General features: G+C 43.9%; 2 protein-coding genes across 3 annotated transcripts; both read right to left on the bottom strand.

Annotated features, from left to right (window-relative positions):
* Positions 1–25030: 25030 nt before the first annotated feature.
* Positions 25031–28966, bottom strand: LOC147462352 (amino-acid permease BAT1 homolog). 2 transcript variants are annotated; one of them, XM_086483662.1, is made up of 8 exons: positions 28790–28966; positions 28114–28374; positions 27492–27510; positions 27087–27306; positions 26785–26966; positions 26387–26676; positions 25903–26032; positions 25031–25692 (listed from the first exon to the last, which is right to left on the bottom strand). In XM_086483662.1, the coding sequence occupies exons 1-8, from the start codon at positions 28873–28875 to the stop codon at positions 25336–25338; spliced, it is 1545 nt and encodes a 514-aa protein (XP_086339788.1). In that variant the 5' UTR covers positions 28876–28966; the 3' UTR covers positions 25031–25335. The 2 variants fall into 2 exon arrangements, with proteins under 2 accessions (XP_086339788.1, XP_086339780.1); XM_086483654.1 differs by lacking the exon at positions 27492–27510 and having other exon boundaries at positions 28077–28374; positions 28790–28965.
* A 40108-nt stretch (positions 28967–69074) lies between these two features.
* Positions 69075–138112, bottom strand: LOC147462351 (uncharacterized). The gene is made up of 3 exons (XM_086483651.1): positions 137618–138112; positions 136440–137522; positions 69075–70622 (listed from the first exon to the last, which is right to left on the bottom strand). Exons 1-3 carry the CDS (start codon positions 137771–137773, stop codon positions 69522–69524), a joined length of 2340 nt encoding a protein of 779 aa, XP_086339777.1. The 5' UTR covers positions 137774–138112; the 3' UTR covers positions 69075–69521.
* Between the last annotated feature and the right edge of the window lie 6067 nt (positions 138113–144179).

Raw genomic sequence — 144179 nt, 5'->3', positions numbered from 1 at the left:
ATCCAAATCCAGCCACATTTGGCACATTGTCCAAAGAAATGAAAACCCTGTGCACTTTATGCACTATCAAGGATGATTTAGCATCATCACCCCCTCTCGCTTCATAGCCATTACAAAAAACCTTAGGACTTTTCGGACTTGTATCATCAAAGAGATTTTTACCTAGGTTTTGAGTTTGATAATGTAAAATAGCTTTATCATGTAGATCTTTATCCATAGCATCCTTGGGAAAATCACCCTTGGATGTCTCAACATTCATCAAAGCTATAGGAGTTGGATCCTCTTGCAGCCCGTATATAAGCATAGATGTAAAATCCATGTCAATATCCTGCTCACAATCAGCATGATCTAGGCAATCTTCAAACTCATCAATATCGTCCTCTGCTTCCTCATTTGCATCCATGCTACTTAGCAAGCCATTACAACTTTGTAAAGGTTCATCTGGCACCCCCTCTGAAGGGGTACATGCATCACAAAGCTCTCTTATACTGTTATAACCTTCTCCTTTAGATCAGGCCAAAAAACCATCAATTATGGAATCTTCTTCTGTGATAATACAATCGGCAAGCATATTGTTAGGAGCAACCATAGGTTCATTGGCATCTTCATGCTCATCTTGAGTTAGCTCCACAATCTCGGTCACTTCATCAGCTATTGTGTATATAATAACTTTATTTATGCAATCATATGTAGTAAATCTGCTACCCTCCTCAGCTATAGTGCCGATAGATCCATTAGAAGCCTGTAGTGGTTCATCTTCTTGATAGACTTTTTGAGAGCATCCCATGCCAAGGTCAGTAGCTTGTAAATTTTTTGTTGTACAGTCTAGTTCTTCACTAGAACCATTAGTTGAGGTAACTTCAATGTGAGCAATCTTTGAAAAAAAATCATATATTTGTGATTCATCATTAATTTCATTATGTACCTTTGTTAGGTTGCTCAAAATATGGTCCTTTGAAGTTAAATCTACTACTTCCGAAGTTGTATTTGCCTTGGCTTTACTTCTTGCAAAAATATGATCCCTAAATTGATCATATTTAAGGAACTCATCTGATCCCCTTCTTCTTTATAGAAAACAATTTGGCTTTGTTCGTTAATCTCCTTCATTGCCAAGTTGATAATCTTTGAGCTTTCATGAAAAAACCCATTTGCAAAATAGTCCCACTGCGTGGGATATGTTTCTATTAGTTCTCAAACCTTATATTTAAATTCGGAGGTTACAACTTCTTCAAAAGCCGAAATCATCCGATCTTCTGGAATTCCTCGGCTCTTCATCTCCGCTTTATAGCATGTAAGGAGTCCATCTGGTCATGTCCTTGAAAAATTCCACACTGTTCATGTACGGCATCAACTGCCATCTCCACTGCATCATCCATATGCTTTTTTGTCTTCATAGCTTTAACTTCTTGCAAACATCCCTGAACTAAGATCAACATTTTTGGCAGATCTACAGCTGCTAGATTTTTATCAAATCTATTGAAATTGTAATCTTCAATAAACTGCATCAACTCTTATGGAATCTCCATCTTTATCTCCCACCGTGACTCGTTTCGCGTCGGGTTCACCAAGAATGTCGGGGGATTTGTGTTCCACAGGTGAGCCCCCGGGAAGGCACGGGGCCTCTGGCTGTGAGAGGTGCAAGGAAGAGAGTTGCAGCAGACACAATTAATGGAGACAGAGCTTAAAACAGACAGCTTGATCCACATTCTGAAGCTTGATAACTCAAAGCAAATAATCAACCGTATCCTTGCTTAATCAAATGTTAATAGAGAAGTTTATGCTCCTTACAAGGTTTAACCTGCCTTAATCTAGGTGCTAATTAAGAAAATCAAGCTTCAGTAATGACGATAATGTCTAGTCCGATGATAACAATACCAAATATGATCCTTTGCCTTAATTGGTCTGCCAAACTTGCCTTGATCTTCTTCGTTTTCCCTCTGCTGCTTCAAGGTCGAGAGAGAGTTTGATTTTCTCTTCAGCTATGGCTATGGGAGCTTAGCTTTGGCTTCAAATGGCCTTAGGAGTTTTGATTAGGGATGGCTTAGGATTATGGCTTAGGATTATCGGCTTAGACAAGTGAGAAGAAGAGAGGATTCGAATGGATCTGGAGGTTTAGATTAAGGTTAAGGTTGGCGAAAGAAGGTTTGGATTAAGCTTGCATGCTTCGGATTACCATGGTTATGGGGCGAGTTTTGGATTAGGATTGGCTTAGCATAGTATTAACGTTCGCTTAAGTGGGTCGATTTCCGTGGGCTTAGCAGACTTAGGCTATGGAGTTTAGCTTCGGCTTTAGACTTAGGAGGGTTTGCTTACAATTGGTTTAGCAAGGTCTTGTTTAGCATCAGCTTAGGAAGCTTAACTTAGGAGTGGTTTCAAATAAGCTATGGGCTTTTACTTAGGATTAGAGTAGAGCTTAAAGGCTTATGGGTTCTTCCCCCTCCAAATAAGAAGAAGAAATGAGGCTTCATCCCCCTTTTTTATACAAGGGGCTTGGGAGTTTGCATGGGAATACCCCTCTTGCTATTTACGGCCAACCCATTATCGGGCAGCGCCTCTTGCTAGCGTGGCATGGTGAATTCGGACTTGCACCAAAACGATCAGGAGCGGCTCCAAATAGGAGCGCCTTGGCAAGCTAGACAGTTCTAGTTTCTTCGGCGATTGCATCTGCGCCCGCTACTGCCCAGCGCGAACTCCTTTACTTCCACCTCCTTCCCTGCTCGTTGCCACTCGCCATTCCTTCTTACCTCTTCACATTAGGTTAATTTTTTTTTTTTTCTGGCTAGTGGGCGGCCACACTTTGTAGGTCATGGACGGCCTTTTTAGTTGGCCCTTGGGCGGCCTTGCTTAGTTGCACATGCTTAGGTGCAAGCATAGGTGAATGCTTTTAGAGAAAAAAAAAAACTTCGCACCCGGCAAGGCATGTAGCTGTTACTGTGCACAAACCATTTGACTTACATGTCCGTCAAGGCAAGGCATTATATATATATATATAATTGCTTCCGTATTGGCCCACATTTGGCATACATACCGGGCAACGCATTGCATTAAGCATGTATATTGGCCAACTTGAAATTACATTACTAGTGGAGACGGCCTTCGGTTTTCACCATACTTGGCACATATATTGACCAAGGCATTGTCGTGATAAACTCATCGAGATGTTAATGAAGGCATCACATTTGGTAATTACATCACCCAAGGCATGGCATTCTACTATGACGGCTCCATTTCCCAGAATCTGGCTGAAGCTCAAAAATTACCAGATGAGCTTGACTGATCAAGGCGACCGGAGCGGTACGGAACTGGCCCCCGGTGATAAATTGGCCATATATTGACCAAGGCATTGTCGTGATAAACTCATCGAGATGTTAATGAAGGCATCACATTTGGTAATTACATCACCCAAGGCATGGCATTCTGCTATGACGGCTCCATTTCCCAGAATCTGGCTGAAGCTCAAAAATTACCAGATGAGCTTGACTGATCAAGGCGACCAGAGCGGTACGGAACTGGCCCCCGGTGATAAATTGGCCATATCTTGACAACCGAAACCCCGTTTGACAAACTGGAAATACCGACATGCTCCTGGAAGTGAGCACTTTAGGCCCATGTATTTATATCATCTTTGACCCTTTATTAGCAGTTACCCAATCTGGTATGGTTCTGCTCTACTGACTCAACTTCAAACTGACATAACTTCCTATCTGTGGCTCCGATTGACGAGCCTAAAGACAATCCTGTAGAGCACTTCAAGAACTACAACTTTGATGAATAAAATCCCACCTGTGACCACTTCAAGCATATGTTACCATATACATGTGGTAGTGATGTGTGTGAACACACTAGGACCGCCGGGGCATTTTTTCCCTCTTTAGGAGGTTTTTTCCCCCGTGCATTGTATATACGCCCATCACTCTAGGGCTATCTATCTTTTTCATTGCACACTAAGTAACACACTCTCTATCGTGTGCCTTGAGCTTCCTTCGTCTTCTCCAAGCTGTGTGTGTTTCTCTGCAACCCTAATTCCAACAATTGGTATCAGAGCAGGTCACGTCCTCCCGGGCTTAGTCGCCAGCTGCTCTAGCACACGCCTGCTCACTTTCTCCGATTTCAGTGAGCTTTGGCGAGCGTTCACAGGTTGACAAATATTTTGGGAAAGCTTGAAGAGCTAGGTCTGCTCAGAATTTTGATTTGGGCTCATTTCGGCCTCCGTTTCCACTACAGGCAGTACTGCACAGGCTATTTCGTCATTTTGTGCAGATTTTTTGTCAGTGCCGTTTTCTGCATAACAGGTGCCTTATAGTCTTCTACGGTTTGTGCTATATAGCACAAGTTGTTCCCGCTCCATTTCTCCTATTTTCGGGCAGTTTTCACATCAAGGGCATCATTTACCATGGCTGACAACAACAACACAGATGTGTTCAAGATGTTTGCTGCTGAGGACAGGTTGGATGGGGACAACTACCCTATGTGGGCTTATATGATGCAACATGTTCTTGTGTCAAAAGGTGTCTGGAACATTGTGCAGGGCATTGATGTACGTCCTAGTTCTGAAGATGTAGGCGATATTGAGGATGTTGCAGGTCTTGCTGCAAGGATTGCAGCTGTTAGAGTTGTTTTGCCTACGACAGAACAAGCTCGTTGGGATGTTAAGGATGCGCAGGCTCATGCATTGATTGCGTTGTCTGTGAAGCGCACCATTATTCCTCACATCCGTTCAGCAAAATCTGCAAAACAGGCTTGGGATATTCTAGCAGGTCTTTATGCAAGCCGCAATGAGGCTAAAATTGCTTTGCTGCGTAAAGAGCTAGAGTCGAAGATTATGCATGAGGAAGATGATATGGACACTTTCCTTGCTAGTGTCAAGGATATCAATGAGCAACTCATTTCTGCAGGTGAAGTCATTTCAGACAGTTCCCTTGTGCAGACTGTTCTTGATGCCTTACCAGATTCCTACCAGACTTTTGCTAGTACTTGGAGACTGATGACCCAAGGAAATCCTGAAGTTGTCAAGTTTGATGCATTATGCACATTGCTGTTGCAAGAGTCACTTTCTAGAAAAAACAGGACTAGGCAGCGTGCAGTTGAACAGGCTTTTATTGCTTCTCAAAGAAAGGGTGGTAACAGTAATGCAGCCACTTCTTATGGTTCTGCTGCGAGTGGCAAAAATTCTGTTCCTAATGCTTATGCTGGCAGCACTTCGTCGGGCAATTCTGGTGATAAGGGCAAAAAGAAGATGCGTTGCCATTATTGTAAAGCCAATGATCACTTGATCAAGTCGTGTCCTAAGTTGAAGGCCAAAGAGGCTAAGAAGAAAGAGGGTGGTTCCACTGCAAATGCTGGTTCCACTACAAATGCAGCCATTGTTGAGTCTTCTGTGAAGGGAGATTGTGATGCTGATGTTGATGCAGAATGGGCTTTTAGCACAGAGTGCACTTACAATCCTGCTGTCCATGATGCATGCTTGTCAGTTGCTGCAGATTCACATGTGTGGTATTTCGACAGTGGTGCTACAAAGCACATTACCTCACATCGTGAATTGTTTACCTCTCTCGAGTCTGCCCCTCATGGGAATTCAGTCACTTGTGCCAACAACGCCTCTTATCCAGTTCAGGGAGTTGGAAAGATTGTGCTCACTGCTGCTAATGGCAGTTCCTTCACACTTGTTGATGCACTTTATGTACCTGGGATCAAGAAGAATCTCTTGTCTGTATCCGCACTTGCTAGACTTAAACTTGTAGTCAAATTTGTGGATGACAGATGTACGGTTCATGATCTCAGTTTTGGTGATGAAATTGTTGCATCTGGGCTTTTGTGCCGTGGGCTGTATAAGCTCACTTTGTATGACAAGTGTGGACAAAATTTTACAAATGCTGTTGCAGATTCAAGGGCTATTTCAGATGCAAAACTTTGGCATGCACGTTTTGGTCATCTGAATTTTGCCAGTTTGCTGCGTTTGCAGAAATCTGATATGGTTGCTTCTTTGCCACCTCTTGAAGCACCTATCAAACATGTTTGTGAAGGTTGTATTCTGGGTAAAATGCAGCATTCTAAGTTTCCAAAGGATGGTTCAGTTAGGGCCACATGTAGGTTGCAGCTTGTGCATAGTGATGTTTGTGGGCCCATGCAAACTCCGTCCTTGGGCAATTACCTGTACTTCGTGACTTTCATTGATGATTACTCCAGGCATGCGTGGGTATTTCCGCTTAAAGCGAAGTCCGAAGTTTTTATGTGCTTCAAATTTTTTTTGGCTATGGCTGAAAATGTCTCAAAATGTACTATGGGCACCCTCCATTCCGATCGAGGGGGGGAGTATATGTCTCATGAATTTAATGCATTTCTGGCTAGTCGTGGGATAAAACACCAATGTACAATTCCTTATACACCTCAGCAAAATGGTGTTGCTGAGAGGAAAAACAGGTCAGTAACGGAAATGGCACGATGTATGGTCAAAAGTCAAGCTTTGCCGCATTCTTTTTGGCTTGAGGCCATCATGTGTGCCACTTATGTACTTAACAGGTGTCCTACGAAAGCTTTGCAGTCTATTACTCCATATGAAGCATGGCATGATAGAAAACCTTCTATTGAGCACATGCGTGTTTTTGGCTGTTTGGCATATGCTTTGGTGCCACAAGTGCAGCGCAGAAAATTGGATGATAAGGCTGTCAAATGTATTTTTGTTGGTTATAGTGCTGAAAGCAAAGGTTACAGGTTGTATCATCCGCAAACAAAACGTATTCTGGTTTCACGGGATGTAGTGTTTGTGGAAGATTCTGTTCAGCCCTTGCTATCATGTACTAGAGACAGTAATGTAAGCTCACAGGACATTTATGACACTTTGTTGCCTCTTTTCAGTGGTGGAAATACGAATGTAAGTTCCAATGAGGCAAATGTACAGCCTATGGGGGTTTCTGAAAATGTTTTAGAACAGCCTATTACTGATGCAGATGTACATGATGTACTTGATGAGGAAAGGGCTGAAAATGAGCAGGCTAGAGGTATGCCAAAATGGCTGGTGCACACTTTGCGTGACAGTAAATTGGATGCACCTTTATCTAGTCGTACTCGTTCAGGCTCTCGCCATGCATCTTATGCATCAGATTGTTATGCTTTGGCTGTGTCTAGTTTACATGATGTTGAGGAGCCTCTGTCTTTTGATGAAGCACAGAATTCAGAAAATTGGATTGCTGCCATGAAATCAGAATATGATGCACTTATAGAGAATGACACATGGACTTTATGTGATTTGCCTCCTGGCAAAAAGGCCATTGGAACGAAGTGGGTTTACAAGTTGAAACGCAAGCCGGATGGTGAGATCGATCGCCATAAGGCTCGACTTGTTGCAAAGGGTTATGCACAACAAAAAGGCATAGATTATGAAGAGACTTTTGCTCCCACTTGTCGTATGACTACTGTGCGTTTTCTATGTGCATTGGCAGCTCATTTTGGTTGGGATGTACATCAATCAGACATTGTTACTGCTTTCTTATGGTGACATATTTGAGGAAGTTTATGTAACGCAGCCTCGCGGTTTTGTCATAAAAGGACAAGAGGACAAAGTGTGCAAATGTAAGAAGGCTTTGTATGGGTTGAAGCAATCTCCTCGTGCTTGGTATGAGAAAGCTGACACTCATTTGGTTAAACGAGGCTTTCGTAACAGTCCAACAGAAAGCACATTGTATGTAAAGCGTGAGGATGATGTATTTCTCATTGTGGTTCTTTATGTTGATGATTTGCTGATCACTGGACCAAATGAGAGACATATTGCTGAATTTAAGGCTGATTTGAATGCTACTTTCAAGATGAAAGATTTGGGGCTGTTGCATCATTACTTGGGTATACAGTTTAAGCAGTGTGATGGTGGTATTGCCTTGTGTCAGAAAAGTTACATAGAGACATTGCTATGTAAGTTTGGACTTGAGGATTGCAAACCTATTGCCACTCCCATGGAAACAGGTTTGAAGTTGAGTCTACATGATGCTGGCGATCCTGCTGATGTCACTCTTTACCAAACTGCTGTTGGCTGCCTCATTTATGTATGCAACACGAGGCCAGATATTCAGTTTGTAGTCTCGCAGGTCAACATATTTATGCATAGCCCAGCGTCTAAGCATTGGCAGGCTGTCAAGAGGATTTTCCGCTACCTAGTGGCACTTTACATCTTGGCTTGTTTTATCCCAAGGGGGGATCATTGCCGCCAGACTTACATGCTTTTTCGGACTCAGATTGGGCTGGTTGTTTTGACACGCGAGTGTCCACAAGTGGTTTTTGTTTCATGCTTGGCAGTTCATGTATATCATGGTTGAGCAAGAAGCAACCTACTGTGGCCACTTCGAGTTGTGAGGCTGAGTACAGGGCAGTCTTCACAGCTACGGTTGAGTGTGTATGGCTCAGACGCCTTATGGCTGACTTGGGTGTTGGACAGGACACTGCCAACACTATCTACACTGACAGTCAGAGCGCATTGGCAGTTGCGAGGAACCCAGTTTTTCATGCTCGCACAAAGCACATTGAGGTGCATTACCACTATGTCAGGGAGAGGCTCTCAGCAGGAGAGATCAGCTTGGCTTATGTGCCAACATAGGACAACCTTGCAGATCTTTTCACAAAGGCATTGTCTCGTGAGAAGCTTGAAGCTTTCCGCAAAGCTTTGGGCTTACTCCCCTTTGTGGACTGATCCTGTCCTCAGGGCATGGCACTTCCCTTTACTCATGTGCCAGCTCTCGTTCACCGCATCACTCCAGGGGGGATTTGTTACCATATACATGTGGTAGTGATGTGTGTGAACACACTAGGACCGCCGGGGCATTTTTTCCCTCTTTAGGAGGTTTTTTCCCCCGTGCATTGTATATACGCCCATCACTCTAGGGCTATCTATCTTTTTCATTGCACACTAAGTAACACACTCTCTATCGTGTGCCTTGAGCTTCCTTCGTCTTCTCCAAGCTGTGTGTGTTTCTCTACAACCCTAATTCCAACAGCATACTCTCTGTTAGCATTACCAAGACATCTTTTGGCCCTTAGAGCCGCATCTGGCACACTTTTAACTTAAAATTGGCTTGTTAGCAAGCCCTTATTACTGCTGAATAATCATGTAGGATTCAAATAAACCTAATTGGCATCCCTTTGCTCATTTTCTTGTCATGGAAGCAAAGTTGCACGACACTGTACATATACATTGTCTCCGCAATACAATTGCACTTCTAGATGCATTTGAGACCCATTCTCAATTTCCTCTATTGGTGGAAGAAACACTTCTCTTCCATCATCAATGTGGTTTACTCATCTGCTTAGCTCACTAGCTTCATTGGCCTCTTTGACTTGTTTCCACAATTCATCCACACCATCTATTTCTTTACAACCCTCAGGTATACCTAGGTGGAATCCCTCATAAGAGTTAGCCGTGGTATTCAACACTATTTTTGGTTTTGATGTTGGGTCTTTGAGCTTTGGTCTGTGCTCGTGACTGGAATTTGGCTCTACTCATTCCTTGTTTGGTGGAATTACTGGTGTAGGTGGCACAAGGATCACATCCTTAGGTTTTCCAATTGGTGGTTCTTGTAAAGCTTGGGCTGTTTGAATAATTTTTTGGCACATTTGAAGCCTTTACTTTTCTAGTTCCTCATATGGATATGTCATCCTCCTCTGTTCTTGGGTTTGGTTGTTTTTGAGCCGCATTTCACAGGCTTTCAAGAGGGCGTCTAATGGCTCATTAACCTTCTCGACCAATACTGATCCTCCTAAACTAGAACTTCTCGATTTCTCTTCCGTGGATGTTTCTTCTAGAGGTTGAGACGTCTACATAAGAGAAGGTGCAACCATTTTCTCATGTTGTCTTATCTTCTCTTTAGCCTAGGTAAGCTCCTCAGCTAGGGATTTCTACTCTCGTTCCCCACGTGCCTTCATCCTAGCCTTTCTAGCTTTCCAACTATTCCTTTTGCTCTTGGTTTTTTGACTAGGTGCGCCGGTCTTTGGTTCACCCATTCCTGGACTCGCGCCAATTTATGTTTTCTCTGTCTTTGGGTTCTCATCAGCTTCCTTTTGAGCTTGCACTCTCATAACTACTTGAACTGGCACATCGTTTTTGTTTTCCGAGCTAATGGGTAGCTGAACGATCCCTAAGACATTTGTTGTGATCTTTATGACTCAGTTTGGGTTTTTTGGACACTCAAGGATCAAGTGAATGACTCCACAGTCAAGACAATAGAAATTTACTTGAGTGATCTCCATCAATGGACATTGTTTGACCAAGTGGTTGTCACAGCTTTTGTGACAATCTGTCTCTGGTTGAGGAGCTTCTTCTTGCAGTTCCTCTTGGCCGTCTAAGCTAGCTAAGCCATTGTTCACAATGAACCGCAATGTCCTTTCGCCCATCTCATACCTTCTTTCTTCAGTTGAAATGCAGGATGTGGAGTTTGTACCTACCTGACCACTCCATGTGTTTCTCTCATCTTTTGTTGCTTCAAAGGGTAGTACCCGCTTTAGTTGTTATAATATATTGTAGTTGGTACTAGCGCTTGTTTTTTAGATGCTTCCATCATCGACGTGTATCTCAAGTCTACAAGCATTCTAGCACCTGGCAGCGGAGGTTGTTGTCCTAAGACAGACTGTGGCCTTAAAACTCTTATTGTACCTGGCGCATTCCCCATAATGTATCTAGGTTGAGTAGGTGCTAGTGGAACAGGTTGTACATACCTCTCCCTAGCATATTCCATGTTATAGTAGCACTCTTCCCTCATATGGTTTGTCTATTTCCTCTCAATTTTGCACCATGTAGGCTTCTCCAAATCAGACCTTATAAGAGGATTTAACCTCTTGACCATGTTGTCGATAAACTTTTCTTGATCGATAGGTGCCACTGGCTTTGCAATGGGCCGAGTCATCTGTGAATCATTGTGCTGACAGCATGTGTCGTCCTCTTGACTCTTACAATCATTTTCTTTATCAATCCTTTCCTTTATATTCTTCACAGCTATCCACCAGATAAAGAGATTCTTTGATCAATTTTTTGGCGTCAGGCTCCTTATCATATGCAAATACTTCTGAAGAACTGCATGTCTCATTCCTTGGATAAAGATCAACATCAGTCGTGTAGGTAGTTCTGCTCTCGGACATAACTTTACATATCTCTTGAGCCGTAATGCTACTTTGGGTATCAATTCACCCTCTTTCTACTTGAATCTGTGAAGTGCAAGACCGTATTGTGAGCTATGCCCTTCTGCAAGAATTCATCAATGAATTCCTCACAAACAACTTGTCTAGAGTCTCAAAATCCTATCTTTTCACTGAGTCAAACCGTGTAGCCGTGTCATCTTCCAGAGTCAGTCCAAATCCCGCAAACTGTGTCACAAAATCCAAAACTTCCTCTGCTCTAACTACTCTTTTGAAAGCCACTACGTGATCTCTTGGATCTTTATCTCTGGAGTATTTTTGTTTACCCATTTTTGGACTTGGGACGGTCTAACTCGCCAATTGTCTACAAGGTTAACCATAGACTCTTCCAATCCTTCTCTCGCTTTAGGCATTCTACTATGCCTAGGTTTTTCTTCAAAGGGATTGCTCGTTTTGTTGGACATTGGTCCATTAGGGAGATTCACTTGAGGAGACGTATCTTCCATCTCTGTGATCATTTTATCTCTCGTTATTGCTTTAGGAGGAAATCCAGATGGCTCCCTTTTTGGAATTCTCGTACGAGTTCTCGTGTTTGGTGGAGGTATCTATGGTCCTTCATTGACCAAATATCCACCTATTTCTAATGCAGTCTGTGGATTTGTGCTTTTTATAGCTCTATATTCTCATCCATACTTTTCAACAACTATAGACTTCCATTGACAGTCAACTCCGTATGTATAGAGATATATAAGAGATTGTACTTCGTCAACTCTTTGGGTATGGCTATGAGCACCTATAAAGGTTGACCTCAATGTTGTCAATGTATCTATACAGTCCTTCACTCTCATGATCTTTCATCCGAACTCTCTCAACAAAATTGGTCTTTATCAACTGCAAGTTTGGAAGATCCATTATGGACGGATGCTCCTCTATTGCTGAGATACCGGAGCTTGTATAAGTTGAGTTTGAATCTAAAGTAGACATGATTTCTGGGCTTAACAGCTCTAGCTTGATGTAAGAAGACTTATTCCAATGTATTCAAGTGCTTTGGTTAGGAAAAATTTTAAATTATGTCCAAAATCGCGACCATCTCCTCACAGTCCTCTCAAACTGTCACTTTTAGACATCCCTAATTTTTGGATGCATTTTGAGGCCTTAAATGACATTTTTTTGAACGTTGACCAACAATGAATGACTTGAAGGGTCTTTGATTGTTGTTCAAGGGGTTACACTGAATTCTGTAGAGCTACTATGGGGATTCATTTTGATAAAAAACGTTTCTGAATCCGATATCAGGAGCTCAAGTTATGGCCACAACAGTCTTCTATCGCATTATAGGTCAATTCTGGCAATTTCAGACTGTCAACACTATATGCATGCTTTGATCCACTTACAGGTGTCCAAATTTGGTTTTGGGATGATATTTGGGATTCTAGAATCAAAGGGAAGTCCTTTGATTGGTCAAAGTTTCTGTCTAGCCTCAACTTGTGCCTGGAGTCTTCATATGCGTATGATATCTCCTAACTCAGAATTGCTTCAAAATTTAATTGATTCTAGGATCAAAAGGAATTCCTTTGACTGGCCAAAGTTCCTTCCTAGCCTCAATCTGCGTCTCGAGTCTTCATACGTGTATGATGTCTCCTGACTCAGAATTGTCTCAATTTGTGATTCTGACACTTTTAGTCAGGTCTATCAATCCTTTTTTTGTTTGGTTGCTTGCAACTTCTCTGAGAGGTTAGCTAAGCCAAAAGTGATCCAAGTTGAATGAAACATGGTTCCTAGGCCTATTTTGTAATGGAAGACACTTCTGTAAGCTCATCTGTAAGTTTTGGCCTCTAATTTGGCACTTGAGACATCATACGCGTATAATGTCTTTTGTGGCAAAATGAAGTGACTTTAATCCCAAAGACTCTTTATCACTAAAGCAACTCTTATCAACTTTTAGAATTCAATTTAACACTTTTTGCACAAGTTATGGTCAATACAAGCATGAATCTTGCCCAATTTCCATCTTTGGGCACTTTTTAGCCCAAATGTGCTCCAAATGCAATGAAATTTTGGCTAGGGACTTCTTTTATGCTTTGGGACACTAGGGTATACTCAGATGTCTGATTTGGCCCAGATCTGGCCTAAAAGTCTTCATACGTGTATGATGTTTTTTGGCTCAGATTTCACTTCTGCTTCTACCCAAGGTGCTCCTTCATGACTACAACAAGAATATGTGCTCACAAAAATTTTGGATGTAAAAAATGCACAAAATCACCATTTTTTTTCCTTTACCTTCTTGGATCTGCAAAAATCTCCTTATATTTAAAGATATGTGTCCCAATGAGATGAAATTTTGCAAACAAGCTTAACACATCATTTCAAACCTCCTATGTGGTCAAAAGTGCAATTGGACCTTCAAATCTTGACTTGAGACATCATATGCGTATAATGTCCATGTGCTCAAAATTAGCCCAAACTTGGTCTCTAAGCTTGTTTTGTGGTGCTATTCACCTTCGTATGCTCTAATGTCAACTCTGGTCCCTAAAATTTCCCTTTAGACATCATATGTGTATGATGTCTATCTGGTCAAATTGAAGTGAAAGACACTCCAGAGGTCTCCCATCTCACAAGCAACTCAGAACAGTTTTTAGAATTCAATTCCAACACTTTTTGTGCTAGATATAATCAATTCAAGAATGAATCTTTGCCTAGATCCATCTTGTGGCCTTTACAAGCCCAAAAGTGCTTCAAGTTCAATGGAATTTTACTATTTGCTTTTTAAATGCTCTAGATCACAAGGGTGCACTTAGATGTATCTTTTGACCTCAAATTTGGCCTCTAGGACATCATAAGCATATGATGTCTTTTGGCTCATAATGGACGTCTGTTTGTACCTTAGGTGCCCCTTGGTATGTACAACATGCATATGTGCTCACAACACATTTTGGAAATCAAAATTGCACAAAATGACCACTTTTTGACAAGAAAATTCCCCAAAAGAGTAAAATCTCCTCAATTCTCAATCTATATGTCCAAATGAAGTGAAACTTGGTGTATGTACTCAATACAACTTGCAAAAGATGGGTATAATGTCAAAAGTTCACAATTGCCCTTCCGACATCATACATGTATGATGTTTGCTGATGAATTTTTGGCCAGAATTCATTCACAATCATCTACAAGTCTTCAGCACTTCTACCAATTTTCATGCAAAAATATGCTTAGAATAACAAGTTTCTCTTTTTTCCATTTTCGACACTCCGTCTTTTGTCTTTTGGGTACCAAGGGTTGGTCAAAATCCTAGTCTCAGGGTGTACTTAGGTTAAAACACCCCTTTGAACACTTTGGTGCAGTCAAGTTTGTCAAAATTGGTCTCTAGATTCCTCTTGAGACATCATACCCGTATGATGTCCAAGTTTTTAGAATTTCAATTTTTCTACATAGAACTCTTGCAAATGTCCTCTTATATACACATCATCAATCAGTCATGAAAAAATGTCAACAAAAACCTGTTTATTGCACTTTTACCCTCAAAATCAACTTTCAGAGATTGTGAATGCAAACAAGCACTTCAACAAATAATTCACTGATGAATAGCTCTAGTTCAAAATCAATTCACTTACCTAAAGCTACTCCTACACATCAAATGGGTTTTTGCATTTATGAGTAGAAAAATGCTTCACTGCCACGCACAAACTAGCAAACGCTTTTATCACCTCACAAATCACTCGACCACCAACAATTATTCTAATCTACAACTAATACTACAAATCCTAACTAAATCTATTTAGTCTCAGGACCTCGACAAGACACATGCTTCCTATCTGTCCACTTGATTTTGGAATATCCTCTTCTGGATCAACTTAAGAAAAATGCTTTCTTTAGTCAAAACTAAAGTAAACAACCATCACACAAGTGTTAGTAGGATTACCTACTCAAGTCCTTGTGTCCCTGGTAACAACGTCAATGTTGCGAGAGTGAATCACACCACATATAAAGTGCATGCAGCACTACGTAGATCAGCATAATGTCCATCGAGGACACATACGACAGGATAGGCGCACGGAGGCAATCTCTTTACTTGTCAGGCTGAGACCATCATACACATACAACACTTTGGAAGGCCAAATAAACCACAATCAAGAATCTCACTGCTCTCAACTACACCACCCAACCCACATACACATAAACAGAAGGAAACTCAAAAAATCATACCAGAATCATATGAAACTCAAGGAACACCATCCCCTCACTAGGATACACCTGTCCCAAAGCCTCTACACTAAAAATCCTCACTCCAAACCCATCTGCAAAACATGCATATGAAGACAGAGCTGAATTTTGGAAGTGCCCGAAACGGAAATCTATGTACATATGCGTAGCTTATGTCAACACGATTCTAATGACTACTTGCACACAAGAAACTGACATAGTTTGATACACTTACGACCACAAATAGCTCATAGATGCATTGACGTGAGTGCCCTGTTTCTCATGGAATGTTTGGTGTTGTTGCGTAGCTCTCTGCAAGCCTATTACAATGGTGCAAGCGAATTTCCAATATGATGAGCGGGCAAAGAGTGTCGTCAGGATGAAGCTCACACACTCTCTCTCTCTTCCTCTCTCACACACATAATCAACGAAAGCTCAAAACTTTGATTATGATAAAAGTTCTCCTTACAAATGACCTAGGTACCTTATATACTAAGGCTACCATGGGTTAAACCAAAAATAGAGTTCAATGGGTTAAATGGCTTTGTATTTACAATCTAGAAGTGCCATCGCACCTGGTTTCTGCAACTAGACTAGCTACTCATTACAAATGATGTTTTTAACCATAATCCACATCATTTCATACTTCTCAAAAAATAAGGCTTCGGTACGAAGTGAGTTATGTCGTCGTACTATTGACCCTTCGGTCAATAGTAGGATACCTATATTGTATGTATATACATTAGGAAAATTTTGAACTCATTTTTGGGCCTTTTAAGAGTGCCACATCATCAAAGTTGTACAAAAGAAAGCAACCGGGTAGACCCCTCTAAATATTGCTTAGAACCCCATGATATGACCTATCATTGGAAAGTTCTTGAAAAATGGATTCTAAAGAGCCAAGGTCCGAAAAGTTTGGATGACTTCTATGAAAGTTATGTCATTTTTTTTCAATCAGCCAGGTTTTGTTACCGTTACGGTAATCTAAAATCACCTTTTTCTATATCTACATGAAGGCAATGTCCGATACATGCATGCTATATATCAATAGATAGCATTTGAAGAGTATATTCTAAATATCCAACCTCCGACAAGTTTGGATCTTATTTGCAAAAAATTTACTGATCCCCACTTTTTGAAAGCTATGCCACATCAACAATTCTTACAAGACCCATTTTTGACTCCAAACTTTTCCTAATGTACATTCTCACCCTAGCTTAAAGGCACATTGTCCGTTAAGTGGGAGGTTATTGGGGTGGTAAAGCCCAATGTCCATGCTAAGTATTGTGCGGTCGAATACTAACCGAAACTAATAATGACCATTCATTCTACATAAAACAATAAGGACTCATAACCCTGATCACTATTGTGATAGGATACTACAAGCTACATCTCCTCTTCTTCTCTCTTCTCCATCGATGCACACACATGCATATGCTCTTGCTCGTGTACTTCGATATCTATCCTTTGTCGGCTGCGCTTGCACTCCATCATCCCTAACCCTCATCGACCTTGCATATGTTGACACCATCCCAATGGTGCCTACTACTCACCCCTAGCACATCCGAGCCTCGCAACCATGTAGGTGGTCACTTGTGTTCCTAAGAGAACCTAGCATTGCATCACTACGAGTTGTGAGCCTCACCTGGATCAATTGTAGCGATGGCCACAACAAGGAAAACCACGGCCCCAACTACACGTGCACGTGCACGCTGTAGTGCAGCTCCGCTTCCATGATAAGAAAAAGAGCAGAGAAATGCAAGCTAAGCTTCTTTGAAGCCTACTTGATTAATGGTCAGTGATGAGGGCTTGTTAACAGGCCAAGTCTAATGATTAATGTATGCCAGATGCGGCTTTAAAGGGCCAATTGATGCCTTAATGATTCCAAAAAGGAGTATACTTGAAGTGAGCACAAGTAGGAGATTATGATCTAGAACTGTAGTGCTTAATGTGCTCTACCGGCCTATCTTTACAGCTCATCGATTGGAGCTACGGTAAAGAAGTTATGGCAGTTTGAAGTTTGAGTTAATGCAGATCCATACCGGATTGGGCAACTATAGCTGAGCTGACAGAATTGAAATGAATGTGTGGGCATGAAGAGCTCACTTTGTGGAGCGCGTCGGTCTTTTCAAATCAACAATCGGAGTTCCGGTTGCCAAGATATTAGCCGTTAAAGATTCATCGAGGGCCGGCTCCGTACCAGTTCGGTCTACTCGGTCGGAGTACCATCTGGGAATTTTATAGCCTTGGTAGGGTTCGAGGATAGGTGCCCGAGGAGAATCTTGTGCAGAATGTCATCACTTGTAGTGCATTGAAAGAGGGGTATGCTGATGGATCCATGCTCGGCACTATCGGGGTCGAGATGTATACATTTGATAATGCTTTGATTGAACAAATATACGAAATAATGGATATTGGAGAAATATATTGTGCCAAGAAACTCACTTGCGTGTTTCTTTGGTGAGCTCACTTAAAGACTGTGCTAAGAACAAGTGGGTTACTTGAAAATGACACATGTTCAGTCGATGCTTTACTCAGTATGTATGCCCAAATGTGGTGCCCTTATGAGGGAAGCCGGCCCCTAAAGGGCCACCCAACTTAACCAAGGGGGCTATGGCTGCCCAATAGAGAAGCTTGGCAAGCTTTGGCTGATGAGTATGCCTAATATGGCTTACAAAGCCATAAGGCCGCCCATATAATAAGTTGGCCGCCCAATTAAGGGGCATGGCCAATGGCCACCCTATTTTAAAAGGGTAGTGTGAACAAAATAGGGGAGAGCCCATGGCGTAGAGAGGGGCGACGAGCAGGCAACGCATGGGAGGAGGAAGAGCTCATAGCGAGCTCTGCGTGCATCGGTTGACGAAGGTCTAGAAGCGAAAAATGACGAACAAGGCAGGGCGATCCTGTTTGGTTCGAGCGGCGTGCGTTTTGGTGTAGTTCTGCCCGCCACTGCCATGTCATAGATCCGGTTCACGCCACGTCAGTGACGCCGGCACTACTGCTTAGGGAAAAAGAGAGCTATTATTAGGGACACTTTTGCATGCGAGTGTGGGCAAGAAAACGAGGAGAAGAAGCTTGTAGAGGCAAGCAATTAGGGAAGCAAAAAAGGAGATCAACGAAGGAGGCTTTTGGCATGAAGAAAAAACGTGAAGGCTATTAACGAGAAGGGAGCCAAGGCGAGGAGGAAGGGAGCCAAGGCGAGGTTTCTTTCTCTCTCTCTCTCCATCTCCAATCAAAGCAAGAGAGGATTCTCTATCTCTCTCTCTCGGCTTAAGGGAACAAGCTTGAAGAAAGGCAAAGCTTCTTTTTCTCTCTCTCGATCTCCAATCCAATCAAGCAAGAAAAGAGAAGCTTGTCGAGGTTAAATCGTGCAAGCAAAGCGTGCAGTGATTAAAGAAAATCAAGGACAAAGAAGCAAGGCGGGACAAGCAAACCAAGGGAAGTCAAAACTTGCTCTTTCTTTCTCTCTTTTGAAGTCGGTTACCAAAGAAGGAAAAAGTAAGGCAAAAAAATATATATCTCTCTCGGCCTTCTGGTAAACTGGAGGAGACTCGCTCTCGAGTAAGCAAGGAGAGAGGATACACTCTCTCTATTGTATTTGGAAGATACAAGGGTATCAAGCAGGGGATTTTGTCGGATACTTACCTCCTAATCAACTTATAAAGACTCTAATGGCGAGCATAAGTGAAAATTTTACAGTCTTGATCTAATTCGAGAGCATTAAACTCTCCTAACTCCATCAGTGTCGTTAACGGCACACATTTGTAATCAAATTCCACTTCAACTAATCATTAGCAGTTTAAACCATTTCGATTGTCGAGTTTTAAGTATTCAAAGTGTTGACAGAATCTTTTGCCTTGTGCCGTGCGTCTTGTCTCTCTTATTTCCCACATCAAGCAGCCCGATGCTGACCCGGCTCACCTCGCGAACCCATATCCCCCGACAACACACACACACACACGTACACACACACACACACAAGTAGTGCCTCTCTCTCTCTCTCTCTCTCTCTCTCTCTCTCTCTCTCTCTCTCTCTCTCTCTCTCCCCTGTCTATTCGGTTGCCACTCCGACCTTAACCTAGCTATTCGCCTTCCTTGAAACCCGTGGCCATCCATGCCTACTCGCCTCCCATCAAAACCTCCAAGTTCTTGGGTCTTGGCATCCTCATGGCTTTCGTTGTCCACCACCTCCGTTAGCAACCACATGGACTGCTTGAATAGTGGCTTCCATAATAGAGTAGAATGGATATAGACATGTTCAGTGTTAAGGGAGCTCCCTTGTTTTTCCCTTGCAGCCTGCGAGGTGTACGTGCAAGGTGACTTGCAGCAAGGAGGCATCTTGGCAATGAGGTTGAGCCTATTCGCATGCTAAGGAAAGGGCATGAGCTTGAGGGGCTAGGGTTGCGTTGGAAGGGAGGCCCTGACAGCCCCACCCATGATGCTAAAGGAAACTCTCAACACCCCCTAATTTCTTAGTGCTCGAGAGAGATCCGCCCTCTTACCCCTCGTGTAGGGGGAAAATTGGCATCCAGTGTGTTGTTGTACGACTGGGCGAGATGGATTCTGGGTGTGGTAAGCATACTTTCCATTGTGACCTCATTGGGTCGTTTCGTGTGTTCCTTGGGGTGCTTGTTTGTGGCACCTTGGTGGACAACCCTTGGATCCCCTCGAAAAGCTTGATGTATTGGTTTGATGTATGTGAGGTTTCTACTAAGGGTTTCTCTTTGCCTTGGAGGTCGAGGGCATGGCTTTGTTTGGTGGTGGTAGAGGAGCCCAAGGTAGCAATCACACCTCCTCAGGCTCTCTTTGATTGGTGATGGAGGCTTGGGCTCCCCCCACATGCAACAAGATGTTCCTTCTTAGTATATGCTTGGTTTGGTTATGTATCCTGTCTTGATTTTGGTATTGTCATGATTTGTATCTAATGATGTTAATGGTCAATGTGTTGATCCAGTGGTACTTGCTGCTTTATGTTGTTATGTTTTTGTGATGTAGTCATTGTAAATTTTTTTTATGGTCCCGCATAGATTTTGAGAGAGCTTGTAATGTGTTGGTTTTGGTAATATAATCTCCACTCACATTTGTGAATATGGCAAACAGAAGTAGTGATACATACATGATCTACTAAATGGATGGGGTAGGGAAAGGTCATTTCCCATTTGAAAAATGTGACCGCATGGCGATCGATAGGGAGCCGAGAGCCATGGCAGGAGAAATTTTTATCGGGGAAAGGTCACTGAATGACCTTTCCCGGCCGTCAAGGTCCGGGGGAGGGGGGTCAAGCATTGGTCTCTGATCACGAAGTAAGTACAGTCCTGCACCACAAGTACATGCGATACTATTTTGCACGTTGAGGTGTTATACAATTATTGACGATCATTGCCATGCATATTACGGGTGCTGACTTACCCAAGCCTGGGCAGAAATTACTATTTTGAATGGCTACTAGATGAATGGCCTAGATGGTCTATCCCATGACCCTAGACCTACACCCTCCCACATCTTCTCGCATTAACACAATTGACACGTTTGATTCATGTGTGTTCGTAGTACTCTTTGTGAGCTTTTCAATGTGCGTGTGCATGCCTCAATTGCCCCAAGATTCCTCGTGTAATCGTTTGATTAAATTGGCAATTTTGTGAGCTAATTTTTTGTTCATTCTTTGTGCAAGATTAGCCTTTAATCATTCGGTGTGTGTGATCATTTACCTGTTGGTTGGCGTGTGTGCGTGTGTGGCTTTTAGGCTTTCAATGCTCACCTAAAACTCACTTTCCTTTTCTTTTTTTTTCCATGAAAAGCTTTGGGAATGTATTAGATAAGAAACACGGTTACAAAATTCTGAGGGGGAGATTACAAAACCAGTGAGGTACCCGAAGGGTGATACTGCTCGATCGATAAAACTCACTTTCTTTGGAGTTCGTACTCTTTTTTCTTTTAAGTGGTGTGGGACCCGCCTTATCTTAGGAGCTCAAGGTCCTAGAGCCGAGGACGGCCACTGGTGACTGAGCGCCTCAACTCTTGCTGCAGCCTGCAGCCCTTACCCTGCTCTGTCAACGAGCTCGTCATCAAGTGTTCACATCCAACCCGGCGTTTCGCAGGCCTTTGCGACAACACACCTGTCATGACAGATTGGCTTCTGCGTCAGCCATGTGTCACACGCGCTCCGTCCTACCCGTGTTTTCTGTGCCTGGTTGTCGAGCTGCCTGGTGTCAGACCTCCCCGATTCTACTGACCACTGCTGGGCAACCATCCACACGCCCGGTGAGCTACCGCCTTGCCTGGCTTTGTAATGCCCCCCTTCCCGCGGCTCTTCCCACGGGTATTGTGAGCCCCAAGGTTTGGCAAGAGTTCCCACGCTGTGTAAGAGCTGCCACCAAAGCACCCTTTGCCACGGTTTTTTTTGAGGCACCAAGGCCACTAGCCTTCAACTTGGCAAGCCCCTATTCCCTTGCTAAGAAGGTATTCCCCACCGCTTGCAAAAGGCCAAAGAAAAGACACATAAAAACCTTCATCCTCAAGGCATTTAAAGGCGACTCTTGAAACAAAAACCAAAACTTCAAAGGCTCCCTCCGGGAATCAAACAAAAGCTTCAAGAAGATCGAAGCCAACCCTATCAAGCTTTGAACTTCAAAGATCTCACCAAGGGCTCTCTCCCATAAGCAAAAGTCTACAAGCACAAAGCTTCAAGGGTAATTTCTTGTGCATAGCTCTCATGAGCTCCAAGTGGAGGGCATTTTCAAAACATCACCAATTAAAGAAAAGGGCACTACCACTTTGTGGAGAGGAGCTTCACTCCAGTGAAGATGAGCTTCACAAAAAGATCTCTCTCTCTCTCTCTCATTAACCTTCAAAATTTTGCATCCAAGCACAACAATTTTGCAATGTATGTCACTACATCCATCAATAAGGAGGATAACGTCATTGTGCTATTGTACGGCGTACTAGATACTGGCCTTGGAGAGTCTCCAAGTGCAAAAAAAATTCGACAGAACCATCATTAGCATCCGCATTAGCAATTCTTTTACATCGATATTTTTGCATTGCATTTGTTTTTCAATAAAGCTTGTTTGCACAACAAAAGTGGGGAAGAAGCACTTGTTCGAGGAGAGGATACGAAGACAAAAACCATGAAGCGATTGAAGACAAATTATTGAAAAAGACGAAGGTGCTCTTGGATTAGAGCGAAGCTGACATTTTTTCAAAATTTTACTCTTGGATTAGAGCATTGTTTTTGCTCCTGGATTGAAGTGTTATGCTATTTGTCTCTTGGATTGGGGATGTATGTTAACATGTCTATGCTCCTAGATTGGAGTGTTGTTTTTCTTCATCAAGTTGTAGCCCAAAGTTCAAGAGGAGGATTCCTCTTGTATTGTCATCCTTAGTGGATAAAGAACCTTCATTGTATTGTCCAGTCCAAACCTGAAGGGGAGGATTATAAGGTGTGAGCTTTGTCCTAGAGTCACTAGAGTGTGAGTCAAGGAGAGAAGAGGTGGAATTATCCCACATGTATTGGTGCAAGGTTGTAGAGCTACTTAAAGCTCATTTCATGAATAAGCAAACCCAATCCATTTTTGCATTACATCTCCCTTGTTTATAGTGAGCTTGTGATGGCTTAGCAAATACTCAAGATCGTGTTTATGAATCCAAGTTAATTGATCAGGCACACAAGAGAGAGTAGTATTACTTAGTGTGCAATGAGAGATAAGATAACCCTAGAGTGATGGGCATACCTAATTCGCTTGAGTGATAATCTAGCCAACACACACTAACTTGTGTGCACAATGTTTATCTTTCATCCACCCTAGCTAGCACGATCCCATTCCCATCAAGAGAGATGATGTTACGATTCGGTCAATCACACATACTATTGTGCGAGTGGTGCCTTGCTTTTATAGAGTTGGAAACGGTGCCGCCACTTTTAATATTAAAATTACAACATTCCCCCCTTCTCCAAAGGAAAATATTTTAACAAAAAAAAAATTACTTCAACAGAACTTATATAGCTTAATCTTCTTCTTTTTGTACTCCTTTGATTTGAATCATTTGAGAAGCTTTTGTGCAATTGACGCACCTTTTAATCATCACCTTTTATCCAATCTTTGTGTACCTATTAATAAGCAAAATAGAAGTTTAGTTGTTAGAAAACCAAACCAGAAGTTAATTCATCAATTTCACTATTATTCTCTTCCCCTCCCACTTTCGCAAAGTTGGACTGATGCTCTCGTGCTTTGTGCTTATCAAAAGCACGTTTTCAACAATCTTCACGATAGTGACCTTGTTTACAATAATATGTGCAAGTTATATCACATGAGCCGGGAGTAGGTGTTGAACTTCGTGAAGTAGAGGGGCTTGGAAGTCTAAAAGAGCATGATGAGGGTTCTTTGTAGGTAGCATTTCGCCTCCGAAAGGATGGTGAAGCATATCTTGTGCTTTTGGAGAACATGATTAGTGGTGTAGTAGTACTAGAGCCTGGTGAAGTTGCATTTTTTTTGCATAGTATCTTCTTGAAGTATCCGACCGATAAGAATTGGTGATGTGAGACAAACCATACTACTCTGAGTAGTGACGAATGTGGTCCAAGTGGATGGCAAAGCACTTAGTAACATAGTAGCATTTTGTGAATCAGTAAAACTAAGGCCTACTAGAGTAGCCTCATCAAGTAGACGTTTCCATTCGTCTAAAAAAATGGGAACACTAGCGTCTTTAGTTAAGCAAGCAATTTACTAATTGCGGACAGGAACTTGTCAAGCAATGTCCGTGTCAACATATAGCGTTTTTAAACGGTCTCAAGTTGCGGTAGCACTGGACAATCGATGCACTAATTGAATTTGGGTATCACCTATACACAACATGATGTTGGACATGGCTTTATAATCTAATTTTGCCACACGGCAATGTCAGCCGTATTAGTAGCATGAGTATTTGGGGCGGCACCCCAGGAATTATAAGAGAGGACATAGACTGTGCCATTTATCACATCCCAATGTTCTTCATGAACAAGAAACATTTGAAGCCGTATTAGTGTAGCATGAGTATTTCGGGTGGCACCCCGCAGGAATCATAAGAGCGGACATAGAGTGTGCCATTTACCACATCCCAATGTTCTTCACGAACAAGAAACATTTGCACGCACATCGCCCAAGAGAGATAATCGGCGTTCGTGAGACGGAGAGAGAAGATTGCGCAAGACAGTGTGTGTGTGTGTGTGTGTGAGAGAGAGAGAGAGAGAGAGAGAGAGAGAGAGAGAGAGAAACGACATTGCAATTCGTCCAATCACACACTACTCACTTTTATAGAGTTGGGACATCATCATTTCGATGCTCGCCACTTTTAATATAATTAAAACTACAACACAATTTCAATTTAAGACCTCAATTCGTGTCTCAAACCTCTCACGCGCAAAGAGAGACAAATTTGGTAATGTAACACTGTCCTATTCTGTTTGGGCAACTCAACCACTATCTACAAAAACAAGCTTTGATTGACATAAATCTAGACTTCAACACAATGTAGTAATGACTTTAGGTGAGTGCCCAATATCTGCAATGGATTTACCGAGTGAATCAGTGGACAAAGCATCGTCTTCGAAACATCACTTCTATTGCTTCAAAGAGATAAGAGAGAGAAATAGACAAGATATATGTGTAGATGTATAGAAGGAAAAGGGTCATAGTGATTTAGAGTTCTCATTATCTTTGTGTAATACTAACTTCCATAGTGGTTCCCAAAGTGAGATATTTAATATGTGTTTTACAATGCATAAATAGTAATTATCAATTTAATGTGTCATTTGTTCCCCAAGAGCAAAACTCGTATGTGGAACTCACAAGGCTTTTGAGAACCTTTTAAGATGCTTAGAAATAATGAAACAAGTGGAGCTATTCCCATGCTTCACAAAGCCCTTTCAAGTGTTCAATACTTCAAGATCCTATCCAAGGTTTCTAAAATCAAGTGAATGCTTGGCTCCATAGAAAGAAAGAAGCAAGAGGAGCAAGTGGTAGAAGATTTGAATTAGACCCCCTTTTACAGCTCATGCTTTCCAAGGTTTGCGACCGGGCCTTTGAACCAATACCTTGCACTCACAAGCCAAGTAGCAATGCACAACGCTGCCACACCTCCCACTGCCACTGGTGCATAGTTAAGATTCTTGCTTGTGACCGGATATTGCACTGGCAAAGAGAACAACACTGTGATTACTACAACCCACGCCACAGCTACCCACCCACATATCATACCAAACACACCCAGCTTGAGTGGCCCGCCGATAAACGACTTTCGTGCTATCGTGACTCGCAACAATGATGGAATTGCGTAAGTGATGTATATGGCTATTGTGGCAATCGACACCAAAGCTTGAAAAGCTACAAAGCTCCCGAGAGACTGCACAAAACAAGAGCTTCAGTACAAGCTTCCAAATTTGTCCCACATGAGTGAAATTTTAATTTCATAGTGTATCACAATGAGAAAAAGGTATCAGTACCACAAAATCAATGTCAGCTTCATATGCACCAAAATGTGGACTCTCTTTTCTACTGCTGAAAAAAACTACATAACATGCATGGGGAGCATCGATTTGCAAACGAACAGTACCGTTAATGCCAGCATGAATGCGATTGTTGCACATAACCACACTGCATTCACAGGGACGTCCCACCTATTCACCGAATGCCAAAGCCTTGAAAGAGGCATTGCCTCATCTCTTGAGAAACCATAAATGATCCTTCATGACAACTCACAAGAGCTTCAGTCAAAAAATGTTTTTTTCTGATGTACAATGTTTTTTGTTCCAGGTCCAAAAGACGCATTATTCAGCACCATAAGGATAGTTCACCATCCAATAAGATTGATACTCGATCATCATTTTCAAAAAATTTCTTGGCCAAGCTATAAAATGCAAAGCAGACTCTAAAATCATTATATTTCCTCTCATGGCACTAAAGTCTCAATGAGTACAATGAATACCCATGCAAGCTATGCACTTTGCTCTCTCAGTGTGTGTGTGTGTGTGTGTGTGTGTGAATCGGCATTTGCATCAAATAAAAAACAACGGGACAACTCAGAGATCTTTACTGACCTTGAGGTGGCCGTCATTGCACCCATGCCGGAAAAAAACACGGCAAGTGCTGCTACTCCCAAGCAAAAAATACCTCCGATTCCAGACCCAAATCTATTCTTAAATGCATCATAAAATACTTGAGCGATGGCATTGCCATTTGCATCGTTTGCAGGGTCTATTACATGGTTCAAATCGGTGACAGCAAATGTGATACCCAACAGATATCCCCACCCCACCACTATGGACACAGCAACTGAGCTTATAATGGTGTAAGGACCACTTTTGTCAGATAATTTTGCTTCCTCTGACTATAAAGGTCAACAAAGAAACATGAGAAGCATTAGCAGCGGAATTCGCTAATCTTTTCCAGCTGAACAAATGAGAAGAACAAAAAGCAAGCAGTGTTAAATTATTACCATGTGAGCTGCAGCATCGTATCCCGCAAGAGTGTACTGACTCATAAGAAGACCCAAAAAGAAGACATATGGGCTGCTGTGTATTTGAAAAGAGGATTCCTTGTTGAAATGCTGAAAAACAAATTTAGCACTTGCCCTTGTTGAAGACACCAACGGTATAAGAAACATCAGCACGAAGACTCCTGGAGAAATGAATGAAAGTTATTTAATGAATTTGTATGTGCAGCAACATTATAGAGGAGACTATGAATCCGTATATGATGGAGCCATTGTTTAAAAAGAAACATTATGTGCATTCTTACCGATAATATTCCATGCAGCTGCAAACATTCCAACATAGGCAAGCCAACCAATGGGAATGCTGTTCAGAGCAGCATGAAGTAAAAGAATGCCTCCACAAATACCTAATACCTCATACTTTGATAGCATGTATCCTCCACCGTTGGCACCTCCAGTGCTAAGTAAAATGATAGTTTGAATGAGCACAGCAACATAATAGTCAATGCTCGCAATCGCAGACCACTGTGATCCAATTGATAGGCAGCAGCTTCTTAGATTGCAATTAGAAAGCACATAGGTCACTGCGGAACTATTTTAGCAAGGTATCTGACAAGGAGATATGAGCTCCTTTGACAGGCAAAACACAAATACATGCACCCATGCAAACAACCTCCACGACCATCTCACACTCGGTTGAAATAACACACCTGCGCAACAATGTTGAACCTGAAAATATCAGAGCATGATAAGCTACTGCAGTGCCCATGAAGAGGTAAATTGCTAAATAACTAACAACGCATGTTATCTCACTATGGCTATTCATATTTTACAGGAAGAATAAAACAAAGGTTTACACGCCCCCTCCGTGGTCCAACAGGGACTTTTCTCTTTGCCTCTGAGCTTTCCAACAGCATGAGTTAACATTGCATCCCTACAAACTAACTGCCTTTCTTTTTCTTTTGGTGGGGGTGTTCAGCTCTTTTTTATCTTTCATTTCCTGCACATGCAAGCAGGAAGGGGGGGATCAGAGGGGATCATTGAACCTAGCCTGTGCCAGCTAGACGCGCGGTAGTCTGATGCACAAGTTTCAGCATTCCAATGAGCTCTAGAATGCGACCGACAAAGTCTTTCTTGTGCAGAAAATCCTGTCACATGGTTTTCGTCCTGGCTCAATCCTGTACTTATCTACAGTGAGCGAGCAATAATATTCCGATTCAAGAATCAAGAGGGGCCTTCAAGCTAATTATGAAAGAAAAATAAACACAAACTACTACTAGAGAATTTGAAATGACCTTAAAGAAAAACTGCAGTAGAGACAAACATCTGTACCAGCCCGTCATCCACGCTGCAAAAGGACCCCACTCTTTGCCAGCAAGTTGGTAGCTCCAAAAATAGAGACCTCCAGTAGTGGGATATGCAGAGCATATCTCTGCCAGGGAAACAGCAACAAACATGCTAAAGAAACTCACAATGAGCCATCCATACGTCATGGAGACCGGACCTCCGTAAGAAAGCCCCGTGTTGTACAATATGGTGACTACACCCAGAATAGAAATGATGGAGAAGGATAGGGCCAAGTTATGCAGCAGCCTGCACAATCAAGCGAATGTCAATTCAACTAGAGCTTCGAAAACACACACATCCTTCGTTTCTTCCTACCATTAGAAGTGACTAACTTCATGGCAATTGCAGATAAATGTTCATGATTTTCATCTCAACTTCAAAACAAACCTGAAGTGGTTAAAGGTGCTCATTCTTTGTGGTTTTATGAGCCTAAAACAAAACTATGGGAGCATTCTAAGCTCTGGTTAACCTCCATATCTTCTAACAGCGAACAAATTACCATCTGCACAAAATCACTCCCAGACGCCGTCAAGAAAGAGGCCGCCTTCAACGTACTATAAGTATATCAGAGCATTCTTCAGGGCTAAACATGGCGTTCGAACGCGCAAGAGCCAAGAGGGAGCTGTACTCACAAGAGCTGAAGAGTAGAGATGGTACTTACGAGAGCTCACGTTTGAGCTCCTGCTTGTATCCGAGTTCTTTGAGGCGCTGCTCGCCTGAGTCCACCTTCACCTTCTCCACATCCATAGCTGAGCGGCCTTTTCGCAGGAGTTTCTCCACAAAGTCAACAAGTTTGTCGTGGGTCTGTGATTATATTTCTGGCTTGGAGAGTTGAGTTAGCCATACTTTGAATGAATGTTTTGAGTGATGATTTAGACTTGGATGTTATTTGTGTTTTAAAATATTAAATGGATCTTTTTATTGCACCTTTCATTTCACATCCCCACATGGCTTGACTTCTCATGCATTCTATTCTTTTACAATGCTAAAGTAAAGCTCCACCTTGCATAATTTTGCTTGCATAATTTTAGTAAATTATATGCATATATATATATATATATATATATATATATATATATATATATATATATATATGTGTGTATCTTTTTTTTTTATAAGAAATATATGTGTGTGCATCATACATAGATGCACACACATATATTTCTTATAAAAAAAAAAGATACACACATATATATATATATATATATATATATATATATATATATATATATGTATATGTATATATCAAGGAGAAAATTATGATAAAAGGAAGAAAAATTGTTGAAGTATGTGAAAACTTAGTTCAAAAATCTTACAAATTTTAAAAATTTTGTTAGTATTTTTGGCTTGCTTCAAGGACGAAATTCAGTTGCTTAATAAAAGAGACATTCTAGAACAATGCTTCACCTTATATGATTTTAGTTAGACTTAACTTAATGATTTTATCACTTTCTTATTGGTTTAGAAAGCCATCTTGGCCCTTTCACTTGTTTGTTCATCCAATGTTTAAAGTATACTTCTATAGCAGTTTTGCCCACCAAAGTGTGAGGGGGTGGTCACGCGAGGCACATGTACTAGTAATAGATAAATGTGCAAGTGGCTACAAACCCAACTCTATGGTCATGCAAGGTTCATTAGGGGATATTCGGTGCCACCTGGAGGTAAAAGATCCGCCTGCAATTGATTGTGTTCGTATTTTAAAATTCTCCACGCTTTTAGTAGCTAACAAATTTTTGACGCAAGGCATCGTTGCATTCTGAAGCAGCCTGCAAGTTTGCAGCGACATAGGCTCCAAATTTTTTGGCAGTGCCAACATGTAGAAGTTGGGTGGCGCCACGCAATGTGCTCATCCTGTGCATTTAATTCGGTGGCCAATTATCTTTTGCAATTGCACCAATTTTGGCATAGTTACAATGTTGCATGCCTAGTTGAACGGAACCATCTCAATTATTAGTGAGTGACCACGAACAAGGCTCAGTTATCCGCCCAAATAACTGATATCAGCCTTGTGTGACCATTGTCCAACAATGCAATAAACTTTCAAGGATTGCCAATTCACATGGAATGGCAAAGTTTACAATGCCATTCCAAATACGCTCGAAGTCACGTGGCGCTCTCTATAAGCGGTATTAATCAAAACTAGGGCCAGGTTTCACTTTTCAAAAATGATAAATTGCAAAGAAAATCCCATAACTAGGTTTCCCACTTGGTTTAAGAACAAGGGCCATGCCGCCAGGCAATTCAAGAGAATGCCCATATATGTAGACAATATATGCTAAATATCAAATGTCCCAATGGTCCGTCAATTTTTGGCTTCATCGTTACATTGACATCCGTGCAATTTCCTTGCGTGTCGTGACACTTTCAATGCCTCTTGATTGGTGGATGGTCGTCAAATTCTAATGTTGGCTTAGTCTCACTAACACTGGTGCCACTCATGCTGACACCAAATGGTCTAGGAAGAGCTAGGATAATGCCTCACTGGAATCAAAAGAAGGGCATGGACCTAAGAGCAGTGCATGAAGTAGAAAAGTGTGGGATTGCAAGCATGAAGATCTAGGATGATTCCTCACATGGCATGCTTGCAGTCCCACACTTTTCTACTTTATGCACTGCTCTTGGTTCCATGCCCTTCTTTTGATAGCCTCATCGATTTCTGATCTCACTTTGGTCTTGGAGTCCATGTCCATCTTCTCACTACCTATCACATTGGTAATCTTTGGTACTAGCTCTTGTCGGTTTTGTGCCAAGTATGGAGCTGGTATCCAGCTCTCACGTAAAATCGATGTTTTCCAAAATCGGTGTTACCTCTGGTTCATATACTTAAGCCACATACCATCTGGGTAACTTGAGCCTCACTTCCTTTTGCTCGACCTACTTGACTGCAACCGGTTCATCTTGACTGGTTTGTGGGGTTGACTCCAACCCTCTAGTGACCGAAGCTCAACTTCTTGTTACAGCTAATACTGGGTAACTATTATCAAGTTCATTCAACTCCTGTTGGGGGCAATCGTAGCATAGCCTAATCAACCCAAGACCAACAAAGTTATCAATCCCAAGATCGGCAACCCGGCTAAGGCATGGAAGCACGTGTTAAGAAATAAGACGTAGCTAAATAGATAATTGAGTAGATTACTTAATGGAGAGAGACAGATTTATATACACGAGATTATAGAGTAGAGAGAGAGAGAGAGAGTACACACGATATACGTGGTTCACCCAATGTGGGCTATGTCCACGGGAAAGCAGCCACTCAATGGCTTTAGTACTTCAAAACAAGAAGTAGTTTACAAAGGGATTATACCCTTAATGGAGCTCCCGCCTTGCTTCACTCTCACCACCTCATACTCACCTTGTTGCATCAACTTCACACACTATCAAATGTGTGTAGAAATGGCCTCCTTTTATAGGCCAAAAGGGCTGCCCTCTCTTATGAGAGACAGCCATGTGTAGCCACCCTTGTGCGAATAAGTCCAAATCGGACCCTCCAATTTGCCCATGTGTGTCCGCCCCTGAGAAGACAAGTCCGCTTTTGAATTCGGCCACCGGCCACCGGCCATTGACTTCCGACCACCGGCCACCGGCCATTGACTTCCGACCACCGGCCATCGGCCATTGACTACCGGCCACCGACCAACCGACCGGTTGTTTTCCGACCACTTTCCGGCCGCCGTCCGGCCATAATATTCCGGCGAAAAAAAAAGTCTCGGGGGCGGAGGCCCCCGAGGCCTTTAAAGTTGCCCTTGATTCTTGTCCGTGAAAATTTTGGTTTCCGGTGAGTGATTTTCCTTCACACACGATGGCTTCTCCTCATAATGGGGGCCTTACAAATGTGCGCTTTTACCACAGAAAATTACAAGGGTAAATCATGCTCCATACTTAACAATCTCCCACTTGGAGACTGATCTCCAAACCAAACCTGTGACTGCTTTCCATTCTGGCTTCTTATCCTTGAATGCCGATTGAAGATGAGCAAAAGCTCAACTTCTCCTTGTTGACCACCTTTGTAAACATGTCTGCAGGATTTTCACTTGTATGCACCTTTCCTAGCTTTAGCTGTCCCTCTTCCAAAAGAGTGCGTATGAAGTGATATCTCACCTCAATGTGCTTTGTCCTTGAATGAAAAGCTGAGTTCTTCGCAAGATGGATAGCGCTTTGGCTATCACTGTACAAGACACAATTGTCTTATTTGAATCCAAGCTCTTCTAAGAATCTGTGAAGCCACAGAATTTCTTTGCTTGCCTCTGTCATTGCTACATACTCTGCTTCCGTGGTAGAAAGTGAAACCACTTTCTGCAGCTTTGAAGCCCAGCTTACTGCTGTGCCTCCAACCGTGAACACATAGCCAGTAGTGCTCCTTCGAGTATCTTTGTCACCACCCATATCTGCATCAGCATACCCTTCTAGAAAAATATCAGTTCCTCCAAAATACAAAGCATTTGTTGTTGTCCCTTTTAGATACCTAAGTATCTACTTCACAGCTTGCCAATGCTCTTTACCTGGGTTGTCCATGAACCTACTCACAACTCCCACTGCATGTGCAATGTCTGGCCTTGTCCAGACCATAGCATACATTAGAGAACCTACCGCTGCAGCATATGGAACTTTAGACATATAGGCTATCTCCTCTTGTGTCTTTGGACACATATCCTTCGTTAGTTTAAAATGACCAGCCAAAGGTGTAGAAACTGGTTTTGCATTTTGCATTGCAAACCTTTTTAGTACCTTCTTGATGTAATCTTCTTGAGATAGCTTTATTGTCTTCTTCGTCGTGTCCCTTGATATTTTCATACCAAGTATCCTCTTTGCAGCACCTAAATCTTTCATTGAAAAAGATTTGGACAGCTCCTCTTTTAGGTCTTTGATGTCCTGCATGTTAGCACTTGCAATCAACATGTCATCAACATACAACATTAGGATGATGAATTTCCCATCTCCCAAATTCTTCGTGTAGACGCAGTGATCCGAGTTGCATCTTGTGAATCCATGATCCAACATCCATCGATCAAACTTCAAGTACCATTGTCTTGATACTTGCTTTAAACCATACAAGCTCTTCTTTAATCTGCAAACCATTTTCTCCTTACCTTTTACTTCATACCCCTTTGGTTGAAGCATGTAGATTTCCTCCTCTAAGTCACCGTGAGGGAATGCCGTATTTACATCCATTTGCTCGAGATTTAGATCATGAGCAGCCACAAGGCTTAAGACAAGCCTAATTGAGTTCATTTTTACAACAGGAGAAAATATTTCATTGAAGTCAATACCTTTCTTTTGAGAAAAACCTTTTACCACAAGCCTAGACTTGTACCTTTTCTTCCCACCTTCTTCTTCCTTTAGCTTGTACACCCATTTGTTTTGAAGTGCCCGCTTACCTTTAGGCAACTCAACCAACTCCCATGTTTGGTTGCGATGTAGTGAGTCCATCTCCACTTGCATGCTCTTCGTCCATTCTTCTTTGGATTCATGTTGCATAGCTTCTTCATATGATTCCGGCTCTCCAGAATCTGAGATCAAGAGATGGTTGAAGGAAGGAACAAACCTTTCTGGAGGTCTACTTGCTCTTGTAGATCTTCGGGGAATAGGTTGAGGCTCCTCATTTGGTTGACGTTGTTGCACATTGTCACCGTTTGCAGTCCTTGAGTCTTCACCGTCCTCAAGCTCCATGTACTCATCACCTGTTTCTTTTGTTTGTTTTCTTTCCAAGTAATCTTTGTACATATTTTGTTCGTTAAAAATTACATCCCTACTCCTTAAGATTTTACCATCTTCAGGATTCCATAGGCGATACCCAAAGTCTCCTTCTCCATAGCCAATGAAGAAACACTTTTTGGACTTTGCATCTAACTTTGATCTTAGGCTTCTATCTATGTGCATGAAAGCCTCACACCCAAACACTTTGAGAAATGCATAATTCACCGGTTTACCTGTCCATGCCTCTTCTGGAACTCCCCCATCCAATGCCGTTGAGGGTGACCGATTGATTAAGTACACAGACGTACTTACAGCTTCCGCCCAAAGTTCAAGCGGTAGTCCTGCATGTAGCCGCATGCTTCGTGCTCGTTCCATGATTGTCCTGTTCATCCTTTCCGAAATCCCATTTTGTTGAGGTGTCCTTGGGGTTGTCCTTTGCCTCCGAATTCCATTGCTAGCACAAAAGCTTTCAAAAGCTTGGCTGCAATATTCACCTCCATTGTCGGATCTGAGGCATTTAACCTTGGTACCTGTTTCATTCTCCACAAAGGCTTTCCACCTTTGAAATATGGAAAATACATCGGATTTATTCTTCATGACATAAACCCATGTTTTTCTAGTCGCATCGTCTATGAATGTTACATAGTACAATGAGCCACCAAGTGATGGTGTACTTGCAAGACCCCAAACATCAGAATGAACCAACTCAAGTTTTTTATTTTTTCTTTCATTTCCTTATTTTTAAAATTTTACCCTCTTTTGTTTACCATAAACACAATCTTCACAGAACTCTAAGTCCACTTCTTTCAAACCTGGTAGAAGCTTCTTTGTTTGAAGGATTTGCATTCCTTTGGCACTCATATGCCCAAGTCGGTAGTGCCACACCGCACTGTCAACTTCTGTAGTTGCTGCACAAGCTGAAGGTTGCGTGCTAACAGTACACAAGTAAAGTGTACCGACTTTTTCACCCTTGGCAACCACCAAAGATCCCTTTGAGATCTTCCACCGTTTGTTTCCGAATGCAATGTTGTGACCTTCATCGTCCAATTGTCCTGTAGAGATCAAATTTTTGCGAAGAGAAGGAACATGCCTAACATCTTTAAGCTTCCATTCATTTCCGTTAGCAGTTTTGACAGAAACTGTACCTTTGCCGACAATCTCACAAGCTTCATCATCTCCCAAGTATACATACCCAAAATTACCTTTGGTGTAGTCTTGGAAATGTTGCTTGTGTGGTGTCGCATGGAATGAAGCCCCGGAATCTACTATCCAGGAATTAGACACATTGTCTAATGAGAGAATTAGAGCATCTTGCTCTACTTTACCTGCCACATTGGCCTCCGATGTTGGCTTGTTTTCTTGAGACTCTGTCTCCTTCTTCTTCTTGAACCAGCAATCCTTCTTGACGTGGCCCTTCTTGCCGCAGTTCCAACATTCAAGAACTGACTTTGTGCGTGACTTGCTCCGCCTTGAGCGATCACGACCCTTTTGGTTTTTGAACCTCTCCTTAGGCCTTCCTCTTGTTTCCACTGATAGTGCAGCACTTGATGATTCTCCTGTGCTTCTCCTTCGCATTTCCTCGCTTAGAAGAACACCCACAACATCATCAAACTTAAGAGTATTTGTGCCAGAGATAGAATTACTTACAGCCATCACAAGGCTGTCCCAACTATCCGGTAGAGATGATAGTATAAGGAGAGCTCGCACTTCGTCATCGAAATTGATTTTCACTGATCGAAGTTGACTTATGTTTGTGTTAAAGTCATTTAGGTGTTCTGCAACTGAACCATTCTCTGCCATCTTTAGATTGAACAAGCGCTTCATAAGAAATACCTTATTGGATGCCGATGGTTTCTCGTAGAAGTCGTCAAGTGACTTCATCAAGTCCTCCGTGGTCTTCATCTCCGAAACATTGAAGGCCACCGTTGACGCCAAGCTTAACCGGATTGTTCCCAGTGCCTTTCGATCAAGGACAATCCATGCTTCATCTGCCATTGTTGTGGGCTTCTTCGCAAGACCGCCTAGTGGCAAATAGAGGTCCTTCTGGTAGAGATAGTCTTCAATCTGCATCTTCCAATGTTGGTAGTTTTTGCCGTTGAACTTCTCAATCTTGAGCTTCCCCTCCTCCGCCATAACTCCCACTCAATTCAAGGAATCCTTTCCTTGAGATAATTTAGCTACGAGCAAACCTTGCTCTGATACCAGTTGTTAGGAAATAAGACGTAGCTAAATAGATAATTGAGTAGATTACTTAATGGAGAGAGACAGATTTATATACACGAGATTATAGAGTAGAGAGAGAGAGAGAGTACACACGATATACGTGGTTCACCCAATGTGGGCTACGTCCACGGGAAAGCAGCCACTCAATGGCTTTAGTACTTCAAAACAAGAAGTAGTTTACAAAGGGATTATACCCTTAATGGAGCTCCCGCCTTGCTTCACTCTCACCACCTCATACTCACCTTGTTGCATCAACTTCACACACTATCAAATGTGTGTAGAAATGGCCTCCTTTTATAGGCCAAAAGGGCTGCCCTCTCTTATGAGAGACAGCCATGTGTAGCCACCCTTGTGCGAATAAGTCCAAATCGGACCCTCCAATCCGCCCATGTGTGTCCGCCCCTGAGAAGACAAGTCCGCTTTTGAATTCGGCCACCGGCCATTGACTTCCGACCACCGGCCATCGGCCATTGACTACCGGCCACCGACCAACCGACCGGTTGTTTTCCGACCACTTTCCGGCCGCCGTCCGGCCATAATATTCCGGCGAAAAAAAAAGTCTCGGGGGCCTCCGCCCCCAAGGCCTTTAAAGTTGCCCCTGATTCTTGTCCATGAAAATTTTGGTTTCCGGTGAGTGATTTTCCTTCACGCACGATGGCTTCTCCTCATAATGGGGGCCTTACAAATGTGCGCTTTTACCACAGAAAATTACAGGGGTAAATCAAGCTCCATACTTAACAGCACGAGCATCGGATGTATCGAATGAGAGGATTCATGAGTATGCTCATCCAATGCAATAGACGTTAGTCATTAATCACTAACTCTAATCACATAATCAACCAAGCATCACCTACATACATTAAGTACACCGAAGTCCGACTTACCATAGACTAGAATCTCTAAGCACACACAAATTGCATTGGTGTTGGCCTCTCCAATCACCACATGCCAATCAAGGAACTTCATCAAAAGCTACACACACAAGGTGAATGGTGCTAGAGTTTCATAAAACCTATCCACATACAAGCAAACAATAGGGCACATACACTAATTACAAGATTAAGAACCAACTTAATCAACCTAATTAGCGGTGTTACAAATCGAATGCTCATAGAAGGATAAGAGTGGTTAATAAGTAAGAAGTCATCATACATACTCAAATTTAGAATAATAAGAAAGATGAAACTACTTTATGACATAATGGAATAGAAGAATTGAAACTAATGAGAAAGTGGAGATTAAATTAAGAAAGCTTCTCTAATTACAATGGATTAGCACTAGCCTCTTAAGCATGGGCATTAAGCTGAAGGCTAGGTCATCTATAGAGTGAATACTCAAGAGAGAGAGAGAGAGAGAGCTCTCAAAAATGGATCCTCAAGAGTGGATACTCAAGAATGAAGCATTCTTGCATAAAGGCTTCCTTATAAAGGCTTTCACCACAATCCCTTCTACTATGGTTTAAGCCCTCTAGGTAGCATATACAACTTTGGAACTCCCAATGAGCCCAAGACCTTATACAAAGTGAGTGGAAAATATTGTGCATATCCATAGCATATCTCCTTCTTGATGCATATTCGGTGTAGCCTGTGTCAGCCGCTGCTAACATTCATCCCTTCTTAATTTGGCGCACGTCCTCGTGTGCCAGTGAACCAAAACACGATGACATGGTAGAAAGCAAGTCCATGGAAGAAATGTTGAGCTGCAAATCATAAGAACAAGTAATGAGCATCAAAGGCCAACAAAGATAAAACATGAAGTACAATGAACAATCATGCAAAGTGAATTTTTTGCTTTTAAAATATGGGTGAATCATAGTAAAAAACTAGACAACATACAGCAAAAAAGACACCTAAACTATTGTGAAGATTAAACCACTTGAAATTCAGTTTTATGCATGAAACACAAGCAGTCAAACTTACTAGCCTAAAAACTATGTGACCAATCTTAATAAATCATTCAAGTCTATCATGTCTACGGGCTATAAAAAAACTCCTAATCTATTAGTATATTGTCACAGCTTTTTGAAGCTCATGAAAGTTTTGTTTTTTTCATTCATATAGCAAAATCATGGAAGGATTTCACCTATTCATGCTCTTTTGAGCATCCTTGAGCAATCATCCACTTTGTGTGGAGAAGTCTCTTGGTCTTTTTATTACAATCCAAGCTTTTTGAAGCTAAGTGTAAACACAAGCTCCAAAAGGCCTTTTATTGAAATCCGAAAACACACAAAAAACGTTAATGAAAACCTAAAGCTAGGGTCTTGCAAACCCGAATTTGCCAAAGGGAAAAAACCCAAGGAAAAAAAATGCCTTTGGTTATGCACATGATGCTCTTTGTAGCAAATTTATGCATACATAACAACCATGAGAGATAATGAGCTTCTATACAATTTTTACAATCTCTCATGCATGATTCAAAAGTTGATTAAGTGTTAGCTCACTTGAAATATGGAATTTAAAACAAGCAAAGAGCTAGAAATAATGCAACTTTGATGAAATGAAGTGGCTCTCAATAGTCAAATTTTACAATTTAAATCTCTCCAAAAAAGTTGGGTAAACACTTAGCTCAAATGAAAACATTTTCACTTTAGACCAAGCCATGAGCTAGCATGTATACAACTTTTAATCCAAAGAAATGGAATGGCTCTAAATAGCCAAGTTTTGCATTATTTTGCAATGATGACCCCTTTTTGGATTAATGAAAGTTCTTGTTGCCCACAACGCTTCAAAATGAAGCTCAATTGTTAGTGCTTTTAAGCATTTGTTCATTTAACACGAGCACTAAAAGAATGCTCAATCACAAGTCCGAAATTTTACTGCTCTCTCTTGATCATTCAAGAAGCTCAAATTTTAGTGCTATATAGGGGTTTTACATTAATATCAAGCACTAAAATGCAACAAGCAATACCAAGCCCAAACTTTAATGCACACTCTCAACCAAGCATCAATTTACTCTAAATGTAGCTCAAGATGAATCTTACATGCTTTTTTAAAAAGCGCTTGACATTTAGTATAATGAAAACTTCAAATCAAGCTGAGCACTAAACCATGCACAAGGCAAATTATTGATGCAAGTAAGGTCATTTGTGCATAGTCACAATTATATTACACACAATCAATGCCCACATTCGTGCTCTTAAACTAGCAAATATGGCATACATATCAATTGATGATGTGACTATTCATCTCTCTCAATTGCTCAATCAAGGCCATTCACCGTACCCCTTCAAAATAGAGCTCAACCATTAGTGATAAAAGCATTTGGTGTTCAAAATATGCACTAAAGATATCATAGCCAACGAAGCATACATTGTTTATGCATTCCATGCAAACAATCATCACAATGGAAATTCTCATGCTCTTAAGTAGCAGTTTTGACATTGGAGGCAAGAAAAGAGAGACAAAGTAGCATTGGTATTAAAAAAATCACCCAAATGATTAGCTCCTGCCCTCATGCATCGTTTGGCATACATAACAAAATAGCCTCATCCCGAAGAGCGGGCTTCGACTTCCACTCACTCAAATGATTACTACTTGTAAAAGCAGTGAATTTTTTCATTCATTTCTTTTAATCATGAGGCTAGATCAAAGCCTCGGCAACGATCGGTGAAATGTTTGTATGGGTTGAGGGTGGGAACACACATCAATGTCAAAAAATGCTAAGCTTAAAATTTTAAATTTTTATCTTTTTTTTATAGATATATATTTTTCCTGCTGCTGGCGACAGCCTGTGGAGACGAATCGGAGGTGACTGCGTGGGAGGAATGGTGGGTGCATGAGAGATATTGTGTGTGACTGGAGTGTGAGTGAGTGCATAATATCGAGCGGCTCGCGCCAGTATTGTGAAGTCACTGCTACGCCATTTTAGGTTGATAGTGTGTGTGTGTGTGTGTGTGTGTGTGTATGTGGGGTCTGAGTCAACGCAAGAGCAGTGCGTGTTAGGATGCACCATGGTGCAAGTGGGAAATGCAGATGGTGAAACAAATGGGCACCGAAGCATGTGAGCCAGTGTGTGTGTGTGAGTGTTGAGAGCCCGTCCAAGGCGGGACCAGCGAGCCAGGTGTGCGAGCAGCGGGTAGCGACAAGTGAATGCGAGTTCAACTGGCGTGTGTGGTTGTGCTTGTGGTCATGCTACAGAGGTGGGCTTAGTGGCAAGAACTGCAGCCTGAGCAGTGGGTAAGTGGGGTCACTGGGTGTACTGTGGAGCTATCGCAGTGCAAAACCCAACAATTTTCCTTGCTAGCGGCCATGCTGCGGACTTTTAGATGCTTGGCTCCATCGATGCTGACGAGCCCAAGATTTTCGGCTACAACATGACAAAATTGGAGCATGAAGCGGGCTTATCACAGCGAGGTTAACAGCCAGGGAGTAACTATCATGCCGAGTTGGAATTTTCAACAAGATGTGTATGTGGTTGGTGTGTTGTGAAGTTACACCAAGCCTGCGAGCGTGTTGTGTTGTGCAGTGTGCGAGCGTGTTGTGTTGTGCAGTCTGCGAGCAAACACGTGTTTGTGTGTGTGAGTAGTGTGTGGTGAGTGCCTTGAAGGCAAAAGATCAGGTGGGCGCCACTGGGCGGGCCCGATTTACAGGGGCAAGTGGGTCATGTGTGCGTTGGCAGGTAGCGCGCCATCTTCGAGCAAGTGGGCAACGGAAGTGCACAATAGAAGACGACAAGGCCACCAGGGGCAAAAAATAGATGTGTATAATATGGTCTTGGACTTTGAACTTTGAAGACATTTTGTTGTCGCTTTCCTGGCAGCCGATTGCTCTCACACACACATATTTTATAAACGCTGCTTTGGAGATTCAGAAGGCATGTTGGCATGAATATTATGTGCGTGACGAGTGTGTATGGTGAGCCTATCGAGGCGCAAGGAGAGAAAAAGAAATCATTCATTATAGAAATATGAGAGTGAATACGCAAATGCACATTATATGTGCTAACAAAGGCATTTTAATGTCGTAAGTGTTTTTCTTGTTCCAAAGTTGGTTCACATTTTTTTCGTAATTACAAATCCAGCTATTTGGTTTTTTTGCTAGTCATCAAAATGATTTCTCAAAATTATCCACCATAGCCTTTCAAGCACTCGCGAGTCGCAATTGATCGATTTGGCACCAATGTACATAAGCACATACACTTTTGTTGCAATTTTCTCCAATTATGAAGCCATAGATAATTTGATGCCCAATGTTCTTTCAAAACAATGAATACAAAATCCAAAAATGACTTCAAATCATGCATTGTATACACATAATGTAGTTCAATACTTCCAATTTGCCAAACCAAACTCAATTTTCAATCATTTCATCATGAGTTGTTCATATGACTGCCCACAATTAGGCAAACCCAATCGGCACAAAACATTGGCCAATTCAAACCTGAATTTTAATCATTGCAACTTGTGAGTTTCTCATATCCCTTATGCAAAATCACTCAAACCTAATTTAGGTTTGTGAAGCTACCCACATTTCATTATTGCATTTTCAAATGCACAAATCATTGAAATTCTTTATCACATCCATTTGAATTGGCATACAACTCAATGGTAATATAATCATTCTCAATTATGTGAATTGAGAATGATTCTTTATCGTTCTCAATGGTAATACAATCATTCTCAATTCTTTATCATATCCATTTGAATTGGCATACAATCAATGGTAATACAACTCAATGGTAATACAATCATTCTCAATTATGTGCAATTGACTCATTCATATCAATTGATTTGATGACACACACACAAAGGTTTAGGTCTATTCAATCATTATGACTAGTGAACAACACCAAAATCATTCATTCCAAATTGGATATCAAGCACCATTGCATAGGCACACACATTAGTGCATTTTTCCCATGTTCATCGAATTGATTCATCATTAGCATGGTAATGCACTAAAAATCTACATAATTGAGTACCAATTGAGTGATCTATCTCAATCTTTAAGCCAATTTGTGATCAAGTATTTGACCAAATTAATCATAATAATTGGTAAAAGATACCAATTATTCATTCACCCATTGGATTGCACCTGCCATTGATTGGCACACACACCCAAATTTAGGCCAAAGTTATATACAAAAAATACACCAATTGCACAATGAATTGATTTACACACTTAATTTTAGCAAATAATTAGCAACATTGAACCACATTAATCAATCAAGAATTGACATGAGCAAGTGAGTACACTTACATTGTAATCACACTCCAACCTATTTCTTTGCTCCACGCGAAGACACATCATTGCATACACAAGTGCGTGCACCATCAAATTGGCTCCAAAATTGACCATTGTAGGCCAAAAATCAAACACTCAAATCATCAAATTAAGCATAAATTAGCACAACTAACTTGATTAGAGTGATGATTCCACCTCTTATAAGGAGATTAATCATACATTACACATCAAATGTTAGCGGTTAGGTTAGCAAAGTTAGTCAAAGATTAGTAAAAATTAGCATGAAAATGAAGCGAAATTAGTAAAGGTTAGTATGAAATTAGTGAAATTGGGGGTTTGGGGTATTCATAACTCATAAATTAGCTTCAATTTCTTGCACAACATCATTAAATCAAACCAAAATTGAGTTACACACACTCAAAAACCAATGGAATTAGTAGTGAAATTACTCTATTCTAAACATCCTATACTCACTAGCTTAGGTTATCGATCCCCGGCAATGGCACCAAATGTTGGGGGCAATCGTAGCATAGCCTAATCAACCCAAGACCAACAAAATTATCAATCCTAGGATCGGCAACCCGGCTAGGGCATGGAAGCACGAGCATCGGATGTATCGAATGAGAGGATTCATGAGTATGCTCATCCAATGCAATAGAGGTTAGTCATTAATCATTCACTAACTCTAATCACACAATCAACCAAGCATCACCTACACACATTATGTCCACCGGAGTTCGACTTACCATAGACTATAATCTCTAAGCACACTAATGATAAGTACACATTAATTGCATTGGTGTTGGCCTCTCCAATCACCACATGCCAATCAAGGCACTTCATCAAAAGCTACACACACAAGGTGAATGGTGCTAGAGTTTCATAAAACCTATCCACACACAAGCAAACAATAGGACACACACACTAATTACAAGATTAAGAACCAAATTAATCAACTTAATTAGTGATGTTAAATATCGCAAATCGAATGCTCATAGAAGGATAAGAGTGGTTAATAAGTAAGAAGTCATCACACATACTAAAATCTAGAATAATGAAAAAGGTGAAACTACTTCATGACATAATGGAATAGAAGAATTGAGATAAATGAGAAAGTAGATATTAGATTAAGCAAGCTTCTCTAATTACAATGGATTAGCACTAGCCTCTTAAGCATGGGCATTAAGCTCAAGGTTATGTCATCCATAGAGTGAACACTCAAGAGAGAGAGAGCTCTCAAAAGTAGATCCTCAATAGTGGATACTCAAGAATGAAGCCTCCTTGCATAAAGGCTTCCTTATAAAGGCTTTCACCACAATCCCTTCTACTATGGGTTTAAGTTTGAGCCCTCTAGGTAGCATATACAACTTTGGAACTCCCAATGATCCCAATACCTTATACAAATTGAGTAGAAAATATTGTGCACATCCATAGCATATCTCCTGCTTGATGCATATTTGGTGTAGCCTGTGTTAGTCGCTGCTAACAACTCCATAATTGTGACAACATTCACTCTTGTTAGTGTATTTTTGATGTTATTCTCGACAAGTTTGCAAGAATCCGAGCTCCCTCATTTCATGCATCAAGGGAGAGTCATTAATGACATGATATGGTTCATTATATTAAAAGCAACAGTGGTTGTACCAAGCACCTCAGTCTCTATCAAAGTTTTGGTCATGTCCTCGACCATAGCTGCATCACTAATTGTTGTTTGCTATGCCAGTGTTCTAATCGATGTTGACTTGATTCTTGGTTGGTTGTGTGGGTGAGGCAATCTTTCTGGTGGCTACTGTCAATTGTGTCCATGTATGGATTACTATCATCTGCATTGGCATTGGCTAATACTTTTGTGAATAAATGCTTGTTGATTGTTGAAATGGTAGTGCAAGCAGTAGTGAGGGAGCTTATGAGGCTACATACTTGGGGACTATTGGCTCTATAATTCCCATCATCCGGCTCCTTCCTTTGAACAAACACCCTACTATGGCATGCTTATTGGTTCTACAAATATCACACGTTTGACTATTGCGCTCTACATCCATGTGACCTTATATTCTCTAGCAACCACACCTAGCACTAGAGCAAAGTATGGAAGCTCCCCCACTACTTCTTGCACTACCAAAAGGAATACCACCCACTCATGTTTGGTCCTCTGGGCTGGTTGTGTTTGGGACCTTCCAAGTTGTAGGGTGACTACTCATTCCTTATGTTACTAGAGTTGTCGATGCTCTGACATTTTAAAAAAAAAAGGGTTGTAGGTTGACTCAATTTTTGCTTTTAATCTCTGCGATCTGACCACGTTGGCTACCAACCCATCCAAAGTTCTTTCAATAACGTCATTACCGATGTATGGATTATTATTATTGAGCCCCCGAATGAACATTCCACTCTGGACTAAAGCCTATAGTTGATTGGCCACATCAAGCCAAAATATGTTGGATATGCATAAATTGAGCATCCCTTCTGTTTAATGTGTTGGGGTATACGCGTTTGTGCCTTGCCCGGCCGCCCAGAGTCTGGGCGTCCACTGACTTGTATACCTTATACATAGCATAAGTGTATAGGGGGCTGCTCACTCTTTGAGTCTCCCCACCCATATCTGTGTGTCGTGTGTCTCCTTCTCTCTCTCACTCTCCGTCTGTGGTGCTCCCCGATCCCCTTCAATTGGTATCAGAGCTATGGTGACCGCGGAGAGCACGACGGCTTTGAGAGCTTCGAGACGATAGCTCGCTCGCTCTCGACGGTGGAGTTCGATCGCGGAGTTTCACAGAGAGCGATTTTAGCTTGAGGAGCATTGTCTTTGGAGCTTAGGAGCTTGGTGTGGTCAAGCTTGGTCGAGGAGGCGGTTGCGGCTTCCTTGGTGAGAGGAGCTTTTGAGCTCAGTGGAGCTCGTTAGAGAAGTGCTCGGCGGAGGAGAGCTTGACATTCGAGTGCTTGGATGCTGTTGTGACAGAGCTCTTGCGTTGGAGCTTGCATTGAGAGGACATTGCATCATGCAGAGTGGAGCAGGAGCATGTTCAAGACTGTGTGCAGCTCGTTTTTGCCATTTTCGGGCTCTAAAATGCAGTTTTTTGCGTAGCTCCGTCATACAGAGTCAGATCTACATGATCCAGGAGTCTAGGTTAGGGTTTTGGCACGCTCCGGACGCGATGGTGATGTTATTAGGAAATTTCAGAGGTCATTTGGAGGGCCATATGAAGAGAGAGAAAAATAGAGCGCGTCCAATGAGCATGAAGGCTACGTTACGTAAGAAAGTACGTGGAAAGACTCAAAAAATAGGAAAATAGCATAAAACTTTCACGAAACTAGGATTGTATCATAGTAATTTCCTTCCTTTTACCGAGCTTTTAGGTGCTTGCATGTGGTCCCACTTCTGATATTCTCTTATGGTCATTAACGTACTGGAGGGTGACCATTAAGCCCGCACAAGATATTGGAATTCTAAAACACTTTCCCTCCATTAGAATGCTTTCAAAGTGAATCTCCCTCCACTAAAGCTTTTCTCTGAGAGCTATGGAGTCCACGTCTTCTCGCCCAAGAGCCTCCAGGTGTTTACTGTCTCTCACACCAACAACCAACAACTGCACTTTGCCTAGAAGGCCAAGTAGTAGCATATCCTCAATTACAATACCAGCTTCAATAAGTGCAGAGAACCAATGGGTTGGACAAAGGATAAACAAAGGTTCATGGGTCCTCATGCAACCAAGAAGACCCAAGAGGTCTAGTGGTATCAACGTTTACCGCTTAGCATGGAAGGCCAGGGTGTTGGATTTCAAAGTTGAAATCGGCAAAAGATCTGTAAAGGAAGTTCTTGTTCAGCATGTGTTTACCCATCCAGAGGTGATAGCAAACGGTGGAAATGTATCAGATATACATCAACCACGTTGCAATTGTAAGTACTCTTGACATGTGAACTTACTGATACTCTCATTATAACTTTTCTTATATATTTTGCAATGTTTCTCCCGCTTGTTATGAGTAATGTCTCCATTCTTCACAGCTCAATTACATTAGATTTGTCATTTGTACTTATTGATACTCTTAGTTTAACTCTTCTTATATATATTGCAGATGTTTATCCCTCTTCTTATGAGCAATGGGAGCCTGTGGAGTGCATAATAGGCCTCTTCCATGTTGTTCATGCCCACATTGGTTCTCTACAGTACTTAGAGAGGAGCAGCAAAAGACTGACTGATGAGGGAATCTTTTTTTATGACCACTTTTACCAACTCAGCTCAGGGAATAAGAATGGCATGTTGGTGAAAGTGCCTCTACCAACCGATGGGAACACTGTGGACTGGCCAGTTCCCGAGGAAACAATGGTGGAGGCAATGCGAAGTAAGCTCTACAAGGATATACAAAGGTCTCTACGTAGCTCTATTCCTACCAAACTGGTTAGAATTGCAAACTTTTGTCCTGTTGCACTCTTCATAGAGCTGTTTCATAGCTACAACATCCGAGTTACAAAAACTATGTTCATGTGCAAGTCATTTCAGGAGTCATCCTGTGACAAACTTCTTGACAAAGGATGGTATGCAAAGGAAGAGATTGGTTTACGGTGCGAGGTCGCGCTTGATACTCTAGTTGTCAAGTACATGATTGCAAGCCAATCACTGTTACTCTCATTTTGGTATATGCGATCACAAATGCTAAACGGTAAGTACATTCCTATGGACCAGGTTTCTGCAGGTTTGGAAGATAATCCTACTGTGGATGTGGAAGTGATTGATAAAGAGCATGGCCTACTATTGGTGGTTACAATAAGGGAGCTATGCAGTCTTCAGCATTTGCGAAATGACATCATTGAAGAGTCAATGGACAAGGACCTATCAGATTTTTCCTTTTTCCTAGCTGGCCGTAAGGTGATGCGGCGAAGGGAAAAAGATATTTTGTGCAAAGAGTTGGATGGTCGGGTTGAAGTAGTGTCAATGTAACAGATATTCTTGTGAACCCAAGTGTATACAAATGACTTTCAAGACATGAAGTTTATTGATCTCATTTTTCAATTGTGCTCTGTGAAAAAGTGTGCTTGAAATACATTTCTTTACCACGTCAAATCTCTCTCTCTCTCTCTCTCTCTCTCTCTCTCTATATATATATATATATATATATATATGTTAGACAAGACAAAGACATGATAGAAGAATTATCTTAATTCATTAGAAAGTACAAACTCGTCCGTGAACAATGGACTGAGATACAATTTCTGTAAGTATGGAATCAGAATGTCTTCAAGGTAAAAATCGAAGGAATGCCCCTCGAAAGAAGGTGGTGAGACAGTTGTTCCCGGCGGATTTAGTTCTCCCTTTTCAGGAGTATCATCAATTAGTAGTGTATTAGTTGCATCAAAGGGTACACCGATTTGGCTAAACGGTTTGTACAAAAGAGGTAAGTCTGGTTTTTTAGGGTGGTAGTGGCCCTCAACGGTAACGCATTTTCTTTGATCATACAAAAAGGCAAAATCTGACGTGTGAGCTTGGCATACACTGCAAACTATTGCAACTAGTGGCGACAAGTTTTGCCTTTGCATTGAAGACCATATGGCAACTCTGAAGCGCGGAAGAAGAAACTGAATAAATTCCTTGGTTCCTGGACGAACCACGACTCGACAAGTTCCCATCCGAAACGTTTGCAAATCCTCAAAGGGTCCTCTGCCACCGAGAGGCACCCGCATCAGCAGCAATCCATTGACGTCCAAGATAATCAACCTCTGTAAAAGTTGACAAGTACATATAAGTAGTTAGAAGCTGAACATATTTTGCCATACTTGAATAGACATTACCGGAACAACCGTATCTACAGGTAGCAAGGGTCCATACTGGGTCTCTGTAGTGTTCATGTCGTTGTTGCTCTCCTCCGCTTTATCTTCATAGTCATCATTCACATCTTCATCAGGGGTCTCCCCCATGGCTCTTTCTGCCTCATTCAAGGTTTCTTCCAAGGTCTTTTCGTCTCCCTCGGTTGATCGGCTTGCCTCATACATCCTTGCCTGATCCATATCATTTTGCTCATCCCTAGGCCTGCTTTCCTCATCCATATCCTTTTGCTCATCTATAGGCCTGTTTTCCTCATCTTGGGTTTCAGCCATAGGCTCTTTTGGCTCCTCCACTGGCTGACTTGGCTCTTTCATTGTCTCCTCCGGTTGTACCTTAGCACCTTCCATATGCTCATTTGACCTTTCCTCATCCTCGGCTCTTTCATCTTCTGCTGATATGACCCCCTCGGCCCGTTGTGATTCCACTGTATCGGATGTAGGGGTTTGTCGTGGTGGCACGTCATGTTTTGTAAGATCAATAGTGCGCTCATCCAAGCCGCTATCTTCAAGCTCTCTAGGGCTAGACATAGTAAGCAGGTGTTGTATTAAACTTACCCGGTATCTTTGCAAATAATCATATGTGTAGTTTTTTAAAGCACTCTGCAAAATTGAAAGACCACATGGTGAGAATTCTTTTATAGACTAAACCAAAACTAACTGAATGCATTGCCAAATGGGTACCTTAGTCATGAAAGGTTTTAATGCAAAGTAGCTTTGCAGGACATATTCTGCATGGAGAAGACATCTCCAGCTCAAGAATTCCCATCGGTTTGATTTGGGACAGGTACTTCTTTGATTGGGGCCTTGTATAGTTCATACCTTCCACATAGCTTCCCATAGGCAAGCAACAACCTCTTTATACAACTGCACAAAGCAATGTCAAGATGTTAGCATGAGGCTTCAAATTTACATGGATATCTATAAGAAACACTTTCTGATACAAAACACTTACAGCCTAATTTCAGGGTGGGTTCCTTTTATTGAATTGAACACCCACACTGCTGGTTGGTCAACATCAAGGCATATGAGACTCCAGTGATGGTTGTTCTCATATGGAAAGATGATCACAGTAACTTCCAGCATAGCACAGTGGAGAAACCAACTCTCAAAGGTCCCAGATGGACTGTTCTTTTGTCTAATAATTACTGACATTTGTGGATCAAGGAGAAACACCTCTGTGTGAGTGTGCAGTGGGAGTTGACTTTTGATCAGGCTGCAGAGACTCTACCTGAGTTAGCAAACCTATTATCTGAGTTTTCAAAGCTAGCAAGATAGTAACAATTACTTAAGACAAGCATAGATAATTGTGTCTGAAATCTGAGCATCTGGATTCTGCAATAAATTAATGTCCACTTTTTCTAGAGCTAGCTTTCTGGCTCCATCTACAAATGGTATCTCTGCAAGCAAACCATTCTTCATTGAAAGTAGAGTTTCTTGATTGCTTGCCTCTATAGACAGGGTCACATTGCACTCTGTTTGCCTCTGGGACTCCACTGCTACTTTTGCTTTCTCCTTAAGCTCTGCTTCCCTCATGTCCTCTGTTTGGCGAGCAATAGTCTTTGCCCTTGCCCTTGTATTCACATCATGTGTGACATCTACAACTGTGAGTTGTGGCACTAGCTCCGGGGGGTATAACAAAATTTCCCTCATTTTCTTATCCTTGCAGACATTGGGGACCAGTAGTTTGTCATACCTCCACCTTATTCTTTTCAGTGTCTCACTATCTTTGTCCATTATAGTAACCCTGTGGGCATGGGCTGCAACAATGGTCATGTCACTGAAGTACTCCAGTAGGAAGTCCTCTGCTGCTTCCTGTAGAGCCATTAATGCCACCACCTTCCACCTTTTGGTGCCCCAGGTAGCTTCATCACATATGGACCTCACCATCCTCTGGAAGGGCAGCTTTGGTATGCATAAATCTACACATTTCTGTGCCTTTCTGATTTCTCTGAAAAGTCCCATGCAGGTTTGCAGCTTCTTCATCCTTGGCCCTTTCAGAATTTTATTTGGTTTTCCAGGTCTTTTCTTTGGGGTTGCAGATCTGCTACTTGCTTTATATGCTAATCCTGGTCCCTTGCCTGCCTTCCTTGCAGTGGCTTTTGTTCTAGCCATCTCACTGTACACCAAAAGAAGAGTCTCAATCCCCTTCTCTCTTTCTATGACTCTCTCTCTCTCTCTCTCTCTCTCTCTCTCTCTCTCTCTCTCTCCTTTCTATAGCTTAGCATATTTAAATAGAGAGAGAGAGAGAGAGAGAGAGACAGAGAGAGTGTGCATTACTAAAGGCGCGCGCCGAGCACGTTTTTACCTCAACAAACACCTCCGCGCGCCGTTAGTATAGGGTAAAATAATACACACATACTCTCTCTCTCTCTCTCTCTCTCTCTCTCTCTCTCTCTCTCTCTCTCTCTCTCTCTGGTCAATGCACAGTACTAACGGCGCGCATAGAGACATGCACTACGGGTATGCCTCTCTACGCGCGCCTTTGGTAGAGAGAGAGAGAGAGAGAGAGAGAGAGAGAGAGAGAGAGAGTATATGTGTGTGTGTGTGTGTCTGTTTGTGTGTGTGTGTGTGTGTTTGTATTTTAAAGATGTGTGTCTGTGTGTTTGTGAGTGTGTTTGTGAGTGTGTGTGTGTTTGTATTTTAAAGATGTGTGTGTGTGTGTGTGTTTGTGAGTGTGTGTGTGTGGGTGTGTATGTGTGTGTCTGTATGTGTGTGTGTGTGTGTGAGACTGTTTGTGTGGGTTGTTTGCTAAGACTGTGCTTGGTACTGTGACAGAAACAGAGATAGAGAGATAGAGGCAAACCTTCGTTATGTCGATGGGTCGGCTTGCTGTCGGAGACGCAGACGACGGCTCTTGCACTCTCTCTCTCTCTCTCTCTCTTTCACTCACTCTCTTTCACGAGGTGTGGTTTTTCTCTCTCTTGACCTCTTTATATGACGTACAAAAGTATACGGTCTCAATAATGACCACACGTGTGACAGCATGCAAATATACTCTAATTTATAGTGACACGTGGGGCGCCGCCGTGTGTATCCGTTATAAGTGTGATTTTGAGAGAGAGAAAGAGAGAGAACAATAGAGAGAGAGAGAGAGAGAGAGAGAGAGAGAGAGAGAGAGAGAGAGAGAAAGAGAGGGAGTGATAGAGAGAGAGAGAGAGAGAGTCTTAGAGAGACAGAGAGAGATAAAGAGAGAACAGATTGTGAGAGAGATAGAGAGAGGGAGAGACACAGATTGAGAGAGAGATAGAGAGAGGGACTCCTTACTCTCAGAGAGAGAGAGAGAGAGAGGGAGGGAGAGAGACAGAGTCAGTTTGACACACACAAAAGCAATGGAGGAGACACCTCCCTTGGAGTTCCTGCAAACCCCACCAACAAAAGGTGATCTCTCACTCTTTCTCTCTGTATTTCCAACAGTTGGTACAAATTGTGTGTGTGTGTTTGTGTGTGTGTGTGTGTGTCTAAACAAAGAAAAACCCAGACTGTTGTTCAACACACACACCTCAATACCCATACTTCCATAGACAGAGACACAGACACACATACACACAGACACACACACAGATATATATACATTGTCTCTTTCCCTACCCTCTCTGTACACGTTACTAACGGCACGCATAGCCAACCAAATATTGGCTCCAGCTCTCTCCACGCGCCTATAGTATGGTTATGACTCTCCCTCAGTTGTACTTAAGGCGCGCGGAGAGAGTTGCAAAACGCACTTTTCCTTCCTTGCGCGCCTTTAGTCAAATAGAAAAATACAAAGAGAGAGAGAGAGAGAGAGAGAGAGAGAGAGAGAGAGAGAGAGAGAGAGAGAGAGAGAGAGAGAGAGAGAGAGAGAGAGAGAGACTAGGTGTGTTTTTGTTTGTGCTTTGGTGAGAGACAGAGATATATATATATATATATATATATATATATTTATTTATATCTATCAGGAGAGAGAGAGAGAGAGAGAGATCATGATGGTTTGGTTTTGGCAGAGTTGTCATGTTTCCTGATGGTTTTGACTTGTCATGTTTCCTGATGAATAGGATTAAGGTCTAGTAGGCAGAAGAGGCTGAAACCTGATCCAGAGCTTGTGCCAGGATTTCAACCCTTGCAGGCTCAGTTGCTTAATGTATCTGCCAAAAGAACTGTTGACTTTTGTCAGGACATATCTGAAGAAAAGTCAATTGGTGAAGATCAATCAGAGAGGTCACCAGGGCAAGAGGATCCCTCACCCTACAAGGCTATGGTGCCCTCTACAGTACTTCTGAAGAGAAATACAAGAAAGAGGAATATAGACTTCTCAGATGATACAGATGTGCTAGAAGGAAGTCCCTGTGCAATGTAAAGACAAAGAGGATGTGTCTTCTCTGGAAGACCCAGCTGCAACTGATGAGAGGCTGTTTGATTTTGCAGCATCTTGTGGTGCTGGGGACAAGTTTGATCTAGTTCATTCTATGTTTAATCCAAAGTTTGACATTGAAGACCTGTTAGCTCAGCACAGTAATTTCTTGCAGTCCTACAGAGATAAGTTTGAAGTGATGGTGCAAGTAGGAAGGGTTGTTCTGCCTACTATGACTCTTGTGCATTTAAATGACTGTGGTGGAAAGGGACAGGGAGTGAAGAAGTATAGGGAATTACCACCCTCTTGCCGACATTCAGCCTGCCCTTTGCATCAAAAAGAATGCAAACTCATTCAGGAAGCCTTTGGCTTTATGATTTACCTGAACATCCTGTTTGGATTCCTCATGCAGAATCCTGATGAGGTGTTAGAGGAGCAGGATGCAGCACCAGATGAGGAATGCGAGGAGACAACTCATATGCAAGAAGTCGAGGAGGTTGAAGACACAGTCGACCTTGAGGTTGAGGCAATTGAAGTACAAAGAAGTAAGATGCTCTCTGTGAAAACCACAGAAATCAAACTTCCATTGGATGTCAGTAACTTCACTGAGAAGCATGCTTAGATGATGTTGCCTGCTGTGCCTGACTTCAGGATTGGAGACAGGACCTATATCTTCTTACATGATGTGCAAAGTGTGTTTTATTTAAGGGAGGATTTCTCCCTGGCTATTATTTCCAGAGTCCAAGAGGAGAGGAGTGGATTTGTTTCAGAGGATAGTAGTGATGATGAGGCAATGGAAACATCCAGCAATCCAATGGAATGCCTTCGAAGATGCTTTGAGAAAGCTGAAAAATACAAGGAGACACTACCTGATGAAGCCACCTTCCAAGCAATAAGACAAAGCCTAAGACCATCGAAAAGTAACAAAGAAGTGGAGGATTGGTTTAACCATTCAGGTCAGGGGTCAACTACATCTGTAGACCTGTGGCAAGAAAACCTCTTTCTGCAGGATGAGAGCTTCATGGTAACTCTCTCTCTCTCTCTCTCTCTCTCTCTCTCTCTCTCTCTCTCTCTCTCTCTCTCTCTCTTTGTGTCATTTCTGACATTGTATGTGCAGTCTTGGATTGCTGACAAGGATGACTTCCTTCGGCGCCGGACAAGAGAGTATCGAGGAAGGGATGCGGCCCTAGCATAGTACCTTTCAAAGCTTTGCGAGTCGCCGATAGTAGTTTTTCACAATTCCATGTCACAAGAGGGTTCAATAGCAACTTACACATTCAAGACACTATCACGCTTCTTGGGTGGACCGGTGCTGCCCAAAAGTGCAGATAAAGTCATTCTTGTGGACAAAGTGTTTGCTAGAGATTGTTTTGGTTACTGCCCAGGCTATACAGGTGGTCGGGCAGCGTATTACTACACCTACACAGCAATGGCACTAGCTCTAGGTAGACAAAACCCAGATGAACTTTTAGAGTATGGCAAACATCTCATGATTCGTTACAAGGGTGACGTGCCAAAAAACAAAATTGAACCTGCAAAATCTTGATACACTTCAAGTAGCAATTGTATAAGATCATGTATTACATAAATTTTGTACAATGTCATCCACTCAGAGTATCTTTCTCCACTTGTGATTCACATACACCATTGTCTCTCTCCACCTTCGTTGACTTTCACGAGCTCCGGAGTTGTTGTATGCCATTGATCTTTTAGCTTTTTGTTGTTGTAAATGTCTGATGGCTTGTGCTGTTGCTGAATTTGCCAAGACTTCTTTTGCCTGCATTCGATGAATGATTCTACGATAGAACCATTCAAATAGTTCTCTCAAACTGTTAGCCTTGATTCGAGAGCCACCATGTCGTGTGTGCCTGAAATAAGCATTTCTCGCCATGTAATGAGACTTTTCCATCCCTTGGGTATTCCATATTGCCGGGTTCCCATACTTCTGTATAAAATATGGCAAATGATTGAAGATGATGTGCTGGATATGAAAACAGATTAGTTAGAATGTTTTACAGTCACATATTTGCACATAAGAGAGAAAGAAATACATTATAATACCATGTAGCGAGTAATCTGGGTGTCTGTCCATGCTGTCTTGAATGATTTTTTCAGAAGGTTGAGATTTTCCTTGAACTTGTTCATATCACCTTGTGACCAGTCATCTTTGTCGCACATCAAAAATAGGATGTCTATTGATCGCCAAACCTCAGCCTTCGCGTTACGAGTAGTTGGTTCGTGGTCTTTGACTGCAATATGTAGCTTTTTCCAGCTCTGATACTCTACCTTGCTAACATAAGATGTGTTATATATTTTTCCATGTTTTGTTAGCTTTGGATCTCTTGTACCTTGGGGCTTAGATAAAAACCTCCGTGCCTTCACCCCACCGATGGATGGTTTGCATGGGACATCCTTCTCAGCAGTTGATCTCTTTTCATCCCGCTGGATTTTCACATTGCCACCATGAAGCCCCATATCCGACAGTACCATTTCTAAGCACTGCAGGGCTACTTGTCGTTCTGCGGAGTTCTTAATCTTCCAAGCAAACCCGATGTATAAGTAGACCAATTTCTCCACAATTCTACAAAGGGCATGCATTGTACAAATGTGGACATTCACAAGTGGTATTTTCAAAACCGGTCGAAAAGCAGGATCCTCAATGTGACGTGTTGGAGCTTTTCTCCACCACTTTGGGTCCATGACCTTTGCAGGCTCCATGCAGAACAAACACGGTGACTTTGCCATTGCACCCATTCCACAATTATACATGCACTTTAATGTTTTAAGGTCACCTGCAAGATGCCACTGAACTTGAAAGTCTCCCCTTCCATCTAGACGTAGTACCTCTCCCTGGTTAGTCTGTCGATCAATCACCTCCGGAATATTAGTTCGATGGAACACCCAATATAGAATCTCATGATCTTCTTTCTTTACCTGCAACACAAAATAAATGAGACTTAAGTAGATCTGAACATTTGAGCTTACTTGAGAATATCGCTTACCTCAAACGCACCAAGCCACCATATGTTAGATTCTGATTGAACACTAAAATATAAAGGATCATCACTTGGACACTTTGAGAGGGCTCTATTCATTAAAGTAATAGTAACACGCTCTAGATTTTTCTCTTTAACAAGCTCACACTCATCCAGTTTTAACACAAAATGTAATAGCCCACGTGACTCTTCAAATGTGATGTTGTAAAACTCCACCATTCTCTTCTATAGTATCCGCAGGTCCATAAAAATATTGTTGAACTCATCATATGCCATGTTCGCTCCATGGCCACTGTAAGTTGCTTTAATATGAAAGGGCTGTCCAAGATAGTCTCCCTGTGCCTCGTTAAGCTGAAGCCTCTCTTTCCAAACACTTGAGGCTGATGGTAGAAGTTTGGATTTTATACCCTTCCTAACAAAGATGGATGAGATAGACTTTCGGATAGCCGAATATCCTCTTTTGCTTACACCAAGTGAATCAAGTGTGCCTTGTATCTCTTTTGCAGGCACTGAGTTCTTTGAAATAAAGCGGTCCACTACATTTCTTTGTAGAACCTTAAACTTCTTGTCATGTACTATATCTGCTGCCAGGCTTCTACTTATAAGTGGCTTCAATCTCTTTCCTATATTGGCTTTGGGGTCAATGTTTTCCTTGTCAGGATAGATTGAATCTCTACATGAAGACAATGCATAAGTAAATAACAGAAAATTTGCTTCACTAACACTATTTAGGCACATGAAAACAATGCATAACAAGAAAAAACAAAAAGATTACTTAACTAAGACAATGTAGCCAACCAAGAAGCATCACCTTAATGCTCGGATTCTTTTCTTGAGACCTCCTGATGCAACCTGCAATGTTTCAAGATTGTGCAATTTCTTCTTTCGGATACGACCACCCAAGATGGTGTCCTTCATTTGACAACTTCGCACCTTTCCTTTTAGTTCTTGTACCTCTGTTTTATGTTGCAAAATGGTAACCTGATCTGTAGAATGTAAATGTGAAAGGCGAACAATCTCACATTGTTGAGCTTGGAGAATGCTCTTGTAAGTTTCAGCTTCTCTTGTAAGTGATTTACAATAACCCAGAAGGCCCTTTTCTCCATCACCAGCAAAGTTCAATAAGCTTGTAGGATTGACAAACGGTGGAGACGCATTAGTTATTGGATTCTTAGGGTAGAGAGAGCCTCTCGTCCAGATATCTATGTGTTTAGCTCCTTGAGCTCTGAGCGTGTCTATGGAAGCGGGAGGTATATGTGTGTTTGTTTTACTACGCTTAATCAATGGTTGGTACTCATTGTCCAAATCAATGTGAAGGTGATATTTGGCTCGTTTCTGGGTAACATTTGTGCCATTTGAGGAGTGCGCCATTAGCCAAATGTGCAGGTTTAATGGAAAGTGAATAGCGGCTGCGGATTCGTCCCTCCATGTTAGCCTCATAACCTCCATATTGACGAGGTTCATTCAATGCAACTGAAAAGAGGATTATCCCTCAATCACTACGAACGAATGTTCAGAAGAGTAAGGAATCTACTTAAAGTACACTTTTTGAAGTTTTACTATGAAAGACCCAGCTCTTTTATTTGCCATTTTTTCTAGAGAGAGAGTGCAAAAAATACATTTTCTTAGAAGGCCCTCCAAATGACCTCCGAAATTTCCTAATGCTATTTGCTGAAATTATGCTTTGAATTACAGCAGGTACAGCAGCAGGTTTATTTGTGCACTTTCGGGTCCCAAAAACACTGTTTTTGGTATATCTCACACACACGGAGTATTTTCTGCAGCAACCAGCAAATTCATAGGTGTACACAGGTTTTTGGATATGCATTTGTCCAGAGAGCCACTCATGCGAGAGTGAGCTATGTTGCCACGGTCTTGGCGGTTTATGTATGCCATATATGGATTTGTGTATTTGTTTGTGGCTGAGATTATTTGAGATTTGGCTCAATTTACGTATAGCTTCTACGTATCCATAGGTTGCTCTTTGACAGTTTAGTGGTTGAGTTACTCCCACTTTGACAGGTGATTTTCAGTCATCATTTGGTTGGAGTTTGGAGTCACTTGTGTATGCCCTTGTGTGCCGTATTTCGAATTGCGCATAGCGACAGATCTTGCAAGGTTTTGCGAAATGTTGCTATAGTTATCTGGCAGACATTTGCTCATCGATTGAAAGGTATTTTGGCAGCAATCATCACTCACATGTATGTCATTTGAGGTGCCGTTGAGTGGTACTCCGGCAAGAGCGGGTATGCTCATATGTATGACTTTGTGAGGTGATTCCGGTCGAGTTTATTCCCGGATTGGCCATTGTGGCATATATTATTGTCTCTTTGAGGTTTACTATTGAGATTTTTCTCCAGTTACAAAGGAGACTCAGCCAAAAAAATTTCAGATATTTATGCGCGATTGAGTCATATTGACTTGTGATTTTGTGCAAGGCTTTGCACAGTTATTGGTGCAACTTTGCATCAGATTTTACAGCCATATTTGCAGACTTTTGTTGATGCGATTCGAGCGAGTTTAGGGCTGATTTGGTTGACATTTGCTACTCATTGTTGGTTGCTCTTTTGAGAGCATTATGGCTGATTTTTCATTTGACTTCCAGCGTTATGGTCTGACACAGTTTGGTGGTGTAGATTTTGTTGCTTGGAAGGAACATATGCTTGTTGCATTGGCGGATTTGGGGCAGGATAAACCCTTGTGTGGTTTATCGGCGAAGCCCAAGTCTATGCGTGATGATGATTGGCAGGATCTTGATGAGTTAGCAATGTCTACGATTCGTTTGCATCTGGTTGAGTCTGTTGACTGGCAGGTCTCGAGGGAGACTACAACTCATGCTTTATGGCAGAGTTTACATGCTAGGTACGCGACATCCATGTCTACAGGGGAGTCTAGTCCCACTTCTATGTCCATACACGCAAGTCTCGACGGCATAGAGACTTGACATGTTGGCATTGTGGACATAGAGGGCACATTAGGCGTCGATGTTTCAGGCGTTTGAGACAACGGAGGCGACAAATGCGTGATGCAGATTTGGGCATGACAGATGCTAGTGAGATCAGTACGGTGGTTACTGAGTATGCTTGTGACTGCGATGTCACATTTACATCTAGCTTGTCTTCAGACGATCTTATGTCTACGGAGTGCATATCGGATTGCACATTGTCTTCACATTGGTTACTAGATTCAGATTCTACTTTCCATGTCACGTCGCATCGTGAGTGGTTTAGCACGTTTTCTAGTGGGAGACTTGGTTGTGTGCACATGGCTGATGGTGCTGTGTATGACATTGAGGGTGCAGGAGACGTATGTTTGTCCTTGCCCAGTGGTATGAGATTTACCCTGCGTCATGTGCGTTATGTGCCAGATCTGAGACGGGATTTGATCTCAGCCAGACAGTTACGGTATAGTGGATGTCGGGTATCGCTACGAGAGCGAGATTTTGTGATGCATTTGGGTTCGCTAGTGATTGCGAGAGTTGCCAGGAGTGGTACAGGTTACCCATTGCATGTGGATCACGCGAGAGACGGTGTTGTCTCTGTGATCACGCAGCCAGGTAGAGAGAGAGAGAGCAGGCGAGTCTCTTTTGCTCATGGGTTGCAGGGTACTTTGCATGGAGTGCAGAGTAGTGAGCTCGTTGTGCACACAGTTGGGGCATGCCTTGAGCAGTCACACAGAGAGGTGACAGAGTCAAACATGCATGCTTTGCTAGTGACTGAGCAAAGCAGAGAGTCAGTTGTGCGAGATACTTCTATGCAGGATAGACAGGTAGAGCGGTCTTGCTCTAGTGAGTCACGACAAGAGGACGTTGTGCAAGAGTCTATGCATATGGAGTTAGAGCATGAGAGCTCTAGTGAGTCACGGCAGATTGAGTGGTCATGTTTACAGTGGATGTTTGCAGAGGAGGCTGAGATGTCAGCGATTATGCAGTCATTCCTTTCTATGCTCGATAGTGAGCATGGGGATATAGTTGTGCAGGATATGTCTTCCAGCAGACACCTAGAGCAGATGGTTTGCTCTGAGGTTGCACGACAGGTTGATGCGTCTTTTGCGAACAGTCAGGAGATGCATGTGGCTGACACGCCTTGTCAGTTAGAGATGCCTATTGCCAAGGATATATATGTTGATGCATGCTCCGTAGAGCTAGCAGGGCCCGCTAGCATTGCATCGGCATTCGGTGGTCTCATGTATGAGATGTTGATCTTGAGACCAGATATCGCAGCTGCAGTGGGAGCATTTGCAGTTGGGGTTGTCAGTCGTTTTTTGACTGATGATGGCATAGTGCACGAGGGAGATATGCAGGTATTGCGTACATACTTGCAGTACGTGTGCGGTACGTTTGGTGGTGTATGGACTTACATGGGAGCAGGACAGCCGGATGCACACGATCACAGCCAGCCAGTGGGCATCGGTTGAGAGCGGTTTTCTCTTGCCTTTTGTAGTCTTTAGACTAGGTTCTCTTGCTTAAAGGCACAGTCGCCTTTAAGTGGGAGGTTGTTGGGGTATAGGCGTCTGTGCCTTGCCCGGCCACCCAGAGTCTGGGCGCCCACTGACTTGTATACCTTATACATAGCATAAGTGTATAGGGGGCTGCTCACTCTTTGAGTCTCCCCACCCATATCTGTGTGTCGTGTGTCTCCTTCTCTCTCTCACTCTCCGTCTGTGGTGCTCCCCGATCCCCTTCATAATGTTGTTCAAGGCATTCAAGATGTGAGAAAATGTGGGTTGTAGCCAAAATGCACCCAAAAATCCTTTTTCAATTCTTCATATGACGTTGCAAATATATACTACATCACCCAAGCCTATGCCACACCGATCATTGTGGTGGCAAAAGTCCTCTTCATCTACAATTTCTCAGCGGGGTTCATGTTGTTGACATCAACAGGGAAAGTGATATGTTTCCTCAAACATTCTACAATGATCATCAAGATCTTGCATTGTTTCTAGAGGAAACTTGGGATATTTAGGTTCTTCATTCTTATTGAAGCAGCGGTATATGCAACATGGAAGCCACACATGGTGAAGCCACAACATGCGTCAAGGTCATGAACAACACAACTGTGGCAGACGCGTTGGCTAGGGGAGGGGTTACTGGTACTGAACTTGAGGTTGCTCTGAACAACACGGTTTGAAGCAAGCTCAAAAACTCTTGTGCCCCTGGTGGTGAAGGTGAGGGGGACAATGGTGACACTATGTAGATGCACCCTACGATTGGAATCCTCTAGCAAAATCTATTATGAATAAAGTGAAGAGTGGAATTGGCAAACTGTGGCAATCGGAAATGGGACCCTTCCTTTGAAAACACTCCTTTGGCTAGTTCCGATCTCGTTGAAGACTTCTTATAACTTGAGAATTTCGTCTTTGATGAAAGGGGATTTCCATTCTGCCATGCTATATGTATCACGCTCTTATGAAGCATTGCCATCTGCTAGCTGTTGTGCTACACATCACCACTCCTTGCAACACGTGCGCTCAAAGAAATTGCCCATCCATTCATTTTTCCACCACACAAAGGCATGGGGTTGGCATTATTGCTATCATTGTGGTCATCAAAGGGGCTGGCCTTTGTAATCCAACATGTGCATCTATGCAGTGCCAAAATACTATGCACAATTACTCTATGGTCACCTCTCTCAGACTGAAAAAAGGACATTGCACAAGGTGCAGAAGACATTGCTCTATATTTGGAAACAAATGATACATTTGAATATTTGTGCATGCATATCAATGTCTATCTGATGAATTGCCTTTGTCACTATTGACAGGGTCAACGGGGCTTGCAACGACTGATCCAAATTTGCACTACACCTAGTGATCTCCTTCTATCGATTAGTGGGTTAGCCCGCTAACAATTTTGGTGCATTCATTGCTACGTGAAGGAGCATGTGGATGGGAAGGGGATCGCACAAGTGACACCTGATGCCCATATTTAGTGCATTTAGTTTGTAGGTGCATATGCACCCAAGAAGCATCTTGTTGGTCAAAACTTTCAATAACTTCTTTGAATGTGGCACCTAGATGAATGTAAGGTTGTGAATGTTAGTCATAAAAGTGAGGCATACCTTACAACACATTACCCATCAATTTGAGCACCCTGCATACAAAGGGTGAGTTGTTGATTTGGGCGTGTTTCATAGCAAGAGTGTGAGTCTATACTTTGGCCGCTACTTTTGTGAGGACTCATGATGTGGTTGCTCACTAGTTGCATGTACGTTGCCATGCCTTTTTCAAGGATTGTTTATACATGATCATGGTAAGTCTATTTCAGTAAACGAAAAGTGTCCCAATTTGATATGTTTCAAAATCACATGATGTTGAGATGTCAAGCTCAAAATGTGCTATCAATAGTCATCATCATTGACGCACCTTGGTGGATAATTTCTAGCGATAAAGTCTAATATGTAGATTCAGGTGCATCAAATCCCATGACCAGTCATACTAAGTGATTCAAGGAAATGCAAACTTTGTAGATTCTTGGTCATGAAGAGACTAAGGATGATATTTCCCATCTCATTTTACATATAGTAAATGTACCATCTGCCTATGAAAAATGGTAAAGTACCTCGTTGATGTAGTGTACATACAGATGTATCAAATCCGGTGAAGACTGTGTCTATGGGTGGATGTAGGTATTTTGTGAAATTCATTGATGACCATACAAAGAATGTATGGGTTTATTTCATGAAGCAAAAAAGGGAGGTGTTTATGCACTTCAAAATTTTCAAGGCCATTCATCAAAAATAGACTAGAAAATATGTAAAGTGCATGAGGTCAGATAGAGAGGGAGAATACTTCTCAAATGAGCTCAACACTTTTCTAAAGAAGCGTGGAATTTAGAGGTAATTTTCATGCAGGCATACTCCACAGCAAAACGATGTTGTTAAGTGAGAAGAAGAACATGCACATTGCATATATTGCTAGAGCAATGATGAATGAGAAGAGCATGCCTCATTGTTAGTGGGTTGAGGCTCTTCCTAAAGTGTTCACATTTTGAACAAGACCCTTATTGATGTTGTAGTGCATGATGTGACACATGAAGAAAAGTTCAGTGGGGAAAAACCTGATGTTTTAGGTTTCAAATTATTTGGTTGTATTGATTATGTACATGTGCCATTTGAGTTGAGAAGCAAGCTTGTTGACACAAAGCCTGAGAATATGTGTTTATTGGTTATTCCCTTACGCATAAAGGATATAAGTGTTACAATTCTATCACAGGAAAATTGAGGGTGAGCAAAGATGTTTCTTTGATGAAATAGGATGCTTTAGGGGTTGATGTAATTGTTACCATATACATGTGGTAGTGATAAGTGTGAACACACTAGGACAGCTGGGGCATTTTTCCCCTCTTTATGAGGTTTTTCCCCCCGTGCATTGTATATACATCCATCACTCTAGGGCTATCTATCTTTCCATTGCACACTAAGTAATACACTCACAGTTGTGTGCCTTGAGCTTTCTTCGTCTTCTCCAAGCTGTGTGTGTTTCTCTGCAACCCTAATTCCAACAATTGGTATCAGAGCACTTGCCATCCTCCCGGGCTCAGTCGCCGGCAACTCCAACACATGCCTACTCACTTTCTCCGATTTTTGTGAGCTTTGGCGAGCGTTCGCAGGTCGAAAAAAATTTCGGGAGAAATCTAGAGCTCAGTCTACTCAGATTTCTGATTGGGCTCATTTTGGCCTCCGTTTCCACTACAGGCAGGTCTGCACATGCAATTTCGTCATTTTGTGCAAAAATTTTGTCAGTGCCATTTTTTGCATAAGAAGTCCTATACAGTCTACTGCAGGTTGTGCTATATAGCACATGCTAGTCTCACTCAGTTGCTCCTCATTTCGAGCAGTTTTCACATCAAGTGCAGACATTTTCCATGGCTGACAACAACACAGATGTGTTCAAGATGTTTGTTGTTACAGGTCGGATGGGGTCAATTACCCTATGTGGACTTACATGATGCAACATGTTCTTGTGTCAAAGGGTGTCTAGAATATTGTGCAGGGCATTGATGTACGTCCTGGTTTTGAGGATGTAGGCGATGTTGAGGATGTTGCAGGTCTTGCTGCAAGAATTGCTGCTATTAGAGTTGTTTTGCCTACGACAGAACAAGCTTGTTGAGATGTAAAGGATGCACAGGCTCATGCATTGATTGCGTTTTCTATGAAGCGCACCATTACTCCTCACATTCGTTCAGTAAAATTTGCACTACAGGCTTGGGATATTCTAGCAGGTCTTTATGCAAGCCGCAATGAGGCTAAAATTGCTTTGCTACGTAAAGAGCTAGAATCGAAGATTATGCATGAGGAAGATGATATGGACACTTTCCTTGCTGGTGTCAATGATATCAATGAGCAACTTATTTCTGCAAGTGAAGTCATTTCAGACAATTCCCTTGTGCAGAATGTTCTTGATGCCTTACCAGATTCTTACCAGATTTTTGATAGTACTTGGAGACTTATGACCCAAGGAAATCTTGAAGTTGTCAAGTTTGATGCATTATGCACATTGCTGTTGCAAGAGTCATTTTCCAGAAAAAATAGGACTAGGCAGCATGCAATTGAACAGGCTTTTATTGCTTCTCAAAGAAAGGGTGGTAACAGCAATGCAGCCACTTCTTATGGTTCTACTGCAAGTGGCAAAACTTATGTTCCTAATGCTTCTGCTGGCAGCAATTCATCTGGAAATTTTGTTGACAAGGGCAAAAAGAAGATGCGTTGCCATTATTGTAAAGCTAATGATCACTTGATCAAGCAGTGTCCTAAGTTGAAGGCCAAAGAGGCTAAGAAGAAAGAGGGTGGTTCCACTACAAATGCTTGAACATAGGAGTTGGTATCATTGTCAGAAGGAAAGAAGGCAATTGGATGTAAGTGGGTCTACAAAATCTAGCACGATTTTAATGGCAAAGTGAGTAGATACAAAGTAAGGCTTGTGACCAAGGGTTATGCACAGCTATATGGGATTAATTATGAAGACATGTTTAGCCATGTAACCAAGATAGTTATTGTTTGTTTGTTTATTATAGTGGCTACAACTTTAGGATGAGTGTTGACCGAAGTGGATGTAAAGAATGATTTTTTGAATGGATACTTGGATGAAGTTGTATATATGATGCAACCAAAGGTTATGTGATTATGTGTCTATGTGACCTTGTATGAAAGTTAAAGAAAGCATTATATGAGCTAAAGAAAACACCTAGATTTTGGTATGAGAGGATCGTGGCATTCCTCATTTTGTTGGGTTTTTTTTTAATGTATGTGCAAAAGAATGATATAGGAATTGTGATTATTTGTATGTATGTAGATAACTTGATCACTACTGGTAATAATGTGGTTGAAGTAGAAGGTGTACAATCTCTATTTATGTAATAATTTGAGAGATTTGCATTACATTTTGGGCATTGAAATTATTCGCACAAAAGAAGGTGTACGACTGTTTCAAATGTAGTATGCTTTGAACATGTTAACAAAGTATGCCATGGTTGATTGTAAGCTTATTGTAATACCTTAAATTAGAAATTGAAGTCAAGGAATGATGCAAGTCAAGTACTTGAGAATGCTACCATATACAGGTTGATTGTGGGTATCTTGGTCTACTTGAATATGCCCCATCCAAACTTGAGTTACACAGTTGGATTGTTGAGTCGTCTTGTGCAGTCTCCTAGAAAGTCACACTTGGATGCAGTGGGGCACACATTGTCCTATGTAAGTGCTACTTTGGATCATGCACTCTTTCATAGGGTTTATGCAGATTTACAGCTCTATGGTTACATGGATAAAGAGTGGCTAGTAGAAATATGATCGCAGGTCTACGAGCAGATTCATGTTTACACTTGGGAGTACTGCTATCACATGGAGTAGCAAGAAACAATCTGCAAATGCTCTATCCAATATAAAGGCACAGTACAGGGGTGTTGCAGTGGCATCATGTGAGATAGCTTGGTAGTAGTTGCTGCTTTAGAACTTCAGAGTACATGTATAAAGGTTGGTTGTCATCTACTATGAGAACCTTAGCACCATACAATTTGCTTGGAACCAGTGTTTCAAGCACACTGAAATGCATTACCTCTGCATGAGAGAGAGGGTCTTTGCAAGCGATATTGAGCTTGTCTACATGACGACAAATGAGCAAGTTGCAAATATCTTCATGAAGACCCTTGGCACAGAGAAGTTGTGGCAGTTTCGAGCAATGCTCGAAGTGCAAGAAATGGTGTTGAGATTGATGAGGAGTGTTGAGATGTCAAGTTCAACATGTGTTAATTTTGGATCACTACTACTGCCGATAACCATCATTACTAGCACGCTTTGGTGGATATCCATAACTTCAATGATACGACAATTAGACTACAGTGACTTGGTCTACCAACTGAGTGATGGCACACTTATCCAATTAGCTCACTTACTAGCAGTTCGCACTAAATCGTTGTACTATTTTTCCTTATGTTGTATTATCTATTTTATGCATTGTAGACTTCTTATATTGGATTAGTGAAGAAAGTGGTTCATCTGTATGTGTGCACAATGCCTGCAAGAGCTCAAGCGCTCTCCTTTTCTCTTGACACATGATATACATGTGCATGAAAACTAATTTGTTTTGATTTATAAAATATGCGATCTTGTATGGATAAGAATTGAAAGTCTAATTTGATTACGTATGCACTTCACTTCTAATGGCAGTGTAAGTAGATACAAAGCAAATCTTGTGACCAAGATGGATACCATATGTCTGTTTATTTGTGGTTTTGGTCTCTACTTTGAGTATGAATTTATTATAAAATATTTGGGAGATTTGAATTACTTTTTGGACATTGAGATCATTTGCACATAGGAAGGTGTATGACTACCACAACGGTAGTATGCTTTGAACATGTTGAAAAAGTATGGAATGGCTAACTGTAAGCTTATTAATACCCTTGAATTAGCATTTAAAGCCAAGAAATGATGCGAGTCAAATACTTGAGAATACTACCATAAACAAGAAGATTGTGGGTAGCTTGATTTAGTTAAATATCTCACGTCCAAACTTGAGTTACACAGTTGGATTTGTAAGTCAGCTTGTGCAGTCTCCCAAGAAGTCACACTTGGATATAGTGAGGGAGGCATATTGCACTGTGTAAGTGCTACTTTAATTCATGCACTTTTCTATAGGGTTTATGCAGAGTTGCAACTCTATGGTTACACAAGTATAGCATGGCTGGTAGCAATATGATCGCATTTGGGAGTACTGCTATCACATGGAGCAAGAAGAAGCAATCTACAATTGCTCAATCGAGTATAAAGGCAGAGTACAAAGGTGTTGGAGTGGTGGCATGTGAGGTATCATGTCAACAATTTCTACTTCAAGACTTTGGACTACATGTATAAAGGCTGGTTGTCATCTATTATAACAAACTTAGCAACATACAATTTTCTTGGAACCAATGTTTCAAGCACATTGAAATGCATTACCTCTTCATCAAAGAGAGGGTCTTTGCAAGCAACATTGACATTGAATACGTGAGGACAAATGAGCAGCTTGCAAATGTCTTCATGAAGGCTGGTGGCATGGAGAAGCTGTGGCGATTTCGAGCGATGCTTAGTGCATATGAGATGGTGTTGAGCTTGAGGGGGAGTGTTGAAATATCAAGCTCAACATGTGCTACTTCTGGATCACTATCGCCGACCCATCATCATCACTAGTACGCCTTGGTGAATACCCATATCTCGCAGTGTACTCTAGGTGGACGCTGGCATGCCTTGGCGGATATACATATCTTCGCCAATGATACTTTAGTTGGACTACATTGACTGGATCTACCTATAGGAGTGATGGCATACTTATCCAACTAATTCACTCACTAGCACTTCACGCTAGACCATGGTACTAGTTTCCCCTTATGTTGTATTACCCATGTTATGCATTGTAGACTTCTCATCTTGGATTAGTGAAGAAGGTGGTTCATGTGCATGTGTGCACGAGCCCTTGCAAGAAAGAGCTCAAGCTCTCTCCTCTTATCTCTTCACACATGATATACATGTGAAATGCAAATTCATTTGTTTTGAATTCATGGAATATGGAATCTTACATGGTTAAGAATTGGAAGTCTGATTTTGTATTTGAATGCATATGCACTCGCTTGCATTGAGATGCGCTTTCATGTCTCATTTGCTTTCGGATTTGGTGCTAGCTACAATCATGTCATCGAGCTTCAAGGAGACCAATGGAAGAACGTCTCCAAATTTTCTATCGCAGGTCACCAGTCGGGGGCGGGTGATGGAGGTCTGATTTTGTATTTGAATGCATATGCACTTGCTTGCATTGAGATGCCCTTTCATGTTCTCACTTGCTTTCACATTTGGTGCTAGCTACAATCTTGTCATCGAGCTTCAAGGAGATCAATGGAAGAACGTCTCCAAATTTTCTTTTACGTGTCACCAATCGGTGGCGGGTGATGTTAGCCATACATCTGCACCACATTTCTGACCGGAATCTGTAGTTGTAGCCATGGGATGTGCGCCAGTTAAGCACATGGAATGTCAAAGATCACTCCAACTCAGCACACGGAATCATTTGTGCATGCTAGCTCGTACACGTCCACACGGATTTTAAAAAAAAATAAAATTTTGCCACCTCACCAAGGTGCAGGTTCCTACTTACAAGTGGCAGTTGCCCCCCCCCCCCTCCTAGTGACCTTGATACCATTTCATGTTAAGCCTGTTTGTGTAGGGAATGGTCCATTCCCTACACAAACATATCTCCTAATCTTAGCATAGAGAGAGGCTCTTATCTACATACCCTATGAAATCAAGAAGCAAAAAAAGAAGTAAGGAAAAGATATAAGAGTAACATTTGTAGACCGGCCTCACCGGCGTGAAAAGAAGGATGTGGCGACGATTTGAAAGGAGCACCTTTTTAAGCACTTGTTTCTTTTCAATCACCAAGAAGTCTATAGCTAGAATAACCTCTGGTTTGCCTTATTTACTTAGAATAGAAAGGTACCGGAAGGGCAACAGAATTCCTTTCAGCTTACAAGCACAATTGTAACCAACCAATGAGACAGCAGCAAATTTTAGATTCCCAACTCATCCATTTCTGTTTTCTGTGAGACCAGATTCTGTAAAACAGAATCTACAAACAAAACCTCCTCTGTGACAGAACGTTACAATCAGAATCTACAAACAAAAGAAGTAACATATAACACCGCTGAACTAAGCAAACCGATCTTAAATCTTTTAAGATCTTGAACTAACCAGTATTATTGTAAAAACCTTCCAGATACAATAATACAGACATTTGTGCTTCAGAGTATGTGTGTGTAGCCCAATATGAGAAACAAGACTACTATACCCGCAGAGATGCAAAGCAATGGAAGGGCGTTATCTACGCAGTGGAATTTGCCAGCACCTATCGACACTTGGAGAACCAAATTTACAAGTCCTGCCATGACAGGCCCAAAACCCCCCCATAGAGCTGAGTGTCATTGCTATTTTCCTAATGTGCACATACATGTGTGTATGTGTGAGCGAGCATGCCTCCTCACAGATATGTGGGTTGAGCAAATATACCCTTCCACATAGTTAGGTCAAGCCATGTGTAACCATCTCCCTTGCCCACTGCAGGTCTGCAAGGGCAGTGTGAAGAATACTGAAGGCAACTCAACAGCATCCCCCTTATGAATTTAAAACCTAGGTAGGGATCGTAAACCCAAACCCAAGCACATTACAGAAGGAGCTACAGTATTGAATAATGTAGTTTATAAAATCTTTCCATTTAAGTGATGGACAATACCAAGATGATGGAAGTTAAACACAACAGCGTCCATTTGATAAACAGCTTGTTGAGAAACATACCAAAAAACTGATGTATACAACTAGAACACGGTTTGAACATGATATTGTAAACTTCAACACCACAGGCTAGATGGAAAACTCCACCTAATGGAGCAAAGCTGAGCCACAGAAGCGCACCTCATGGAGTCTGGAACCCACACATTTGTTCACTTGTTTCATCCAGACCTCACTTGTAAGTTTGGCAAAACATCAAATTCAGTCCCTTCCATTTTCTTGGAACATCACGAGCCGCAATGAACAAAATGCACATTCATTCGTGCTTGAGAAACATGGCATCAGATATTGAAGTTGAACCAATATAAACCTCTTCTATTGACCTTGATGGCTGTCCCTGTGTCAAAGGTGGCAGGATGTCTTGTCTTTGGTGAAATGCGAAAGAGGAACCCACCACGCACTGCCATCTTTCTTAACTCTACTAGATATACCAGTCAAAGGCTCATCAACATCAAGGTCCACCAGAAATTCTTCCTCAACAGCTCCTTTGCGTCTATTGTAGAGACGTTCTACGCTGTAATACTTCCTGCAGGAAATCAGTTTTGAACCATCTGGATGCTCTCTGGTAGCCTTCTGCAATTCGCTCTGAGCTCCTTTCAAAACAGGGTCCAGCTGCCTTGCTGGTGGCAAACCAAGAGGCCTTGTCCTTAAATTCTCTGGTAAAGGTTCTCTAGTTTTTGGTGGGGTCTGTAAAGATGATGAAACCTCTGCAGTACTATGCCCACTTAAAATTTTTCCGTCTCCTTGTGCCCCACCACCCGCATTTTTCTGCAGGCTTCTCTCTGCAGTCGAGCATCGACCTTCGACAGTACCATTTGTTCTCAGGGCCTTTGAACCTACTATGTTCACCACATCCTTTGAAGCTCCTTTCATCAAAATGTCCTTTGAGGTATGTGATCTGTTGATAAAGTCAGCCTTTTCACAGCGTGATTGTGTTTTCACCATATTCTTTGATGTTTGTATATGGTTTCTGTACACTGCCTTTTTACAGATTGTTTGTGAGTCATTTTTGCCTTTGCGCATTTTATCTTCAGCCTGCCCTTGATTCTGTTTAAGTCTGGAAGATAAAGTTGAAGAATGAAAAGAGCCGATAGCTCCCCTCATCTTTTTAACAGATGTGGAAGGCCTTCTCCGTTCATAATTCAAGAACGGCCTGGATGGAGGTTTGTGAAGATAGTGATCCCGACCAGGTAGTGCATTCTTTATCTCGACCACCCTAAAGATGTGGACTTTCATCACTAGCTTCTTCCTGTCAATCAGTTCAAAAACACAAACATCACCTTCCTCCAGACCATGATCAAGCGAGAACTTCCTCCACCCACCACTCAGACCATTTCGACTTCCAAGCCACCTAGCAGTCCATGCCTTCCCAGTGCCATCAAGAAGAGTTGCTTCCTGTATTTCCTGAGGAAGATATTTGACGGCAAAGTCCAACGACAATGACTGCATGGAGATAGAAAGGTTCTCTCTCTCTCTCTCTCTCTCTCTCTCTCTCTCTCTCTCTCTCTCTCTCTCTCTTTGTGGATTTCAAAAAAGCTTTTAACATGGTACCGCGAGGAAATCTTTGGAGGCGTATGCAAAGCCTTCAAGTGCCGAGAGAATTTATGCATGCAGTCTTTCGCATCTACCAGAAAGTGATATGTCGACTACGTATGGGAGATGGAATTTCAGAATTTTTTGCAAGCTGGAATAGACACTCCAAGTAGAGAATCTACCATGACACCACAATAAATCACTTCAAAACAGTTCAAAGTTCACAATTGATTCGACATTGGCCCGACGGAGTTCCGTGCCTAGAGATGTTGGCCCTAAAGACTGGCGCCCCTTTCGGTATTTCTTTTTGTATTAATTTGTTGCAAAAGTACAAGTGAGTGGGAGGCTCTCACTCTCAGACTCTACGTCCAGATGCTCTGAGAAGTGGGAAGCCTGCCCACTTATTTAAAGGTTTACAAGGGATGCTAAAAGCAAAGCTCTCTCTCACAAGCTCTCTCTTGAGAGAATAAAGCAAAAGCTCTCTCTCTCTTCTCTTGCAAAGTGCGTAACCAGAAAAAGCAGCCCAAAATCTGCCACGCAAAAGCTGCCACGTCACTGTACGGATCTCTGTGATCTGCGCCGCAAATTGCGGGCCTGTTTGTATGGTGCAACCACGTCATCACTTCCGCGAATCTGCCACGTCAGCATTTGCAGCCAAGGGAGGGTGTATGTGAGTGTGCACTGGGCAGCCATGTCACCAGCTTGTGACATACCCCCCTCTTGAAAGCATTATAATCGCCCTCGATTACGCCTACAAAACAGACAGAAGCCATAAATTGTCTTAGCAGACACTGACTGTTAGTACTGACGTACTAGGAACACACATCTAGCACATGTACCAAACCGACAGTAACACCACACGACATCACAGGACATCACATGACAAATCACATTCAACATTCATTCGGATCTCAGACCATGATTTATCGGCAATGCAATTAGCAATCGCATCTAGATCCACTCAAGACCTCATAGATGCCCGATTGACTAATCCCTATTGCAACCATGTCTATCGAGATCATTCAGATAAAAAATGCTACAGTCATTTCCTCTATTAGTTCCTGAACTAAACAAGTCAAGAACAAATCACTTTCATATTATCCGGAATTCCATTTCATAAAGTTATACAGCAGAATACTGTCAGCTCTCAGTATCCCTGAAGCTCAAAGAGACATCAGTGACTCTAGTATAAAAAATCGAGGCAATCTGTTGACAAAGGAGCGGAGTAACTCCCCTCTCGTGCAAACCCACTGCACCACATATCCAGCCAAGCTGAATTCGGGATTCCATTTGCAATAGACTATGCTAAACCAAAAAGCTTCAAGGTAAAGTTTCACAATCTGAGGAGTATCTGCTAGGTCCTCCTCCTCCATCTACTTCGCATCCAATGCAGGATAGTTCCTGAATTTAACCAAGAACCGCCTTCTCACTTTACCCTTAATCTTTTTGTCCTTATGTGCCAATACCTGTTCCATAACAAGGATCTCCTCGTTTTCTTCCACTTTGGGTTGCTCGTCAAGCTCCCTATTAGGTGCAGCGGAATGATTGTTTACGCTTTGCTCAAGATGAGTGCTCCGAACTGTGCTCAAGGTTCCTTTTGTTCTTATGGAAGGTAGAGCCTTCCGTTCTTTATGAGAGAATGCTATGATCACAAACAAAGTGAATGGACACTGTGCGTGCAAGTGTATGAGACTGAGAGATAGAGAGAAGAGAGATACGACACCAGAGACGTTGTAAAACCCTCCTCCGAAGGCCCCACTCTCGTCGGCGAGAGTGGTCTACTTATTGATTGCACAAAGTGGTACAATGACGATGCATGGAAACTGATGCAACTTGGGACTATGCCGGTGACGACGACAGGGATGACGACGACGACTCTAGGGCTGAAATCTGCGGTCTTCTATCTGCTGTCCATAAAAACGCTATGGCTGAAAATCTGGGACTGATTCGGGGTGGCTGAAAACTGCTGTTTTAGCTGCGTTTTTTGAGGGCTGAAAATGGGGTACTTCTGCAATCATCTAGGGCTGAATCTGTTGTTTTCCTACTGGCTGAAAACGATGGCATCTGCTGCAAATGAGGCTGAAAATCCAAAAACGCTAGCAGCTTGGTAGCGTTAGTGAAAACGCTAGGGATTTGGGACTGTTGGCGAGGACTGCAAAGCTGAAAACGCCAAGGCTTGAGGTAGGTGATGATGAAGACCAAAAACGCTAGGCTGATGGGAGAGGGGCTCGCCAAGGGAAGCTTGGGGAGGTCTTGCTGAGAGAGGGGGGTACCTGCTGCCTGTGGCCTGTTGTGCTCCTTGCTCATCTGCCAAAGAGTGCTAGCTTTGGTTTGCTTAAATACAAACTTAGCAAAATTGCCCTACCTACTATTGTTGGAAAGTCACTTAAAAATAATAAGTGAAAAATGTCAAAATTAGGGAAAATAGGCTAAATGCACTGGAAAAATCCCCTAACTGATTCTAATGGATTTTGATGGGAATACTGATGATCATGCTGTGTGTAACCAAAGGATATGCATCTATGCTAAGTGACTGGGCATGCACGGTCTACGAATAGACTCACAAAAGTGCCAGATCACTTCTAATCTAGACTTGACTGGACTGACTGAACCTTGATCATGCTGTAGCTTGTCCACGGACACATAGGGTTGGATGTGTCACGTGACATCCCCTCCTTTTCAAAGTGAGGTACTCGTACCGAATTGTATGGCATCGAGGGAGATCGCCAATAGCATCCGGAATCCTGGAAGGGACTCTTTGCCAACCCACTCTGATATGTGGGTCGTGCGGTACTTGAACTTCATAAAGGTCTGCAGCGCTTGCTTCTTTGGGCCGCGCCGAAAGCGACACAAAGTCTTATGTGGCTCCTTCGATGCTTCAACTTCGTCTAGAGTCGTACTTCTTCCTTCTTTAAGAATCTCCGTGGTTGAAAATTCTTGAAACCATTTCCAACACAAAACCATGAACATACCTATTTCATGTAAAGTGAGTGGAAAAAATCTTGTCTTCGCTAAAGACTGTGTATGCAATGTAGATGAACATAGAGACGGAGTGACAACCCGTTCATCAAACACATGCAAACAATGAGATCGAATCTTTCTCTTATGATCTAGAGTAATCAACTGTGGCAAAACACAATGGAAATGCACATGCTTGGTGCTCATACTTTCATGTGCTCGTTCGGAAACTGTGTCATGCCAAGGAAGAGACATGGAATGTGACTTCCTTGAATGCATATTTTTCAGCTTTTCATGAACAATCCGCATACATTCGTGCTCATCTATGAGTAAAACGTGTTCAACGTACAATATGTCATGCCTAATAAAAGGGATCACATAAAGACGCTGACTAAAATACAGGAAATGATCACGAATGAAACACTCGAACAATGTGTGCGTATCAATCATGCGAACACATAATACTTCCTGTGAGGGTTCTTTGGACCTAGGCTCGAGAGCCAAGATCAATCCTTCGTGATTGATTGAATCTGCAACGAGGTTAGCTTCGCTAGAAAAAGCATCAACTAACACATCATCCTTGTGAACAATCACATCTTCTTCATGCAAATCATCATGCTTGTGAGAAATCACATCTTGATCATGCAAATCATCATGCTTGTCTTTATCATCCAAATTATCATGCTGATCACAATCATGCAAATCCTGTGTGTCATGCTTTGGAGAAAAAGAGACTGAGAGAGTCTCCTTCTCCTGAATCCTTTCAATCTTGTCTTGCACATTAGCAATGAGAGATGGAGAATGAACAATGTCCTCTCCATGCATAACAATGGGAGAATCACTTTTGGCATTGAGAGTGAAAGTATTAGCCTCTCAATGAATGAGAGGGTTAGCATCACGAAACCATCGAATGCCCAAAATCATATCACATCCTAAGAGAGGAGAGACAACAAATCTTCCAGTGAAGGCAGCTTGTTGAATTGCAAACAACACATCAAGGCACTCCTCCATGATGAGAGTGTCTATACCGGGAAGAAAACCAGAAACCTCGATAGGAGATCTCTGACTAACTTTGAGGCGGGCTCTCTCAACAAGAGAGGGACTGATCACATCATACATACTACCTAGGTCAAACAATATGACAAAATGCTGCCCTGACGTACGACCATAACATTTAATGAGAGAATCATCAATGGGAGGGTCATGAGAAACTTGGGGTACACTCGTGTTATCATTAATTGCATTGACAGAGGAAGTGGGTTCTGTGGATTCTTTAGATTCATTCGATTCAAGCTTAGGACATGTTCTTTTTATGTGACCCTTAATGTGACAATGAAAACAACGACCTTCCTTAGAATAAGTGCTTTGCTCTTCCGACGTGATGTATCCTCCTACAATTCCTTGTGCGACCTTTCCATCTGGAGTAAGCTTAGGTTTTAGCAATTGTGTTAGCCTTACCCTTAGATTCATTGAAAGAATTCTTTTCTGAGAGACTGGTGGAAGATTGGTTAGAAGAGTTACCATTCTTACCATTCTTACTGTTCTTATCGTTCTGAGGGTTCTGAGAAGTTTGCAAGGTACTTGTGGACGTCTTGTTCTCCTTAGGCTTTCCCTTGTTGTGCTTCATCTCCTGTGCGAGAGCAATCGCTACCGCCTTGTTGAGATCGATTGTATCGAAGACTTCTACATCAAACTTGATATAGTCATCTAATCCAAAAAGGAATGCCTCTTTGCGTTCATCATCCGACTTGCGTAATTGGGTACCTAGCTGCAAAACACGATTAGAAAAAGACATAACCGGCATACCATTTTGCTTGAGAGCGCGCCAATCGTCCTTCAATTGTGCGAGGTACTGAGGTGGCATAAACCGCGCCTTGAGCTTGTCTTGGAAATCACCCCAATTGAAGGAAAGGGGCGTGAATTCATCGGCTTCCTCTAGGTGCGCGACTAACTGTGCCTCTTGCCATGCATGGTACCAATTGATGGCATCACCGGCAAGGTACATAGCTGCCTCAAAACTTTGCTATTCTCCGTCTTCTTAGTTGTCGCAAAATAAGCATTAAATTGATGCAGCCAAGAATGAATAACCGTAGCATCCATCTTACCATCATACTTACTGAAAGTCGACTTCTCTGTGACTGGATGGTTGCAATCCGCGTCGTGGCTTGCGCCACTTGAGGAACTCCCAAGATCTTTGGGTGGTTCGGATTTCGAGGCTAGTACTTATCGAATCAATTCTTGAGTGCGTAGTTCTCGTTGAGCCTCACGCTCGATCTCCAAAGCCACTCTTTGAGCTGCACACTCGGCCTAAAAGGCCGCGCTTCGTGCTGCCTCTTCCGCCTTTCTTTGTTGGTTTCTTTCTTTGCGTTCGTCGCGCTCGCGTTCTAAAGCAAGGCGATTGTCTTCTTGTTGTGCGGCAAGTCTTGCGTTTCTTTCGTCGCACTCACGGTCCTTAGCTGCTTGTTCTGCGGCAAGTCTTGTGTTTCTTTCGTCGCGCTCACCGTCCTTAGCCTCTTGTTGTTCTGCTTTGATTGAGAGTTGTGCCAACGCAACTCGATTCATTTCTTGTTGTTGTGCCATCATGTCCAACATCGACTTGACCATCGCCTCCATAGACGTGGGTCCAACTTGTGGCGTAGATGGCGAAGAGGGAGGGTTGGAAAAATCTCCTGGTGCGGAGAATCCTTCATCGCCTCTCTCATGCTCATCACCTGTATGCGAAGTATCCATTCCGCTTCGGGTGACGACCATGCACTATGATCTTTGGTTCTTAAGTTCACGAGGAACTTGAGTTCTTCAGGGTCTTGAGGTTTTCTTTTGCTTGCAAATCGCGTTTGAGAAGGATCTTCTCTTCACCCGAGTTCTACTCCTTTCCGCGGGGGCACCCCTTGGCGGCCTTGCGCTCACACTGTTAGGTGCAGCGGAATGAATGTTGTATTTTCTCAAGATTAGTGATCTTTATTGCTCAAGGTTCCTTTTAGTTCTTAGGGAAAGAGAGAGCTTTCCATCTTATAGAGAGTGCTATGATCACGAACAAAGTGAGTGGATATTGTGCGTGCAAGTGAATGAGACTGAGAGAAGGAGACAGAAGAGATACGACACCCGAGAGGTTGTAAAACCCTCCTCCGAAGGCCCCACTCTCGTCGGCGAGAGTGGTCTACTTTGATTGCACAAAAGGTGTACAATGCGTATGCAATGGGGCTATGCCGATGACGACGACGGTGGTGACGACGACGACTTGCTGGCTGAAATCTGAGATCTTCTAATCGCTGAATTTCGGGACTGTTTCGGTGGCTGAAAATGACTCTTTCGGCTGCGCTTTCTTGGCTGAAAATGGGGGGAACATCTGCAACCGTCTAGGGGCTGATCTGCTACTGTGTCATAGGCTGAAAACTGCGAGAATCCAACTGCTGAATTCTGCGTTTTTGCTACTGCTGAGCTGGCATTTTTGACAGGGCTGAAAAAACGCTGAATCTGCAATGATGCTGGCGTTTTTGTCAAGGGCTGAAAAACGTTGGCTGGGATGTATCTGCTGAGGTTGGAAAACGTCAGGCAAGAGGACTTGTAGGCGATGGCTTGCTGGGAGGAGACGCCAAAGGAAAGGAGTGGATGGCGAGGGTCTACTGCTGAGGGGGGGTACTACTGAGAAGTTGCCTGTTGAGCGGGAAGCTCCTGCTACCTCTTCTGCCAGAAAGTGCTAACTTGGGTTTGCTTATATATTAACTTAGCAAAATTACCCTACCTACTTTTGTTGGAAAGTCACTTAAAAATAATAAGTGAAAATACCAATAAATAGGAAGATAGGCTAAATGCACTGGAAAATTCCCCTAACTGATGCTAATGGATTCTGATGGGAATTCCGATGATCAAGCTGTGTGCAACCGGAGGATATGCATCTATGCTAAGTGACTAGGCATGCACGGTCTACGAATAGACTCACAAAAGTGCCAGATCACTACTAATCTAAACTGACTAAACTGACGGGAACCCTGCTATGGTGTAGCTTGTCCACGGACACATAGGGTTGGGATGTGTCACGTGACATCCTCTCCTTTTCAAAGTGAGGTACTGGTACCGAACTGTATGGCGTCGAGGGAGATCTCCAACAGCATACGGAATCCTGGAAGGGACTCTTCGCCGGCCCACTCTGATGTGTGGGTCGCGCGGTACTTGAATTTCATAAAGGTCTGCAACGCTTGCTTCTTGGGCTGCGCCGAAAGTGACTCAAAGTCTTCTGTGGCTCCTTTGATGCTTCAACTTCGTCGAGTATCCTGCTTCTTTCGTCTTCAAGAATCTCCATGGCTGAAAATTCCTGAAACCATCTCCAACACAAAACCATGAACATACCCATTCCATGTAAAGTGAAGGGAAAAAATCTTGTCTTCTCTAAAGACTGTGTATGCAATGTAGATGAACATAGAGACGGAGTGACAACCCGTTCATCAAACACATGCAAACAATGAGGTCGAATCTTTTTTGTTTGATCGAAATCAATCAACTCTGGCAAATCCCAATGGAAATACCCATGCTTGGTGCTCATACTATCATGCGCTCGTTCATAAACTGTGTCATGCCAAGGAAGAGACATGGAATGTGACTTCCTTACATACAAACTTTTCAGCTTTTTATGAACAATCCGCATACATTCGTGCTCATCCATTAGAGAAACGTGCTCAACATACAATATGTCATGCCTAGGAAAAGGGATCACATAACGATGCTGACTAAAATACAGGAAACCTTCACGAATGAAACACTCGAACAATGCGTGCGTATCAATCATGCGAACACATATTACTTCCTGTGATGGTTCTTTGGACCAAGGCACGAGAGCCAAGATCGGTTCTTCGGGATCTATCGAATCTTCTTGTGGGGGATGTGTGGACCTCGACTCGAAAGCCAAGATCGATTCTTGGTGATTGATTGAATCTATAATGAGGTTAGCTTCACTAGAAAAAGCATCAACTAACTCATCATCCTTGTGAACAATCACATCTTCTTCATGCAACTCATCATGCTTGTGAGAAATCACATCTTGATCATGCAAATCATTATCATTCAATTCATTATGCTTCTCATCATCATGCCAATCATTGTGCTTATCATTGTCGTTCAAAACATCATCATGCTTCGTACAATCATGAAAATCCTGTGTATCATGCGATGGAGAAGAAGAGACTGAGAGAGTCTCCTTTTCCCGAATCTATTGCATCGGTGCCTGCACTTGAGAAAAGAGTCGCAACATCTCTTACAGTCGTGCTTTGTTCTCGCGATAAAATTCTGCTTGTCTTGCTTGGTTCTCTACTTGTCTTGCTTGGTTCTCTGCTTGTCTGCGTTCCATTTCTGCTTTTCTTTCTTTGAATTCACGATCCAATGTGGCTTGTCGTTCTTTGGCTTCCAAGCGTGCTTGCTCACGCTCACGCGCTATGGCTGCCATTCTTGCGGCATTTCTTGCTTTGCGTTGTAAATTCTGTTTCATAAACAACAATTCCAACTCCTCCATTGGAGTTAGTGCAATCAGTGTCGTAGATGGGGAAGGGTCAGAAAAACCTCCTGGTGGGGAAAATTCTTCTTCGCCTCTCTCATGCTCATCACTTCCAAGCGAAGTATCCATTCCGCTTCGAGTGATGATCATTCCGAAGTTGTGGGTTCTTGTGGTTTCTTGTGGGTTCTTAAGTTCACGAGGAACTTAGGTTCTTGAGGGTCTTGAGGTTCTTTAGGTCCTTGATTCCTGAGAATCTTGGGTTCTTGAGGTTCTTGAGTCTTGAGGGTCTTGGGTTCTAGAGGTTTTCTTTCGATTGCAAATCGTGTTGAAGAAGGATCTTCTCTTCACCCGAGTTCTACTCTTTTCTGCGGGCGCACCCCTTGGCGGCCTTGCGCTCACACCAAGGTTGCTTTTTCCCACCTCACGTCGATTGACCGGCCGCTAAGTGCACGGTCCGCTCTCAATGAGTGAAAAGAGACACAAGGGGAGGCTGGACAAGCCCTTCTTTCTTGGGATTCATGTCACTCTTCAACAAAACACGATTAGGAATCGCCACACCCAAGTAAACTTGGGTTCGTGCGACCTCAACAAGCAAAAAGAAATTCTTATGGTTCTTGTGGTTCTTTCCTTGAGTAATGCAGAACACTTCCAAAGCTCTGATACTAATGTTAGCTGCAACGGAATGAATGTTGTATTTTCTCAAGATTAGTAATCTTTATTGCTCAAGGTTCCTTTTAGTTCTTAGGGAAAGAGAGAGCTTTCCGTCTTATGGAGAGTGCTATGATCACGAACAAAGTGAGTGGATATTGTGCGTGCAAGTGAATGAGACTGAGAGAAGGAGAGAGAAGAGATACGACACCTGAGAGATTGTTAAACCCGCCTCCGAAGGCCCCACTCTCGTCGGCGAGAGTGGTCTACTTTGATTGCACAAAAGGTGTACAATGCGTATGCAATGGACTGATGCAATGGGACTTTGCCGATGACGACGACGGTGACGACGACGACGACGACGACGACGACTTGATGGCTGAAATCTGAGATCTTCTAATCGTTGAATTTCGGGACTGTTTCGGTGGCTGAAAATGACTCTTTCGGCTGCGCTTTCTTGGCTGAAAATGGGGGGAACATCTGCAACCGTCTAGGGGCTGATCTGCTACTGTGTCATAGGCTGAAAACTGCGAGAATTCAACTACTGAATTCTGCGTTTTTACTACTGCTGATCTGGCATTTTTGACAGGGCTGAAAAAACGCTGAATCTGCAATGATACTGGCGTTTTTGTCAAGGGCTGAAAAACGTTGGCAGGGATGTATCTGCTGAGGTTGGAAAACGTTAGGCAAGAGGACTTGTAGGCGATGGCTTGCTGGGAGGAGACGCCAAAGGAAAGGAGTGGTTGGCGAGGGTCTACTGCTTTGTAGGCGATGGCTTGCTGGGAGGAGACGCCAAAGGAAAGGAGTGGATGGCGAGGGTCTACTGCTGAGGGGGGGTACTGCTGAGAAGTTGCCTGTTGAGCGGGAAGCTCCTGCTGCCTCTTCTGCCAGAAAGTGCTAACTTGGGTTTGCTTCTATATTAACTTAGCAAAATTGCCCTACCTACGCCAAAGGAAAGGAGTGCATAGCGAGGGTCTACTGCTGAGGGGGGGTACTGCTGAGAAGTTGCCTGTTGAGCGGGAAGCTCCTGCTGCCTCTTCTGCCAGAAAGTGCTAACTTGGGTTTGCTTATATATTAACTTAGCAAAATTGCCCTACCTACTTTTGTTGGAAAGTCACTTAAAAATAATAAGTGAAAATACCAATAAATAGGAAGATAGGCTAAATGCACTGGAAAATTCCCCTAACTGATGCTAATGGATTCTGATGGGAATTCCGATGATCAAGCTGTGTGCAACCGGAGGATATGCATCTATGCTAAGTGACTAGGCATGCACGGTCTACGAATAGACTCACAAAAGTGCCAGATCACTGCTAATCTAAACTGACTGAACTGACGAGAACCCTGCTATGGTGTAGCTTGTCCACGGACACATAGGGTTGGGGTGTGTCACGTGACACACACCAAGGTTGCTTTTTCCCACCTCACGTCGATTGGCCGGCCGCTAAGTCAACGGTCCGCTCTCAATGAGTGAAAAGAGACACAACGGGAGGCTGGACAAGCCCTTCTTTCTTGGGATTCCTGTCACTCTTCAAAAAACACGATTAGGAATCGACACGCCCAAGCGAACTTAGGTTCGTGCGATCGCAACAAGCAAAAAAAAAAATCTTGTGATTCTTGTGGTTCTTTCCTTGAGTGATACAAAACACTGACAAAGCTTTGATACCAATGTTAGGTGCAACGGAATGATTGTTTGCGCTTTGCTCAAGATGAGTGCTCCGAACTGTGCTCAAGGTTCCTTTTGTTCTTATGGAAGGTAGAGCCTTCCGTTCTTTATGAGAGAATGCTATGATCACAAACAAAGTGAATGGACACTGTGCGTGCAAGTGTATGAGACTGAGAGATAGAGAGAAGAGAGATACGACACCAGAGACGTTGTAAAACCCTCCTCCGAAGGCCCCACTCTCGTAGGCGAGAGTGGTCTACTTATTGATTGCACAAAGTGGTACAATGACGATGCATGGAAACTGATGCAACTTGGGACTATGCCGGTGACAACGACGGGGATGACGACGATGACTCTAGGGCTGAAATCTGCGGTCTTCTATCTACTGTCCATAAAAACGCTATGGCTGAAAATCTGGGACTGATTCGGGGTGGCTGAAAACTGCTATTTTAGCTGCGTTTTTTGAGGGCTGAAAATGGGGTACTTTTGCAATCATCTAGGGCTGAATCTGTTGTTTTCCTACTGGCTGAATACGATGGCATCTGCTGCAAATGAGGCTGAAAATCCAAAAACGCTAGCAGCTTGGTAGCGTTAGTGAAATCGCTAGGGATCTGGGACTGTTGGCGAGGACTGCAAAGCTGAAAACGCCAAGGCTTGAGGTCGGTGATGATGAAGACCAAAAACGCTAGGCTGATGGGAGAGAGGCTCGCCAAGGGAAGCTTGGGGAGGTCTTGCTGAGAGAGGGGAGTACCTGCTGCCTGTGGCCTGTTGTGCTCCTTGCTCATCTGCCAAAGAGTGCTAGCTTTGGTTTGCTTATATACAAACTTAGCAAAATTGCCCTACCTACTATTGTTGGAAAGTCACTTAAAAATAATAAGTGAAAAATGTCAAAATTAGGGAAAATAGGCTAAATGCACTGGAAAAATCTCCTAACTGATTCTAATGGATTTTGATGGGAATACTGATGATCATGCTGCGTGCAACCAGAGGATATGCATCTATGTTAAGTGATTGGGCATGCACGGTCTATGAATAGACTCACAAAAGTGCCAGATCACTTCTAATCTAGACTTGACTGGACTGACTGAACCCTGATCATGCTGTAGCTTGTCCACGGACACATAGGATTGGATGTGTCACATGACACTCCCCATCTTCAGGCACATCGCCTTTAAAAGGCTTCAAGAGACTCACATGAAATGCATTGTGAATCCTCCAAGTGTCGGGCAGCTTTAGTCGGTAGGAGACATCATTTATCTTTGCGGAGATCTGGAAAGGTCCGTAGTATCTCATACCAAGCTTTGGAAAAAGCCTCTCCTTTCCGTTTTTCTTTCTCAGGCGTGCCTTCTCAAAACGTAAGAGCACCCAATCATTCTCCTTCAATTTCAAATCGCGACGATGGTGATCTGCTGCCTTTTTTTGTCTTTCCTGAGATTTCAGCAAAGCCTCGCGGACCTTGGCAAAAGCCGTGTCCAAGTCGCACGTGTACTCATCGGCTTCAAAAATCTCACTTTTCGTGCTTAGGAAGGGTGGAACCTTCAGAGCACCTTCAACAATCTCAAATGGCGTCTTCCCCGTCATAGAGTGTATCGTGTCGTTGTAGGCAAATTCCACCAAAGGTAGATACTTCTCCCATTGAGTCTTCTGATCCGAGATGTAAGACTTCAATAAATCTAGTATCACTGAATTAGTAATCTCAGATTGCCCGTCAGTCTCTGGGTGGAAAGATAACAACCCCGTCCCAATGTTCTCCCAAATTGCCTTCCAAAACAAACTCGTGAATCTAGGGTCCCTGTCGGAGACAATCGTCTCGGGCATGCCATGTAATCTTAAGATCTGGGCCACAAACAGTCTCGCTAAGTGATCCGGCTTGACTGTTTTCTTCACTGGAATGAAATGAGCATGCTTGCTAAATCTGTCAATAACAGTCCAGATACCAGCGTCACCACTCTGTTCTCGGGAAATCAAAAATGAAATCCATTGCAATACTTTCCCATGGCCGGGTAGGTATGGGCAAAGGCTGTAGCAATCCCTGTGCTTTATGCCTGTCAAACTTGACCTTCTGGCATACCAAGCAATTGCGCACAAACTCGTCCACATCCTTCTAGAGTCTCGGCCAAAAGAAATATCTCTCTACCCCTTTCAAGGTGGTAGCAATGCCACGGTGACCCGTAAAAGGTGGACAGTGGCATTCGGTCATAACCTTTTTCCTCAACCGCTGTGTAACGCACAACATGGTTTTCCTCATCAAGTAGCCATCCCGAATGGAATATCCCGCTACTGTCTCCCCATCCCGTATCCGTGTGAAAATGTCTGCAAAATCTGTATCCGTGGCATACTGGTCGACCATATCCTCGAGGCTCCTATGATGTATCGCGGAAATAGCCAGAACCAAGGGTTTCCGAGACAAAGCATCTGCCACGAAATTCTTTTGTCCCTGCACATGGACAATCTGGAAGTGAATTTGTGACAAGATGTTCGCCCACCGCATCTACTTTTCTGATAGCGGCTTCTGTGACAAGTAGCGTAAACTCTGATGGTCTATAAAGACAGTAAAATCGCTCCGAATAGGTAATGTCGCCACTGAGTAAGAGCATGGATAACCGCCAAAAGCTCTTTCTTATAAATCTCAGATGTCAACTCCGGCCTTGAGAACAATCGGCTCTCGTAAGCAATGACATGGCCTTCTTGCATTAAGACCGCACCCAGACAACGACCACAAGCATCACAATATACTTCAAATGACTTCTGCAAGTCCAACAAAGTTAAAACTGGTCCTGTAGTCAATTTCTCTTTCAATGTCTGAAAGGCAGTCACGTCTGTGGGTCCGCACGAGAAAGGGACTCCTTTCTGTGTCAAGATATGCAAAGGGGAAGCAACCTCTGCAAACTTTCTAATGAACCGCCAACCGCCTGTAGTACGAACACAATCCCAAGAAGCTTCTAACTTCATGGACATTCTTCAAATCGGGCCAATCACAGATAGTCTCTATCTTGGCCGGGTCCATCTGCACTCTCGCTGCTGAGACAATGTGTCCCAAAAATTGTAGGAAAAATTCACTTTTCTTCGCATTAATCACCAACTTGTGATCTCGTAATGCCTGAAAGACCCGAAAAAATGTTCTCTATGTTCTGCCTCATCCTTGGAGAAAACAATGATGTCGTCAAAGAAAGTGCCAACAAATAAATAGTCTATACTCTCAAAAAATCATGTCCATCATCCGGTTAAATGTTGCAGGAGCATAGCATTGGTTAGGCCAAAAGGCATCACCAAAAACTCAAATAACCCAAAAGTCGTCCGAAAGGCTGTCTTGTAGACATCTCCCGGCTCTATTCGGATCTGATGATATCCGCTTTACAAGTCGATCCTACTAAAGCACGAGAATCCCTATAGTGGTCAAGTATATCATCGATTCTAGGAATCAGAAATTTGTTCTTGATGGTGATTTTGTTGAGAGCTCTATAATCGATGCACATTCTCCAAGATCCGTCTTTCTTCAAAACCAACAACACAGGAGAGCAATATGGTGAAGTACTATGCTGGACAAGACCCTTTTCCAAGAGGTCTTTCACTTGGTTCATCATTTCTTCGTTCTGGGCTCGGCTCACACGATAAGGTGGCTGGTTAGGTGGTGTGCTTCCACGTATAAGATCAATGGTATGATCCTCAGGACGAGCGGGTGGTAACTCGCCTGGCAAGCCCTCTGAGAAGCAATCGGCATGAGTGTGGAGAAAATCTTGGCATTCTTTATCAAGTTCAGACATATTTGTTCTATTCTCATCATTCATCTCTCACAAAAAGATCGAGTAAACAACCAGACTGGATTTCATTAATTTTGAAATGGCCGAAGCCGATACAATAGGGACAGACTCGCCCTTAAGTTTTACATCTAGTACAATGGTTCTGCCCTTCTCTGTAGTCAAAGTCGCTTTTCTCTCCCGATAGTCGACCACAACGTTGTTCTTGTGGTACCACGGAATTCCCAAGAGGACATCACAACCTTCCAAAGGCATTATGTAGAAGTCCTCATGCCCCAAATACCTCTGACAATGCAACCGAAGTTTGCCAATGACAGGTGTAATGGCTACGTCCCTGCAGGGTGCCGATAGAACTGCCTCTGCTAGTGGTCCCATCCGATCGGGCGTGATCTCGAGCCGCGCCGCCAATTCATGTGAAATGAAGTTGGCCTTGGCTCCTCCATCAAAGATGATCAAGACTTCTTGGTCTTTTACTTTGCCCCAAGCTCGGCAAAGTTCTGTACTCTCGTCCATCATGCTGGGGTCAATACCCACGCAATCTGGAACCATTCCTGTTTTCATCTTGCGTTTTCGTCCACGTTTCTCAGCTGCTTTCAAACTCTCAGGGCCTTTCTTCGTCCTTGTCGTTATGTTCTTTCGGTGCCTTTTTAGGGCACTTCGCGGACATATGCCCACTTTCTCCGCATCCAAAATACTTCCCCTCTTTGATGTAAAGAGCTCTGTCTTGAGGAGTGAGTTTGGGTCGTGCATCCTTTTCTTTCTTTTCTCGGTTGCTCTTCCTCTTTCTACTTTCATTTTTCGAAGTCTGTTCGGTCCTTTGCGTCATGATTTCATCTGTGAGGTAGGTCAAACTGCCTGAGTGAATGGCAAAACCCCGTTTCGCATGACTCATCAACTCCTGAATGGAAGCTGACTTTTGTTCTACGCAGTGATCTCGGATCTCTATAGGAAGACCCAAGGTAAACCGCTCAATTTGTTTTTTGAACGAGATCTTCTTAAATGAAGAGACGGGTAGAAAAGAGCTCTAGAATCTCTCGCAATAAGCGTCCACTGTATCCTTCTTGGTCATCCGAAGATTGTTCCAAGCAGTTCGTATGTCGCGTTCATACTCTTGAGTCAGCTCAGAAGAAATAAAAAGCCTTTTAAATTTCATCCATTTGACTGGCGCTGTCTTGTTAAATAGAAGCGTGGACCACCAAGTTCGAGCATTTCCCTTAAAGTAAGAGGCAGCTCTCCGAACTTGGAGTGCTCTGAGTAACGTCCTCCAGAGAAAGCTATGTCAAACTACTGTATGAAAGACAAAGCCTTCGAAGCATCTCTATAACCAGAAAACGTGTCAAATTTAATTGACTGTCTACCTTCCTTAAACTCTCGGACTTTCTTGTTTTATCTTCCAGAAAGTCATACTGGTTGGCTTTATAAAAATTCTTCTTCTTTGCATAAAAGCTGCTGTCGTCAGAGTCCGAACTATCTGAAGACGAGTCCTTTGTAGAACTGTCAACCACGGGGCGAGATTTAGGCTTCTTTGCCTTTTTCTTGCCTTTTCGAAGCTTTGCTTTTTGCTTCGCTTTTTGCCTTTTCTATCTTCTTCCCTCGAGTCAGAGGAGCTAGAAGAACTGTCAGAAGAAGAAGAAGAACTGGGTACTCCTTCAAATCAAACACGCTTCTTCTGTTTTCTTGCCGACGCAAATGTAGACTGACAACCCAAATAACCCGGGAAGTCAGCGCCTTTCTTCTGCTTTTTGTAGTGCTTTTCTGCTTTGTTCAACGCGTCAAAAAGCTGAGCAATTCATGCATCAACCACCTCTTCTAATTTTTGCTCTGTATACATCCTTGGAGTAGGAGGTTTCTTCAGGGCCGATTTGAGGGGTGGTTCTATGGTCTGTCGCCATTGTGCATGCACCTCGGCGAAGGAGGTCCTTTGCAAAATTTAGCATCATCTTTGTTGCATCGCCGATCAATCGTCAACGCTCCATCTCTTTGAGCACCGCCTGAGTAGGCTGAGGCGGGTCATACTCGCATGAATCCTCGTTGTGATCTCTTCCCGCATCTCTGGATGCAAAGGAAGTCGACTAATCTCTGTCTGAAGCCATAGGTGCCGCCTAAAAAGGATCAAATTTCCCGTAGAAGAGAAATCGGCCGTGCTCTGATACCACTGTAACAGACTTGGACACTCCAAGTCGAGAATCTACCGCGACACCACAATAAATCACTTCAAAACATTTTACAGTTCACAATTTATTCGACACTCGCCCTGGCGGAGTTTCGTGCCTAGAGATGTTGGCCCCAAAGATTGGCGCCCCTTTCGGTATTTCTTTTTGTATTAATCTGTTGCGAAAGTACAAGTGAGTGGGAGGCTCTCACTCTCAGACTCTGCGTCCAGATGCTCTGAGAAGTGGGAAGCCTGCCCACTTATTTAAAGGTTTCCAAGGGATGCTAAAAGTAGAGCCCAAAAGTTTCAAAATCAAAAGCTGTCTCTCTCTCACATGCTCTCTCTATAGAGAATAAAGCAAAAGCTCTCTCTCTCTTCTCTTGCAAACTGCGTAGCCAGAAAAAGCAACCCAAAATCTGCCACGCAAAAGCTGCCACGTCACTGTACGGATCTCCATGATGTGCGACGCAAATTGCGGACCTGTCCGTACAATGCATCCACGTCATCACTTCAGCGAATATGCTACGTCAGCATTTGTGGCCAAGGCAGGGTGCATGTGAGTGTTCACTGGGCAGCCACGTCACCAGTTTGTGACACAAGCACCATTGGTGTCAAACAAGGATGCCCACTTTCCCCAACCCTCTTTTTTTTCCGAGAAAAAGATTCTTCTATTAGTTAATGAAACTGCCCATGGGGCTACAACCACCTCTACAAGAGAGGGCTACAACAATCATGATGGAGAGACTCTCCCAATGAAAAAACAGCATGTGTACAATGAGGCTATATCAAGAAATGGGAGGAGGGAAAAGCCACATACGTGGACGGTAATGCCATCTGAGTACACCCTGGACCATGGTGAAGAAATTCTTAGGACGCTAGAGTCGAAGGAAAGCCTTTCTAAGCTCCCACATGTGGTCGGAGCTTCCCTGGAGTCTCTCTAGCTGTCCTCTGAGAGTATGGACCAGCTCTAGCCAAAGATCGCGAACAGTCTCTGCTGGTGATACAGGGCGAGCCTCGAAGATGCGGAAGTAGCGGGCCCGCCAGATCAGCTCCCAGCACTCCTCTCTCTCACTGCACCACTCCTATGGAGTAAGCTCTGTGGCACGTTGGAGTGTAGGTCGACCCCCCTGCATCACTATCATCCTACTAGTGGAAGATAGCTCAAACTGTAGTGGCGGGCCCGTGAGAGTGGACCAAGCAGCTGCCCCCCAAGTGTACTGCCGAGTTGTGGAAAGAGCTGGCATCAGCCGAAGAACACGAAGCCACACCTGTTGTGCCAAAGGACAGTCCCAAAGACAGTGACGCTGATTCTCCACAAGATGGTCACAAGCTGCACATGCGGCCGAGAGACCACTATGTACAAGCCAGCTTCCAACTGCTGCAGCTCTGTGTGCAACCAGCCACTGGAACAAAGTGACTCGTCTCGATTGTCTGGAGTCCCACAACCTCTCCCAAAAAGCTTCCAAGAACTCAGCTGTGAGACCCTCCTCCTGCCAATGAGGGGTTGCAACAGGACGAGCCTCTCTCTGTGCTGCTAGTATGTGACGTCCCAGCCGAACAGTGTACTGAAAGAAAGGGACACCTAGGTGGTCTGCAGAGGAGAAAGGGTCCCTCCAAAGCCACTCTCCAGGATCCCACTGTACTCCTGCCAATGGACAGCTCTCCCAAGCCCACTCTCTCTATTGGCCAGACTCGAGAGCTGTTGGATCGGGATCTATGACACAACTCCTCCCACAGATGCCCACCACTCCGATCCTCTGAAAACAGCACTCTGCCACCTGTGGGGCCTCTACTGCAACTCGGTGTAAGCGTCCCTCACCCTGTAGCTCGAAAAACAGGGAGGGTATAGTCTCCGAGCAAGCCCGAACTAAGATGAGAACCTCCAGTCGCGTGAAGGCTCCCATCCATCTGGGTGCTACTAACTCGAGAGGTGTGAGCCACTCAGCTGGTATTGCCTCTAAGATGTCCTGACACATGCTGTGCATCCCTCTCATGCCCTGTAGCTGAAAGCCCTGAAGCTCCTCTGACAAACCTGTAAACTGTAACCAGTCACCTAGAGAGCGTGCTGGACCCTCTGCCATGGGACCCCAGGAAACATGAGGCCGCCTACCAACCAAGTGGCCTCTCTGAGTGCTAACCATGGGGTTCCAAAAAAGGGGCTGTCTCAAGCGCTCCTCCGTGCAAGTAGGCTAACGCTGCTCCAAGCCTCGCCGCAGTTCCTCCCAAGATCGGAGCAAACTCACAGAGAAGCGGTCCTCCAGTCTCTTGCTCAAGCCAACTCTGCGCATCTTTGTGAAAATCCATCTAGTCGAGGGTCGTGGGGGGCCTCCAGCCTGAGGCACCCTAGCACTAAGCCGTTGAAGCAAGAACTCCTTCTAGGGCTCCTCACCTGGAAGAAGTCCTCTGACGATGAACTTCCCAAGAAGGGCTCTGCTCTGCTGTGCTGGGTCTATGATCCCTGGCCCTCCCTAAGAACAAGGAAGAGTGATGACCTGCCATGCTACTTTGGCCCGGGCTATTTGAGTGTCATGCCCTGACCAAAGGAAGTTCCTGATCAGCTTCTCTACCTGGCTGATACAGGAACTCGAGAAGATCCAACAAGAAGTGATGTCCCACATAGTAGCCAACAACACCTGGTTGGCCACTACAACTCTGCTTGCCAGAGAAAGTCGTGCAGAGCTCCAATGTAGCAACTTTCTCCCGAGAGACAGGAGGAGGGGAGCAATCTGTTGCTTGGGAGATAAGTCCAAACCAACCTGACAACCCAAGTACCGAACTGCAGTCCCTTGGGGAATCCACCTGAAACCCTCACCAAGCATCCAATCGGACATAGAAGCACTACCAACCGAGAAAGCCATTGTCTTTCTCCAATTGATCAATGCGCCAGATGCACAACAGAAAGTCTCAAGAGCCTGCTCACACCTGTGAATAGGAAGGGCTAAGCCACGTAAACCAACCTGCTGTGAAACCAAAAACCTGCTCATCGCCTCAGCATAGAACAGAAAGAGGAAGGGGGCAAGACGAGAGCCCTGTCTGACCGAACATGTGAGCATGAAACGAAAACCTCTACCTTCTGACAAAACCTCTACCTCCTGACAAAAGTACCTGACTGAGTGTCCGTCTGTACAAAGCTGACACCCCTCTGATCCAAGCATCTGAGAAGCCCATCCAACGTAGAGTGCCCTCCAGAAAGTCCCAGTCAACTCTGTCGTAGGCCTTCTCAAAATCGAGAAGAAGAATCACGAAATCCTCACCACGAAGCCGCGCTAGAGCAGAAGCCTCCCAAAAAGTAAAGATGTTGTTAAGGATACTGCGCTCCTTGACAAAACCTTTATGAGTCCCATGTATAATGCTCTCTAGAAGTGGCTGAATCCTCAAACTCAGAGCCTTGGCCAGAATTTTGTAGGCTGAGTTGAGGATGGTGATGAGGCGCCATTGTCGAATCTCATCCAAGGAGCCAACCTCCTTGGGAATGAGGTAGATCAGGCCCTCACTCATGCTGTCAGGCATCTCTCATGTGTGCAGGATGTACTGGAAAGCACTACAGAGATCTGAGCCAAGCAAGTCCCAGTTACTCCAAGAAAAAACTGGGAGTCAAGCCATCCTCACCTGGACAGCTACCACGGGGGAGTGCGCTAAGAGCCGTGTGTAGCTCCTCTAACTGAAGGGGCAGCTCAAGCCTCTAGCGCATCTCCTCAGTCACTACAGAGATCTGAGCCAAACAAGTCCCAGTTACTCCAAGAAAAAACTGGGAGTCAAGCCATCCTCACCTGGACAGCTACCACGGGGGAGTGCGCTAAGAGCCGTGTGTAGCTCCTCTAACTGAAGGGGCAGCTCAAGCCTCTAGCGCATCTCCTCAGTCACCAAACAAGGCATCTGTGCCCACACCTACTCTCTGCATGCATCTTGACGCTCTGAGTGAGGCTCTACAGACAGTAGATCACGGTAGAAATCAGTGGCAACTGCACGCATGTCCTCTGGCTCTAAAGCAACTGACCCGTCGGGCCTCCTCAACTGACCGACCTTTGCATGCGAATGCCGAGCTCCCATTGCCTCAAAGAAGCGCCTGTCACTCTGTCACCCACCTGGGTCCACTGAAACGCCTGTCGATGAAAGGCAAACTCATGGCTGACATTTTTTACTTTTTTCAGTTATTATTTTTAAGTGACTTTTGTTGGAAAGTAGGTAGGGCAAATTGAGTAAGTTTGTATATAAGCAAACCTAGACTAGCACTAAATGGCAGAATAGGCAACAGGAGCCAAGCTCAACAGGCAACTTCTCCAACAAGAACTTGGCGGTACTTCCCTCCAAGAACCTCCCCTAGCGTTTTCTCCATCGAGCACCCTCGCCTAGATCGGCATCAGCATAGCGTTTTCAGCATTTGGATCATAGCAAGAAGACCCCAGATCCTAGCGTTTTTTGGAAATTGCAGCCCTAGCGTTTTTGAACATTCCTAGCGTTTGCAGATTTCAGCCTTGGACAGTTTTAGGCAGCGTTTTTCAGCAATGAAGCATCTGCCTATTCAGTCCCTCAAGGAGTAGCAGATTCAGCCCGGAAAGAGCATCAGTTTTCAGCCTAAAGAAACCTCAGTTATCGGCCCTAAACCTGCAGATTTTCAGCGTCAAAGACCCACAGAAAACAGCCCCCAAATCAGCGTTTTTGGACTAGTCACAGATTTCAGCCCATAGCGTTTTTGGACAGCAGTAGAAAGATTGCAGATTTCAGCCCTTAGGTCGACTTCGTCATCACCGTCGTCATTGTCGACATAGCCTAGACTTGCATCAGTCACATGCATTCCCATTGTAGCAGATTGTGCAATCATAAGTAGACCACTCTCGCCGACGAGAGTGGGGCCTTCGGAGGAGGGTTTTACAACGTCTTTGGTGTCGTATCTCTCTTCTCTCTCTATCTCTCAGTCTCATACACTTGCACGCACAGTGTCCATTCACTTTGCTTGTGATCATAGCACTCTCTCATTAAGAACGGAAGGCTCTACCCTCCATAAGAACAAAAAGGAACCTTGAGCACAGTTCGGAGCACTCATTTTGAGCAAAGCGCAAACATTCATTCCGCTGCATCTAACATTAGTATCAGGGAAAGAACCACAAGAATCACGATAATTTTTTTCTGCTTGTTGCGGTCACACGAACCAAAGTTTGCTTGGGCGTGTCGATTCCTAATCATGTTTTTGAAGAGTGACAGGAATCCCAAGAAAGAAGGGCTTGTCCAGCCTCCCCTTGTGTCTCTTTTCACTCATTGAGAGCGGACCATGCACTTAGCGACCGGCCAATCGACGTAAGGTGGGGAAAAGCAACCTTGGTGTGAGAGCAAGGCCGCCAAGGGGTGCGTCCGCGGAAAAGAGAAGAACTCGGGTGAAGAGAAGATCCTTCTCGAACACAAATTGCAAGCGAAAGAAGAATCTCAAGAACCCCAAGAACCAAGACCCCCAAGAACCAAGACCCCCAAGAACCCAAGAAAGGCCTACGAAGAACAAAGGGCAGCCATAGATCGTAAATATGAAGAAGGAATGGCAGCCATAGAGTGTCAGTACGACTTGGAAGAAAAAGAAAGTCAAGCCAAATTTGATCGCGAGAACAAAGCAAGACAAGCAGAATTTGATCGCGGAACAAAGCCATCAAAGAAAAGAGCGACCAACACATGAAAGAATTCTTGCAACTCTTTTCTCAAGTTCAGGCACAGATGCAAGAGATTCAGGAAAAGGAGACTCTCTCAGTCTCTTCTTCTCCAAAGCATGATACACAAGATTTGCATGATGATAAGCATGATTGTGAGAAGCATGATGAATTGAATGATAATGATAAGCATGATGATTTGAATGACAATGATAAGCATGATGATTTGGATCATAATGATGAGCATGATGATTGGCATGATCAAGATGTGATTTCTCAAAAGCATGATGATTTGCATGAAGATGACGTGATTGTTCACAAGGATGATGAGTTAGTTGATGCTTTTTCTAGCGAAGCTAACCTCGTTGCAGATTCGATCAATCACGAAGGATCGATCTTGGCTCTCGAGCCTAGGTCCAAAGAACCCCTTCAGGAAGAACCGATCTTGGCTCTCGAGCCTAGGTCCAAAGAACCCTCAAAGGAAGTATTATGTGTTCGCATGATTGATACGCACGCATTGTTCGAGTGTTTCATTCGTGATCGTTTCCTGTATTTTCGTCAGCATTTTTATGTGATCCCTTTTCCTAGGCATGCCATATTGTATGTTGAGGCACGTTTCACTCATGGATGAGGACGAATGTATGCGGATTGTTCATGAAAAGTTGAAAAGTATGTATGCAAGGAAGTCATATTCCATGTCTCTTCCTTGGCATGACACAGTACCCGAAAGAGCACATGAAAGTATGAGCACCAAGCATGGGCATTTCCGTTCTGAAGTGCCACAGTTAATTCCTTTAGATCGGAAGAGAAAGATTAGATCTCATTGTTTGCGTGTGTGTGGTGAACGGGTTGGCACTCCGTCTATTTGTTCATCTACATTGCATGCACAGTCTTTTAGGAAGACGAGATTTTTTCCAGTCACTTTACATGGAATAGGTATGTTCATGGTTTTGTGTTGAAAGTGATTTCAGGAATTTTCAGCCATGGACATTCTTGAAGAAGAAAGAAGCATGACTCTAAATGAAGTTGAAGCATCGAAGGAGCCTCAGAAGAATTTGTCGCTTTCGGAGCGGCTCAAAGAAGCAAGCGTTGCAAACCTTTATGAAGTTCAAGTACCGCACGACCCACACATCAGAGTGGGCCGGCGAAGAGTCCCTGCCAGGATTCCGGATGCTATTGGCGATCTCCCTCAACGTCATACAATTCGGTTCCAGTAGCTCACTTTGAAAAGGAGGGGATGTCACGTGACACATCCAACCCTATGTGTCAGTGGACAAGCTACAGCATGATCAGGGTTCAATCAGTCCAGTCAGTATAGATTAGAAGTGATCTGGCACTTTTGTGAGTCTATTCGTAGACCGTGCATGCCCAGACACTTAGTTTAGATGCATATCCTCTGGTTGCACACAGCATGATCATAAGCATTCCCATCAGAATCCATCAGATTCCACCGGGGGAATTTTCCAGTGCATTTAGCCTATTTTACCTATTTTTGACATTTTTCAGTTATTATTTTTAAGTGACTTTTGTTGGAAAGTAGGTAGGGCAAATTGAGTAAGTTTGTATATAAGCAAACCTAAACTAGCACTAAATGGCAGAAGAGGCAATAGGAGCCAAGCTCAGCAGGCAACTTCTCCAACAAGAACTCGGCGGTACTTCCCTCCAAGCAAGAACCTCCCCTAGCGTTTTCTCCATCAAGCACCCTCGCCTAGATCGGCATCAGCATAGCGTTTTCAGCATTTGGATCATCGCTAGAAGACCCCAGATCCTAGCGTTTTCTGGAAACTGCAGCCCTAGCGTTTTTGAACATTCCTAGCGTTTGTAGATTTCAGCCTTGGACAGTTTTAGGCAGCGTTTTTCAGCAATGAAGCATCTGCCTATTCAGCCCCTCAAGGAGTAGCAGATTCAGGCCCGGAAAGAGCATCAGTTTTCAGCCTAAAGAAACCTCAATTTTCAGCCCTAAACCTGCAGATTTTCAGCGTCAAAGACCCACAGAAAACAGCCTCCAAATCAGCGTTTTGGACTAGTCGCAGATTTCAGCCCATAGCGTTTTTGGACAGCAGTAGAAAGATTGCAGATTTCAGCCCTTAGGTCGACTTCGTCATCACCATCGTCATCGTCGACACAGCCTAGACTTGCATCAGTCACATGCATTCCCATTGTACCAGATTGTGCAATCATAAGTAGACCACTCTCGCCGACGAGAGTGGGGCCTTCGGAGGAGGGTTTTACAACGTCTCTGGTGTCGTATCTCTCTTCTCTCTCTATCTCTCGGTCTCATACACTTGCACGCACAGTGTCCATTTACTTTGCTTGTGATCATAGCACTCTCTCATTAAGAACGGAAGGCTCTACCCTCCATAAGAACAAAAAGGAACCGTGAGCACAGTTCGGAGCACTCATCTTGTGCAAAGCGCAAACATTCATTCCGCTGCATCTAACAAGTATGGCTACCACCAATCCTGTCAGAGGGTTCCTCCAACATCTTGAAGTCACCCCCTATGCACCATTGCTCTGCCTGCGGCAGAGACTCAACAATCTGAGACCAAAACTCTACACGTGCACTCGCCACATTGGGCGCATAGATGTTCACGAAGCCCACGAGACAACCCTGAATCTACATAGTGATCCACTAAGCCTTGCCTGGCACAATAATCCCTCTGCCCACAATGGCCTCCTGCAAAGAGTCTGCAATAGTCATACATACCCCGCCCTGGATGCCTCCAAGTCCAAATGTAGCCGACCAAAAAGTCTCATACCGTCCACGCAAAAGCTGACCACAACGTCTGATCCGGCTCTCGCACAGGTGATGCTCCTGTAACATAAGAAGGTTAATCTCTCCTCCCAGAAGGCATCGCTGAAGCTCCTGACGCAATTGGCCCCTCTAACGCTGAAACTGGGGCCCACCTAGTCCCTGTACATTCCATGAGGCGATCCTCATGGGGAGCGAGAGAGAACTGATGCTGCCGCAGCAGCTAACCGTGCTATCTTCGAGGCAGGCTTGGATGGGGAGTAATTCGCATCCGAGCGTCCTCACGATAGGCGTGACTACAAAGAGTGTCTAGCCCAAGCCCAAGTAGACCGAGCCGTGCGTAAAGCAACCTCCTCTGTCTAGGAGTCCTCATGTATGTGTACATAGCATGGCGAGCTCTGCGTGCCAGCAAAAAAATGAACCACAACGTGTCTACATCCTGCTGCGTCTGGAGGTGTCACAACAAACTTAGCCAATGGCCAAACAGTATGAAGCATGTCTGTAACTCCTAGGTCTCCCATGTGGTGAGGGAACTCTAGGGCCTGTGTCTGCAGCCACTCCAACACTGAGTCTATAGTCCACTCAGCCTGGTCCCTGCCGCAGAGGGGAAAAGAGAAGCCTATCACTGAGTCCAAGGCCTCTATCCCCCTAGCTGCAAAGAATAGTACATGAACTCTGAAGTAGGCTGCTTCAAGGTCTGGTGAGCGGTCGCCGAGAAACCGTGTAAAGTCGTAGGCAAAGAAATCCCAACGACGACGAATGTCGAAACTCGTCAGACCACGAGGAACTGCTGCAAAAGGAGACATCTGTACCTGAAGAGGAGGTCGCAAGAAAGGCTATCCCTCTCTCGCCAAACGACTCGTGGCAAAGGCGCTGCCAAGAGATCTCCTAGCAACTGAAGAGGGCCTTGCCCCCTGGGACGGCTGGGGGACTGGAGCGGGAGGAGGTGAGGGAGCAAGGGGAGAAGGGAGCGAGGGGGATCGGCAGAGGAAGGAGGGCGAGGTGGGGGGTAGAGGGAGAGGGGAAAGGGAGGGGAGCGAAAGCAGGGGGAAACTCGGGTGGAAGGGGGGGGGGGGAGGGGCTATCAAGGGTGAGGCTGAAGTGGAGGCTGGAACAGGGACCTCGTCTTGCTGAAGAGGGTCAAAACGGTTCCCCGTGGGAACCAACTGCTGCTGAGAACTGCTGAGCAGGAGCCTGAGGACCACTCTGAGTCCCAGGCTGGCGCGGTGGCCCCTGCTGACGTCGACCACGAACCTACTGCCAGCCCTCCTCTCCTTGAGCCCCAGGCTCAGAGGGTGGCTCTGCCTGTGTACTCTATGGCTCTGCCTGCTGTTGCTGACCAGCCTTTGAGGGTTGGGGCTAGGCCTATGGTGCAGGCCGGGGTCTCCTCCGTGGACAGGCCTTCGCGAGATGGCCCATCTGTCGACAAATGAAACACTGATTCGAGAGGCCCAAATACTCCACGCTCTATAAAGAACCAACCCCCACTCACGTGAGGAAGTAAGATGACCTTCGGGAGAGTGTGGGTGTCCCTAACCAGAACGCGTACCAAGGGAATGCCGGTCTCCTTGGCGGCTGCCGTGTGAGGTGTCTCCACGACAATCCCAATCGCTGAGCCTATCCTGGACAAAAGTGGTAGGTACTCCCTCCTCAAACCAGGAAAGCAAACGGAGATGGGCAGGTCTGCCTCCTCTACTAGAACATCTGAAGCTGGGTCAAAACCGTGTCTCCACTGGTGAAAGTGGGCTCGAACTGCTCGGATGGTCAAGGCACTCATCGATATGACCTTGGACGCCATCTCGGAGGTCTCAAACTCGATCTGATAGTAGCCTCGTCCAAAGAATTGAACGTCCAAGATCTTGCCCACCTCTGCGAGAAGGCGGACCTGGAGAGAATACGCAGCTCTCCTCTGCTAGGTCTGGTGCCGAGAATCTTGCAGATGACGAAAGTCGCCTGCAGGCGTTCTACCTCTATGGCTAGGCTCGCTTGCTCTGTTGGTGAGAGAGCAAGTCGAATGGTGGGCTTAGCGGGGTCAGGCGAGGGGGCTTCGTTGGAGTCCCTCTGCGGTGGAGAGTCCCTCTGCGTGGAGCATGAGCCTCCATCTGTGTCTGTTGCTGTGGAGAAGAAGCGAAGGAGCGTCGACGAAGGGAAGACTCCTACTGGACCGAGCACGTCGATGGTGTTGGCGAAGCCCGTCAAGCAAGAAGGGAGAGGAAGAGGACTGAAGGCAGAGTGCAAGCGCGGGCGGGGGACGGGGAGGGCGACGGGCGGGGATGAACAGCAGGCAGCTAGCTGGCTGCGGGCTGGCTGGCAAGAGGGCAGCGTGGGGGTAGCGGCGGGGGCAGCATGGGGGATAGCGGCGGGGGCAATGGCGGGGGGGCAGTTGCGGGTTGGGTAGCGAGAGCGGGAGCTGGCGAGGCTGAGCACGCTGGAGACGGGCAGGGTGGGCTGCGCGAGGATGAGGGCGAGGGTGCAGCGCGTGGGCAGAGGGGAAGGCAGCGATGGCGAAAGGGGGGAGAGAGGGGGGAGTGTGGACAGCAGCAGCGAGCAGCATTTTGCTACCACGCTCGTAGTGCTTGCAGACGATTCAGAACCCTCTTTGGGCTACTCATTGATGAATTGGAATGCATGGTTCTTAATTTTATGCAGCAAGAAGGCATGGAAGAGGTTAAGATCGGAAATGCCGTGATCATGCTTTTGCTTTATACCGATGATGTAGTGCTCTTGGCACATAAATACTTTAGAAGGAAGATGCACAAAAGCTTATGAGTGTCTTGGAACGCTTTTGCCTACATAGCAGGCTCATTGTGAATGGATCCAAAACCAAGGTTATGCTTGTAAAGACCCTCAATGACGAAAATCCATGATTTGTATACAACAACGAGGAACTTGAAGTGCTAAATAGCTTCAAGTACCTTGGCCTTAGGTTCCATCCAATCATAAATGGAAGGATTCCGCAATGCGTTGCTTGGAAGCCGGAAAGAGGGCTTATTATGCATTTGAGAACATGTGCAATGCTGGAGAGATCAAGTGTTGGGCTCTCAAAAAGTACCTCTTTGACACGTTGGTGACACCAGTGCTTCTTTATGGAGTGGAGGTGTGGGGTGGTAGTATCTAGGCTTTTTGCCTTTGCTTTCCAATCTTGCCAAGGCAGATCAACGAGTAAGGTAGGGAGCACATGAAAAGAAGAAAGCCAATCACAAAGTCACAAATACCCCGATATTCACGAGAGATACGATGTCCGTGCCGCACTCTATGAAAAGAGAGAAGTTGGCTTCATTGCGGAAACACAGTATCAAAGAGGTAAACAGTAGCAAGCCTTGCCATACGGTTGGATTGTCGGTGAAGGTGCTCTTTGCCGGCCAAGTAATCATTCTAGAGATGGCAAGCACCTCAAATTGTGGAGTATTTGTTATCTCTCTACAAGAGGGTGGCCTTCCAATGAGCAAACTTCGATACCTCCTGTCATGAAAACATCAAGCACGTAAACACATTAATCGCTTACACTTGAATGACTGATTTGCATTTACAAAAAGCTCCTCTCTCTCTCTCTCTCTCTCTCTCTCTCTCTCTCTCTCTCTCTCTCTCTCTCTCTCTCTCTGTGGGCAGAAAAGGGACCTCTGAAGATGCTCAATGACATATCACCGAGAGGAAGTACAAAAGCCAAGCAACAATGTGTAGGCTACGTAAACATCAAGGTGGTCTATACGATGGACTAAAGAGTGATGCTACAAAAGCCAAGCAACAATGTGTAGGCTACGTAAACATCAAGGTGGTCTATACGATAGACTAAAGCATGATGCTACATATCGTGGTGAAAATTGTCTCTCGCCGGCAGAAATCAAGTTGGTGACCTGCATTTAGCATCAACTGTAGAGTGTCGAGTCTATATTCTAAGGAAGCAAGCATGAAAACATGATCTGTCAGCAGGCCTTGAATAAAGGTATACCTTCATAAGTTCAGAATAGTCTGAACTCACAAATTATAAGAGGGAATAGAGCACTCATAAAACTATAAAAGCAAGGGACACAAGAAAAGAAAAAGAAAAAAAAAAAACCAAACAAATAAACTAATTACTTAGTTTGCAACGAAACAAAACTAGATAAAACAAAACATTATTAACTTAAAAATGTTTTTAGAAAAGACGTGTAAAATAAATTGACGCAACTTACTTGGCTTAAAACAAGTACTCAACTTTAAGCAAAAAAGGATAACACGTTTTAAAGACTTAATCCTAGAAATCAAACTTCACACAACAACTTCTAAAGGAACACATTCTTAAGTCCTCGGGTAAGCTAAATACGAAATCCAAAAATGAATACAACTACAAATCTACGAAGAGCAAAGAACCAAACTTGACAATATGTGATCTCAACTTCGCTGCTTGTCCAAACAGGAAGAATAAGATTATCACCTTTATCATGCATAGCTTGGACAACAACTGTGACATCCCTACTCACGTCGTCAGTGCCCAAGAGTAGGTGCAGGTTTATATAGAGGTCATTCATGCTTTGAACGTACTCTACAAAACCAACGAGCTGAGTTTCTATCACCCTCCGGAGGTGATGGGCATACTCAGCCATGATAAAGGCGCATTTGTCAAGCTATAGTAAAAATACTAGAAGCGCTAAAGATCAAAACAACAACATAAGGTATCAAACAATAAGTGGGCTTTTTAGCTGCCCACTTCTATTGAATTTACTACTAATTATCTTTAACATTCCAAAGGAAGAAACATTAAAAATAAACTTACTATGATGCAAAAATGAACAAAGCCTTTTTCATGATTCTTTTGAATGAATATACTTTTTCAACTAGTAAAGAAATAAGATGGCAAGATTGAACAACAAAAGCATATTTACTAGAACAAAGACGAGAAAATCTAAATAGTTGAGAGCAAATGACACCGTACTTAGCTAAAAGAGAAATGTTCGAAGAAATGTGACGCATACGGATGATATTTAGATTGGCATATTCTCGTTCAAGACGCTTATCATAGATATCTACTTCTAATCCTAAGGGAGTCTGAAAAATCTTAAGGTCTAAAAAGGCACAACAATCACAATTTGTGGTACAGTTAAGTTCACAAAACTCCTTGGGATAAATTCCTCCGCCTACAGAACTTGAATTCAAGTACATAAAATCTTGAAAAGAAGGAACGTCAGGGACAAAAAGATCATCTACAAAGCGTCTTACATTGCATAACTTGTGCAAAAATATTGGGCAAGTGTTAGCAAGGACAAGACGCTCCATAAAATCAAACTCTTAAGTAAAAAGATAGAAATTAGTAAGAAAAACAGCACAATTGGTGCCCATAGAGATACCAATTGTTTGCTTGAAAAGAGAGTCGCCGATGGTTATATATAAATTGTCCAAAAGAAAATCTAACCAAGATATGATGTCAATGTCATTTACAATCCTGGTGAATTTCTTTCTTCCTTTGTCTACATCTACATTCTTACTTTTCAGCCATAAGTAGTCAAAAGTTCTAAGCTGACTTTTCTACTAGCAATGCCTTGTACCTATCCTTATCAAGCTTATACGCAAAAACTTTTGAAATAAGAGACTTGGCTCTAAATTTAAGGTCCTCCAAATTTAGCTTCGTGTATAGCGTTGTAAAGTCAAAAGTTTGGAGACATAAAGGAGAAGATTTCTCCTTAGGCTTCTTGAAGAGTTCAAAAACTTTAAAACAGGAATCACACCTACTGAATCATTTAAAATCCAACTTGAATCGATAGATATGTCTGCTTCCTTTAGCATATTTTTCCACAATTCATTTACGATAGGTAAAATGGCTTTGAAACCATAACTAAGCCATTTGGAAACCTCGGTCAAAGAGGTGTTACAAGAAGCAGCTATAAATCTAGGCTTTATAGGGTTCTTGTGGAACTTCCAAACGGTATATAAAAAAGGTAATTTAGGCTGGCAATTGAAACCAAAAGACTTACAAAAGTCTTGATGTTTCAAGATAACCTCTTGCATTGAAAGATCACAATCATTGTAAGTCTGAGAGTTTACTTCACCTAACAAGCATTCTAAATAGAACTTTTTGCACGTAACAACAAAGTTATTAGAGCACTTATCTACGTAAGAGATTACAAAATCACGATGAAATTTCCTAAGCGCATCACGATCAGAAGAAGATAAGCTATTCCTTCCTGAAGAAACATTCCGAGAGCAAGATGCTAATTTCAAAGAAGCTTTCTTGAGGACTACAAACTTCCAATGGGTAAAAATACCTTGAACTCCTAAAGACTCCTCAAACTTTACTACGAAACTAGAAATTCCTTTTTCTATGGCTTTGAGAAGGCAAGAGTCGTTTAACTATATTAAGTACCTCTTGAGAAAAGGTCTTTCAACGAATCCGAAGGAAGGATAGAACAATCGGCAGTAACTACATGAACAAAAGTTCCATTTACGTAAGAAGAAAAGACAGTTTTACTACAAGGGCAATCAATACTTGAGATTGCTAGCCTTTCTTGCTTTTTAAGATTACGTCCTATGTCACTATGGTTGAAAGCTTTTTGTCTTAAAGTTTTCACATATTTGAAAGCTACGACGGGATGATTCCATACCTTTCTCACACAAGGAGGGAGAGCATCTAAAGCTTCTTGAGATCTCAAAATAGAGCTTAATCCAATCTTGTCAAAGTCAGAGGAGGTAAAGATAGTTATCAACAAATCTTTCTTTCCAACAAAGGGATTTTTCAGACTAGGACACTTGGACTTCAGAAATTTGCCTAACAGTACTCGAAGTTGAGTACTATGAGACTCTCTTAGCTCCAAATCTTCATAAGAGTAGTTCTCAAGGGTATACAAGAGCCTAAAAAGGATCCTTATATTATACCTTTCAAATAATTTATAAGAAAAAGAACCCAATTCCATGGCTCAAGATAGGTAAATCAATCTCCATTTGAAATCTCTATAGGCAAAAATTCTATGGTTGGAAGGGTCATCACTCTCAATTCTAGAGATTGAAGCCCTAGCAGGGTGGTCTCGTACGGTCCTGTACGTTTTGTACACGTACGACGATGTGCAGTACTAAACGAACTAAAAAAATTTATGATGTACGATGACATTATGTACGTTCAAAATTCAAAAAACAAATAATTCTTAAGCCTAAGGCTTAGGCCTTAAAGAAACTTGACATTTGTACAGATTACAATTATGAGAGCTTGAGAGGGAGAGACGATGGAGAGCTTGTTACTTGAGGCTCGAGAGCTTCAATGGGAGCTTGAGGGGGAGAGACCCAAGGGAGAGAAGATGGAGAGCTTGAGCCTTGTCACTTGAGAGCACATGGGAGCACAATGGGAGCACATGGATGATGAGAGCATTGAGAGGCTAGAGCTTGTAGCTTGTAAGTTGTGTTGAGAACAAGGTGGAGAAGTTGCTTAAATAGATTATAGGAAGAGGAAGAGCATGGGAGAGGGAGAGCATGGGGCATTATGCATGTGAGAGGGAGAGCATGGCAATAGGCATTAGTACATGCCACATGGTTGCAAACATGCTCCAAAACGGCTCTCTAAACGCCCACTAACGTTCACTGTCAACGTTCAAAAACTGTAGCCAACGGTCATAAACGGCTATATTTTTCGATCGAACAGAACGTACTAAACGGAACGGGTCTGACCGAACGGTACTAGACGTCCCGTACATCGAACGAAAACTACCCTGAGCCCTAGGGAGACCTTGTACTCTACTAGAAATAGTGTTGTGCAAGACAACTGGATTGATTTTAGGGATAGAAGGTGGATTTGAACAAGAACCTTTAAGAATCCAAGTTCTTTTAAACTGACTTGAAGGGAGAACTAACTCGGGTTTGGGATGCCTTCGCCAAAGCATAGGTTTCTTATGGTAAATTGTCTTATTTTTACGTAAAAAATACTTTCCTTCCAAGTTGAAACCTTTAGGGGAAAAAGTATGCAAAGTTCTCATCCAAAACAACTCTCGAGGCCACGCTGATTTATAGGACTCTTTAGAGTTTCTAAAATTACCCTCTATGTGCTCAATGGGAAAACAAGGGAAAGCCTCAAAGCCATGTTTTGCTATTGCCGCATACAAGGGTTTCACACTTTCACGTACGGTGCTCTTACTTTGAACTTTTCTCGCTTCTCTTACATGTTCCTGAAAACGGACAAAAGCTGTTCGAAAGGTTTGGCCAACATACATCATAGAACTATCATGAATACTATAAATAACATAAATAACTTGAGAGGTATGAACCGTACTTAGAGGACGATCTACCACAAGATGTTTTTTCCTTAAAACGCCTCAAACGATTGAGGGCTTTTATGGAAGAACTTGTGTAATGAGTACTAACTAAAACATTCTTGAAAGAAGCCCAACAAATAGGACCATCACCAAAAACATGCAAATTCTTCAAATTAGCTTAGCTAAAAACTTAAATCTTTCTTGATGGAGATAATGATTACTTCTAGCTACTGAAAAGAAAGAAGGTTCGAAAAGACACTGAAAAGAAGAAAGAAGCCTTGAATAAAGGTGTGTGATCCCAAAAATAAAAGCCATGCAACTGTCCTCCACGTCACGAACCTATCATGGATGCCCACTGTAATCAACAAACAACAAACTACCATTTTGTAATGTGCAACGGAAGTGATTTATGGTGATAACTTAGGATGAGTGCTCAGTGTATACTCAAGGTTCCTATCACTTCAAGAGAGAGGGTGCTGATGACGATGAGAGATACGGGCTGAAATCTGAAAATGTTGGCTGATTTGTGAGGCTAAATCTGAAAACATTGGTACTGTAGTGGAGATGTTAGCACTAGGGTTGATTTGATACCCGAGGTGCATCTACTTCCAATACAATAATGGCTGAGGGTGGAGATGCAAAAACCCCAGGCTAATTTGCTGATGCTGGTGAAAAACGCTAGGTGAGGGTGCTGGTGGGTACTACTAGCAAACGCTTGAGGCTGAGTATTGAGGACTGGCTACCCCAAGGGATACTAACTTGACTTCTTGGGTGACTCCTAGGGTCACGTATATAGGGTTTTAATGCTGGGTCGATCAATTTTATAGGAAATGTGCATCGTGCAATATGGCTTTCCAATGAGAAGGTAACACACAAAGAGGATGACAAAAATACAAGAGACCATCACAAATGAGACACTCGGAATATGCATAGAGATACTTCCTAAATGGGTATTGTGGACCTTGACTCGAGAGCCAAGATCTGTCCTTCGCCATTGAACGCATTTGCAACTAGGTTAGCTTTTCTAGGAGCATAATCAATCAAATCACCAGATTGCTCTAAAGTTTGGGACCATCTAGCTTGACGATCACTACTAAACGCACTAGGCAGAGATTGGACCACTTTAGGGCTTGATGATCAATACTGAAACTAAAATCTCTAGCATACACAAAATGTTTTTGACAAAGAGAGATTCCTTATCATGAACTGATTTTATTTATGACACTAACAAAAGATGTGAGTTCTGTGGGTGTTGCGGGTTCTTTCTTAGGACAATCTCTTTTCATGCGACCTTTAGTGTGACACTTAAAACATCTTCCTTCTTTTCCATACTCGATTCTTTCTTCAAGACTTAACCAACCTCCTACGATTCCTTCAGAAGATTTTCCATCAGGTGTTAACGTAGGCATTTCCTTAGTTTAAGCCTTGTTATCACTGTTAGTGTCACGATTGTGACTATGTTAACAGTATTACATCTACTCCTAGTTGCAGATATGCGAAGTGCCATGCCAAGGAGGACCCCTTCGCTTGGATGGTCACACCCCTTCGCCCAATAGACGTGTCTCTTCGCCAAAAGCCACACTCCTTCGACAACTGGTCACACCCCTTCGCTCTACAGGTGCGACTCTTCGCCCAATGGTTGCAGCTCTTCGCGTGTCTTTACGTCTAAAGTCATGTCTCTTCACCAGGAGATGTGTCTTTTCATTTGTGTCTCTTCGTCTCCTATATAAGGAGCCATTTCTATCACACATTCAATCAAACATCTCAGAGTCTTCTAAGTCTTGTTTCTGAGTACAGTTCAAGTTTCTTAGGTCTTAATCATGAGTTTAAGTAATTAATAAAGGATTAGCAACTAGAATCCTTACAGTGTATCAAAGCAAATTTTTTTCTTGGGACCCGAAGGTTGTGAGCCTCTCAGCCTCGCCGCTACCCTCCCCCCTTCCCGCAGTTGCATGGAAGCAAAAGAAAGGTGGTATACAGACAACTATGAGCATGAGGTAACTTAAATTATTCTGTTCCAATTACATACGTATGGAACAAAGGACAGAGATGCAGATGCGGGTGTGCAGTGCCACGTACCCGGCCTCTTCATCGGGTGGTGTCCCTGCGGGATTGCGCTCGCACCTCTTCATGTGAAAGGACGGCACCTCTTCACCCTGCTGGCACCCTTTCGCATACGGGTGTGTCTCTTCGCCTGTGTGCCCTTTCACTCGGCAAGGGGCTGAATTCCCTTTGTTGCCTATTGCATATCCAAAGGGCATCTCTTCGTGAGAGGGCACCAAGGAAAGCACCCTTTCCACACTGATCGCATCCCTTCACCCTTGCTCTCGCATCCTTTCCCATTAATGGCTGCTAAAATCGTCATCAATGGTTGCTGAAATTACCAAATCGCTGGGCTGAATTTTCGAAACGCTAGGTTGGAAACCCTTCGCGTGCTGGCTGGCTGCTCCTTCGTCAAAGTCTTCGCCGGCTGAATTTGCTGGCTCAAACATTGCCTGCTGAAATCTTTTACGCTGGCCAATTTTGTTCGCCGGGTCATTGTTTTAGGCTGGCAGCACCCTTATAAGTTGAAAACTTAACTTATTAAAATACTAAGTGGCCGGCCAAAGTGGGCTGGCCTGCCCCAAATTTATTACATGAGAACATGCTCAATCAATTCAAAGGCCCCAATTCTCCTACGTAAACCAACATGATGTTTCGCCAACGACTACTGCGTGTTTCCCCTTTTTCCTCCAACGTTGGCTTGGTGTACACACTCTGCACGCTATAATTTCCGACGACAAGCGTAGTTGGATAACCTTTAGAAAAAATTCCTCGACCAAATCTTGCCGAGAATTCCACTACAAATGAAGTGATTGTGAATCCGGACATTCTCAAACCCGAAATTATCATTATTCCACATTCAATAGAGCCGGAAACCGTTCTAAACATAATTCCCGCTCCGGGAGTACCTGTCCGAGAACTTCTTTCCAGAATTTGCACCTATTCATTATTTCCTTTGAGGAATACCCATGCCGAATTCTAAGGACGGAGGTGGTCAATCTGACGATGGCCACACTTTCCACAAGTCTCACATCACTACACACTCGTTTGGATCAAATGCAGACGCAAAACAATTCCCGGAATCGTCCTACAACTTCTCGGACTACACATGCTAATTCAACACCTTCGTCTGAAGCTTCAGTGGATGAAACCAGCCTGTGGGGCAGTAAGCTTTGGCTTTCACCCGAATTTCTTTACTTTACTTTAGACACGGACAAAAGAAGAAGAAGAAGAAGAGAGTTTTAACGTCGTAGGAAACTATCCCAAGAGAGAGAGTACTTTGCAAAGGGAACCTGCGACGGGAATTAACACTTGAGCACACACACGGCTCGGAAGCTAGAATGCTCCGAGCAGACGCCGACAACCTGTAGGCCCCAAAATTGGCGCCCCTTTCGGTATTTCTTTATACTTTAACAAAAAGAATAAAACTTGTGATTTCCTATGAGCTGTCCCACATAATCCGGGCTGAAATCCACCTATTCTGGCCCGATTTTGGCAACATAATTGTACTAGGACGCTTCACAGACATACTAGTATCCCCACGCAATAGATGACTTTCCCGACGCATACGGACACTTTGCAAAACCTGGCGAGAATCTGCAGCACGCTGAATTCTCTGTTTTCTGCCACGAAAATGTGCCAAATCACCTCTACAGCGGTCCCCTCGCGTCCCCGGACCTCCTGGGGGTATTAGGGACCGTTCAAGGCCGAAACCCTAAACCTGCAAAAATACACAGCAGCCTGTAATTCCCTGTTTTGGGCTCCGTTTCGGAGCCGGTCGCATCCGTAGCAAGTCCTCGAGCTCCCGCACCTGTAGGGCTACTTGCCGTTTGAATCGGACGAGATTTCTCACGTGAAACCTCTCCGAATTCACCTGTACCTGGGGGATTAGCAACTAGCTAATCCAATATCTGTGCAAGAGGCTCTTGCCTCGGCAATCGCGCATGAACCCACACAATTGTACATCAGTCAAATGAAGAGCCCTCTTGTGGGGCATCACATAACTACGCGTAGGGGAGAGAGAGAGCAGTGTGTATTATGCAAGGCATCACTCCTAGCACCACACTATACATAGAGTGGAAAGGAAGCACTCCATAGCTCTTAACCTATGACAGCTCTTGCAAAATGAGCCTCCCATCTTAAAAATCAGCGCTACCTCTTCATGCATGAGGAAAGTGCATTAAAATGCGCCACTTGGCACGATTACACGCATTTTCCTGTTTTGGGGTGGCCGCCTAAAAATCTCCCGACCGGTTGCCCATGTGACTTCGCGGCAGAGTTGTAAAATGTTCCCCTTGTCATTCCGAGGGTAATGACGCGAACACATTTCACGGCCCAAACTAGCAGTTCCCTAATTTTTAGGAGATGCTTCTGTTGGGCTCCCATTGGTCTTCTGACCATCTATCCTCATTGGGTCCGCATCCAAAAGTGCAATGTGGCCCAACTGTCGGATACTTTCTATTGGTGATCCCACCTTGACTTTATGCCTTTATTGAGTTCACTTCCTAGTATCCACCAACTTGCTAAGTGCGACGGGGGGACCTACATGACCTTGAACTGAGCCTAGACATCCTCTTACAATACGAATTTCAGGGCCGACCCACTTCCCGTCTGCAGGTGACTACTATTCACATTGCCATACAATGTCCGACCATTTGCAACTTCAAAAAGAGGGTCTCAAAAATAAAACAAAAATCATTGGAAAGAAACCAACAACTAAGATTAGCAGTTGCCACGTCCTCGTGATAGTGGATGAACCAAACGAACCAGATCCAATTGAAGAGGTAGACAATCGTGAACTTCAATTACTTTATAAAGTTTTTAATGCTACTCAGAAGAAGAAGCTGGATGTTAAACTGCCCAAACCGTATAACGGTCGCCGTGACAAGCGTGTGCTGGACCAATGGCTGTTCAAAATGGAGGTCTACTTGTCCAACACGGACTTAGTCGAGAGAAAAAAAGTTGCACTTGCTAGTTCTCTGTTCAAGGATACAACATTTATTGTGGGGGGGCGGGGAGTGGCAGAAGGAAAGGGGGGAGGCGAGGAGGGAGAGGTGGAGGAGAACTCTGGGGGAGGAGGGGTTGTCAAAGGTGAGGCTGAGGTGGAGGGAGGAGTTGGGACCTCGTCGTGCTGAAGAGGGTCGAAACGGTTCCCTGTGGGAACCCATTGCTGCTCGCCTGGAGGCTGGTGACCACCCGGGTGAGTCTGCCTGAGTACCCTGTGACTCTGTATGCTGCTGGCTAGCCCTAGGAGGCTGGGCTGAGCCTGAGGTGAAGGTCGGGGCCTCCTTCGCAAGATGGCCCGTTTGTTGAAAAATGAAGCACTGATTCAAAAGGCCTGAATACTCCACACTCTGGCGGAGCCAACCACCACTGACCCAAGATAGTAGAATGACCTTCAAGAGGGTGTGGGTGTTCCGAACCAGAAGATGTATTGTGGGAATGCGAGTTGCCTTGGCAGCTACACAGGCTGCCGTGCGAGTGTCTCCAGGACGGTCTCAATCTTTGAGCCTATCCTGGACAGGAGCGGCACGTACTCCCTCCTTAGATAGGGGAAGCACACTGAGATGGAAAGGTCTGCCTCCTTGGCAAGAACGTCGGTAGCTGGGTCGAAACCATGGCGCCACTGTCAAAAATGAGCTTGAACTACTCAGATGGCCAAGGGGCTCATCACAATGACCTTGGACGCCATCTTGGGAGTCTCAAACTCTATCTGGTAATAGCCACGCCTGAGAAGCTGAACGTCGAGGATCTTGTCCACCTCTGCTAAAAGGCGGGCCTGGAGGAGATCGCGCACCTCCTCCTCTGCTAGGTCGGGTGCCGATGATCTTGCAGACGACAGAGGTCGCTTGGAGGCACCTTTGGGGCTATGCTCGGTTTCTCTGTCGGCAAGAGAACAAGTCGGATGGTGGGCTCTGCAGGGTCGAGCGAGGGGGCTTCTGGACAGTCCCTCTGGGACGGAGCATGAGTCTCCATCTGTATCTACTTTTGTGGATGATGCGGATGAAGAGGACCAAACGACGAAGGTTTTCAAGAAAGCGCTGACGGTGAAGGTCAAGCCATCAAAGCCGAGGTGTTAGCAGAAACCCAAGCCATCGGAGGGGGGTGTGGGCGAGCTATGCGAAGAAGAAAGAGGGGGAGGGGGAGGGGGAGGGGGAGGCAGGAAGGCAGCGAGCGGGCAGGATGGTAGCGGGCGGACAAGCGAACAGGATGGCAGCCAACGGGAGGGGCAACGCAAGGGGGGGTGGGGCGAGAGAGTAGCATGGGTGCGGGGCTGGAGCGAGGGGAGGGCAGCGCGAGGCAGCGCAGGGGTGGAGGCGAGACAACAGCAGCGAGCTCTCCAGTTGGGGCTCTGTAAGTTGAAAAGAGTTAGGGTTTTACATAGGCATGAATTTGTGAGGTGGCATCCAAATGCATCCATCTTACCATCATACTACCTGAAAGTCAACTTTTTAGTGACTGGATTTTCGGAGTTGTCGTCTCTACCTGGTCTACGTGACGACTTGCCGGCCTCCTTAGGTGGATCGCTCTTTGAGGAGAGCACATGAAGGACCAAGTCTTGCAGGCGTTGGTCCCGCAATGCTTTCGCTCTAGCTCCATAGCTGCCCTCTTTCCTTCAGCTGCTATGCGTTGAGCTACACGTTCCCTCTCTAGAGCTATGCGTTCCCTTATGACTCTCCCCAGCTGAGCCTCCTTTTCCCTTCTGACTTTCAACTGCTAAGCCTCCTTTCCCTTTTGGCTTCGGCCCGCTGAGTCTCCTGTTGTAGCATCATCTCCATCATGGACTTCATCAAGGCCTCCATACAATTTGGCGCAATCGATGGCGTTGCTAGGGACAGAGGAGGATCCGAAAATGGTCCTCTGCGAGTAGAGACTTCGTCTCCAATTCCACTCTCATCACCTTCACGCAAAGTATCCATTCCGCTTCAAACGATGACCATGGGGGTACTTGGGTTCTTAGGGTACTTGGGGTACTTGGGTACTTGGGGTTCTTGGTGCTTGGAGTACTAGGGTTCTTGGTACTTGGTACTACCCAAGCTCAACTTCTTCCTGTGGGGCCCCATGGCACAAAAGGTTTGGCTTCGAATTCTTCGACTAATGCCAGCTCTTTCCACAGCGCAACAGTACACTTGGGGTGTTGCTGCTTGGTCCACCCTCACAGGCCCTGCGCTTTGGAGCTAACCTCCACCAGCAGGATGATAGTGATCCGGGGGGATCGACATACACTTCAGCCTGCCGCAAATCCTACCCTCCAAGAGTGGTGCAATGAGAGAGAGAGGTGTTGGGAGCTCGTCTGTGGCCTGACACTCTACTTCATTTGGCACACCCGTTGCTTCCGCATCTTCGAGGCTCGGCTTGTCCCACCGGCAGAGATTGTTCGTGACTTTTGGTTGGAGCTGATTTATACTCTCAGGGTCTGTTCAAGAGACTTCAGGGCAGCTCCAACCACATCCTGGAGCACACAGAGGCTTTCCTGCAACTCTGGCGCCCGAAGCCTTTCTTTGCCGTGGCCCAGGGTGCGCCCAGATGGCACTATCAGCCACCTGTGTGGCTATTTCCTCCTCCCATTTTGTGATTTAGCCTCTTTGTACATATTTTGTTCACTCACTGGGAGAGTCTCCCCGTGCTTTTGATGTAGCCCTCTCTAGTAAAGGTGGTTTGTAGCCCTATGGGCAGTTTTTATTAACTAATGGAAGGATCTTTTTTCTCGGAAAAAAAAAACTTCTTCCTGTGGGTGCACCCCTTGGCGGCCAAGGTCTCTTTTTCCCACCTCATATCGATTGGCCCTGCAATGTGCAAGGTCCGCTCTCAATGAGGAATGAGTGGAGGCTAAACGAGCCCTTCTCTTTTGGTTTACCTACGACTCTTTAAATATGTAGATTAGAGAGATCGACATGCCCAAGTGGTTTTGCGTTATGAGCAATCACAAATAAGCAAAAAATAAAAGTGGTTCTTTATAGCTTAATGGCCCCTAAGATCGGTGATGAAGACGGGAGCGTGCTCGATGTACGAGATACTAAGTGTGGGAGTGGCTAATAAGTCCGAGGCTGGGACACGAAATATCTTTGATAAACAATCTAAGAGAGATTCTTTTTCTTGAAATGGTGATCCCGAACACTGCAAGGAGCTCTGATACCAATGTAATGTGCAGCGGAAGTGATTTATGGTGATATCTCAAGATGAGTGCTCAATGAGTACTCATCCCTTCTTTTACTCGAGGAGAGATGTGCAATAGACTAGAGAGAAAAGAGAGAATGATATCGTGAGTGAAGAGAGAGAAAGAAGACTAACACCAGATGGGGTCCCAAACCCCCTCCAAGGGCCCCCTCTCTAGCGATAGAGAGGTATTTGCTTTAGATTGCACAAATGCTAATAAAATGGTCCTAGATGTTGAGATGGTGATGGGATCTTGCTATTGATGCTTGGATCTGCGGGGATAAGGGCTAAGGGCTGAAAATACAAAAAGCTAGTAGAAGTGATGGAATCTGCAACTGGCGACGAGGCTATGGCTGATGTCGAGGGTGTTGATGATAATGGAGGATAGGGGCTGAAATCTGACTCTGGTGATTTGTGAGGCTAAATCTGAAAATGTTGGTACTATGGTGGAGATGGTAGCGCTAGGCTGATCTAATACCCGAGGTGTATCTACTTCCAAGGCGTTAATGGCTCAGGGTGGAGATGCAAAAACACTAGAATGATTTTGTGATACCGCTGAAAAACTCTAGGTGAGGATGTTGGTGAGTTATGCTAGCAAACGCTAAAGGCTAGGTACTAAGGGCTGGCTGCCATGTCATATCTACAAGCAAGAAGAGGCTCTAATACCAATGTTAGTCCCTCACCGGATCCATCCTGCACACATGACATGACACAAGCCATACTCATGCATAGACGAGCGTAGAGAGCGGGCATCACGCTCACCTCCTATCCATAGAGTACGGGCCCAAGCTTGGGAGCCTCTAGTCAATGGGCTATAGCCTTTACCAAAGGGCTGGTGTCCCATACCACCAAGTCCACACCAAATGGGTGTGCGGGTAGAGCTACCAAAAGGGCCTATAGTCCAAGTGTGGTGATCATACAAGACAACTCACACCAAACGGGTGTGCGGGTAGAGCTACCAAGGGCCTATAGTCCAAGTGTGGTGATCACACAAGACAACTCACACCAAAAGGGTGTGCGGGTAGAGCTACCAAGGGCCTATAGTCCAAGTGTGGTGATCAATCATCACACAAGAGAGCTCATAAATGAGCTTCGGATCATATTAACAGGATTCCTTAACTGCACTAACCATAGGGCCATGTTCACACTTGGCCGAACAGGCGCTCATCCTGATGTCTAGAGACATAACACTTCCCCCCTTATTTTTAATTGTTGTCCTCGCAATATCCTCGTTCTAAAACCGAGGAATCGACTATTCAACAATCTTACTAATTTCCAAGTAGCACTTGACTCGGGTTGATGCTTCCACTTGATAAATTGTTAGGGGTAAGAAGTATTTCGAGACCGCTTGACCCTTTGATCAAGAACCGATTCAGGTTCCAATGGCATGTAACGAGTTGTATCCTCCAAACTCGGGACTTCCTCCAGAGGAACAACGTGTTCATCCTGTCCTAATCACTGCTCCTTCAAGCAGCTAACGTGGAACACGAGATGGACAATAATGTTGAAGGGGAGATTCAGTTTGTAAGAGACATCACTAATCTTCTTGATTATTTAGAATGGCCCACAATATCTTGGAGCACTGACCAATATGGATCGTTTTGGAATCCTTCGGTATCTTAAGGTACACCCACACTCCCTCCTAGAGAGTACGAGGCTATCGATGCTAATTGGCATAGAAGGTGGTCCGACCTTCGGCGGTCTTTATGCTTTCCTTAGCAATAACGAGCATTTCTAGCATGTTGTGCAAGAAATCAGCCACGGATTGTGTCCTAACCCCCCTGATTCCGGTAGCGATCGGTGGTTTCGGCTCATAACCGTACATAAGCATGAACGGGCTATAGCCTGTAGCCGAGTCTTAGTACTACCATAAGCAAATTCAATCTACGGAAGATAACGTTTCCAATCAAATTGACAGCGGGAGGCATATGCACATTGGATATCCTCCATGATTTCATTAATGCGTTTGGTCTATCCATCGGTTTCAGGATGATCCGAGGACGACATAGCTAAGTGGGTCCCCAGGTTCTAGAAAACCGTTTGGCAGTAATTGCTAGTGAACTTAGGATCCCGGTCAGCTTTATTGAGCTTACACTATGTAAATTCTCACACATATTTCTCAACAAAATCTTTCATGTGCGGTCAATAGAAGCACCAGCTTACTAAGGCCAAAGTATGGTGTATGCCAAGGTGTCCTGCACTTGGAGCATTGTGACACTAACAAAATCGTTTTGCGCATATCCTCATCAGCAGGCACACACACTTTGCCTTGCTTAAAAAGTAATCCACCACGAATGGAATACTTTCCGCTACCTTTCTCTTCGTAGCCAATCGACGCCCGTTCGGACCGCCATTGCTCTCTGGGCTACATAATCCCTATTGCACTTGTCGCCAAGTCTCACCAAAGTGCAGATCCACCTAGCCACACCCTTTGAGAGAGAGAGAAATCATTTGAGATTTCAATGAACGAAAGAACATTCACCTCTGAGATCCTACTAAGGGCATCGGCCACCGCATTGGTAGTGCCCTTACGGTAGTGTATCTCAAAGTCCAACTCCTGCATGAGCTCGGCCCACTTGGCCTTGCAACTCGAAGGTAAGGCTGATCATAAAGATACTTCAATGAATGGTGGTTAGTCCATACCACAAAGCGGGCACCATAGAGGTATTGACACCAAACTTTCAAAGCATGGATGAGTGCCGAGAGTTCTTTCTCTTGTGTAGAGTAACGCGTCTGCGTGCCTATGGGCTTGCAACTTTCAAACACTACAGGTCGGCCATCTTGATAGAGAACAGCATCCATGACATAATCGTTGGCATCCGTTTCCACCACAAAGGGTTTGTCCAGATCCACTTTTGGTAATATCCGTGCATATATAACAAGTTGCTTCAATGTTTGAAACATTGATCAAGCTCATGCTCCACGTGATAGATGGACTAACACTACATTTTTTGCTTTTAACACCCTATAGCAAATGTGTAAAGGGTTTAGCAATCTTGGCGTAGTCTTTGATGAATATCCTAAAGATCCGATGAAACCTAGAAAAGATTTTACTTGCCGTATGGTCATCCATCGAGATGACATGGCTGGCATACAACAACTTTGTGCAGAAAAAAATCACACTATGGTGAAGATCTAGGTTTCCTTGAGTTAATGATTGCTTCTTACCATGAATGACGCTTCCTTTTATTTCCTTGAAGAGAGGGAATGAGAAATGAAATGAAATGAAATGTAATATTAACATCTTCAAAAGGCCAAAATGACCTATGAGACCAAAAGGTTACATTACATGTGGTGAATCTAATACCACGTCTGGGTACAAAAGTACAAAGAACTGAAAAGAAAATAGTGGGTAGGGGTGGGGTGAAAGCTGATACAAAGGGAATACAAAGGGTGAGATGATACAATGGAGCTCTTTGACAATCGAGGCATCATATACATATACATCAGTATCCAAAAGGCTATAGAGATTCAATGTCCTCCAAGAGAGGAAGGTAGAGATGCGATGGGGTCCAACAAACCCTCTCAAGGGCCCCCCACACCGTTGCCAATGTGGTATTTTCTTTTGATTGCATAAATGGAATGTAAACACATGCAATACATCAATGCAGACTCTATTGAGTCGAATGGAATATGTCGCCGCGGTAACCCTTCAAGATGAAGCACCTCCAGGTTGATTTGATGCAACTTTGGATCCGCCTCGATGAGAGGTTGTTGATGGCCACCAAAGGGTAGATCTAGGGCTAATTTGCGCTCCCAATGTGAGAGGAAACAAGGGCATAAATCTGGCTGCAAAAACGCAGATATGGCTGCAAAAATGCAATTGATCTATCACGTACAGCAAGCCTGAAAATGCAGATGATGATAGAGCTATGATGGACAGCAATGGAAGCACTCGATGCGGCGAGGAAATGGCCAAGAAGAGGCTCAATGGGCTGCCGAGGTACTGGGCTGCAGCAGGGAGGGTAGCGTTAGCATATCCAAGACATCTTCGGCAAGGAAACGGGCTGAAAACTGAAAACATTGTGCTGATTCGCTGATCCGGTGAGGATGGCTTGCGAGGATGAGCCAAAACGCCAAAGGGGCTGATTTGTAAAATGCTGGGTGTTGATCGCAAAAACGCTGGAACTCGTGCAAGCGCTGGCTCATATGATACAAAACGCTAGCTAAACTGCTTCTTTTATAGGGAACTTAGATCACGTCGGGAATTTTTGGACATGTCAGAAAAAATGTGCAAATGTGGCACACTAGAGTTCTCTGACGATAACTCACTAATTTGTGACCCATTTGACGAACCGACTAGACCAACATGTTCCGCTAACCTAGACCTACATGCTCATCACGTAGATGCCCACAGAAGTGTAATAATATCTGTCAAAATCCTTGTACAAACCATTTATGCAAGTGGGTTCCAAAACTGGAAAACCTTATCTATTGAACTCATCCGAACATGCAGGTTCTGCGAACAGGCTCACAAAATTACCGGTACTAATCCTCCTAAGATTCTAGACACTCCTGTCTAGGGATAGGTAGAGAATTGACTCCGCAAGTCGATGAAGCATGTCCATGTGGCACACAAAGCCATGTGCACATGACAACGACAACCCACTTTCCCACATATGGACGAAAGAGGTCATTCATCATCTGCTTGAATGTTGCGGGAGGATTGGTCAACCCAAAAGGTAAGACCAAAAATTGTTAATGACCATACCATGTACAAAACGTGGTCTTTGGAACATCATCTAGGTATATTCATATCTAATGGTAGAGGGACTGACGATCGAACTTGGTGAAATATCTTGCACCCAAGAGTCGATCCATGAGGTCATCCATCCTCGGCAATGCATACTTATTCTTGACAGTGACCTTGTTGAGACCATTGTAATCTACACAAAAATGCATCCCGCCATCCTTCTTTTTAGCAAGAAGAGCAGGAGCGCCCCACGGAGACTTGCTAGGCTCACTAAAACCTTTGGCAAGATAGGCTTGTAGCTACCTAGCAATCTCGTCTTCCTCTTTCGAGCTCAAACTATAAGGTTGAGCGAGAGACGGGATGGCTACCAGGCAAAAGCTGTCTTGTGATCAAGGCAAGGTCGGGCCCACGAGACGGTGGAAGCCCATCTGGTACATCTGATGGAAACACGTCAGCGACAAAAGAAAAATTTACAATAGAATCCTTGACAAAACAAACCAAGACCTCAACATTAGGATCATGACACAATGTATGAAACTCTTTTGCTAAAATAAGGTTTACATCAAAATCGATGGTCCCCAAGGATGGAGTACCCTCGACCACATGATACACAACATCAGCTCAAAACCGATAGTATGAGATGCATAATAACTGATAGAGAAGTTGTCTTGCTATAGAACCACGGCATGCCTAGAATAACATCGACATGCCGTAAACTCATAATGTGGAAGTCTAAGACTTCATGACAGTGTGCAACGCCGAGGTCAATTTGTGGCCCGACTTTAGTCCATCGATCCAGTGCCCTCTCTTATGCTCCTCATATTTTTTCTCCTTTTATCAGGGTCGTGGAGATATAGGGCTGGGTCGAGCAGGCTGAGATTAGGCCTATATATGCACGGGAGGGGTCATCTCTTATAGTAGATGCAGTAGAGCCCGGGGGGGGGGGGGGCTCGCTTGGGTGCCCCAAGGGGGCTTGTAGCAAGTGCAACGCTGGCTGCAAATCAGCCAACGTTTTGGCTTGAGATCAGCCCTGCGTTTTTGCTCAAACCCCCTCGCTCAAACCCCCTCCCCCTTGGGTCACCCAATGTAAGGTGCAGCGGAATGAATGTTTAAACTCTGCTCAAGATGAGTGCTCCGAACTGTGCTCAAGGGTTCCTTTTACTTACGGAAGGGAGAGCCTTCCGTTCCTTTAGTGAGAGAGTGCAATGGACACAAACAAAGTGAATGGACACTGTGAATGGAAGTGCATGAGACTGAGAGATAGAGAAGAGAATACGACACCAGAGACGTTATAAAACCCTCCTACGAAGGCCCCATTCTCTATGGCGAGAGCAGTCTACTTATGATTGCACAAATCTCTACAATGCTTGGACTTGCCGACGATGTCAACGACGATGAGGATGACGACGAGACGGGCTGAAATCTAAAAATGCTAAGGGTTGAAATCTGCAAATCTTTATCTGCTGAATTCTGACTCTATGTCGATGACGATGTCGATGGTGACGATGCGACGACGACGCGCTGAAAACGCAGATGCTGAAATCTGCGTTTTCCGGGCTGAAACTGTAAACCTTGCGGAAACTGACCGTGCAGCGAGGAACTGTTGCGGGAAGGTGAGATCTGCGAGGTTCGCGACTTGATCTGCGATGTCTAAGGGCTGAAAACTGACAACGCTGAGGTTTCTTGAGGTTCTGTCGCCATAGTTACAGGGGACGGGGGGGACGGGCCCTAGGGCCGGGGGACGGCCGTAACCGGGCCGGGAACAGAAGGGAACGCCGAGGGACGGACGAAAATCGGGTCGGACGGGCGGGTCACAAGGGGGACGGACCGGGGTCGAACGGAACGGCCGGGGTCGGATGGGGTCCATTCAAAAATTTGCCCGTTTTTGACCGTTTTTAACGGATCTGTGCAGCCCCAACTGCCATATTTTTGGAGCCTTGGCCCTTGGGAGGATATAAAAGGCTCCATTGGGCCTCTTAATACTCATAGTCTCAATGCTCATTCCATTTCCCTCAAGCTCAAGGCTCAAGCTACTCAAGTCTCAATCATCAATGCTTTCCTCTCTACTCAATGCTCATTGCTCAACCTTGAAGCATGACCATTGACTACTTGAAGCATGACCATTGACTACTCTACACTCTAGTCTCCACTCTCAAGTCTCTCCCTCTTCTACCCACTTTGAAGTTTGAACTTTGAAGCTCTCCTCTCCCTCTTCTACCCACTTTGAAGCTCTCCTCTACTCTCTCTCCACACAAGCTCTCCTCTAACTCTTCTAACTTCTAAGCTCTTCTCTCTCGAGTCTCTCCACCATCATGTCATCTCAAGCCAACTCCAATTCTCAAGACGCTTCTTCTCGAAGGAGGCCCGCCGTGCAAACGTGGTCGTGGTGGGATGAGGTCGACTTTAGCTCACGTGGCAAAGGTGGCTTGTCCTAAGTCCTTTAGGCTTTTTGACTCTTGAACCCTTGTGGCATGCACTTCTCATTTTGTATCCATCGATCATCGATGTTTTATTAGCACATTTCAGCCTATATGACTCGTGTTCTTTGGTCTATTTAGTGTAAATTTATGGTCAAAGTGATGCTCTATGTGTGTGGCATATGTGTCACCAGCGTGTGACTACTATCTATCCTTTTTGTTGATTTCTTTCTTATTATTTATTTACTTTCACTTTTTGGAAACACCCCTCGGGAAATCTAACTGCCCTACATTGCATAGCTAGTGTGGAACTGTCCAGAGGGAGTCCAAGCCTGAGGGCAAGAGAGCACTAAGGTTAGCCAAAGTGGGATCATTGACTAGCCAAAGTGGAATCCTTTGCTACAGAGGCTACATTTCAATTCTGGATGTGGCCGCAGTGTACAAAGAGGGTCGGATGACCTAGAAAGATACAATGGCAGCATCTCCTAAAATTTAGGAAACTGCTATTTTGGGACCTGAAAATGTGTTTGCGTCATTACCTCCGGAATGACAAGGGGAACATTTTCTTACTCTGCCGTGAAGTCAACTGGGCAACCGGTTGGGAGATTTTTAGGCGGCAACCCTGAAACGGGAAAATGCTTGTAAATGTGCCAAGTGGCACCTTCTGGTGCACTTTCCTCATGCAACAAGAAGTGGCGCTGAATTTAGGAGGAGGAGGACTCATTTGCTGATTTTTGTCACAGGTTAAGAGCTATGGAGTGCTTCCTTTCCCTCCTATGTACAGTGTGGTGCCAGGAGTGATGCCCTGCACGCTACGCACTGCCCTCTCTCTCCCCTATGGCAGTATGTTATGCCCCTCTAGTGGGCTTTTCAATTGACCAATGTACAGTTGTGTGGGTTCATGCGCGATTGCTGAGGCAAGAGCCTCTTGCACAGGTACTGGATTAGCTAGCGGCTAATCCCCCCGCAGGTACAGGTGATTCGGAGAGGTTTCACGCTCGAAATCTCGTCCGATTCAAAGGGCAAGTAGCCCTACAGGTGCGGGAGCTCGAGGACTTGCTACGGATGCGACCGGCACGCGAAACGGAGCCCGAAACAGTAAATTACAGCCTGATGTGTATTTTTGCAGGTTTAGGGTTTTGGCCCTAAACGGACCCTAATACCCCCAGGAGGTTCGGGGACGCAAGGGGACCGCTGTACAAGCGATCTGGCGCATTTTCAGAGCTGAAAACAGAGACTTCAGCGTGCTGCAGATTCTCGCCAGGTTTTGCAAAGTGCCCGTATGCGTCGGGAAAGTCATTTAATGCGTGGGAATACTGACCGTGAAGGGTTCTAGTACAGTTATGCTGCCGAAATCAAGCCAGAACAGTCAAAATTCAGCCAAGGTTGTGCGGGGCAGCTTGGAAAGAACCACAACGTTTATTCCCTCTTTTAAACAATAAAGAAATACCAAAAGGGGCACCTAAGTTAGGGGCCAATCTGGTGTCGGTCTTCTCATACAGGTGCATTCTAGCATCTGTATCCCATTCCCCTCTCTTGTGTCATTATAGCACAGGTAGAATAGACAACTAATAATTGGTGAAAGCTAAATCAAGTTTTGAAGTAAAGTCTACCGCCCTTATTGGATTGAACAAGCCGGTTTCATGGTTCCATCAACGGGATTAAATCACTTTTTCCCATAGAAGTGAGCCTTGGTCAGATTGGGCTTGAAGACACAGGGGATCATAGACCAGACACAAGGAATAGCAATTATGGCTGACAGACCAGACGATGTGACTGAAGAGGTTTCCTCTTCACAGGGTCAACAGACACATGAAGTGGGTGAGTCCTCAAGACCACCACAGACGGATGATGATATATTCAGGACCGAGTTGGCTACTGCTGTGGCTATGTTCACACAAGTAATGCAGAATCCGAGGTTTTTAGCTTTTTTGCAACCTCCTGTTCCGTCTCAGCAAGTTGGGTCACTGGATCGTATTCAAAAGCCTGTTAAGGCTCGAGCACAGGTGATTCATACTGCACAGTCAATGGAAACACCTGTACACTTGACGGAGAACATGCAGTCTCCACAACCTGTGCCTAAGGTGCAAGAACAGGTGGCTGAGATGCCAGTCTTTCAAGCTGTACCAGTTCAGCCAGCCACTTTTCAGCAGCCTATAGCTGGTTCTAATGGGCAGGGAAGCAACCTACAGGCTATGCAACAGGTCTTCCCACCACCTTCAGTACACCCTGGCTATTTTGGAGGTGGATCGGTATTCCAGAGCATGGCTGGTCATGCACCTGGAAATCAATTTTACACGCCAGGAACAGTGTTCTGGGGTGCTCAAACGATGATGCCTAACCCCATGTATGGTGTCACGGGCATGCTACCAGGGTTTCAAAGCACTCCGGACCAATTTGGGATGCCACAGGCAAATTTTGGTATGGCTGGAATTACAAATCAGCAGCCAAATATGGCATTTCCAGGTCAACTTAATTGCGGTCAGGGAACACAAATGAACCCTAACAGTGTTCCCATGTTTCAGTCACTTCCATATGACAATTTAACACCGCTGGAGAGACCAACTCCGTACAAAGAAGGTGACAAAGGTGTGTCTTTCACGACCTTTACAGGGTTTGATGACGGGAAGAAGGCTCTCTCATTCCTCCAGCAGTTTAATAAGGCCTATGCAGGGGGAAACTTTACAGAGGCTTCAAAGGTCCGCAAGGCAGCCACTTTCTTGACAGGGAATGCGGGACAATGGTGGACAACTTTATTGCTTCAAGGGCAAGCTCCGTCCACATGGATTTATTTCAAGCAGATTTTTGCAACAGCATGGTTATCTGGTGATTTTGAAGCAGATGTCATGACAGAATGGCACCAGCTTAATGCTGCCACTTGCAAGAATCTGGATGACTATAATCGGAAGTTTTGGAAAGCTCAACTTCTAGTAACTTCCTATAGGTTTGTGCCATTGACAGAACAGATTGAAAAATACTGTTGTTGCCTACCCAAAGGATTGAGAAAGTACTGCACGAAGACCAAAGTCACTACTTTGACGCAGCTCATCGAGGTAGCAAACAATGGCAATGGTTTGCTCAAGGGAGAAGATTGTGAATTCAATACTGGCGTCAAGGAAGGATCAGCCGAGAAAAATTCAGCGAAGAAGTATGTTCCCAAGGAGGCTCCGAAAGTGACTCAGGAGCCAGCCAACGCAAGAAAAGACAAAGCTACGGCTGAATCAGAAAAGGGACCAGCGAAGAAATGGAAAAGACGCTTTCCTCGCAAGTCGGAAGAGCAAAAGAAGGTCCTGAGGTCAGAGAACAAATGCTTCATCTGTGAGCAGCCTGGCCACATTGCTTACAATTGTCCTACAAAGAAAAGGCCAGCTGATTCTGAAGACAAGGAGGACAAGAAAGGAAAGAAGCCCATGGCTAGTCTAGTGCCAGATATGGTGGGCGACAAGCCAAATTCAGATGCAAGAGAGCTTTGCAGAGCATGGGGAAAGGTCAGGGATCAAACAGTGCTTATCTTCTTTGATCCAGGTGCCAAAGCCAACTTCATTTCCCCAGAATTGGCTTCAAATTTGGGAATCAGACCTGAAGAGATGGGGTATACAGCAGAGGCAGGTTTGGCATGTCCTGGCCATACAGAGGCTGTGACACCCATCATTGGAAAGTTGCGCCTACATATCCAGTCCTATGTAGATGCTGAAGAATTTTACATCATGCCACTGGACGGATGTGATGTGTTGTTAGGTATTCCTTGGTTATTTCGTGTACAGGGAATCATGGATGCCTACAACAAAAAGATCACTGTACAGAGCAGGGGAAAGACTCACATTCTGGATGTAAAGCTTAAAGGGGAGTCTATTCCCACTGTATCAGCTTCTGCTATTACTTCTGTAATGAAAAAGCATCTTTCTGCGTACTTGGTTTTTGCACGTGAAGTGTCAGATTGTGATGAATCAAATTTATCTGTGCTAGATAAAGAAAGGTCAATGTTTTTACAACAGTATAGTGACTGTTTTTCCGATTCATTACTGTCTCAATTACCGCCAGAGAGACCCGAGGACCATGCGATAGATTTGGTGTTGGTGCCATTGTAGTAGCCCACCAAATAAGCCTCCGTACAGGGTTAGTGCGGCTCAGTAGAAAGAGATAATGGACCAAGTACAGGAGCTGTTAGAAAAGGGGCTGATTCAGCCCAGTTTATCTCCATTCTGTTCTCCAGTGTTGTTGGTGCAGAAAAAGGATGGCTCATGGCGTATGTGCATCGACTACCGTGCACTGAACAAGAATACCATCAAGAATAGGTTCCCTATACCTAGAATTGATGATATTATGGACAAATTAGAAGGAGCAGCTATGTTTAGCAGGATAGATCTAAAGAGTGGGTACCATCAGATCCACATTAGATCAGAGGATGTGCACAAGAATGCTTTTAGAACGACGTTTGGCCTTTACGAATTTTTAGTGATGCCCTTTGGTTTCACAAATGCTCCTGCTACGTTCAATAGGATGATGGACAGAATTTTCCGTCCACACCAGCAGTTTGTTGGTACATTCTTTAATGACATGATAGTCTACTCAAAGAATGAAGAGGAGCATAGGCATCACTTGGCCATTGTGTTCAAAGAGTTACGCAGTCATAGATTGCTCATCAATGCAAAGAAAAGTGAGTTTTTTCTGGAAGAGATCCACTTTCTGGGACACATTGTCTCAAAGGATGGTGTCAGAATGGATCCTGCAAAAGTTGAAGCGATCAAGTCATGGCCAGATTTGAAGACGGTGCATGATGTCGAAGCTTCTTGGGACTATGCTCCTATTACAGAAGGTTTATCCGAAATTTCCCTGAGATTGCTTCACCTTTACATGCTCTTCAAAAGAAGGCGGTCACCTTTAGATGGACACAGAAAGAGATTTCAGCTTTTAATCTCTTAAAGGAAAAGATGACTTCAGATCCAGTCATTGTGTTGCCAGATCTTAGGAAGTCATTTGTGGTCCAGTGCGATGCCTGCGGTAGTAGCATTGGTGCAGTGCTAATGCAAGATGCCAAGGTAGTAGCCCATGAGAGCAGAATTTTGCAAGGGCCAGAGATGACCATGCAGGTCTATGAGAAAGAGTTACTGGCTGTGATTCATGCGCTCTTAAGTTGGAAGCACTACCTGTTAGGTGCAGATTTCGTTGTCCAAATGGACCATCAGGCCTCGCGATACTTCTTGACACAGACAAAGTTATCTGAGAAGCATATGCGATGGGCAAATATCTTGTCCATATTCCATTTTCAGATTGTGCATGTGGAAGGCAAGAAGAACGTTGTGGCTGATGCCTTGTCAAGGAAGCCACAAATTTCAGCTGTGTCAATTCCTTATCATCATGAACTTGATGATATGAGAGAACAGTATGCAAATGATGAAGATTTTGCAAGGGTCTTCGAGCAGCTAATGGATGGACAACATCATGAACACTATCTTCTCAAAGATGGGTTCATGATGATGCATGGCAGATTGTGTGTCACAAAGCCATTGCGACGCAAAGTTATGGAAGAAAGTCATGTCCCACCGTATGCAGGGCATCATGGTATCGATGCTACAGTTAAAGCGGTTGAGACATTCTTCTACTGGCCTACATTGAGAAGAGATGTGGATGCCTTTGTGCGAGAATGCCTAATATGCCAAAAGGTCAAGTTTGACAAGGAAAAGGCACCAGGGTTATTGCAACCACTACCTATTCCAGATAAACCATGGGAAAGTATTGCTATGGATTTTATCTTTGATCTTTCGAGAACGCAGACAGGAAACGATGGTATTTGGACCATTATTTGCAAATTTAGCAAACAGGCTCATTTTATTCCTGTCAGGAAGAAGATAAACCAGATCAAATGGCACGCTTGTTTATGAGCAATATTTTCAAGTATCATGGCATGCCACAATCGATTGTTAGCGACCGTGATCCACGCATGACAAGTTTGTTCTGGAGAGGCTTGTTTGAGAATATGGGCACAACGCTCAAATTCTCTTCGTCATTTCATCCTCAAACAGATGGGCAGTCAGAAGAGGCAAATTCTACTGTCCTAGATCTGCTGAAGTGTTGTGTCAGAGCATAAAGGAAAGTGGGAGCAGTATTTACCATTGGTGGAGTATGCATACAATAATACCGTGCATTCATCAACTGGCAAGGCACCTTTTGAGATAGTTGAAGGTGGCAAGAAAGTTCCTCCCATACTGCATACAAAGGACAAGATATTTGAAGCAGATAAGTATGTTCAGGACATGGATGAAATGTACAAGAAGGTCAAAGTGGCCTTAGAAAAGACTCAGGCAAAGCAAAAGAAAGCAGCTGATCGTCACCGTCGTGAAGTGGTTGAAGTGGTATATTCACTTGGTGATTGGGTGCTTAAAGAAGATGAAGGGCAAGGAAAGACTATTTCCAAAGCTCAGCATGCGTTACTATGGGCCTTTTCAAGTGTGCGACATAATCAGTGATGTTGCATATAGGCTGAAATTTCCTGACAGTTGGAAGATTCACAATGCGTTTCATGTGAGTCTTCTCAGACCCTATGTGGGTGATGTGCCAGAAGATATGCCAGCTGAAGATCAGCTGGAAGTCGAGAAACTTGACGAGATCTTGGTCCCGGAACAGATTTTGGCACACAAAGAAAGGAAAGTGAAAGGCAAGGTTGCTAGGCATTACTTGGTAAAGTTCAGAAACTATCCACCAATGGATGCTAAGTGGATGGAAGAAGGTGAACTTGTAGAGTCACCAACTGTGTTATCACTTTACCTGGAAGCCTTCGATTTGCAACCTACCTTGACCCCTTGAGTTTCAGAGCTACATGGATTGTCAGTGTGACAATGGCTTTTGAAACAAATGATGTACATGGTATTTAAAGTGAGCTCAAATGAAATACCTGTTACATGAATGTTAGAGCTGTACAGATTGTCAGTTTCGCAATTGCTCTTATGGCATGTCCAAAAGTTTGGTTAGTGCTATAGAAGTGAGTATTTCTTGTCAGTTTGTCAAGCATGTACGACATAGATGCAAACGAGGACGTTTGAGATTTCAAGAGGGGGGTATGTCACCAGCGTGTGACTACTATCTATCCTTTTTGTTGATTTCTTTCTTATTATTTATTTACTTTCACTTTTTGGAAACACCCCTCGAGAAATCTAACTGCCCTGCATTGCATAGCTAGTGTGGAACTGTCCAGAGGGAGTCCAAGCCTGAGGGCAAGAGAGCACTAAGGTTCGACAAGGACTATGGTTAGCCAAAGTGGGATCATTGACTAGCCAAAGTGGAATCCTTTGCTACAGAGGCTACATTTCAATTCTGGATGTGGCCGCAGTGTACAAAGAGGGTCGGATGACCTAGAAAGATACAATGGCAGCATCTCCTAAAACTTAGGGAACTGCTATTTTGGGACCTGAAAATGTGTTTGCGTCATTACCTCCGGAATGACAAGGGGAACATTTTCTTACTCTGCCGTGAAGTCAACTGGGCAACCGGTTGGGAGATTTTTAGGCGGCAACCCTGAAACGGGAAAATGCTTGTAAATGTGCCAAGTGGCACCTTCTGGGGCACTTTCCTCATGCAACAAGAAGTGGCGCTGAATTTAGGAAGAGGAGGGCTCATTTGCTGATTTTTGTCACAGGTTAAGAGCTATGGAGTGCTTCCTTTCCCTCCTATGTACAGTGCGGTGCCAGGAGTGATGCCCTGCACGCTACGCATTGCCCTCTCTCTCCCCTATGGCAGTATGTTATGCCCCTCTAGTGGGCTTTTCAATTGACCAATGTACAGTTGTGTGGGTTCATGCACGATTGCCGAGGCAAGAGCCTCTTGCACAGGTACTGGATTAGCTAGCGGCTAATCCCCCCGCAGGTACAGGTGATTCGGAGAGGTTTCACGCTCGAAATCTCGTCCGATTCAAAGGGCAAGTAGCCCTACAGGTGCGGGAGCTCGAGGACTTGCTACGGATGCGACCAACACGCGAAACAGAGCCCGAAACAGTAAATTACAGCCTGCTGTGTATTTTTGCAGGTTTAGCGTTTTGGCCCTAAACGGACCCTAATACCCCCAAGAGGTTCGGGGACGCAAGGGGACCGCTCTACAGGCGATCTGGCGAATTTTCAGGGCTGAAAACAGAGAATTCAGCGTGCTGCAAAATTCTCGCCAAGTTTTGCAAAGTACCCGTATGCGTCGGGAAAGTCATTTAATGCGTGGGAATACTGACCGTGAAGGGTTCTAGTACAGTTATGCTGCCGAAATCAAGCCAGAACAGTCAAAATTCAGCCAAGGTTGTGCGGGGCAGATTGGAAAGAACCACAGCGTTTATTCCCTCTTTTAAACGATAAAGAAATACCGAAAGGGGCGCCTAAGTTAGGGGCCAATCTGGTGTCGGTCTTCTCATACAGGTGCATTCTAGCATCTGTATCCCATTCCTCTCTCTTGTGTCATTATAGCACAGGTAGAATAGACGACTAATAATGGGTGAAAGCTAAATCAAGGTTTGAAGTAAAGTCTACCGCCCTTTTTGGATTGAACCGGCCGGTTTCATGTGTGTAGGTCAAAAAATGCCAAAAAAACTCTCTTTTCTTTTTGCCATTCCGACCCTCGTCCCCGTTTCCTGACTTTTGCCGTCCCGACCCCGTTCCCGACCCCGACCCGCCGTCCCGTGTAACTATGTCTGTCGCGGAGAATCTACAAAACGCTAGGGTCTGATACAGATGCAAAAAAGCTAGGACTGAAAATCTGTTGCTGTCGCCGGTTGTCTTGCTAGGCAAAATGCTAGGCTGATCTGCTGTTGCCAGGTCGCTTCAATGCAAAAACGTTGGACTTCTTCTGCTAAAAACGCTAGGTACTCGATGCAGAAAACGCCAGGGTGGCTGCTCCAAAAACGCTAGGTCTCTTGGGGGGTTCTGTTGAGAAGGTGCCTGTTGAGCGTGTGCTCCTGCTGCCTCTTCTGCCAATTAGTGCTAGTCTAGGTTTGCTTATACACAAACTTACTCAATTTGCCCTACCTACTTTCCAACAAAAGTCACTTAAAAATAATAAGTGAAAAATGTCAAAAATAGGGAAAATAGGCTAAATGCACTGGAAAATTCCCCTTAAGGATTTTGATGGATTCTAATGGGAATGCTTATGATCATGTTGTGTGCAACGAGAGGATATGCATCTACACTAAGTGCCTGGGCATGCACGGTCTGCGAACAGACTCACAAAAGTGCCAGAACAGTTGCTAATCTAGACTGACTGGACTGACTGAACCCTTGTCGTGCTTTAGCTTGTCCACGGACACATAGGGTTGGATGTGTCACGTGACACCCAAGGGGGCTTGTAGCAAGTGCAAGGAAGCCACTGTTTAGCTGTAGATCACCCAACGTTTTGTTGTAGATCAGCCTAATGTTTTTGCTTAGCAGATCAACCTAGCCTTTTTCATGGGCAGCGGATGTACTGCTTGGAGATCGTCTCTACTATGCAGCGTCTCCTCAGGGCGGCCTTACATAGGCCTTATGATCATATGGTGGCAAAGGTTCTCATCCGAGATCCAGATCCAGATCTAGATCTAGCCATGAGGAGGTGCACCAGATCTATGTTCTCAGAGCATGTTGGAGGTGGTACCCATGTGGAAATCGTGTCCGTGGTCTCGTATGCAAGAGCAATTGGTAGTGTCCGTGGTGTCGTATGCAAGAGCAATTGGTAGTGTCTGTAGCAGTCGCAGTTGTGTATACCTCAGGTCTATCCATTAGGATGACAGATTTATGCCGAACCACCCTTGGTCACTTGTATGAGCAGCTTGTTATCAGCATGGAGAGTCTTTCCTAGATCTCTCTCTCTCTCTCTCTCTCTCTCTCTCTCTCTCTCTCTCTCTCTCTCTCTCTCTCTCTCTCTCTCTCTCTCTCTCTCTCTCATTCTTCCCTTTCTACCTCAGTGATCTCTGTTCTCCACGGGTACCTTGTTCATGTAAGTGGCATTGCAAGTGTTCTAGATCGGAGTCGAGGTGTCCATCGGATCACGAACTAGTTCTTGTCTTCATTGCAACTTCCGTTGCCACCTTTGACATGGTATCAGAGCCCTAGGTGACACAACCACCTTGGATGCTCGGATTTGGCTGATCCGGTGCCATTTTGGACTTGATTGAGAAAGAACAAGCTTGTTGTTTTTCCTGTTTTTTTTTCTCCAAGTTTGGGGCAGATTTGGATATGTGGAGGCTATGAACTCTCTTCTACGACTTCCTTGTCTTTACCCTTGATTACCCCGACCTCTCTTCACCGAGGAGAACCCGATGGAGGTTTCAGGATGTGTAGTAGTGCTAGATTGTTTTGGTCTTCCCAGATGGAGTCTTGTTGCCGTGCCTTCCGAAGGGGAGCAAGCATGCGGGTTGTTGGATCCAAAGGGGAAGCTATTTATTTCCAGCTGTCTCAACAGCAGTATTATCTTCTTCAACACTTCTGGAGTAGGTTTCTATGGTTGTGTTTCTTCAAGGAGATGGATTGGCAGATTTGTTGTGCCTTTTGCACATGCACGTTTTTCTTGGAATTGTCAACGGAGCTACCTAACCAATGGGTACCACATTGTGGATTATGGATGACAAGAGGGGGATCTCTTTCCTTTCTTGGAGCAGAGGATGTTCTTTGATTTTCCTTTTCCATATGAGAATGGAAGTTCCAGCTCCGGCTTCAGTAGTCTCTTGTTCATCCGATATGCAGCAGTTCAGGTGCATGTTCCATTGTATGTGTTGGAGTAGGCAAAGGGGGATACTTCTCACCAGAATCACTTCTTGTTTGATCATCCGACTTCCTTGGATGAGGGTTTAGAAGTGGAGCATGTAGTGCCAGATGCTTAGGCGACACTGATAACAATTCGAGGAGGTTTCGTTGGTGGACTACTCCTATCTCCATGTTCTCTCTTCACCGAGGATAGTGTGGCCCTACAGATTTTGGTCATTCCTTTGCCCTTTTGTGAGCTTGTCAATACCAGTTGAGGGACAAGTTTACGATCTCTTGTGAGCTTGTCAGCACCAGTTGTGGGACAAGTTTGCAACCTTTTATGGGAGTTTTTTGTTTGGATGCTCGACAGCAGATTTGTCGAGATCCTTTGGATGACAGTTTTGCACATAGTGTCGACAGTTAGTGGGGACATCTAGTTCCTACTCCCACACTCAACAACATTTCGATGCTTCTTCCATACATCCCTTTGGAGAGCTCCAACCTTGGGGGCAATCCTTTGGGTGCAGATTTGGCCACGGCTGGCAAGTATAGCAGGTCTTTTCCTCGCGGTTTTTTGCCCAACTTTTTGGCATGTTCTTCATGAGTTCGTTGCAATTCCCCAGGCGGTTCCTTTACTCTTCCTTTGAGTATTGGTGTCATGTTGTGAATTGGATATTGAATGTACAATTTAGTTGTGGATATGTTCTCTTCAGCACAAGTGGAAAGGACAGTTTTGGTGAAGATTTTAAGGAAACAAGTTACAACTTACAACAGTGGGAGTATATGTACTCTTCTGAGTTTGTATGCAGTTTGGCATATTGTACTACACGTTTAATCTTGGCAGGCACAGAGGAGTAGCAGACATTTGGTTTGATCTTAGGGAGTTTGCTTGAGTAGCTGGATTCTTTTGGACCCCGATGGCTTCTTTGGCAAACATGATCGTCACGTGACGAGCTCTCAGGTCTTTCTAATCTTAGCAGTCCGAGTATACGGTTGGTGTGATTCTCTTTGAATCTGGAGTTCCTTGAGATTTAGGTTTTGCTATTCAGTTACAGAGGAAGCAGTTTTACTCCAACAAGTTTCAGATTTCTTCCGTGGTCTCGTGCGCAGTAGCAGTTGGCCTAACCATAGGGCCATGTTCACTTGGCCGAATATAGCTTAGGCGCCCATCCTCATATTTGGGGACGTAACAGGAACACTCCCCACTGTCTACACCTAGCAGACATTGGTTGTGCTCATGTGCAATTAGAGGGTATGTAACTAATCTAAGTGCCTGGACATGCACGTCTTGCATAAAAGCTCACAAGGGTACCAGAACACTTCTTAGGTTGTCCTAAACCCTAGAAGGAAGAGTTAGCTTGTCCGCATACAAATAGGGTTAGATGTGCACATGACATCCACACTGGCTGCGCATAGGGACAAACCCAAAAACAATGCCTCAAGGGCTCAACATCTAAAGTACATCTCTTACAAGTCAGATCATGAACAATGACTGCAACCCAAGTGCCAACAGGCAATCCTATGTGTGCTATCATCCACATGAAAAAACATATCCTACGGCTGATCCTGAGGGTCCATATGCATGGTCAAAACTATTGCCAAAAGCCGGGAGGATGTGCCGATCCGGCCATAACACTGGCCGGTGTGGATGGTGAGGTGAGGTAGCTGGCCGGTCTGCAAAAGAAGTCTCCTCCCAAGGGATACAGTGTACTCAAAAAAGGATAAGAGGGGCTCCATCATTGCAAAACGAAGGCCATTGCCACTCACTAGGTTCCCAATCCAAATGAACAAGGGGCTTTCCTTGCCAAATTCACAATCTCCAAAATGGTGCCTCCTTAGCAGTGAAAACAAGGTGAACACATGATCTCCTCAGGAAAGAGCCTACCACTCTAGGCTACCAATGGGTAGTCAACTACTGATCACGTGGAACCTCACCCTGAAACTCCACTCTGATGCGACTTCCATGATGGCGAGTCTCACCAATCCTAAAGATTAGAGTCCCCTGCTAAGCAATCATCGAGACTCCCGAGCGAGGATCGAATGGCAGAGTGTCATGAGAAAGAGGAGCAAATGGAAGACAAACTGAAAACATCCGAAGTGGCAGAGGAGCCAGCGGCAAAGAAGAAAAAAGACGAAAGCAAGACTCTACCAAGTTTTATGGGGACTCCCAAAGGCCACAATGATGAGAATACTGAGCATTAAGATAGAAGGCCTTAATCTTCTTCGACATGGGAGCCAAGGCCAATGTTATCACTTCCGAGATGGTTGCTCGTCTTAGAGTCAAGCTGGAGGACATGGGACCAAAAATAGATGCAGTGTTGGTGGCACAAGGACATGCAGTCACCATAATGCCTCTCGTTGGGTGGCAAGCTTCTCTTGCATTATCACGGAGGGCACCAGGACTTCCATATCATGCCACTTGAGGGGTGTGATGTGCTTTGGGGGGTGCCTTTGCATCACAAAGATGACGTAGTGGTTCAGTCAAAGGCTAGAAAGCTTCAATTAAAGACTAGCAAAGGTAAAAGATGTGGTGAACGATACAAAGCTAAAGGGCGAGCCAATCCCCCTTGTATCACTTTCAGCCATTTCTAAATTAATAAAAATCAAATCAAATCTTTTCATTAACTTCTTTCTAAAACCTACGGATAAATATGAGGATTCATGTTTTTTAGAGTTAAGAGTAAAAGCATCAAAACTTCCTTCAAGCTCATGCCGATCATTTTTGAGAGGGTTTATCAAGTGAGCTACCCCCAGAAAGACCAGCATCTTGATTTGATTCCAGGAAGAAATCATGAGCCAAGTCAATGAGATGTGTTCAGGTGCAGCATGACATCAATTCAATACGCGATAGGCTCTCTCTCTCTCTCTCTCTCTCTCTCTCTCTCTCTCTCTCTCTCTCTCTCTCTCTCTCTCTCTCTCTCTCTCTCTCTCTCTCTCTCTCTCTCTCTCTCTCATCCATCTCATTGTAAAGGAATATTACCAAAATGCCCCTAGAATTAGTAAAAAATCCCAAAACACCCTACAAACTTCAAAAATAATCAAAATCTCCCTCATATTTGCCAAAATTTTCCAAAATACCCTTAAATTTTATCAAAATCCCCAAAATACCCTCGCCAAAGGCGAGTTTTAGAATTAAGCTTTTTGCATCTAGACCGGAGCACAAGTCATTATTACGGAGTTCTATCCACTCATAGACGTCCGCTCTAGTAAGATGGTCCCTACCAACTCCGAGTCTTAGCAAGAATCTTCTGAGCCGCGCAATGACATCCTCTGTCTAGGTTCTCTCTTCTCTCTAAAGGATGCTCGATTTTTCTCTTACCCTAAACTTTATGTTCTCCTCTCTAGAAAAATGAAATTTTCTCTCTCTAACAACCGGGGAATAATTTCTCCCTCCTGGTAGAGTTTTCTCTATGTGGAATTTGCTATTTTCTCTTTCTAGATTTACTAGGAGATTTCCTCTCTAAACAAAAAAGGAGATTTCTCCCTCCTCGCAGAATTTTCTTTTTGTGGAATCTGCTATTTTTCTCTTTCTAGATTTACTAGCAGATTTCCTCTCTCTAAAGCAGAGGAGAGGGAGGGGAGTTTTCGCTTTCTAGTTGGAGAGAGACCCCGTGCTTTTTCCCTCTCTTCTCCTTGTGAAAATTGTTACAAATAATTTTTTGATCTGACCCTAAAGAGCTAAGATCAACCAAAAAGGGGAGGAAGAGGGTTTTGAGGGGGAGGGTGTTAAATTATGCATCTCGTGTGATCGTGCCCAGCTTTTGGCCTATTGATTTAGTTATAAAGCCCATGAGACAATCACTTTGCATCCATCTGATTAGAGTTAGGCTATGGTCACGTGAGGCTTACTTATTAGTTATAGATAACTAAGCCAACTATGCCCAGACAGAGCATTAACTGAATAACTAAGCCTCTTGCATGATCATGTGAGGCTTAATTATTCATTCATCCTCCCAACTAAGCCTTGAACTTCACAACTATACCAGATCGGCATAGTTACAAAGGGTGGGCATAGTTATTCATTTAATGCTCCTTTTTGCGTGTGACCAAGAATGAGGCTTAGTTATTTGTTCAAATAATTGATAACTAAGCCTCGTGTGACCATAGCCTTAGATGGAGCAATCTCAAGCTTCACTTGTCAATCTCTCTCTCTCACTCTTGTACCTCTCTTTCTATGGGAAGTTTATAAAAGCCCGTGAGACTATCACTTTGTATCCATCTGATTAGAGTTAGTATGAGCAATCTCAAGCTTTGCTTGTCAATCTCTCTCTCTCTCTCTCACTCTCGTACCTCTCTGTTGCTGTGAGTGTGTCGCATCTACGCTTCCGCGTTTGGCTATTCTGACATGATATCAGATGTCTTCAATGGGTGAACACAGTTGACGATAGCGAGGAGGAGATCTCGCGCGGAGACAGAGAAGACAAAGCCCTGGCCGTTGATCTACCCTTTTTTTTGCTCGTGACCGTGTTGTGGATGTCCATCATCAATCAACTGAGGGCGCTATCACGGCGTTTTATATACGCTGGCTGTGCTGCAAATCTGCAGCGATATCAAAGGAAGGGCAGCAAGGGTTGTCTAGGCAGAGGCTCGTGCAATGCAGACACTTGTGTTGTTGGATTCAACAAGGCGACTTAGCTTGCTGTCACTACTTTGCCGGTTGCATGTTTCACTGATGGGAAGCGGTTGATTGCTTTGTATCTGCAAGCTCAGAAGGTGCGATTCTCAAGGGTACCCTTGTGGATGTGTACCCTTGTGGATGTGTCCATGATGATCGGAGGCTCCATCGGTTGGATACTGTCATAGATCAGAAGTAGCTATACGTTTCATCTTCCTCGTGCCATCAATGCATCATGCAAGTCTTTCATACAGGGCTGAAAAAGAGCTTCAGAAATTGCAATCACGACATGTTCGTGAGCCGACGGTGGATACCCTGTAAGTGATATGTTCATGGTTCTCACTCTCAGAGTGTTGGGAGCAGGATGTTTGAGTAACAAGATGTGTTCTATGTTCAAGGATAAAGGAAACATGATGTGTTCACTATTTGTGAAAGAGGGGTCCACGAACCTTGATTTATCAACCAATGTAGACATCAATGGCAGATATAGATTGTTTGAAGAATGGTCAATAGTTGCATTCTCTAGGGTGTATCAGTATCTCGGCTAGTGCACAGGTGCCCATGGTCACTTCTACTTTGCCTACTTCATCAACTTCAATAAACCATGAGAATTTTGGCGTGTCAATCTCTCTATTTTATATCTCTCACTCTTGTACCTGTCTGCACCCGCGAGTATGTCGCATTTTCGCTGCCGCATTGTGCTATTCTCACCGGGGGAAGGTTGTTTTATGGCACAAATTCTAGATTTGGGCTTGCTTTTGGGCAACATGTTTTTTTGAGGCATGTGAGTGCATTTCAATTGCTTTTTGGAGGGCGCCATGTTGTTAGGAAGATCGTGAAGAGCTCAGAAAAGAGTCTTTTGTGTAGCCACTTCGACACAATCAGATCCACACACACACACACACACCAGTCCACAGCCACGAGTATGTCGCATCTATGCTTCCGCATTGTGCTATTATGACAAGAAAGGGGGGTGGAGGGGGAGCTGTTTTATTGGCACAAATTCTAGATTTGGGCCTGTTTTTTGGGCACCATGTTTTTTCGGAGGCATGTGAGTGCGTTACAGTTGCTTTTTGGAGAGCACCATGTTGTTACGAGGCTGGTGAAGAGCCTACCTATAAAAGAGTCTTTGTGTAAGTACTTAGACACAATCAGATCCACACACGCTCACTTGTTGCATGTAGATTACGACTTGGGACAGATCCTTGCTGTCTGTTGTATACTTACTCACGTAATAAACAAATACCTGCAAGTGCTGAATAACAAAACAAATTTTGAATCCCATTACAAGGAAGCGGGTCAATAGCATGCTATTAATATCATCAAAAGGTGTATGTCTCTAAAACAAAACCTAAGACAACACTAACTGGTAAAGGCGATGTGCTTTAGCAGCAGATGTAGGATATAACACACTGAACAGAAAACGGCCGAAGATAGTTGCCTATACTTAAATACATAAAATGTTGACAATTCTGAAGTAATGAACTAATTAAAAGTTATCACAAAGGCACTAAAAAGAACAAAGACAGTTACCTAAACTTGAATGGAATATAAGATGGTCTGCGTGTAATAATGTTCACAATGAATTAACTAAATCCTGTAAATTGGTGCTGAAAGAACAGAGAGAGCTGCCTAAACTTGACCTGAGACACGCACACATAAAGTTGATACTGCCGAAAAACAAAAAGAAACTCATTCAACTTTTTGGTAAACAATAGAGCAAGTAAACTCAAGCGCATGTCTAACAAACTACCAACTTTGGTCAAACATAAATCAGGACAGTAAGGTGAGATACAGATAATAAACGCTGAGCATCCTGATAGCAAGATCTTTCAAAGGAAGATAGAATATACCAGCCAAAATCCTCGATAGACATGTGATTCTAACATCAATTTTCGCGAATGTGGTAGGTTTGACCTGAACCCCTTTGCAGCCTGAAGAGCTCTCTGACGTTCTTCATCTGATACTGGACGGCGCTTAGATATGAATGCTTCAGTCAAGTAACCTTTAACATCATTCATCCTGTCCTGTTGTGTCGCCTCATCGGTACAGTATAAAGAATCTTCAGAATCTTTCTTTTCGGAGTCTGACTCAGAAGACATCTCTTCATTTATCATACAGTCACTGGGATTGTCAAGCTGTTCAACATCCTCCTCTTCAGATGAAGCAGTTTCTTGCTCACTGCCATTTGCAACTGAGTTGTGCGCAAGGCGCTCATGATCACTTGTACCTTCTTCTTTTTTAAGCAAGTTTACCCGAATCTGCAGAATGCCTTTATCTGCATTGCTGGGTGTGAGTGGCACATCCACAGGAATTGGCTGCAAGCATTTATCCTCTTTTGCATCTGTCATGCAATCGAGTGATTCCTCTGCATCGAGCATGCATGTGTCTCTGGACTCTGCAATGTCAACCTGCACCATGGAAACTTGGCTTGATTGTGGCTTTGGAGCACACTCTTTGCATTCATCTTCGTCGTCGTCATCCTCAATATCGATGATGAGGGGCGAACTTTGCAAATAAACATCAACTTTCCTCTTCTTTGCATCTGCATCTACACCTACGTCTTTAAACACATTACAAACAGCAGCCCTCTTTTTCGTCATGTGGTCCTTGGACACCAATCCTGCCCCACTATTTTGTGCTGTGAATGTTTCAGCCTTCTCACAGCCATCACTCCCATAGACAGAAACAGAGAAGCAACCTCTTGAAAGGAGCTTGAAGAACAGCAGATCACCAGCAACAAGGAAGTGATCTTTCACAAATTTCTCCCATCCGGTTGTAAAGGCCAAGTTACTCATAGTCGTTCCCTGCATAGCAACAGCCCATGTAGCCCCGCTTGGTCCTTCTAATTGCACTTCTGAGTACAAATGCTCGCCAGGAGCTGATGTATGATCAACTCTGATGTTTTTTCCTCCCAGAAAAGTCGGCGGGATAGGCTGCAACAATGCAAGATGAAGTGAGAGGGGAAACGCCCCAATGCAAGAGGTGAAGAAGGACAACTCGGGCAGAAAACATGAAGAGTGACACTTACCAGTGAGCAAGGAGCGCAGAAGGAAACAGGGGGGAGAAGGGAGAAGAAGGAAGGACTCCGAGAGCAAGAGGAAGAGCCCTGGCCATGAATTTGCTGGCAATGTTGCGTGCAATGCCGGCAAGCGACATAGGAGGGCCCCTGGCTCAGAGCAGCCATGGCCCAACAGGAGAGAGCTGGCGTAGAGGGGTGGAGTGCAGCAGGCCTCCACCCGCATGCATGCGCAGCGTGAGGAAGACGAGAGAGGAATGGGGAGAATACCGTTGGATACCCCGCAGCGTTTGCTACGTTCCTACTACCTAGTAGCACATTTCATTTTTTTGTTTATCGCAGCTACCTGCTGTTACCAAGTGTACTAAAAGCCTGAAGGTAGCGAATGGGAAATTGGATTCCTGTCCTGGAGTAAACTCATTCCTAGGCAGGCTATCCTGACAATAACTGATTGTTAGGGTTGGCACATGCAAGCCTTTTGTGCTTCAGATCGGCCGAAAAAGCGAGCAGGGCCGTCACCATTATGGTTGTTTGCTGAACCGTGAACATCTTGTCGTTGGCCCGACTATGATGAAAACCCCCCTCCCTCCATTACGTTCGGGCTTGGCCGTCTCAATTCATCGTGGCGGAAAGATACCAAAATTGTCTGTGGTCACCTTGCACACACTAATCTAGCTTTTCCACCTACATGTAACCTCTTGCAGGCTCTACCTCAGTGGCAAGTCAGCACCACAATTGTGAGAAGCAGCCATTGGCTATACATGTGCGATTCGGGCTGTTTGCACCTCAGACTGGTCGAGAGGTGCATGTGCCCGCCCATTGTGCCGATGTTAGCTCTAGATACTTTGGCCTAGCTTCACAAGTTCACGTCGAAGATACACTTAGGGTGTACACACCTGCTGGTGGCTGATCAAGTTCCCTATGTTCATGTACACGAGGTGCTAAAAGATTGGAATTTGGACCTAATAATCTGAAGTGGACATGAGCCGGTAGCCATTAATCGAGACTGCTTGTCCAATGTCCATAGCTGGGCAGGCTTTGAGACTTGAGCTATGTATCTCATACAATAGCACAAAACCACAAACAAAATGCTACCCTGGTTAATCATTTGTGATGTGTAACCCTCCAATTCAAAAAGGAAATGGGCAAGCATCTTTTGGTGTGTAATAATAGGCCTTATTCAAATTACAAAGTTAATTCCGTTCTCACATATCTCACCAAGGAACCTGTCTATTCCAGAATCATACCTGATGCTGCCTTGACGATGTAGCACTCGTCTTTAGGGAGAGAACCAAGTCGCGTTGATTCTCACTGCTCTTTGAAAGCCGATTTGTATGTCTTCGTGCTTCTTCCTTCTTGAATGGTGACGAAGGTCCACTTCGTGGTGAAGCTTGGTTGATTCCGTGGTAGCATGCCTCTGTAGAAAAAATTTGCCAGTCCTTCACTACTCCATGAAGAGTAGGTACTCTTAAATCCTTGGGCTTAGTTGTCGAGGCAGATGTGACCTCCTGAAGGTATGGCCTTTGGACTTCCCTTCTTGAAGAACTTACTCTAGTGCTCTTGTAGACCTTGAGTCTTGATCTGACCCTTACCTGCTGGAGAAGTAAGGTACGTTTACGAGTCGTCTTCTAGACTTATTTGTAGCGTGAATTTCTGGATTGCAAATGGTTAATTGATTGTTTTTACAGTTTTTTTCCAAAAAAACAATGACCAAGAAAATCTATTCTTCAGAGCACTGTTCCAAGTTACAAATAGAAAAAATAAGCAAAACTACAGAACATTGTAGCAGGTATGCCTAACCTTTAGCTAGAGCCGGTTGAGAATCCAGATTTAGCTAGTTAAGAGAGAGAGAGAGAGAGAGAGAGAGAGAGTTTTCATAAATATGTACATAACAAACAGTGCATTGTTTCATGGTAGATATAACTACATCGTGGTGTGGATCTAGTGTACCATACGAGCAAAGGGAAGCCCACCTCTTACTCCCCTTCATCGAAGGTTTGTAAGATTGACAAATGTACGCTATCTTAGTTCCTCGAACTTTGTTTTGTACAAATGTGTGTGCGTGCGTGGGTGCACGCGCATGTGTGTGTGTGTGTGTGTGTGTGTGTGTGTGTGTGTGTGTGTGTGTGTGTGTGTGTGTGTGTGTGTGTGTGTGTGTGTGTGTGAGAGAGAGAGAGAGAGAGAGTCATTTTGTGTGAAAACCAATGTTCGAGAAAAATGTGTCTCAACTTAAAGTCGTGTTGTTTTCAATTCAAAAAATGCCAGTTGAGAGAAAGGGGAAAAGGAGAAATTCCGCCCCAAAATAGAGAAAAATAGTCCAAAATGCAAAAAATAACGTAATTTTCTAAAATTTCCTCTTGGAAAATTCAAGGAAAAGGATTTTGTATGTTTGGAAAAATGATTTTTTTCAAATACTGGTGAAAACGCACTATAAATGCGCACGTGGTAGTTTTGTGGTTACAACATTTCTCACATGCTTGGAGAACATTAAAAAAGCCTCTTAAGGGTTTGGGAAATCACGCTCTAAACCAACAACAGATTATCGGCATTCTAGGGACATACTGGGTACATTCTCATCTCATTAATTAATTCGTAGTCGAGATTCTCTCTCATTAACCTTAGGAAATGTAAAGGCTACCGCTTTTGTCCGGTTCCTGCGCCCATCGCTCCTGCCCGATAGGAGACCTCCCGATGAAGATGACGATGGAGGCACGCCAGCCTTCATGTCTACCCTGCACCTCCTTGAGCACATGAGATGGCTCTTGTCTTGCACATTACCTCACACATGATCTCATCCATGCTCTGTAGCCTTGTTGCACGCCATTGCCCGAAGAAGGTTAACTCTCTGCGCACAATTGTCCCGTAAGCCATTGTACGATGGAATTCAGCTTGCAGTTCCTGTCTCTACGCACAATTCTCCGCCATGGTCTTGACACACACATTCACCTTGCAGTTCCTATCACCAGGCGTCAGCATTGAAGGGGTCGCCACTACTGGTGAATCTAACACAGCAAGTTCAACAGCAAGTCAGGGCGATGGTGGAGAGAGAGAGAGAGAGTCGCATGCGTGCGCTCTATCACCTGCGCCAACTCTATCCCAGTGCAAGCCATCGTGAGCGCTACAACCATGATATCCCTATGCTGTCTCTCGCGGCACCTACCCCGTGTCCATGTAGTCCAGCCAGGGGACCTGTAACCTGCCTAGCCTGAGGGAACCGCCCAGCTGGAGAAGACCCGTCTAGAGAGAGAGAGAGAGAGAGAGAGAGAGAGAGAGAGGCAAAGAGACCTCTACACGTGCCATCTCCTTCGTTTTTCTCCTCAAAGGTTTGAGAGGATCTTGCTAGATTCCCACTAACGAGAGCAGCTTGCAAAATTGTAGGGACATACTCGTGCATCTAAGTTTGTACACAAACAAGGTGAAAGTTCACTATGGTCTACATAAGGCTATCGAAAGGAATATAATAATAAAAGGCTTCTATGTATGCGAGAGACAAAATGAGAAAATGATACTAGCATTTTGAAACCTTGGTTGTTATAATAAAGTATTACATTTTTTGAAAGCAACGTTTTGTTTTGGCAAATCGCACAAATTTCGTGCGAGATAACAAAGTACGTGCATGAGCGTTAATGAGTCCCTTGGTTGTATTCAAAGTGATGACTCTGATCACCAAGGATGAATGCTCAAACAACCAAGCTAGCTCCTTTGGACTTTTTGAAAACAGCTTTAACAATGGACTGCTTAGGTTACAATATATTCCAAAAGCATAAAGAATAATGAACAAAAAAACACTTAGAAGCAAAGTGAATGAGGATGGGAAAGATTGTGTGCGACCCAATACCCAATGCCCTCTCGTTAAAGAGGGAGGTAAAACAAGTGATAAAATCATGAGGTCTGCCAATGCCAATGATGAGATGAACCTAAAGAGGTTAGGTTGAATTAATTCAAAGGAAACTTCTCTCTAAGCTTTGAACACGTTTATCTTTTGACTCCAGCATCTCACTTGATTTTTGAGATTATTTTTGGGATAAAAAAGAATGGGGTGCCTTAAAGATGCTTTGGATTCCATTGATAAAGTTGACCCTGTAGAGGTAGGTTCGAACACGATGGGGACATAGCTTCAATCGGAATCTACATGGAGGATGCACAAGAGGGGGGAGAGAGATCAATTGGTGATGGCGAAAAGTTCTCAGTATTGCAAGCTATTGGCCTCGTGACGATCATATTATGCATGGCTGCTATAGCTCATCACCATTGAACAGAGACCCTCATGCTCCACAACTCCCTGTATCATGATTTATGACACTCTCTCTCTCTCTCTCTCTCTCTCTCTCTCTCTCTCTCTCTTTTCTTTCCCCTGGTGTGATAATATCCCCTAGGTTGCAAAGAGTGGCAAATGGTAGCAGCTTGGAGCGACTTTTGAAGAGCTAGAGTCAAGGACCCTTTGCCAAGTAGACAGAGTGAGAGAGAGAGCCGCCTCCTCTCCAACCCCCCCCTCCTCCTCTCCCACCCTCCTGCAACTCCCATCTCCTTCTGCTACAACCCCTATGTTCCTTGGCCTTGAACAACGCCCATTGTTTCGCACCCTCCAACCCCCATTTCCTTATGCTACAGACACTATGCCCCTATGTTTCTTGGTCTTAAACATCACCCATTCCTTCGCACTCTTAAACCCCTGGCTACCCTTAGCACCGCCGCAGTCTAATGTTGGTTCTAGCTATTCCTTGCCGTCTGATTAGCTCATGCCTGTAGAGAAAGGGAGAGAGGACCCTCCATAAACGAGAGCTCGTGCCTATAGATAAAGCGAGAGAGAACCCTGCGAGAGAGAGAGAGAGAGAGAGAGAGAGAGAGAGAGAGAGAGAGAGCTCTACATGCACGTTGGTGGTTCTTCTTTTGCCTTTCCCAAAAAGAGGAGAGAATCTAAAAAGATTTTCCTCTCCTTTGTTCTTCAAGATATCGTAACCCTACTTACATTAAAACAATTGATGAAATTCAAGTCTTGCCTAAGAGCCCCATCCCACCTTACATCTACAGGGGTTGAAGGCGCTAAAAACACCAAGAGAAGATGTCCCGCTCAGCAATTACAATTGTTATGGGGGTGCGACCAAGCTTACAATTGCTATGGGGGCGAGACCAAGCTGTTATAGACCCTACAAAAAGTAGCACGAAACCCATTCTTTATAGTGCATAGGGAAGGCGACAAGCAATCATAGGTCGAAGAGCATCGTGCTCACTTTGCGTGTTGATTTGGAGTTGAAAAAAGGCAACGAAAAAGCCTTTAAACAAAAAATAATTGGGGTTTTTCTTCCAAAGTTAAAAATCTCGCGTGACCAAAAGATGCACTTGCAGCGCATGACTAACAGATGCCCTTCTGGCCTCAAAAGAGCTAGGTGGGATGGGGCTCTAAATATGCCCCCACAACAACCAAGATGAGACTTTAAATTGAAAGATGCCTTTTCAATATTCCCTCTACTCTTGTAATGCATATGTATCATGATGTTAAAGGTCCAAGCCACGCTGATTCAAAAAACTAATATGAAAAATTTCAACTTAGTATGTTGGCACGATTTTGGAATTGGGTTATTAGAGGGAATACTCCATGTCGATTAAGACAAATAAAAGGGGAAACAAAGGCAACTGGTAGGGCGGGTGCCAGGTGGAATCAAGCTGCCTTGTGCGAGCCTATAGTTTTCGTCATTCAATTAGATTTATGGAGGTGAATCTTGGAGGAGTGCATGTTGAAACAAACACTAGCGATTGTGCATGGTCCACCAAAGCTTAATAGCAATATGAGATCCAACCCTTGCAAAGGCCTCTTCATTTGCATTTTTCCACTTGGTGTACTTCAGCATGTCAAAAAATATAATATCTAACCAACCCAAATGATTTTCTCATATTAAACTGATCATTTAATGTGGGAGAATAAACGGGAACAAAGGTTAGAATATAGACATGTACTTATGGATCTATCTCAACACGAGGCAAAGGGGTCCAAATGAGAAATGGTTGTCAAAGAGCAAGGCTAGCTAATAGAGCTTAAATACCTTAGAGTTAGCTTCATTAAAGACCTCCAAAGGTTAGTGTTAAAAGTCCTTAAATCGTAGGCAATAGACCGTAGGCAAGCTAGGGTTGTGCTTCAGGTGGGAACTGGCCCAAGCTTGAGGTGCTTGTTGTGCTTGCTTACTAAGGTGCTTGAGGTGCTTAATGAGTAAGGTGCTAAGGTGATCCATGATTAAGGTGCTTTAGGGGCTTAAGGTGTTCCCAAAGTCAACCACATTCCCTACTCATGGGGGGGCGAGGCCATATAGGGGATGAGAGAGAACAACTACACCCTCACACAAGTCAAGCCTTGTCTAAAGAAGCAACAAGGACACATGTTAAGTTCCTCTCCATGTTGTCCTCGTAAGGTGCCTAAAGCCTATTGGTTGGCCTCTCAAGGGGTCCAATGATAATTTAGCTAATTTAATTAATTGTTTATGCATTTATCAAGTCCTCTCTCTCAAAGGGGAAAGGGGGACACTTTGTTGAGCTTTTGAATCAAGCCACCTGCTTCTTCACCCTGTGCTAGTTATGATTA

This window comes from Adiantum capillus-veneris, chromosome 2 (genome assembly GCF_014529385.1).
Source record: "Adiantum capillus-veneris isolate H3 chromosome 2, ASM1452938v2, whole genome shotgun sequence".
NCBI classification, from domain to species: Eukaryota; Viridiplantae; Streptophyta; class Polypodiopsida; order Polypodiales; family Pteridaceae; genus Adiantum; species Adiantum capillus-veneris.
This window is presented reverse-complemented; position numbering and strand designations above follow the sequence as displayed.

Excerpts from the sequence above, each read along its gene's own strand:
- LOC147462351 (XM_086483651.1), bottom strand. The coding sequence starts at position 137,773 with ATGGCTGCTCTGAGCCAGGGGCCCTCCTATGTCGCTTGCCGGCATTGC. Across the intron at positions 137,523-137,617 it reads TCTGCGCTCCTTGCTCACTG|CCTATCCCGCCGACTTTTCT; the intron begins GTAAGTGTCACT and ends GCATTGTTGCAG. Across the intron at positions 70,623-136,439 it reads TCTATCGAGGATTTTGGCTG|TCATTGTCGTTGGACTTTGC; the intron begins GTATATTCTATC and ends ATCTCCATGCAG.
- LOC147462352 (XM_086483654.1), bottom strand. The coding sequence starts at position 28,875 with ATGGATGTGGAGAAGGTGAAGGTGGACTCAGGCGAGCAGCGCCTCAAA. Across the intron at positions 27,307-28,076 it reads TACTGCAGTTTTTCTTTAAG|TGGTCTGCGATTGCGAGCAT; the intron begins GTCATTTCAAAT and ends ATTGGATCACAG. Across the intron at positions 26,677-26,784 it reads ACGATGCTGCAGCTCACATG|TCAGAGGAAGCAAAATTATC; the intron begins GTAATAATTTAA and ends TGACCTTTATAG.